Source organism: Ranitomeya imitator, chromosome 1, assembly GCF_032444005.1.
Source record: "Ranitomeya imitator isolate aRanImi1 chromosome 1, aRanImi1.pri, whole genome shotgun sequence".
Classification (NCBI taxonomy): Eukaryota; Metazoa; Chordata; class Amphibia; order Anura; family Dendrobatidae; genus Ranitomeya; species Ranitomeya imitator.
The window spans coordinates 1,219,397,498-1,219,541,676 of NC_091282.1; the positions used below are offsets into that span (position 1 = coordinate 1,219,397,498).

At 46.0% G+C, this 144,179-nt stretch overlaps 3 protein-coding genes and 1 pseudogene across 3 annotated transcripts; 3 read left to right on the plus strand and 1 right to left on the minus strand.

The window, feature by feature from the left end:
* Window positions 1-1,908: 1,908 nt before the first annotated feature.
* On the plus strand, window positions 1,909-2,370 carry LOC138657177 (uncharacterized protein PM0309-like). Its single transcript, XM_069744786.1, has one exon. It carries the CDS (start codon window positions 1,909-1,911, stop codon window positions 2,368-2,370), a length of 462 nt encoding a protein of 153 aa, XP_069600887.1.
* Window positions 2,371-15,775: 13,405 nt separating this feature from the next.
* On the minus strand, window positions 15,776-81,794 carry LOC138658386 (uncharacterized). The gene is made up of 4 exons (XM_069745829.1): window positions 81,416-81,794; window positions 69,936-70,785; window positions 69,538-69,718; window positions 15,776-16,528 (listed from the first exon to the last, which is right to left on the minus strand). The coding sequence occupies exons 1-4, from the start codon at window positions 81,459-81,461 to the stop codon at window positions 16,307-16,309; spliced, it is 1,299 nt and encodes a 432-aa protein (XP_069601930.1). The 5' UTR covers window positions 81,462-81,794; the 3' UTR covers window positions 15,776-16,306.
* Window positions 81,795-89,227: 7,433 nt separating this feature from the next.
* On the plus strand, window positions 89,228-89,854 carry LOC138657182 (cilia- and flagella-associated protein 251-like). Its single transcript, XM_069744796.1, has one exon. It carries the CDS (start codon window positions 89,228-89,230, stop codon window positions 89,852-89,854), a length of 627 nt encoding a protein of 208 aa, XP_069600897.1.
* A 516-nt stretch (window positions 89,855-90,370) lies between these two features.
* LOC138657189 (high mobility group nucleosome-binding domain-containing protein 5-like) lies at window positions 90,371-90,901 on the plus strand (annotated as a pseudogene).
* The last annotated feature ends 53,278 nt before the right edge of the window (window positions 90,902-144,179 follow it).

Consider the following 144,179-nt stretch of genomic DNA (forward strand, 5'->3'; position numbering starts at 1 on the left):
AAATGCTTATGTAAATATTTGTGTCATAGGTTAAAAATGGACAATGGTGTGATGGACAGTGAATCACTCCAAAACTTTCACAGGGGCCCCTTTGTTTACCCGGGGTCCCTGCTATTCTATGGTTACACCTACAGAACTGGGAGTCATGGACTGTGCATGACCAATCTTTTGCAACGTTCAAGCATCCTTACCTTCCATAACGGAAAGCACTGTTATGTTTATTTGTTCATATTGTATATATAAGAATTTTTGTGTGTTTTCTATTAACATGTATTGTTGTTCTTCTTTTCCCAGTCCGGGAGTACTGGATTTAACCGGGGGAAGTGCAGCGCCCCAGAGATCTGGTCGTTGCAGTAACGTCGCTCTGCCACTAAGGGGAGTGATGGTACGTCTGATGGCACTGAAGGGATTCTACTGACCAGGTATCACCAGCACACATTACACTTCACACTCCGGCCACTAGGGTGAGCAAAAGGCTTATTTATTGGGCCACTTCTCACATTGGTAAAACTAGGGGTCAGACAGTAAGTTAGGCAGAACGAAGCCTGGGAGAGCTCCAGGGAGGACCTGTCAGAACTGGGAAATCTGGCAGGTACCTAGCGAAAGGACAGATTGTTACGGAACCGCGCCTGCACTACCTTGCGGCGGTATCCTAAGAAAGAGACAAGAAAGGAAGGATATTGTGGAACAGTGAGAAACGAGATTAGCACAAAGGAGATCCAGTAGGAGTCGTGCCCCGAGAATGGCAACATCTTACTGAGGCGCATAGCCGGTGGCCCGAGCACCAAAGAAGTAACAGTCTCCACGCATTACTTCAAACAGTGGCAGGACAGTTAATTACAGGTTGGCTGTCTACCATACAACACCTAAGAAGGACATAGGAGGCAATCGTGGGAGAGGGGTGACACTAGGGTTCCAGAATAACTCCAGGCCTACCTGTCATAAAGGTGCGTCCTAGCCATAACATACTTGGAACACGGAGAAGAGAAAGATCTAGAACGAACGAGAACAGAAGTTGTGAGGACTATTCCGAATGCTCAGCAGGGTAGGACTTCAACACACAGGCGCTAGTGGGTAGACACTGATTTCCACCTGCAAAGGGAACTCTGGATGTGCCTTTGGACCTGCCGGTCTCAGACAGCCCTGTTGAAACTGCCCTGGATTGAGGATCCTGAAACCTTTAGTAAAAGGTAAAGAAACTGAACCCTGTGTCCTCATTATTCCTCGCACTATGCACCATCACCCTTTATTGGACGCCCCTTAGCAGGGTCACGGACCGGGTCCAGCCACCGTGACAACCCCAGAACTGAGACAGAAAGGACCAGTACCAAGTAACCTGTGGCCCTGCGTCTGGGGGCGATCCAGTAGCATAGGAGGCTCAGAATGGAGAAGGGGTAGCATTAAGAGCTTGGTATGGTGAAGGGGCATGATGGGGGGCTTGCTATGGAGTAGGAGTAATATAAAGGGCTCGGTATGGAAAAACAACAGCATGGGGGCTAAGTATGGAGAAGGAGTAGCATTAGAGCATTTGGTATGCAGAAAATGTAGTAAGGGGGCTCAATATGGAGAGGTGATAAAAAGAGAAACTTGGTATTGAGAATGGGGTAGCATGGGGGTACTCAATAAGGAGAAGGGATAATATGGTGGAGTTGTTATGGAAAATGAGGTAGCATGGTGGGCTTGGTATGAAAAATGGCATAGCATAGGGATGCTTTGTAAGTAGATGGGTGGGTTTGGCGTGAAGAGTTGTGTGATCTGTATGGAGAAGAGTTAGCATGGGGGGCTCGGTATGGAGAAGAAGCATCATGGGGTGCTTGGTATGGAGAAGAAGCATCATGGGGGGCTTGGTATGGAGAAGAAGCATCATGGGGTGCTTGGTATGGAGAAGAAGCATCATGGGGGCTCGGTATGGAGCAGAAGCATCATGGGGTGCTTGGTATGGAGAAGAAGCATCATGGGGTCCTTGGTATGGAGAAGAAGCATCATGGGGTGCTTGGTATGGAGAAGAAGCATCATGGGGGGCTCGGTATGGAGAAGAAGCATCATGGGGTGCTTGGTATGGAGAAGAAGCATCATGTGCTTGGTATGGAGAAGAAGCATCATGGGGTGCTTGGTATGGAGAAGAAGCATCATGTGGTGCTTGGTATGGAGAAGAAGCATCATGGGGTGCTTGGTATGGAGAAGAAGCATCATGTGGTGCTTGGTATGGAGAAGAAGCATCATGGGGTGCTTGGTATGGAGAAGAAGCATCATGTGGTGCTTGGTATGGAGAAGAAGCATCATGGGGTGCTTGGTATGGAGAAGAAGCATCATGTGGTGCTCGGTATGGAGAAGAAGCATCATGTGGTGCTTGGTATGGAGAAGGGGTAGCATAGAGAAGCACTGTAAGGAAAATGGAGAACCATGGGGGGCTTGTTTTAGAAAATGGGGCAGCATGGGGGCTCGCTACTGAGAAGAGATAGTATGTGGAGGATGTAACATGGGGTGACACTCAGTAAGGAGATTGGGGTGTGCTGCATATAGAGAACGGGGAGTTTAGTGTGGAGAATGGGTAGCACAGGAGGGGACCCAGTTTGAAGGTGGGGACAGTATGAACGGACAGTGAAGAGGGGGGCTTCATAGAGTGGAAGCAGTGTGGAGATCACAGTTGATAAGTAAGGAAGGTGTAGTGGGTGTAATTCATCATGGGGAGGACAGTGTGGTGGTTTTGCTTAGAGGGGGCTGTCATAGTTCACTAGGGCAGACAGTGTGGTTGCATAGGGAGCAAAGCGAGGGGAAAATAATTATTTAGGGGCATAACATAGGGCTTATTTAGGGAACAGTATGGGTAGTTATTTTTATTCCTGTGGCATTACTATGAAACTGTTATTCTTAAAGGCACAGTGTTGGGATGTGCTGCAGAAGACCGGAGAAGATGGCGGCCTGCAAAGAAGCGCTGCGGCAGTGCGGTACTTGGATCTGAGGGGCATTTACATTGGTCAGTTGCAGCCTTTAAACGACCACTGATCTGAACATGAAGCCAATCGGCAGTCACTTAATAGCCTGTGTAGACACGGTGTCACCGTCAAGTTCTCAGAACTATCGTTAACATAATGGTCTTGTTCACTTAGAAAAGCATTATTCTCAGCAGCACATGTGTGCACACGACAATGTGCTGCTGAGGACGAGGATATGTAGAGGAAGTCTATCATCCCCAAATAGCCAATGAATTATTATTTATTATTATTATTTATTCATATACTGTAGCACCACTGACTCCATGGTGCTGTACATGAGGACGGGTTACACGGGGGGGGGGGGGGAGCACCTCCCTCTCCAGGGGACGCTCGGCACCAAACGCAATGCGGCGAACAACATCCCCGTGCCACGGCACTGGCCGCTGGCCTGCCATCTTCATCCTCCTGGGTGGGCGGTCAGCACCAGGACAGCGCCACGGCGGGAGCCAGAGTACCTCCGTCCAGAGACACTCTTCCTGCATCTGACAGCGGTGAGTTCCTTGATTTCGGTGAGCACTCTACAATAAAAAATGTGGGAGAAAGCGAGCTGGCAGCCGCCATTAAGACCCTAGTTCAGCAGTTGTCTCGCCCAGGCGTACCAAATGACACTAGCACCACCCAAGCAGCCAGTCTGCACAATGATGTATTTTTCTGTGGAGTTAGCCCACTGGGAGTGCACGTAGACTTAGAGACAAAGCAGAAAATATGGGATAATAAATATGTAGACATATGGTCTCTGTTATCGGCCGACCAACAGTCCGTAGACAAGGAAAGGAGGATAGGCGAGCGGTCACAAGATAGGAGCAAACCAAAAATAGCTCAAACGATGAATAACTGGCTTCAGGCTTTCGCGGTTCTCGGCTGCATCATGGGCCAAAAGCACCCAGAACGTTGTTCCGAATTATTTATTTATCAGGATCTAATTTATAATTCATATAAGTGTCACGGCGAGTCTGCATGGAAATGGTACGACGAGGAGTTGCGCAGGCGGTTGGCCATGCAACCAGACTTGGGCTGGGGAGTAAACCAAATATTTTTTCATCAAACAAGCCGTTAAAGGCTGGAGAAGGCTGCAACCTAGTCAGGAATGCCGTCGCCCAGTTTCATTAAGGCTATTGGCCGACATAATTGCAATTTCTTCATCGGTGTGCAAGTCACAATATGAGGCAACGCTGATATCTGCAGCTTTCGCAATCGCCTTCTTCGGGGCACTTCGCATCAGCGAATTAGTGTCGCAGTCAAAAACAGCATCAGTAGGCGGCTTAATCAACGAAGACCTCGTCATATGCAGCGAAGCTCTGCGCATTAGAGTACGGAGATCCAAATCCGACCCCACCGGGAGGGGGACATGGGTATTGGTCAAGGCATCAGGCGGCCCTATATGCCCTTTAGAAATAGTCAAACACTATACGGTAGTAAGACGTACGGGTAGATTCTTTCTCTCACACACCGACGGGTCCCCACTGTCAAAATATCAATTTCAGGCGATTTTTAAACGGTGCCTAGAGGCTGTAGGCGTTGCTCCGAAAGAATATGGGACGCATTCCTTCCGTATAGGGGCGGCTACCGAAGCAGCTAGAGCGGGGGTATCGGAAGTCGAGGTGCAGAGAATGGGCCGCTGGAAATCCGCATGCTTTGCAAGATACATAAGACCAGACCTGCTTTAACATTTTTTGTCTATTACAGGCAGCTGTAGGCCCACAGTCTGGGTAGTGGGGCATTCTTTTGTCTACTGGGCGTGCAAAAGGGCAAAACTGAGGCCGGGTGGAACCAATTTTGGCTTCCCGAATCTGGAAGTCAACTGGAGAGACATCAGAGGGCTCCGGTGGCGTCAGATCTTCCCGGAGATGATTGACATCGCTAAGAGAGCCAAGGGGCCGGTGGTTCTGGTGCTACATGCCGGAGGCAATGATTTGGGCAAGCGAAAGGGGCCGAGCTGTACACAGTAATGTCAACAGTCATCGAACGGTTTGTCTGTTTATTACCGGATATGGTGGTGGGGTGGTCCGAGATAATACCTCGAGCTGTCTGGCACGGAGTCAAGGACGTAAATGCCACCGAAAACTCAAGAAAAAGGATTAACCCATGTTATGTCGAAGTTTGTGAGAGAAAATTACGGCATTGTGGTTCGCCACCAAGAGCTAGAAGGGAACAATTTAGCTTTACTAAGACCGGATGGCATCCACCTCACGGACATCGGGCTTGACATATTTTTGGAGAGTTTGCGGGATGGTGTTGAACAGGCTCTAATGATGTTGTGTGGGGGTCGGAGTCCTGTGTAGGTCATACACATCCTCCGTGGCGGTAGGTAGAGGGGGGAAAAGGTTCGTAACCTCTCATCAGCTTGCTGGCCCAGCGGTCGTCGGCTGGGGCCTTCAGCAATGAGTCCGTCGCGAAGTGTAATTGCCCTTCTCTACTTTGCAAATAATAAACTGTGACCGACCTGTTCAACCCATCCAGGTTTGTTGGTATCTTTTATTACGGAGTGGTGGGACGGGGGAAGGCAATGGTTACGACCCACGGGTCTCTGCAGTCTTCTGAGGATAGTCTACCCCTCCCTCCTTTCACCAGACCACGGGCCCTTTTTGACAGTGGTGGGCTGAGTTTAAACATGGGGCCTGTCCAAGGGTAAGAATGGGGACAAAGTTCATGAGCAGGCAGTCTGGCAGCCACATCCATAGTCCACTGTCATTAATCCCCATGGGGTCTTGGTACCGTGATCCAGTAAGGGAGGCACCAACGGGTGCAAACAAAGCTGGGAGGCTGGGAAAACAAACAATTGTGGCCATTAAAATGGGGTCACATCAGGCGCCATTGTCCTTCATGCACCATGCAGGGCTAACTGCTCTCTTGGGGATGCAGAACAGTCCCTTAGAACAGCTGGGGTGCAATTGACACTAGGGTTGAGCGAAACGGATCGGACAATTGAAAAATCGCCAACTTTCTGCAAAGTCGGGTTTCGTGAAACCCGACCCAATCCTAGTGTGGGATCGGCCACGAGGTCGGCGATCTTCGCGCCAAAGTCGCGTTTCGTATGACGCTTTCAGCGCCATTTTTCATCCAATGAAGGAGGACGCATAGTGTGGGCAGCGTGATGACATAGGTCTCGCTCCCTACCATCTTAGAGAAGGGCAGGACAGTGATTGGCTTGCTTTCTGCGGCGTCACAGGGGCTATAAAGGGGCATGCACGCCGACCACCATCTTACTGCTGCTGATCTGAGCATAGGGAGAGGTTGCTGCCGCTTCATCAGAAGAAGGGATATAGTTAGGGAGGGAAGATTAACCCCCAAACTGCTTGTGCTGTAGCGATTTCCACTGTCCAACACCACCTTTTGTTTGCAGGGACAGTGGAGTTTATATTTTTTGTGCATCAGCTCTGTAGCTTATTAGGCTGCCTTATAAGGCTCCCTGATAGCTGTATTACTGTTTGTACGCCGCTGTGCAAACCAACTGCTTTTTTAAAAGCAAAAATCCTGTTGCTCCTTTCTGCACAGTTCTCTTGTTTATTTGTCCACACTTTTGTGTGCAGCAGTCCTTTTTATTGCTGCCATACTTGTCCTTTGATCATTGTAGGGAGATTGAAATTGTACTACAGTCCTTGTATTTTTTCATATATCAGCCAACCACTTTCTGCCACTCACATTGTGTGGTGTAATACACTGGGCCTGATTTTTGTTGCAGTCTCCCCCCCAAATAAAGTGAAATTTAAATTGGCACTAAGTGGATCTACGTCACAGTTCTGTTAGTTTGTCGTATATCTTCCAGCCACGTTCTGCCACTCACATTCTGGGCCTGAGTTTTGGTGCTGTCTTCCCCCCCCCCCCAAAAAAAAAAGGGAAATTTAAATTCTCAGCAAGTTTATATACACCTTCTACCTTGTTTTACAGTACCATATAACGGTTGTTATTTTGGTTAGATTTTCCAAAAAAATGAGGAAGTCTGGTGGAAGAGGCCGTGGGCAGTCGTTGCCAGCTGGTACTGATGGTGGTGGTGGTGGTGGAGCATCTGGTGGTAGTGGGAAAACCACAATAGCACCTAAGGCTGGAGGTGTTGAGCCAGCGTCATCGTATGGCTACACAAGGCCTCGAACACTCCCTTATCTGGGAGTAGGAAAACGGCTTTTAAAGCCGGAGCAGCAGGAAAAAGTTTTGGCTTTCCTTGCTGACTCAGCCTCTAGCTCTTTCGCCTCCTCTTCAGCAGGTTCAAAATATAAAAGCAGCGAGTCTTCAGTGGATGCTCCCGGTCAGGACCAAGTCGCTTCCTTGTGTCCTTCATCCAAAGCAACAGAGAAGGATGCGCCTTGTTGTGAATTCTGTGGCTGAATTCACTTCTGTGGTCACAAGTGGTATTGCTGTCTCTGGGCTTCCTCCCTCAGGTGTTTTGGTGAGCTCGTTGGCTGCCTTGCTATTTAGCTCCACCTGAGTCTGTCTTCCTTGCTCCTTGTCAATGTTCCAGTGTTGGATCTGAACTACTGCATCTTTCCTTGGGCCTGCTGCTCTGCTAGATAAGTGCTTCTAGTTTGTTTTCAGTTTTTTCTGTCCAGCTTGCTATTAACTTTTGCTGGAAGCTCTGAGAAGCAAAGGAGTGCACCGCCGTGCTGTTAGTTCGGCACGGTGGGTCTTTTTGCCCCTTTGCGTGGTTTTCGTTTTAGGGTTTTTTGTAGACTGCATAGTTCTCTTTGCTATCCTCGCTCTGTCTAGAATATCGGGCCTCACTTTGCTGAATCTATTTCATTCCTACGTTTGTCTTTTCATCTTGCTAACAGTCATTATATGTGGGGGGCTGCCTATTCCTTTGGGGTATTTCTCTGAGGTAAGTCAGGCTTGTATTTCTATCTTCAGGCTAGTCAGCTCCTCAGGCAGTGCCGAGTTGCATAGGTAGTGATAGGCGCAATCCACTGCTGCTTATAGTTGTGTGAGGATAGATCAGGTACTGCAGTCTACAGAGATTCCACGTCTCAGAGCTCGTCCTATTGTTTTTGGTTATTGCCAGATCTCTGTATGTGCGCTGATTACTGCACGCTGTGTTGCCTGATTGCCAGCCATAACAGTACAAGGAGCCAAACCAATGATTCCCAATAGAGGGAAAAAAGAAATCCTGACAGCATTTTTTTTTCTTAGCTCTGTCTTCAGTCTTTTTTTTCCCCTAGACATTAGAGTGCTTCAGGACACAGCTGTGGACATGGATATTCAGGCTCTGTGCTCCTCAATGGATAATCTCGTTGTAAATGTACAAAAGATTCAAGATACTATTGATCAGAAATCGATGCTAGAACCAAGAATTCCGATTCCTGATTTGTTTTTTGGTGACAGAACTAAGTTCCTGAGCTTCAGAAATAATTGTAAGCTATTTTTGGCCTTGAAACCTCATTCTTCTGGTAATCCTATTCAACAGGTTTTGATTATTATTTCTTTTTTGCGCGGCGACCCACAGGACTGGGCGTTTTCTCTTGCACCAGGAGATTCTGCATTGAGTAATGTTGATGCATTTTTCCAGGCGCTGGGATTGCTTTACGATGAGCCTAATTCGGTGGATCAGGCTGAGAAAAATCTGCTGGCTTTATGCCAGGGTCAGGATGATGTAGAAGTATATTGTCAGAAATTTAGGAAGTGGTCAGTACTCACTCTGTGGAATGAATCTGCATTAGCGGCTTTGTTCAGAAAGGGTCTCTCTGAAGCTCTTAAGGATGTAATGGTGGGATTTCCTATGCCTGCTGGTTTGAATGAGTCTATGTCCTTGGCCATTCAGATCGGTCGTCGCTTGCGCGAGCGTAAATCTGTGCACCATCTGGCGGTATTGTCTGAGAGTAAACCTGAGCCTATGCAGTGCGACAGGACTATGACTAAAGTAGAACGGCAAGAACACAGACGTCTGAACAGACTGTGTTTCTATTGTGGTGATTCTACTCATGCTATTTCTAATTGTCCTAAACGCACTAGGCGGTTCGATAGCTCTGCCGTTATTGGTACTGTACAGTCCAAATTCCTTTTGTCCATTACCTTAATGTGCTCTTTGTCATCATATTCTGTCATGGCGTTTGTGGATTCAGGCGCTGCCCTGAATCTGATGGATTTGGATTATGCTAAACGTTGTGGATTTTTCTTGGAGCCTTTGCGGTGTCCTATTCCGTTGAGAGGAATTGATGCTACACCTTTGGCCAAGAATAAGCCTCAGTACTGGGCCCAGCTGACCATGTGCATTGCTCCTGCACATCAGGAAGTTATTCGCTTTCTGGTACTGCATAATTTGCATGATGTAGTCGTGTTGGGGTTGCCATGGCTACAAACCCATAATCCAGTATTGGATTGGAACTCTATGTCGGTAACCAGCTGGGGTTGTCAGGGAGTACATGGTGATGTTCCATTTTTGTCTATTTCGTCATCCATTCCTTCTGACATCCCAGAGTTCTTGTCGGACTTTCAGGATGTATTTGAAGAGTCCAAGTCTGATGCCCTACCTCCGCATAGGAATTGTGATTGTGCTATCGATTTGATTCCTGGTAGTAAATTCCCTAAGGGTCGTTTATTTAATTTGTCCGTACCTGAACACACCGCTATGCGCAGTTATGTGAAGGAGTCCCTGGAGAAGGGACATATTCGCCCATTGTCGTCACCATTGGGAGCAGGGTTCTTTTTTGTAGCCAAGAAGGATGGTTCGCTAAGACCGTGTATTGATTACCGCCTTCTTAATAAGATCACTGTTAAGTTTCAGTATCCCTTGCCATTGATTTCTGACTTGTTTGCTCGGATTAAGGGGGCTAGTTGGTTTACTAAGATTGATCTTCGTGGTGCGTATAATCTGGTGAGAATCAGGCAGGGAGATGAATGGAAAACGGCATTTAATACGCCCGAGGGTCATTTTGAGTATCTGGTGATGCCGTTCGGACTTGCCAATGCTCCATCTGTTTTTCAGTCTTTTATGCATGACATTTTCCGTGAGTATCTGGATAAATTCTTGATTGTTTACTTGGATGACATTTTGATCTTCTCAGATGATTGGGAGTCTCATGTGAAGCAAGTCAGAATGGTTTTCCAGGTACTGCGTGCTAATTCCTTGTTCGTGAAGGGATCAAAGTGTCTCTTCGGTGTGCAGAAAGTTTCATTTTTGGGGTTCATCTTTTCCCCTTCTACTATCGAGATGGATCCGGTTAAGGTTCAGGCCATCCAGGATTGGACTCAGCCGACATCTCTAAAAAGTCTGCAGAAATTCCTGGGCTTTGCTAATTTTTATCGTCGCTTCATCTGTAGTTTTTCTAGCATTGCCAGACCATTGACCGATTTGACCAAGAAGGGTGCTGATTTGGTTAATTGGTCTTCTGCTGCCGTGGAAGCTTTTCAGGAGTTGAAGCGTCGTTTTTGCTGTGCCCCTGTGTTGTGTCAACCTGATGTTTCTCTTCCGTTCCAGGTCGAGGTTGATGCTTCTGAGATTGGTGCAGGGGCGGTTTTGTCACAGAGAGGTTCTGGTTGCTCAGTGTTCAAACCATGTGCTTTCTTTTCCAGGAAATTTTCTGCTGCTGAGCGTAATTATGATGTGGGCAACCGAGAGTTGCTGGCCATGAAGTGGGCATTCGAGGAGTGGCGTCATTGGCTTGAGGGTGCTAAGCATCGCGTGGTGGTTTTGACTGATCATAAGAACCTTACTTATCTTGAGTCTGCCAAGCGCTTGAATCCTAGACAGGCCCGTTGGTCGTTATTTTTTGCTCGTTTTGATTTTGTGATTTCATACCTTCCGGGCTCTAAAAATGTGAAGGCGGATGCTCTGTCTAGGAGTTTTGTGGCCGACTCTCCGGGGTTATCTGAGCCGGCGAGTATCCTCAAGGAAGGAGTCATTGTGTCTGCCATCTCCCCTGATTTGCGGAGAGTGTTGCAGAAATTTCAGGCTAATAAACCTGATCGTTGTCCGGCCGAGAAACTGTTCGTCCCTGATAGGTGGACTAGTAAAGTTATCTCTGAACTTCATTGTTCGGTGCTGGCCGGTCATCCAGGAATCTTTGGTACCAGGGAGTTGGTTGCTAGATCCTTCTGGTGGCCATCTCTGTCGCGGGATGTGCGTGCTTTTGTGCAGTCCTGTGGAATTTGTGCTAGGGCTAAGCCCTGCTGTTCACGTGCCAGTGGGTTGCTTTTGCCCTTGCCGGTCCCGAAGAGGCCTTGGACACATATTTCGATGGATTTCATTTCTGACCTTCCCGTTTCTCAAAAAAGGTCGGTCATTTGGGTGGTCTGTGATCGCTTTTCTAAAATGGTCCATCTGGTGCCCTTGGTTAAATTGCCTTCCTCCTCTGATTTGGTGCCTTTGTTCTTCCAGCATGTGGTTCGTTTACATGGCATTCCTGAGAATATTGTTTCTGACAGAGGTTCCCAGTTTGTCTCGAGGTTCTGGCGAGCCTTTTGTGGTAGGATGGGCATTGACCTATCTTTCTCCTCGGCCTTCCATCCTCAGACTAATGGCCAGACCGAACGAACCAATCAGACCTTGGAAACATATCTGAGATGTTTTGTTTCCGCTGACCAGGATGATTGGGTGTCATTTTTGCCGTTGGCTGAGTTCGCCCTTAATAATCGGGCCAGCTCGGCTACCTTGGTCTCTCCATTTTTCTGCAATTCTGGGTTCCATCCTCGTTTCTCTTCAGGACAGGTTGAGTCTTCGGACTGTCCTGGTGTGGATTCTGTGGTGGACAGGTTGCAGCAGATCTGGACTCAGGTAGTGGACAATTTGACCTTGTCCCAGGAGAAGGCTCAGCTTTTCGCTAATCGCAGACGCCGTGTGGGACCCCGACTTCGTGTTGGGGATCTGGTTTGGTTATCTTCTCGTCATATTCCTATGAAGGTTTCCTCTCCTAAATTTAAACCTCGTTTTATTGGTCCGTATAGGATTTCTGAGATTCTCAATCCGGTGTCTTTTCGTCTGATCCTCCCAGACTCCTTTTCCATACATAATGTATTCCATAGGTCGTTGTTGAGGAGATACGTGGCACCTATGGTTCCATCTGTGGAGCCTCCTGCCCCTGTTTTGGTGGAGGGGGAATTGGAGTATATTGTGGAGAAGATTTTGGATTCTCGTGTCTCCAGACGGAAACTCCAGTATCTGGTCAAATGGAAGGGTTATGCTCAGGAAGATAATTCCTGGGTTTTTGCCTCTGATGTCCATGCCCCAGATCTTGTTCGTGCCTTTCATGTGGCTCATCCTGGTCGGCCTGGGGGTTCTGGTGAGGGTTCGGTGACCCCTCCTCAAGGGGGGGGTACTGTTGTGAATTCTGTGGCTGAATTCACTTCTGTGGTCACAAGTGGTATTGCAGTCTCTGGGCTTCCTCCCTCAGGTGTTTTGGTGAGCTCGTTGGCTGCCTTGCTATTTAGCTCCACCTGAGTCTGTCTTCCTTGCTCCTTGTCAATGTTCCAGTGTTGGATCTGAGCTACTGCATCTTTCCTTGGGCCTGCTGCTCTGCTAGATAAGTGCTTCTAGTTTGCTTTCTGTTTTTTCTGTCCAGCTTGCTATTAACTTTTGCTGGAAGCTCTGAGAAGCAAAGGGGTGCACCGCCGTGCTGTTAGTTCGGCACGGTGGGTCTTTTTGCCCCTTTGCGTGGTTTTCGTTTTAGGGTTTTTTGTAGACTGCATAGTTCTCTTTGCTATCCTCGCTCTGTCTAGAATATCGGGCCTCACTTTGCTGAATCTATTTCATTCCTACGTTTGTCTTTTCATCTTGCTAACAGTCATTATATGTGGGGGGCTGCCTATTCCTTTGGGGTATTTCTCTGAGGTAAGTCAGGCTTGTATTTCTATCTTCAGGCTAGTCAGCTCCTCAGGCAGTGCCGAGTTGCATAGGTAGTGATAGGCGCAATCCACTGCTGCTTATAGTTGTGTGAGGATAGATCAGGTACTGCAGTCTACAGAGATTCCACGTCTCAGAGCTCGTCCTATTGTTTTTGGTTATTGCCAGATCTCTGTATGTGCGCTGATTACTGCACGCTGTGTTGCCTGATTGCCAGCCATAACAGCGCCTGGCGACACTACAGGTTACTCCATGGAGCTCTGTACACATACCGTGCCTGGGTTAGAGAGGGAAATTGTTAACAGCCGATTACAAGATGAATCGGACATGGAGTGCACTGATGCACAGCCACAGCCAGATTATTATGCTGATCCATTGACTCAGATCACTACATTGCCCTCGCAGTGTACTGAGCCAGAATCTGACCCTGATGAGACTATGGTGCCCCGTCCCGAACGCTAAAGCACCTAACACGGTGACACAGAGGACGGTGCACATGACATTGAAGAGGAGGTTATAGATGACCCAGTTGTTGACCCCGATTGGCAGCCATTGGGGGAACAGGGTGCAGGCGGCAGTAGCTCAGAAGCGGAGGAGGATGATCCGCAGCAGCCATCAACATTGCAACAGCTTTCATCTGGCAGGCCCGTATCCGGCCAAAAACGTGTGTCAAAAACAATAACAGTTGTAGAACAGCGTGACAATCCGGTGAAAGTAGCACAGCGTGCAATGCCTGAAAAGGCAATCCTTAGTAGGAAGAGTGTAGTGTGGCAATTTTTTAACCAAGATCCGAATGATCAGTCAAAAGTTATCTGTAAGAAATGCTCATCAGCTTCTAATTTTAAATACAACGTGCATGCTTAGATATTTAAAAGGTAAAGACTGGGGTTTCTCTCAGACCTGCTTGACAGAGTGACAAGCATCAAGTCTTTCGGAGATAGTCTTTTTGAACTGACAACCTTTGACAGACTTTACAACACAGCGAAAGTTGTTACATAAAGGGACAGATTCCATATTAATGCCTACAGATGTAGATTGGGAGGACAAAATAGCTCCAGTGGGTGGACTGTGAAGGTGTCATTATAGCATGCATAGATCGTCTAACGTATGAACGACATTGAGTATAGGTTGGGAAGTAATATCCGTACAATTTGGCTGACTAGTGTAGACTTTTTTGTACAATTATTTTTACTTTTTTTCATTGTAATAGTTATAAATTAAATAAATACAAGAGAGTAAGGCTATGTGCATACAATGCGGATTTTTTGCATTTCCGTGCAGAAATGCTCCAAAAACACAAGTGATTACTGAAGCAATGTTAGTCAATGACATTCCTGAAATGTTGTGCACCTGATCTGGAAATTCCATCCTTATTCGCAGCGCTTCATTTTCCGCAGCATGTCAATTCTTTTTGTGAATCTGCAGAGTTTCTGCAACCATTGACTTACAATGAGTCAGGCACATCCGCAGCAAAACCGCAGATGTGAAAAGGTTTGTGGATTAGCTGCAGATTTGCTGCCAAAAACGCTGCAGAACGGAAATGGTGTGGGCGGAGAATATGTGCGTGTCTGTCTGTGGGTGTCTGTGTGTACCCATGTGATGAACAACCCATAGTGCTTGTACTTAGGCGTCATGTGATGGGACTACTACTCCCATCCGGCTATGTCTGCTGTCACACACAACAGAGACCGCATGAGCCGATGATGGGAGAGTAGTCCCATCATCCGGCGCCTGTGTTCAATTGTAAAAAAATCAAAACATTTACATAATTACATACATATTTACATACAAAATACATACTCACCGAACGCCTAATCCCGATGCCCACGTCTCCTGCAAGCAATCAAAAATAATAAACCAACATATACTCCCTGTCCATTTAATACCGAGTGTCCCACAGCGATATCACATGTAGATGTGAGATTGCCGTGGGACACTCGGTATTAAATATACTAGGTCATACAGGATAGTATTATATGTTGGTTTATTATTTTATTTTTGTTGCAGGAGACGAGGGCGTTGGGGATTAGGGGTTCAGTAAGTATGGAAAATTAAGATTCAATAAAGGAGTCTGTGATTATTTCAAATAAAGGACTTTATTCTGGCTGTGTCTTTATTTACCATGTAACTATAGGATTAGGTAACTTATAGATGCCTCTCCATTATTAACCTGTGGGCTTGATGTCACCTGACAATACAAAGGTGACATCAACCCCACAAACATGAACCCCACTTGCCACCGCTACAGGGCAAGTAGGAAGAGCGAGGCTAAGTGTATTTCTGGGACACCTCAGAGCCCATGTTTTTAGCCAATATCCATGGCCCCTTCCCAGGCTATTAATATCAGCCCACAGCTGTCTGCCTAGCCTTTGCTGGTTCAATTTAATAGGGGGACCCCATGTCAATTTTTTTCTGGGGGTTCTCATCTTAATAGTCTGGGAACCTTTATTTCAATTGCCTCCTTCCCAGAATATTATCGTCTTTCCCTCTGCTGATTATTAACCCCTTCATGACCGTAGGTATTTTCATTTTTTCGTTTTCGTTTTTTGCTCCCCTCCTTCCCAGAGCCATAACTTTTTTATTTTTCCGTCAGCGTTTGACAGCGGCATTTAACTAGTTAATAGCGGAGGGTGGACTGCGATTTCACCCGTTACTATTGCAGGCACATGTCAGCTGTACAAAACAGCTGACATGTCCAGGCCTTGATGCGGGCTCACCGCCTGAGTAAGCATGAAAGCGGGAGTTCTGACCTCGGACGTACTATCCTGTCTGAGGTCAGAAAGGGGTTAAAATTATGGGGGAGTCCACCCATTTTTTTTATTTATTTATTTTAAAAAATAAACAGATATTGCATTTCACGCAGATTTCTGACTGTTGCTTTTTTGTTGCAGCATACGTAGGTTAATTATGTTAATGTTCCTACATAGGCTGGTGTGTGTCTTTATTTAATATTAATGAGGGTATCCAGCTGAAGAGGTTGAACAAGGAAATGACATCACAATTCTTTTTTTTTGTAATAATATATCTTTATTTAAGCTCTATGGATATACAAAAATGCATGAAAATCCGCATGAAAAACACATCAAAGCCGCGGAATTTCCCCTGTGTTTTCTGCCAAGAGATGTAGAAACTGCACAGAAATTTCCCAAAGCAAACCGGCAAGGTGCGACATAGCCCAATATACTGCAGATGGACGCTCGTAGAAATGGTCAGACCACCGGAGAAGATAGAGGGATGCAGAAATTGTGTCTGATTGCTGCCTTATACCTCTATAAAAGCAAGGTATTATGGAACTTGGCACTGAACTTTTCTGTAGGATCCATACGGAATTCAAATCTAGCGGTCAGTATAAATCGGAGGCATATTGGGGGCTTTAGCGCTATAGCATGAGTACAGTGACAGGTTCCATTGATTGCAGAAGTTATTTAATCATTTTTGTATCGTATAAATGTTTTCTAGCGATAGTAATTTCATATCATTTTTCATGGAGCAGAGTTTTTTTTATATGAAGCCTCTTCTCCAATGAGCGGCCATATTTCTGCTCTCACTTTAGTGGCTGTAATTCTGTGTTATAATCTTCTTGTCTAACCATCAGATTATAGAGTGAAACTCCGTTCCATGTGCCTTCAATCTCAGCTTCAAATCCAAAGAGGGTCTTGATTTTTGCCCGATATGGCACAATCAGTTCGGCCTTCGCCACAGAAGCCACCACTCGTATGGCTTTACCAGCGGGCAGATCCACCTGGGAGCTTGATGAAAATACCACCTGTATAAAGAGATAATCATAAATGGTCAGATCAGACACTCTTCGTTCGGTAAAAAAAATATGTATTTATAGGAAAAAATTAATTAATACATAAAGCGAACCTGTCAGCAGGATTTTGCTGAGTAAACTACTGGTACTGTCATGTTGCCGCTGTTACACTGATTAAAATGATACCTGGGGAGAAGAAATCTGTCTTGTGGTTCTTATGTAATCAGTGTTAGAAGTTTTCAGCTAAAAAGATGCTCATGCTCCGGGGCGGGACTGTAGGCAGAGTCTTATCTTCCTGCTCTAAGCCAGAGAAACCAAGGAAAGTCCTGCCCACGGGCCGGTCTATATCAGGAATCTTACTCGTAGACCACCTGAGCGTGCTGGGGAAAACCCGAGCAACGAGTATACTCGCTCATCACTATTACTAACGTCATACACTAGGGGAGATCTCATTTTGAAATTGCTTAGAGCATATCTTCTTTGTCATATAGGCATCATCCACACTCAAACAATTCTTTCTTCTGTGTCTAACGTGGTTCAGCACGCCATATTTCACCTTGTCATTTAGTGCCTTTGAAATGCAGCTATGTGCAGAGCTGGTGCACAGTAAAAAAAAATCTATTTTTTTGTTGCTAATACTGTGCTCCCACCACACTATCTGAGCAACATGACTGGGAAAAACGAAGCCGTGGTATTAGGCTGGTGTTAGGACTGGCGGAACGCACCAAGAAAGATGATATAGATGCGTTCGCAGTCCGGGGTCCACCGTGCAGGCGAAACCCGCTGCTACTAAATGACAGACTATATGGCGGTACTTTAAAGTATACACACGTGGGTTCAACCTCACCCAGCGTGAAGAAAGCGATCCTGTTAAGTCACAGGACCGCGGTACCGCACATAGAGCGCGAGCAAGTAGTCAGCGAACGTAACCCCAAAAGGGATTGAAGTCCGATTAGACCCTTGCTGGCACAACACCGCAACTGGGTGTGTAGAGAACCTTATAGAAATATATGAGCACAAGAGTGCGTGCGATGCCGCACTGACGGACTCCACTAACCACCCAGGCTTGGGTATGGAAAGCGCAAGGCAAGCACACGGCGCCGTACTGGCAGGCACAGCTATAGGACGCTGTGATGTGTGTAACATACAGATGGATAGTCGGGCGCTAGAGAGCTACCATCATCCGCGAGCAGTCGACAACTCTAGGGAGGGATATTTAGGAGCTTTCATCCATCAACATACATCCATCTACACACACACATAATAATTGTACACTAGCGCATGGCCGTGCGGTCATGCGCAGTTTAAATAGTTGCAGGACAGGAAGTGGCCACAGAAACTTTGCCCTTCCAGGACCTGCCAAGAGGACCAATGGAATGCGCTGCAGAGCCTGAGCACGTGACCCTCGATCTCCAACGGGAGATCTTGCCCTGGGCATGCTCAGTGTGCGCAAACAAGGACTTAGTCCCAGAGAAGTCCGCTCGCTGCTGACCAGCACTGACTTTAATGGCAGGAGCTGAAGAAGCAGCAGTAACTCTCTGTACATAGTGAGACCGAGCAAGACGCTGGGACCGGCGTCCCTGCTGAGCAGACTCCACTGCGGCTGGATAGGAATGGGAGTCCGCAGCGGAGACGGCTCGAGATTCCCCCTGTGCAGAAGTGGGAACTCGAGACCTAACATTACCCCCCCTCCTTGGGCCTCGCTACGCTCGAAGGCAGCAATGAGCTGTGGGGCCCGAATGTTTTCAGCAGGCTCCCATGACCTGTCCTCTGGGCCATAACCCTTCCAATCCACCAGATAGAACTTTTTGCCGTGTACCACCTTGCACCCCAAAATAGCGTTCACCTCGTAATCGTCCGTAGACGAACCCGATGTCCCGGCAGATGACTCGGAAAACCGGGACATGTATACGGGTTTCAAGAGGGACACATGAAAGGTGTCGGTGATACCCAAGCGTGGAGGAAGAGCCAGACGGTAGACCACAGGATTAACCTGTTCGAGAACCTTGAAGGGACCCAAGTAGCGAGGAGCAAACTTAGTGGACTCAACTCGCAGCCTGATGTTACGGGCGGAGAGCCACACCAAGTCGCCAGGGGCAAAGGTCGGAGCGAGGCGCCGATGAACATCGGTGGAGGACCTCATTCTCTCCTTGGAGGCCCGAATGGCATCCTGCGTGCGATCCCAAATGTCCCGTGCCTCCACAGCCCAGTCTGCCACCCTGGGATCAGCGGAAGACACAGGCATGGGCACAGGAACACGCGGATGCTGGCCGTAATTTAAGAGGAATGGAGTCTGACCGGTGGAGTCGGCTACGGCATTGCTAAGTGCAAACTCTGCCCACGGTAGCAAGGATGCCCAGTCATCCTGCCTGGCAGAAACAAAATGTCGCAGATATGTGACCAAGGTCTGGTTGGCCCTTTCTACCAACCCATTCGTCTCGGGATGATATGCCGAAGAGAGATTTAACTCAATACTGAGTAGACGACAAAGCGCTCTCCAGAATCGAGACGCAAACTGGGGACCTCGGTCACTAACAATTTTGTCTGGCATACCGTGTAGGCGAAAGATATGCTTAACAAACAAGACAGCCAACGCCCGTGCAGATGGTAGCCGTGGAAGAGGCACCAAATGCACCATTTTGGAAAAATGGTCGGTGATCACCCAGATAATGGTGCAGTTACGAGACTTGGGTAAGTCCACCACAAAGTCCATCCCGACCATCTCCCAGGGCCTGTCCGCCACGGGCAGAGGATAAAGCAAACCAGCTGGCCGTTGCCGAGGAGTCTTGTTCCTGGCGCAAGAGACACACGCCCGAACGTACTCCGCGACATCACGAGCCATATGCGGCCACCAGTATGTCCTCGCCAGTAACTCAGATGTCCTTTTGGTACCAAAATGTCCACCCACCCTGGACGAGTGCGCCCAAGAGAGAACCTCCGGTCGCAAACTGGATGGAACAAAAGTCTTGCCCGGGGGCACAGACTCCAGCGAAACCGGGGCCACAGTTCTCAAACTCTCGGTGGGGACAATAAGCCGAGGCTCCTCCTCCTCCGCAGACGACACAACGGAGCGAGAGAGAGCGTCGGCCCGAATGTTCTTCTCCCCAGAAAGGAAATGGAGGGTGAAATGAAACCGGGAGAAGAACAAGGACCATCTGGCCTGGCGAGAATTCAACCGCTGAGCTGTCTGCAGGTACACCAAATTTTTATGGTCTGTGAAGACTTGGAAGGGAAAACGTGCTCCCTCCAAGAGATGTCTCCACTCCGAGAAAGCCAACTTCATGGCTAGCAACTCCCTGTCCCCGATGGAATAATTCCTCTCTGCTGGTGCGAAGGTCTTGGAGAAAAAGAAGCAAGGATGCTTCCGACCTTGAGCATCCTTTTGGAAGAGGACTGCTCCAGCACCAACAGAAGAGGCATCCACTTCCATGATAAATGGCTTATCAACATCGGGGAGATGAAGAATGGGAGCGCTAGCGAAGTGTGACTTTATAGAGATAAAGGCCTTGGAGACCTCCTCAGACCACAATTTGGGATTCGCCCCCTTCTTGGTGAGGGCAACCAAGGGAGCTACCAAAGTTGAGAAGTGCGGGATGAACTGGCGATAATAATTGATGAACCCCATAAAGCGCTGCACCGCTTTAAGAGAATGGGGTTCCTGCCAGTCCATCACAGCCTGTAGTTTGGCAGGATCCATAGCCAATCCCTGGGCTGAGATGATGTAGCCTAGGAAAGGTAAGGACTCCTGCTCAAACATACACTTCTCCAACTTGGCATAGAGGGAGTTTGCCCGTAGGAGGTCGAAGACTTTGCAAACATCTCTCCGGTGGGAGTCAATATCTGGAGAGTAGATGAGAATATCATCCAGATAGACTACGACCGAGGTGGAAAGCATATCCCGGAAGATATCGTTCACAAAGTCTTGGAAAACGGCTGGGGCATTACAGAGCCCGAAGGGCATCACCAGATATTCATAGTGCCCATCCCTGGTGTTAAAAGCCGTCTTCCATTCGTCCCCCTCACGGATGCGAATCAGGTTGTAAGCACCCCGCAGATCTAATTTAGTAAATAACCTTGCTCCCCGAAGCCTATCGAAGAGCTCAAATATCAAGGGCAAAGGATACTTATTCTTAACGGTGATGGCGTTAAGACCCCTGTAGTCTATGCATGGACGCAATTCCCCATTCTTCTTCTGCACGAAGAAGAACCCTGCCCCAGCAGGTGACACTGACTTCCTGATGAACCCTCTTGCCAGATTTTCCTGGATGTACTGTGACATTGCCTCCGTCTCTGGGAGAGATAGCGGATAGACTCGACCCCGGGGAGGCTCAGCACCAGGCAAGAGGTCAATAGGACAGTCATAGGGGCGATGGGGCGGAAGGGTCTCCGCCGCCTTTTTGGAGAACACGTCTGCATAAGACCAATACTGCTTGGGGAGAGAGGATAGATCTGCGGGTACCTCTGTTATAGCAACCTGAACGCACTCCCTCGGACACCTACCCCCACAAGATTCACCCCATCCCAGAATTCTGCCTGAGGACCACTCGATATGAGGAGAGTGGTACCGTAGCCAAGGTATTTCCAACAGGACCTCATCAATTCCCTCTGGAATGACGAGCAGAGAAATAATCTCCTGATGAGATGGCGACATGGACAGAGTAAAAGGGATGGTCTGGTGTGTTATCTGTGAGGGCAGTGTCGACCCATTCACCACTCGTACCGTTACAGGTTGAGCTAGCATAACCAGGGGTATTGTGTGACGTTGGGCGAAGGCAGAAGACATAAAATTGCCCTCCGCGCCAGAATCCACGCAGAGCTCTACCGAGTGGGAGAATGAGCCTATAGTAATTGTCCCCTTAAAGGACAATTTAGAGGCAAACGTCGCCGTGTCTAGTGTACCACCACCTACGACCACTAGACGCTGACGTTTCCTCGACCGCTGAGGACATCTGGTGGCTGGATGTCCTGACTGCTGGCAAACATGACAGACCCTGAGTGCACAAGCGGTCCGGGACTTAGATCCCGCTTGTGACACTTCCCTGGCCTCATGTGACTCAGGAACCAGGACCGGAGATTCCAGAGGTTTGGCGAAGGTAGGAGCCAGCCGAAACCTCTGCCTACACTGGGCTCGCTCTAACCTCCGCTCGTTAAAACGGAGGTCAATTCGAGTGGAGACTGTTATTAACTCCTCCAGTGTGACAGGAATCTCCCTAGTGGCCAGAGCATCCTTTACGTGGTCAGCCAAGCCCCTCCAAAATATGGGGATAAGAGCTTTATCCGACCATTCCAGCTCAGATGCTAAAGTGCGGAATTGGACGGCAAAATGACTGACCAAGGACTCACCCTGAGTTAATGCCAGCAGTTGGAGCGCAGTATCATGGGTGACTTGAGGTCCTAAAAAGACCTGTTTCAGAGTGCTCAAAAACAGCGGAGCACTCTGCACCACATGATCGCCACGCTCCCACAGCGGCGTAGCCCATTCCAACGCCCTGTCCGACAATAGAGACACAATAAATCCCACCTTAGCCCGCTCTGTGAGGAAACGTGCAGCCAGGAGCTCGAGATGAATAGAGCACTGACTCACAAATCCCCTACAAAATTTGCTATCACCAGAAAATTTTTCTGGCAGCGGGAGGCGAGAAAATGTCGGAACAGGGGTGGCAATGGACAAAGTTGCTGCAGCTACGCTGGCAGCCTGTACAGCAACTGCGGTAACATCCACAGCTGAGGTTGCGCTCTCGAGAGCCGCCAACCTACCCTCCAGCTGCTGGATATACCGCAAGGATTGCTGTTTGTCCGTCATCACTAGCCAGACCCTGGCGCTAGTGTAATGTTAGGACTGGCGGAACGCACCAAGAAAGATGATATAGATGCGTTCGCAGTCCGGGGTCCACCGTGCAGGCGAAACCCGCTGCTAGTAAATGACAGACTATATGGCGGTACTTTAAAGTATACACACGTGGGTTCAACTACACCCAGCGTGAAGAAAGCGATCCTGTTAAGTCATAGGACCGCGGTACCGCACATAGAGCGCGAGCAAGTAGTCAACGAACTTAACCCCAAAAGGGATTGAAGTCCTATTAGACCCTTGCTGGCACAACACCGCAACTGGGTGTGTAGAGAACCTTATAGAAATATATGAGCACAAGAGTGCGTGCGATGCCGCACTGACGGACGCCACTAACCACCCAGACTTGGGTATGGAAAGCGCAAGGCAAGCGCACGGCGCCGTACTGGCAGGCACAGCTACAGGACGCTGTAACATACATAGTAACATAGTAACATAGTTAGTAAGGCCGAAAAAAGACATTTGTCCATCCAGTTCAGCCTATATTCCATCATAATAAATACCCAGATCTACGTCCTTCTACAGAACCTAATAATTGTATGATACAATATTGTTCTGCTCCAGGAAGACATCCAGGCCTCTCTTGAACCCCTCGACTGAGTTCGCCATCACCACCTCCTCAGGCAAGCAATTCCAGATTCTCACTGCCCTAACAGTAAAGAATCCTCTTCTATGTTGGTGGAAAAACCTTCTCTCCTCCAAACGCAAAGAATGCCCCCTTGTGCCCGTCACCTTCCTTGGTATAAACAGATCCTCAGCGAGATATTTGTATTGTCCCCTTATATACTTATACATGGTTATTAGATCGCCCCTCAGTCGTCTTTTTTCTAGACTAAATAATCCTAATTTCGCTAATCTATCTGGGTATTGTAGTTCTCCCATCCCCTTTATTAATTTTGTTGCCCTCCTTTGTACTCTCTCTAGTTCCATTATATCCTTCCTGAGCACCGGTGCCCAAAACTGGACACAGTACTCCATGTGCGGTCTAACTAGGGATTTGTACAGAGGCAGTATAATGCTCTCATCATGTATATCCAGACCTCTTTTAATGCACCCCATGATCCTGTTTGCCTTGGCAGCTGCTGCCTGGCACTGGCTGCTCCAGGTAAGTTTATCATTAACTAGGATCCCCAAGTCCTTCTCCCTGTCAGATTTACCCAGTGGTTTCCCGTTCAGTGTGTAATGGTGATATTGATTCCCTCTTCCCATGTGTATAACCTTACATTTATCATTGTTAAACCTCATCTGCCACCTTTCAGCCCAAGTTTCCAACTTATCCAGATCCATCTGTAGCAGAATACTATCTTCTCTTGTATTAACTGCTTTACATAGTTTTGTATCATCTGCAAATATCGATATTTTACTGTGTAAACCTTCTACCAGATCATTAATGAATATGTTGAAGAGAACAGGTCCCAATACAATGCTGTGATGTGTGTAACATACAGATGGATAGTCGGGCGCTAGAGAGCTACCATCATCCGCGAGCAGTCAACAACTCTAGGGAGGGATATTTAGGAGCTTTCATCCATCGACATACATCCATCTACACACACACATAATAATTGTACACTAGCGCATGGCCGTGCGGTCATGCGCAGTTTATATAGTTGCAGCACAGGAAGTGGCCACAGAAACTTTGCCCTTCCAAGACCTGCCAAGAGGACCAATAGAATGCGCTGCAGAGCCTGAGCACGTGACCCTCGATCTCCAACGGGAGATCTTGCCCTGGGCATGCTCAGTGTGCGCAAACAAGGACTTAGTCCCAGAGAAGTCCGCTCGCTGTTGACCAGCACTGACTTTAATTGCAGGAGCTCACTATGTACATAGTGAGACCGAGCAAGACGCTGGGACCGACGTCCCTGCTGAGCAGACTCCACTGCGGCTGGATAGGAATGGGAGACGGCAGCGGAGACGGCTCGAGATTCCCCCTGTGCAGAAGTGGGAACTCGAGACCTAACAGCTGGTTTCACACTTGCGTTTTGAAACGCATGCGTTTAAAAAAAAACGCATGGTGAAAAAACATGTGCAAACGCTGCGTTTTTTTGACACATGCGTTTTTGCATGTTGTGAAAAAAAAACCGCAGCGTTTTAATGCGTTTTTTCATGCGTTTGCATTTTTTAAACGCATGCAGATAAATGTGTGACAGCTGTCAATCATCAAAATAAAGTAAAAAACCCACTATAAACAGAAAGAGATAGGGTTAGGGGTAGGGTTAGGGGTAGGGTTAGGGGTAGGGTTAGGGGTAGGGATCCTAACTCTAACCCTAACCCTAAAGGGATCCTAACCCTAACCCTACCCCTAACCCTAACCCTAACCCTACCCCTAACCCAACCCCTAACGCTAACCCTAACCCTACCCCTAACCCTACTCCTAACCCTACCCTTAAAGGGGTTAGGGGTAGGGTTAGGGGTAGGGTTAGGGGTAGTGTTAGGGGTAGGGTTAGGGGTAGGGTTAGGGGTAGGATCCCTTTATCAATTTTATGGTGTGGGGTGGTTTATCAGTGTGTTTTTTTTTTTTTTAAATAAAAACGCATGCGTTTTTAATGCATGCAAACGCATGTGGTTAAAAACGCATGCGTTTACATAGACAGCAATGCATTTTTTTGCCGCAAAAAAACGCATGCGTTTTATTGCGGCAAAAAAAACGCAGCTAAAATTACTACATGTTGCATTTCTGCAACACAACGCATGCATAAAAGAGACGCATGCGTTTTTTATGTTAAGTATAGGGAAAAAACGCATGCTTTTTTTGCACTTTTTACCGCAAAAAACGCAAAAAAAAAAAACGCAAATGTGAAACCAGCCTAAGGGAAAATAGGCCTGGTGTTCAAGGTGTACGTGGCGTAGGTGGTAATGTTTGTGAAAGCACTAGTGAACCAACAACGTCCCGTCCTATGCAAAGACAACTAACAACTTCTGTTACTGGACACTACCTTTCTTTGGCAGACGCACAGCGCTATGTCTTGATGATAAGGCCCAGAAAAAGCATCTGGTTGAGGGGATGTCAAACGCAGCTTCAAGTGGCTTCTCCTCCTCTTCCTCCACCTCAACATCACACCTTGTTCAGTTCACAGAGGTGGCACCCCAATTACCCTTGCTTTCCCCCTCATCACAACTCTCCAACCGCCCAACTGACTGTAGAGATGGGTGAGTCTGAAGAGCTGTTCACACATTCTATGCCATGGGCATCAGAAGTGTACTCAAAAGCAACACAGAATGAAGAGGAGGAAATCATCTGCACTGATGCACCAAATTTTTTTAGCTTGGATCTAGGGTAGGATGAAGTAGGGTCTGAGCAGCATTCTGACCCTTGCCACCAGAGGATCACGCCCAGGGAGGTGATGCTGAGGAGACTCAAATATTTGAGGCTTACGTGGTCTGTACTGTGCAGTCAGGGCAGAAGAGGAGGAGGGTGACTCTAAGCGCGAGGAATGTGATAACACACAGGATGATGATGAGGTGGTAGATCCCAGTTGGCATGAACACCGTGGTACACAGCTAAGGAGGTCATCTGAGAAGGTAGAGGAGGAGGATGGCGACGTGGTTACATTGTGCCGCATAGTGCAGACAAGTAGTGATGCAGGCACGATGAGCAGTGCTTCCTCAGCCAGTACTGTGGTTGTGGCCAGCAGCATTCGCGGTCTGGGGCAGTAAGGGTTGCCTAGCCTGAGCCTTTTTTAACACCACAAAGGATGAGCTAACTCACGTTATCTGATAACTTTGCAAAAAAAACCTGAACAGAGGGAAAAGGTGCAATAATTTGACTACTACATGTATGAACATTCACATGTGCCATCAACATGCTTTACTTTGGGAATCCCACTGTGCTAAAATGTAGACCAAAGGACCACAACAACAATCAGCCACCCCACCAATCGCATCTGCTAATTCTTCCTCCTCTGTTACCGTGCCAAGTTGTGTGACGCAGGTCTCTGACCGCAGAACCTCAAGTTCTTTACTCACTCTAGTCAAGCTGAGTGTAAGCCTGTCAGCTGTAACGGATGCGGACATGCCTGCTGGTTTTGACCGATCTGAGAGAACGAGCACACCAAACTTTCTCAGTCCACCATAACATCTCCACAAATACCTACCTGACGGTCCAGCAGTTTGTCCGGTTCACGGTACTCCGCTCTCTATCAACACTGCAGCCAGCCCATGGTCTTACAGCTGTGGTCATGTCAAAGATTGTTTCTTACTAACATGGCAAAGGTAAAAAGCTGAACTCCACCTCTCTAATCTCTTGGACACAGAAATGCTGCTTTCCACCAGGTAGATACAGACGGTTTCCAAAAGCTGGTGGGCATCACAGTCACCCACTACCAGTTACCCAGTCACCATTACTCTTTTAAGAGCTGTGCATGCGCTACACCAGCATGTCGCAGACAATACTACCCATTCCGTGACTAAATCTCTGGCTGGCAGGGTCCATTGCACCACAGGCACTGGGACGAGTAAGTATGGCCAAGGACGTTACATCTCGCTGACTGGGCACTGGGTGACGCTGGGGGCTGTGGGGACAGGAGCTGCTCCACAAGGCTTGGAATCCCCAAGGCCTGCAGGACAAACCTCTACAATTCACACTTCCTCCACTGATTCTGCCTCCTCCTCTCCCTCCTCTAGGGCCTCCACCTGTGCCCTCAACCTCTGCCTTAATGAGACATGTATTCCAACAGTGCAGAGCGAATCCCCACCACCTCCGTACTGTGCAGCCATAGCTCACCGCAATCAGGCAGTCTTAAAATTGTATATAGATGTGTTATCAGTCATTGTACAGGAGGAGGAGGTGAGCTGTGACATCACCTATTGTGAATGTTGATCCTGTGTTATCTACTGTATATAGAGGTGTTATCAGTCATTGTACAGGAGGAGGAGGTGAGCTGTGACATCATCTATTGTGAATGGAGGATCCTGTGTTATCTACTGTATATAGAGGTGTTATCAGTCATTGTACAGGAGGAGGAGGTGAGCTGTGACATCATCTATTGTGAATGGTGGATCCTGTGTTATCTACTGTATATAGAGGTGCTATCAGTCATTGTACAGGAGGAGGAGGTGAGCTGTGACATCATCTATTGTGAATGGTGGATCCTCTGTTATCTACTGTATATAGAGGTGATATCAGTCATTGTACAGGAGGAAGAGGTGAGCTGTGACATCATCTATTGTGAATGGAGGATCCTGTGTTATCTACTGTATATAGAGGTGTTATCAGTCATTGTACAGGAGGAGGAGGTGAGCTGTGACATCATCTATTGTGAATGGTGGATCCTGTGTTATCTACTGTATATAGAGGTGCTATCAGTCATTGTACAGGAGGAGGAGGTGAGCTGTGACATCATCTATTGTGAATGGTGGATCCTCTGTTATCTACTGTATATAGAGGTGATATCAGTCATTGTACAGGAGGAAGAGGTGAGCTGTGACATCACCTATTGTGAATGATGGATCCGGTGTTATCTACTGTATATAGAGGTGTTATCAGTCATTGTACAGGAGGAGGAGGTGAGCTGTGACATCACCTATTGTGAATGTTGATCCTGTGTTATCTACTGTATATAGAGGTGTTATCAGTCATTGTACAGGAGGAGGAGGTGAGCTGTGACATCATCTATTGTGAATGGAGGATCCTGTGTTATCTACTGTATATAGAGGTGTTATCAGTCATTGTACAGGAGGAGGAGGTGAGCTGTGACATCATCTATTGTGAATGGTGGATCCTGTGTTATCTACTGTATATAGAGGTGCTATCAGTCATTGTACAGGAGGAGGAAGTGAGCTGTGACATCATCTATTGTGAATGGTGGATCCTCTGTTATCTACTGTATATAGAGGTGATATCAGTCATTGTACAGGAGGAAGAGGTGAGCTGTGACATCACCTATTGTGAATGATGGATCCGGTGTTATCTACTGTATATAGAGGTGTTATCAGTCATTGTACAGGAGGAGGAGGTGAGCTGTGACATCACCTATTGTGAATGTTGATCCTGTGTTATCTACTGTATATAGAGGTGTTATCAGTCATTGTACAGGAGAAGGAGGTGAGCTGTGACATCATCTATTGTGAATAGAGGATCCTGTGTTATCTACTGTATATAGAGGTGTTATCAGTCATTGTACAGGAGGAGGAGGTGAGCTGTGACATCATCTATTGTGAATGGTGGATCCTGTGTTATCTACTGTATATAGAGGTGCTATCAGTCATTGTACAGGAGGAGGAGGTGAGCTGTGACATCATCTATTGTGAATGGTGGATCCTGTGTTATCTACTGTATATAGAGGTGTTATCAGTCATTGTACAGGAGGAGGTGAGCTGTGACATCATCTATTGTGAATGGTGGATCCTGTGTTATCTACTGTATATAGAGGTGTTATCAGTCATTGCACAGGAGGAGGAGGAGGTGAGCTGTGACATCACCTATTGTGAATGGAGGATCCTGTGTTATCTACTGTATATAGAGGTGCTATCAGTCATTGTACAGGAGGAGGAGGTGAGCTGTGACATCACGTATTGTGAATGGAGGATCCTGTGTTATCTACTGTATATAGAGGTGCTATCAGTCATTGTACAGGAGGAGGAGGTGAGCTGTGACATCATCTATTGTGAATGGTGGATCCTGTGTTATCTACTGTATATAGAGGTGTTATCTGTCATTGTACAGGAGGAGGAGGTGAGCTGTGACATCACCTATTGTGAATGGAGGATCCTGTGTTATCTACTGTATATAGAGGTGTTATCAGTCATTGCACAGGAGGAGGAGGTGAGCTGTGACATCATCTATTGTGAATGGTGGATCCTGTGTTATCTACTGTATATAGTGGTGCCATCAGTCATTGTACAGGAGGAGGTGAGATGTGATATCACCTATTGCGAATGGTGGATCCTGTGTTATCTACTGTATATAGAGGTGCTATCAGTCATTGTACAGGAGGAGGAGGTGAGCTGTGACATCACCTATTGTGAATGGTGGATCCTGTGTTATCTACTGTACATAGAGGTGCTATCAGTCATTGTACAGGAGGAGGTGAGATGTGATATCACCTATTGTGAATGGTGGATCCTGTGTTATCTATTGTATATAGAGGTGCTATCAGAAATTGTACAGGAGGAGGAGGTGAGCTGTGACATCACCTATTGTGAATGGTGGATCCTGTGTTATATACTGTATATAGAGGTGTTATCAGTCATTGTACAGGAGGAGGAGGTGAGCTGTGACATCACCTATTGTGAATGGTGGATCCTGTATTATCTACTGTATATAGATGTGTTATCAGTCATTGTACAGGAGGAGGAGGTGAGCTGTGACATCACCTATTGTGAATGGTGGATCCTGTGTTATCTACTGTACATAGAGGTGTTATCAGTCATTGTACAGGAGGAGGTGAGCTGTGACATCACCTATTGTGAATGGTGGATCCTGTATTATCTACTGTATATAGAGGTGTTATCAGTCATTGTACAGGAGGAGGAAGAGGTGAGCTGTGACATCACCTATTGTGAATGGTGGATCCTGTATTATCTACTGTATATAGATGTGTTATCAGTCATTGTACAGGAGGAGGAGGTGAGCTGTGACATCACCTATTGTGAATGGTGGATCCTCTGATATCTACTGTACATAGAGGTGTTATCAGTCATTGTACAGGAGGAGGTGAGCTGTGACATCACCTATTGTGAATGGTGGATCCTGTGTTATCTACTGTATATAGAGGTGTTATCAGTCATTGTACAGGAGGAGGAGGTGAGCTGTGACATCATCTATTGTGAATGTGGGATCCTGGGTTATCTACTATATATAGAGGTGTTATCAGTCATTGTACAGGAGGAGGAGGTGAGCTGTTATATCACCTATTGTGAATGATGGATCCTGTGTTATCAGTGGTGTATAGAGGTGTTATCAGTCATTGTACAGGAGGAGGAGGTGAGCTGTGACATCACCTATTGTGAATGGTGGATCCTGTTTTATCTACTGTACATAGAGGTGTTATCAGTCATTGTACAGGAGGAGGTGAGCTGTGACATCACCTATTGTGAATGGTGGATCCTGTATCATCTACTGTATATAGAGGTGTTATCAGTCATTGTACAGGAGGAGGAGGTGAGCTGTGACATTACCTATTGTGAATGGTGGATCCTGTATTATCTACTGTATATAGATGTGTTATCAGTCATTGTACAGGAGGAGGAGGTGAGCTGTGACATCACCTATTGTGAATGGTGGATCCTGTGTTATCTACTGTACATAGAGGTGTTATCAGTCATTGTACAGGAGGAGGTGAGCTGTGACATCACCTATTGTGAATGGTGGATCCTGTATTATCTACTGTATATAGAGGTGTTATCAGTCATTGTACAGGAGGAGGAGGAGGTGAGCTGTGACATCACCTATTGTGAATGGTGGATCCTGTATTATCTACTGTATATAGATGTGTTATCAGTCATTGTACAGGAGGAGGAGGTGAGCTGTGACATCACCTATTGTGAATGGTGGATCCTCTGTTATCTACTGTACATAGAGGTGTTATCAGTCATTGTACAGGAGGAGGTTAGCTGTGACATCACCTATTGTGAATGGTGGATCCTGTGTTATCTACTGTATATAGAGGTGTTATCAGCCATTGTACAGGAGCAGGAGGTGAGCTGTGACATCACCTATTGTGAATGGTGGATCCTGTGTTATCTACTGTATATAGAGGTGTTATCAGTCATTGTACAGGAGGAGGAGGTGAGCTGTGACATCATCTATTGTGAATGGTGGATCCTGTGTTATCTACTGTATATAGAGGTGTTATCAGTCATTGTACAGGAGGAGGAGGAGGTGAGCTGTTATATCACCTATTGTGAATGGTGGATCCTGTGTTATCTACTGTACATAGAGGTGTTATCAGTCATTGTACAGGAGGAGGAGGAGGTGAGCTGTTATATAACCTATTGTGAATGGTGAATCCTGTGTTATCTACTGTACATAGAGGTGTTATCAGTCATTGTACAGGAGGAGGAGGAGGTGAGCTGTGATGTCACCTATTGTGAATGGTGGATCCTGTGTTATCTACTGTATATAGAGGTGTTATCAGTCATTCTACAGGAGGAGGATGAGGTGAGCTGTGATATCACCTATTGTGAATGGTGGATCCTGTGTTATCTACTGTATAAACAGGTGTTATCAGTCACTGTACAGGAGGAGGTGGTGAGCTCTGACATCACCTATTGTGAATGATGGATCCGGTGTTATCTACTGTATATAGAGGTGTTATCAGTCATTGTACAGGAGGAGGAGGTGAGCTGTGACATCACCTATTGTGAATGTTGATCCTGTGTTATCTACTGTATATAGAGGTGTTATCAGTCATTGTACAGGAGGAGGAGGTGAGCTGTGACATCATCTATTGTGAATGGAGGATCCTGTGTTATCTACTGTATATAGAGGTGTTATCAGTCATTGTACAGGAGGAGGAGGTGAGCTGTGACATCATCTATTGTGAATGGTGAATCCTGTGTTATCTACTGTATATAGAGGTGCTATCAGTCATTGTACAGGAGGAGGAAGTGAGCTGTGACATCATCTATTGTGAATGGTGGATCCTCTGTTATCTACTGTATATAGAGGTGATATCAGTCATTGTACAGGAGGAAGAGGTGAGCTGTGACATCACCTATTGTGAATGATGGATCCGGTGTTATCTACTGTATATAGAGGTGTTATCAGTCATTGTACAGGAGGAGGAGGTGAGCTGTGACATCACCTATTGTGAATGTTGATCCTGTGTTATCTACTGTATATAGAGGTGTTATCAGTCATTGTACAGGAGAAGTAGGTGAGCTGTGACATCATCTATTGTGAATAGAGGATCCTGTGTTATCTACTGTATATAGAGGTGTTATCAGTCATTGTACAGGAGGAGGAGGTGAGCTGTGACATCATCTATTGTGAATGGTGGATCCTGTGTTATCTACTGTATATAGAGGTGCTATCAGTCATTGTACAGGAGGAGGAGGTGAGCTGTGACATCATCTATTGTGAATGGTGGATCCTGTGTTATCTACTGTATATAGAGGTGTTATCAGTCATTGTACAGGAGGAGGTGAGCTGTGACATCATCTATTGTGAATGGTGGATCCTGTGTTATCTACTGTATATAGAGGTGTTATCAGTCATTGCACAGGAGGAGGAGGAGGTGAGCTGTGACATCACCTATTGTGAATGGAGGATCCTGTGTTATCTACTGTATATAGAGGTGCTATCAGTCATTGTACAGGAGGAGGAGGTGAGCTGTGACATCACGTATTGTGAATGGAGGATCCTGTGTTATCTACTGTATATAGAGGTGCTATCAGTCATTGTACAGGAGGAAGAGGTGAGCTGTGACATCACCTATTGTGAATGATGGATCCGGTGTTATCTACTGTATATAGAGGTGTTATCAGTCATTGTACAGGAGGAGGAGGTGAGCTGTGACATCACCTATTGTGAATGTTGATCCTGTGTTATCTACTGTATATAGAGGTGTTATCAGTCATTGTACAGGAGAAGGAGGTGAGCTGTGACATCATCTATTGTGAATAGAGGATCCTGTGTTATCTACTGTATATAGAGGTGTTATCAGTCATTGTACAGGAGGAGGAGGTGAGCTGTGACATCATCTATTGTGAATGGTGGATCCTGTGTTATCTACTGTATATAGAGGTGCTATCAGTCATTGTACAGGAGGAGGAGGTGAGCTGTGACATCATCTATTGTGAATGGTGGATCCTGTGTTATCTACTGTATATAGAGGTGTTATCAGTCATTGTACAGGAGGAGGTGAGCTGTGACATCATCTATTGTGAATGGTGGATCCTGTGTTATCTACTGTATATAGAGGTGTTATCAGTCATTGCACAGGAGGAGGAGGAGGTGAGCTGTGACATCACCTATAGTGAATGGAGGATCCTGTGTTATCTACTGTATATAGAGGTGCTATCAGTCATTGTACAGGAGGAGGAGGTGAGCTGTGACATCACGTATTGTGAATGGAGGATCCTGTGTTATCTACTGTATATAGAGGTGCTATCAGTCATTGTACAGGAGGAGGAGGTGAGCTGTGACATCATCTATTGTGAATGGTGGATCCTGTGTTATCTACTGTATATAGAGGTGTTATCTGTCATTGTACAGGAGGAGGAGGTGAGCTGTGACATCACCTATTGTGAATGGAGGATCCTGTGTTATCTACTGCATATAGAGGTGTTATCAGTCATTGCACAGGAGGAGGAGGTGAGCTGTGACATCATCTATTGTGAATGGTGGATCCTGTGTTATCTACTGTATATAGTGGTGCCATCAGTCATTGTACAGGAGGAGGTGAGATGTGATATCACCTATTGCGAATGGTGGATCCTGTGTTATCTACTGTATATAGAGGTGCTATCAGTCATTGTACAGGAGGAGGAGGTGAGCTGTGACATCACCTATTGTGAATGGTGGATCCTGTGTTATCTACTGTACATAGAGGTGCTATCAGTCATTGTACAGGAGGAGGAGGTGAGCTGTGATATCACCTATTGTGAATGGTGGATCCTGTGTTATCTATTGTACAGTGGGGCAAAAAAGTATTTAGTCAGTCAGCAATAGTGCAAGTTCCACCACTTAAAAAGATGAGAGGCGTCTGTAATTTACATCATAGGTAAACCTCAACTATGGGAGACAAACTGAGAAAAAAAAATCCAGAAAATCACATTGTCTGTTTTTTTAAGATTTTATTTGCATATTATGGTGGAAAATAAGTATTTGGTCAGAAACAAAATTTCATCTCAATACTTTGTAATATATCCTTTGTTGGCAATGACAGAGGTCAAACGTTTTCTGTAAGTCTTCACAAGGTTGCCACACACTGTTGTTGGTATATTGGCCCATTCCTCCATGCAGATCTCCTCTAGAGCAGTGATGTTTTTGGCTTTTCGCTTGGCAACACGGACTTTCAACTCCCTCCAAAGGTTTTCTATAGGGTTGAGATCTGGAGACTGGCTAGGCCACTCCAGGACCTTGAAATGCTTCTTACGAAGCCACTCCTTCGTTGCCCTGGTGGTGTGCTTTGGATCATTGTCATGTTGAAAGACCCAGCCATGTTTCATCTTCAATGCCCTTGCTGATGGAAGGAGGTTTGCACTCAAAATCTCACGATACATGGCCCCATTCATTCTTTCATGTACCCGGATCAGTCGTCCTGGCCCCTTTGCAGAGAAACAGCCCCAAAGCATGATGTTTCCACCACCATGCTTTACAGTAGGTATGGTGTTTGATAGATGCAACTCAGTATTCTTTTTCCTCCAAACACGACAAGTTGTGTTTCTACCAAACAGTTCCAGTTTCGTTTCATCAGACCATAGGACATTCTCCCAAAACTCCTCTGGATCATCCAAATGCTCTCTAGCAAACTTCAGACGGGCCCGGACATGTACTGGCTTAAGCAGTGGGACACGTCTGGCACTGCAGGATCTGAGTCCATGGTGGCGTAGTGTGTTACTTATGGTAGGCCTTGTTACATTGGTCCCAGCTCTCTGCAGTTCATTCACTAGGTCCCCCCGCGTGGTTCTGGGATTTTTGCTCACCGTTCTTGTGATCATTCTGACCCCACGGGGAGGGATTTTGCGTGGAGCCCCAGATCGAGGGAGATTATCAGTGGTCTTGTATGTCTTCCATTTTCTAATTATTGCTCCCACTGTTGATTTCTTCACTCCAAGCTGGTTGGCTATTGCAGATTCAGTCTTCCCAGCCTGGTGCAGGGCTACAATTTTGTTTCTGGTGTCCTTTGACAGCTCTTTGGTCTTCACCATAGTGGAGTTTGGAGTCAGACTGTTTGAGGGTGTGCACAGGTGTCTTTTTATACTGATAACAAGTTTAAACAGGTGCCATTACTACAGGTAATGAGTGGAGGAAAGAGGAGACTCTTAAAGAAGAAGTTACAGGTCTGTGAGAGCCAGAAATCTTGATTGTTTGTTTCTGACCAAATACTTATTTTCCACCATAATATGCAAATAAAATGTTAAAAAAACAGACAATGTGATTTTCTGGATTTTTTTTTCTCAGTTTGTCTCCCATAGTTGAGGTCTACCTATGATGTAAATTACAGACGCCTCTCATCTTTTTAAGTGGTGGAACTTGCACTATTGCTGACTGACTAAATACTTTTTTGCCCCACTGTATATAGAGGTGCTATCAGAAATTGTACAGGAGGAGGAGGTGAGCTGTGACATCACCTATTGTGAATGGTGGATCCTGTGTTATATACTGTATATAGAGGTGTTATCAGTCATTGTACAGGAGGAGGAGGTGAGCTGTGACATCACCTATTGTGAATGGTGGATCCTGTATTATCTACTGTATATAGATGTGTTATCAGTCATTGTACAGGAGGAGGAGGTGAGCTGTGACATCACCTATTGTGAATGGTGGATCCTGTATTATCTACTGTATATAGAGGTGTTATCAGTCATTGTACAGGAGGAGGAAGAGGTGAGCTGTGACATCACCTATTGTGAATGGTGGATCCTGTATTATCTACTGTATATAGATGTGTTATCAGTCATTGTACAGGAGGAGGAGGTGAGCTGTGACATCACCTATTGTGAATGGTGGATCCTCTGATATCTACTGTACATAGAGGTGTTATCAGTCATTGTACAGGAGGAGGTGAGCTGTGACATCACCTATTGTGAATGGTGGATCCTGTGTTATCTACTGTATATAGAGGTGTTATCAGTCATTGTACAGGAGGAGGAGGTGAGCTGTTATATCACCTATTGTGAATGATGGATCCTGTGTTATCAGCGGTGTATAGAGGTGTTATCAGTCATTGTACAGGAGGAGGAGGTGAGCTGTGACATCACCTATTGTGAATGGTGGATCCTGTTTTATCTACTGTACATAGAGGTGTTATCAGTCATTGTACAGGAGGAGGTGAGCTGTGACATCACCTATTGTGAATGGTGGATCCTGTGTCATCTACTGTATATAGAGGTGTTATCAGTCATTGTACAGGAGGAGGAGGTGAGCTGTGACATTACCTATTGTGAATGGTGGATCCTGTATTATCTACTGTATATAGATGTGTTATCAGTCATTGTACAGGAGGAGGAGGTGAGCTGTGACATCACCTATTGTAAATGGTGGATCCTGTGTTATCTACTGTACATAGAGGTGTTATCAGTCATTGTACAGGAGGAGGTGAGCTGTGACATCACCTATTGTGAATGGTGGATCCTGTATTATCTACTGTATATAGAGGTGTTATCAGTCATTGTACAGGAGGAGGAGGAGGTGAGCTGTGACATCACCTATTGTGAATGGTGGATCCTGTATTATCTACTGTATATAGATGTGTTATCAGTCATTGTACAGGAGGAGGAGGTGAGCTGTGACATCACCTATTGTGAATGGTGGATCCTCTGTTATCTACTGTACATAGAGGTGTTATCAGTCATTGTACAGGAGGAGGTTAGCTGTGACATCACCTATTGTGAATGGTGGATCCTGTGTTATCTACTGTATATAGAGGTGTTATCAGTCATTGTACAGGAGCAGGAGGTGAGCTGTGACATCACCTATTGTGAATGGTGGATCCTGTGTTATCTACTGTATATAGAGGTGTTATCAGTCATTGTACAGGAGGAGGAGGTGAGCTGTGACATCATCTATTGTGAATGGTGGATCCTGTGTTATCTACTGTATATAGAGGTGTTATCAGTCATTGTACAGGAGGAGGAGGAGGTGAGCTGTTATATCACCTATTGTGAATGGTGGATCCTGTGTTATCTACTGTACATAGAGGTGTTATCAGTCATTGTACAGGAGGAGGAGGAGGTGAGCTGTTATATAACCTATTGTGAATGGTGAATCCTGTGTTATCTACTGTACATAGAGGTGTTATCAGTCATTGTACAGGAGGAGGAGGAGGTGAGCTGTGATGTCACCTATTGTGAATGGTGGATCCTGTGTTATCTACTGTATATAGAGGTGTTATCAGTCATTCTACAGGAGGAGGATGAGGTGAGCTGTGATATCACCTATTGTGAATGGTGGATCCTGTGTTATCTACTGTATAAACAGGTGTTATCAGTCATTGTACAGGAGGAGGTGGTGAGCTCTGACATCACCTATTGTGAATGATGGATCCGGTGTTATCTACTGTATATAGAGGTGTTATCAGTCATTGTACAGGAGGAGGAGGTGAGCTGTGACATCACCTATTGTGAATGTTGATCCTGTGTTATCTACTGTATATAGAGGTGTTATCAGTCATTGTACAGGAGGAGGAGGTGAGCTGTGACATCATCTATTGTGAATGGAGGATCCTGTGTTATCTACTGTATATAGAGGTGTTATCAGTCATTGTACAGGAGGAGGAGGTGAGCTGTGACATCATCTATTGTGAATGGTGAATCCTGTGTTATCTACTGTATATAGAGGTGCTATCAGTCATTGTACAGGAGGAGGAAGTGAGCTGTGACATCATCTATTGTGAATGGTGGATCCTCTGTTATCTACTGTATATAGAGGTGATATCAGTCATTGTACAGGAGGAAGAGGTGAGCTGTGACATCACCTATTGTGAATGATGGATCCGGTGTTATCTACTGTATATAGAGGTGTTATCAGTCATTGTACAGGAGGAGGAGGTGAGCTGTGACATCACCTATTGTGAATGTTGATCCTGTGTTATCTACTGTATATAGAGGTGTTATCAGTCATTGTACAGGAGAAGGAGGTGAGCTGTGACATCATCTATTGTGAATAGAGGATCCTGTGTTATCTACTGTATATAGAGGTGTTATCAGTCATTGTACAGGAGGAGGAGGTGAGCTGTGACATCATCTATTGTGAATGGTGGATCCTGTGTTATCTACTGTATATAGAGGTGCTATCAGTCATTGTACAGGAGGAGGAGGTGAGCTGTGACATCATCTATTGTGAATGGTGGATCCTGTGTTATCTACTGTATATAGAGGTGTTATCAGTCATTGTACAGGAGGAGGTGAGCTGTGACATCATCTATTGTGAATGGTGGATCCTGTGTTATCTACTGTATATAGAGGTGTTATCAGTCATTGCACAGGAGGAGGAGGAGGTGAGCTGTGACATCACCTATTGTGAATGGAGGATCCTGTGTTATCTACTGTATATAGAGGTGCTATCAGTCATTGTACAGGAGGAGGAGGTGAGCTGTGACATCACGTATTGTGAATGGAGGATCCTGTGTTATCTACTGTATATAGAGGTGCTATCAGTCATTGTACAGGAGGAAGAGGTGAGCTGTGACATCACCTATTGTGAATGATGGATCCGGTGTTATCTACTGTATATAGAGGTGTTATCAGTCATTGTACAGGAGGAGGAGGTGAGCTGTGACATCACCTATTGTGAATGTTGATCCTGTGTTATCTACTGTATATAGAGGTGTTATCAGTCATTGTACAGGAGAAGGAGGTGAGCTGTGACATCATCTATTGTGAATAGAGGATCCTGTGTTATCTACTGTATATAGAGGTGTTATCAGTCATTGTACAGGAGGAGGAGGTGAGCTGTGACATCATCTATTGTGAATGGTGGATCCTGTGTTATCTACTGTATATAGAGGTGCTATCAGTCATTGTACAGGAGGAGGAGGTGAGCTGTGACATCATCTATTGTGAATGGTGGATCCTGTGTTATCTACTGTATATAGAGGTGTTATCAGTCATTGTACAGGAGGAGGTGAGCTGTGACATCATCTATTGTGAATGGTGGATCCTGTGTTATCTACTGTATATAGAGGTGTTATCAGTCATTGCACAGGAGGAGGAGGAGGTGAGCTGTGACATCACCTATAGTGAATGGAGGATCCTGTGTTATCTACTGTATATAGAGGTGCTATCAGTCATTGTACAGGAGGAGGAGGTGAGCTGTGACATCACGTATTGTGAATGGAGGATCCTGTGTTATCTACTGTATATAGAGGTGCTATCAGTCATTGTACAGGAGGAGGAGGTGAGCTGTGACATCATCTATTGTGAATGGTGGATCCTGTGTTATCTACTGTATATAGAGGTGTTATCTGTCATTGTACAGGAGGAGGAGGTGAGCTGTGACATCACCTATTGTGAATGGAGGATCCTGTGTTATCTACTGTATATAGAGGTGTTATCAGTCATTGCACAGGAGGAGGAGGTGAGCTGTGACATCATCTATTGTGAATGGTGGATCCTGTGTTATCTACTGTATATAGTGGTGCCATCAGTCATTGTACAGGAGGAGGTGAGATGTGATATCACCTATTGCGAATGGTGGATCCTGTGTTATCTACTGTATATAGAGGTGCTATCAGTCATTGTACAGGAGGAGGAGGTGAGCTGTGACATCACCTATTGTGAATGGTGGATCCTGTGTTATCTACTGTACATAGAGGTGCTATCAGTCATTGTACAGGAGGAGGTGAGATGTGATATCACCTATTGTGAATGGTGGATCCTGTGTTATCTATTGTATATAGAGGTGTTATCAGTCATTGTACAGGAGGAGGAGGTGAGCTGTGACATCACCTATTGTGAATGGTGGATCCTGTGTTATCTACTGTACATAGAGGTGTTATCAGTCATTGTACAGGAGGAGGTGAGCTGTGACATCACCTATTGTGAATGGTGGATCCTGTATTATCTACTGTATATAGAGGTGTTATCAGTCATTGTACAGGAGGAGGAAGAGGTGAGCTGTGACATCACCTATTGTGAATGGTGGATCCTGTATTATCTACTGTATATAGATGTGTTATCAGTCATTGTACAGGAGGAGGAGGTGAGCTGTGACATCACCTATTGTGAATGGTGGATCCTCTGATATCTACTGTACATAGAGGTGTTATCAGTCATTGTACAGGAGGAGGTGAGCTGTGACATCACCTATTGTGAATGGTGGATCCTGTGTTATCTACTGTATATAGAGGTGTTATCAGTCATTGTACAGGAGGAGGAGGTGAGCTGTGACATCATCTATTGTGAATGTGGGATCCTGGGTTATCTACTATATATAGAGGTGTTATCAGTCATTGTACAGGAGGAGGAGGTGAGCTGTTATATCACCTATTGTGAATGATGGATCCTGTGTTATCAGCGGTGTATAGAGGTGTTATCAGTCATTGTACAGGAGGAGGAGGTGAGCTGTGACATCACCTATTGTGAATGGTGGATCCTGTTTTATCTACTGTACATAGAGGTGTTATCAGTCATTGTACAGGAGGAGGTGAGCTGTGACATCACCTATTGTGAATGGTGGATCCTGTGTCATCTACTGTATATAGAGGTGTTATCAGTCATTGTACAGGAGGAGGAGGTGAGCTGTGACATTACCTATTGTGAATGGTGGATCCTGTATTATCTACTGTATATAGATGTGTTATCAGTCATTGTACAGGAGGAGGAGGTGAGCTGTGACATCACCTATTGTAAATGGTGGATCCTGTGTTATCTACTGTACATAGAGGTGTTATCAGTCATTGTACAGGAGGAGGTGAGCTGTGACATCACCTATTGTGAATGGTGGATCCTGTATTATCTACTGTATATAGAGGTGTTATCAGTCATTGTACAGGAGGAGGAGGAGGTGAGCTGTGACATCACCTATTGTGAATGGTGGATCCTGTATTATCTACTGTATATAGATGTGTTATCAGTCATTGTACAGGAGGAGGAGGTGATCTGTGACATCACCTATTGTGAATGGTGGATCCTCTGTTATCTACTGTACATAGAGGTGTTATCAGTCATTGTACAGGAGGAGGTTAGCTGTGACATCACCTATTGTGAATGGTGGATCCTGTGTTATCTACTGTATATAGAGGTGTTATCAGTCATTGTACAGGAGCAGGAGGTGAGCTGTGACATCACCTATTGTGAATGGTGGATCCTGTGTTATCTACTGTATATAGAGGTGTTATCAGTCATTGTACAGGAGGAGGAGGTGAGCTGTGACATCATCTATTGTGAATGGTGGATCCTGTGTTATCTACTGTATATAGAGGTGTTATCAGTCATTGTACAGGAGGAGGAGGAGGTGAGCTGTTATATCACCTATTGTGAATGGTGGATCCTGTGTTATCTACTGTACATAGAGGTGTTATCAGTCATTGTACAGGAGGAGGAGGAGGTGAGCTGTTATATCACCTATTGTGAATGGTGAATCCTGTGTTATCTACTGTACATAGAGGTGTTATCAGTCATTGTACAGGAGGAGGAGGAGGTGAGCTGTGATGTCACCTATTGTGAATGGTGGATCCTGTGTTATCTACTGTATATAGAGGTGTTATCAGTCATTCTACAGGAGGAGGATGAGGTGAGCTGTGATATCACCTATTGTGAATGGTGGATCCTGTGTTATCTACTGTATAAACAGGTGTTATCAGTCATTGTACAGGAGGAGGAGGTGAGCTCTGACATCACCTATTGTGAATGGTAGATCCTGTGTTATCTACTGTATATAGAGGTGTTATCAGTCATTGTACAGGAGGAGAAGGTGAGCTGTGACATCACCTATTGTAAATGGTGGATCCTGTGTTATCTACTGTAAATAAAGGTGTTATCAGTCATTGTACAGGAGGAGGAGGTGAGCTGTGATATCACCTATTGTGAATGGTGGATCCTGTGTTATCTACTGTACATAGAGGTGTTATCAGTCATTGTACAGGAGGAGGAGGTGAGCTGTGACATCACCTATTGTGAATGGTGGATCCTGTGTTATCTACTGTATATAGAGGTGCTATCAGTCATTGTACAGGAGGAGGAGGTGAGCTGTGACATCACCTATTGTGAATGGTGGATCCTGTGTTATCTACTGTACATAGAGGTGCTATCAGTCATTGTACAGGAGGAGGTGAGATGTGATATCACCTATTGTGAATGGTGGATCCTGTGTTATCTATTGTATATAGAGGTGTTATCAGTCATTGTACAGGAGGAGGTGAGATGTGATATCACCTATTGTGGATGGTGGATCCTGTGTTATCTACTGTATATAGAGGTGCTATCAGAAATTGTACAGGAGAAGGAGGTGAGCTGTGACATCACCTATTGTGAATGGTGGATCCTGTGTTATATACTGTATATAGAGGTGTTATCAGTCATTGTACAGGAGGAGGAGGTGAGCTGTGACATCACCTATTGTGAATGGTGGATCCTGTATTATCTACTGTATATAGATGTGTTATCAGTCATTGTACAGGAGGAGGAGGTGAGCTGTGACATCACCTATTGTGAATGGTAGATCCTGTGTTATCTACTGTACATAGAGGTGTTATCAGTCATTGTACAGGAGGAGGAAGAGGTGAGCTGTGACATCACCTATTGTGAATGGTGGATCCTGTATTATCTACTGTATATAGATGTGTTATCAGTCATTGTACAGGAGGAGGAGGTGAGCTGTGACATCACCTATTGTGAATGGTGGATCCTCTGATATCTACTGTACATAGAGGTGTTATCAGTCATTGTACAGGAGGAGGTGAGCTGTGACATCACCTATTGTGAATGGTGGATCCTGTGTTATCTACTGTATATAGAGGTGTTATCAGTCATTGTACAGGAGGAGGAGGTGAGCTGTGACATCATCTATTGTGAATGTGGGATCCTGGGTTATCTACTATATATAGAGGTGTTATCAGTCATTGTACAGGAGGAGGAGGTGAGCTGTTATATCACCTATTGTGAATGATGGATCCTGTGTTATCAGCGGTGTATAGAGGTGTTATCAGTCATTGTACAGGAGGAGGAGGTGAGCTGTGACATCACCTATTGTGAATGGTGGATCCTGTTTTATCTACTGTACATAGAGGTGTTATCAGTCATTGTACAGGAGGAGGTGAGCTGTGACATCACCTATTGTGAATGGTGGATCCTGTGTCATCTACTGTATATAGAGGTGTTATCAGTCATTGTACAGGAGGAGGAGGAGGTGAGCTGTGACATCACCTATTGTGAATGGTGGATCCTGTATTATCTACTGTATATAGATGTGTTATCAGTCATTGTACAGGAGGAGGAGGTGAGCTGTGACATCACCTATTGTGAATGGTGGATCCTCTGTTATCTACTGTACATAGAGGTGTTATCAGTCATTGTACAGGAGGAGGTTAGCTGTGACATCACCTATTGTGAATGGTGGATCCTGTGTTATCTACTGTATATAGAGGTGTTATCAGTCATTGTACAGGAGCAGGAGGTGAGCTGTGACATCACCTATTGTGAATGGTGGATCCTGTGTTATCTACTGTATATAGAGGTGTTATCAGTCATTGTACAGGAGGAGGAGGTGAGCTGTGACATCATCTATTGTGAATGGTGGATCCTGTGTTATCTTCTGTATATAGAGGTGTTATCAGTCATTGTACAGGAGGAGGAGGAGGTGAGCTGTTATATCACCTATTGTGAATGGTGGATCCTGTGTTATCTACTGTACATAGAGGTGTTATCAGTCATTGTACAGGAGGAGGAGGAGGTGAGCTGTTATATCACCTATTGTGAATGGTGAATCCTGTGTTATCTACTGTACATAGAGGTGTTATCAGTCATTGTACAGGAGGAGGTGAGCTGTGATGTCACCTATTGTGAATGGTGGATCCTGTGTTATCTACTGTATATAGAGGTGTTATCAGTCATTGTACAGGAGGAGGATGAGGTGAGCTGTGATATCACCTATTGTGAATGGTGGATCCTGTGTTATCTACTGTATAAACAGGTGTTATCAGTCACTGTACAGGAGGAGGTGGTGAGCTGTGACATCACCTATTGTGAATGGTAGATCCTGTGTTATCTACTGTATATAGAGGTGTTATCAGTCATTGTACAGGAGGAGAAGGTGAGCTGTGACATCACCTATTGTGAATGGTGGATCCTGTGTTATCTACTGTAAATAAAGGTGTTATCAGTCATTGTACAGGAGGAGGAGGTGAGCTGTGACATTACCTATTGTGAATGGTGGATCCTGTGTTATCTACTGTATATAGAGGTGTTATCAGTCATTGTACAGGAGGAGGAGGTGAGCTGTGACATCATCTATTGTGAATGGTGGATCCTGTGTTATCTACTGTATAAAGAGGTGTTATCAGTCATTGTACAGGAGGAGGAGGTGAGCTGTCATGTCACCTATTGTGAATGATGGATCCTGTGTTATCTACTGTATATAGAGGTGTTATCAGTCATTGTACAGGAGGAGGAGGTGAGCTGTGACATCACCTATTGTGAATGGTGGATCCTGTGTTATCTACTGTACATAGAGGTGTTATCAGTCATTGTACAGGAGGAGGTGAGCTGTGACATCACCTATTGTGAATGGTGGATCCTGTGTTATCTACTGTATATAGAGGTGTTATCAGTCATTGTACAGGAGGAGGAGGTGAGCTGTGACATCACCTATTGTGAATCGTAGATCCTGTGTTATCTACTGTACATAGAGGTGTTATCAGTCATTGTACAGGAGGAGGTGAGCTGTGACATCACCTATTGTGAATGGTGGATCCTGTGTTATCTACTGTATATAGAGGTGTTATCAGTCATTGTACAGGAGGAGGAGGTGAGCTGTGACATTACCTATTGTGAATGGTGGATCCTGTGTTATCTACTGTATATAGAGGTGTTATCAGTCATTGTACAGGAGGAGGAGGTGAGCTGTGACATCATCTATTGTGAATGTTGGATCCTGGGTTATCTACTGTATATAGAGGTGTTATCAGTCATTGTACAGGAGGAGGAGGTGAGCTGTTATATCACCTATTGTGAATGGTGGATCCTGTATTATCTACTGTATATAGATGTGTTATCAGTCATTGTACAGGAGGAGGAGGTGAGCTGTGACATCACCTATTGTGAATGTTGATCCTGTGTTATCTACTGTATATAGAGGTGTTATCAGTCATTGTACAGGAGGAGGAGGTGAGCTGTGACATTACCTATTGTGAATGTTGGATCCTGGGTTATCTACTGTATATAGAGGTGTTATCAGTCATTGTACAGGAGGAGGAGGTGAGCTGTGACATCACCTATTGTGAATGATGGATCCTGTGTTATCTACTGTATATAGAGGTGTTATCAGTCATTGTACAGGAGGAGGAGGTGAGCTGTGACATCACCTATTGTGAATGGTGGATCCTGTGTCATCTACTGTATATAGAGGTGTTATCAGTCATTGTACAGGAGGAGGAGGTGAGCTGTGACATCACCTATTGCGAATGGTGGATCCTGTGTTATCTACTGTATATAGAGGTTGTATCAGTCATTGTACAGGAGGAGGAGGAGGTGAGCTGTTATATCACCTATTGTGAATGATGGATCCTGTGTTATCTACTGTATATAGAGGTGTTATAAGTCATTGTACAGGAGGAGGAGGTGAGCTGTGACATCACCTATTGTGAATGGTGGATCCTGTGTTATCTACTGTACATAGAGGTGTTATCAGTCATTGTACAGGAGGAGGTGAGCTGTGACATCACCTATTGTGAATGGTGGATCCTGTTGTGAATTCTGTGGCCAGGCTCCCTCCTGTGGTCGTGAGTGGTACTTCGGCTGGTTCTGTCTATGAGCTTCCTTTGGTGGATGAGAGTGGTACTGCGGCTTCTGAGTTTCCTTCCTCAGGTGTTGAGGTTAAGTCGTTAGGAGCTGCTCTATTTAACTCCACCTAGTGCTTTGCTCCTGGCCTCCAGTCAATGTTCTAGTATTGGTCTTGCTTTCTCCTGGATCGTTCCTGTGGCCTGTCTGCTCTGCATAAGCTAAGTTTTGCTTGTGTTGTTTTTTGTTTGCTATTTTTTCTGTCCAGCTTGCTTTTTGGTTTTTCTTGCTTGCTGGAAGCTCTGGGACACAGAGGGAGCACCTCCGTACCGTTAGTCGGTGCGGAGGGTCTTTTTGCCCCCTCTGCGTGGTTGTTTGTAGGGTTTTGTGTTGACCGCAAAGCAATCTTTCCTATCCTCGGTCTGTTCAGTAAGTTGGGCCTCACTTTGCTAAATCTATTTCATCTCTGCGTTTGTATTTTCATCTCAACTCACAGTCATTATATGTGGGGGGCTGCCTTTTCCTTTGGGGTATTTCTCTGAGGCAAGGTAGGCTTATTTTTCTATCTTCAGGGCTAGCTAGTTTCTCAGGCTGTGCTCGAGGCGCATAGGACGGGTCAGGAGCGCTCCACGGCTACCTCTAGTGTGGTTGGATAGGATTAGGGATTGCGGTCAGCAGAGTTCCCAACTCTCAGAGCTCGTCCTATGTTTTTTGGTAATTGTCAGGTCACTTTGTGTGCTCTGAACTTCAAGGTCTATTGTGGTTCTGAATTACCTGTTCATAACAGTACTGGAGGCCTAAAGTACTAATGCTTCTCAATAGAGGGAAAAGAGAAGTTCTGAGACCATTTTTTTTTCTTTGCACTGTGTTCTGTCTTTCTTTTCCCCTTTACATCAGGGTGGTTCAGAACACAGGTGTGGACATGGACATTCAGGGTCTGTTCTCTTTGATGGATAATCTCGCTATAAATGTACAAAATATTCAAGATTTAGTGGTTCAGAATCCTATGTTAGAACCTAAAATTCCTATTCCTGTGTTATTTTCTGGAGATAGAGCTAAGTTTTTGAATTTTAAAAATAATTGTAAACTATTTCTGGCTTTGAAACCCCGCTCCTCTGGTGACCCAGTTCAACAAGTTAGGATCATTATTTCTTTATTACGTGGCGACCCTCAAGACTGGGCATTTTCCCTTGCGCCAGGAGATCCTGCATTATGTGATATTGATGCGTTTTTTCTGGCGCTCGGATTGCTTTATGATGAACCTAATTCAGTGGATCAGGCAGAGAAAAATTTGCTGGCTCTGTGTCAGGGTCAGGATGAGATAGAGATTTATTGTCAGAAGTTTAGAAAGTGGTCCGTGCTCACTCAATGGAATGAATGTGCGCTGACAGCTATTTTCAGAAAGGGTCTCTCTGAAGTCCTTAAGGATGTCATGGTGGGATTTCCTATGCCTGCTGGTCTGAATGAGTCTATGTCTTTGGCCATTCAGATCGGTCGACGCTTGCGTGAGCGTAAATCTGTGCACCATTTGGCGGTATTATTTGAGCATAAACCTGAGCCTATTCAGTGCGATAGGACTTTGACCAGAGCTGAAAGGCAAGAACACAGACGTCAGAATGGGCTGTGTTTCTACTGTGGTGATTCCACTCATGCTATCTCTGATTGTCCTAAGCGCACTAAGCGGTTCGCTAGGTCTGCCACCATTGGTACGGTACAGTCGAAATTTCTTTTGTCCGTTACTTTGATCTGCTCTTTGTCTTCCTATTCTGTCATGGCATTTGTGGATTCAGGCGCTGCCCTGAATTTGATGGACTTGGAGTATGCTAGGTGCTGTGGGTTTGTCTAGGAGCCCTTGCAGTGTCCTATTCCATTGAGAGGAATTGATGCTACGCCTTTGGCCAAGAATAAGCCTCAGTATTGGACCCAGCTGACCATGTGCATGGCTCCTGCGCACCAGGAGGATATTCGCTTTCTGGTGTTGCATAATCTGCATGATGTGGCCGTGTTGGGGTTGCCATGGCTACAAGTCCATAACCCAGTATTAGATTGGAAATCGATGTCTGTGTCCAGCTGGGGTTGTCGGGGGTACATGGTGATGTTCCATTTCTGTCTATCTCGTCATCCACCCCTTCTGAGGTTCCTGAGTTCTTGTCTGATTACCGGGATGTATTCGATGAGCCCAAGTCCAATGCCCTACCTCCGCATAGGGATTGTGATTGTGCTATCGATTTGATTCCTGGTAGTAAGTTTCCTAAGGGTCGACTGTTTAATTTATCTGTACCTGAGCACGCCGCTATGCGGAGTTACGTGAAGGAGTCTTTGGAGAAGGGTCATATTCGCCCGTCATCGTCGCCATTGGGAGCGGGGTTCTTTTTTCTGGCCAAGAAGGATGGTTCACTGAGACCTTGTATTGATTACCGCCTTCTAAATAAAATTACGGTCAAATTTCAGTACCCCTTGCCGCTGCTGTCTGATTTGTTTGCTCGGATTAAGGGGGCTAGTTGGTTCACCAAGATAGATCTTCGTGGTGCATATAATCTTAGGCGTATTAAACGGGGCGATGAATGGAAAACAGCATTTAATACGCCCGAGGGTCATTTTGAGTATCTAGTAATGCCATTCGGGCTTTCTAATGCTCCATCAGTGTTTCAGTCCTTTATGCATGACATCTTCCGAGAGTACCTGGATAAATTCCTGATTGTATACTTGGATGATATTTTGGTCTTCTCGGATGATTGGGAGTCTCATGTGAAGCAGGTCAGAATGGTGTTCCAGGTCCTGCGTGCTAATTCTTTGTTTGTGAAGGGGTCAAAGTGTCTCTTTGGTGTTCAGAAGGTTTCATTTTTGGGGTTCATTTTTTCTCCTTCTACTATCGAGATGGACCCTGTTAAAGTTCAGGCCATTTAGGATTGGACTCAGCCAACATCTCTGAAGAGTCTGCAGAAGTTCCTGGGCTTTGCTAATTTTTATCGTCGCTTCATCTATAATTTTTCTAGTATTGCTAAACCGTTGACTGATTTGACCAAGAAGGGTGCTGATGTGGTCAATTGGTCTTCTGCTGCTGTGGAAGCTTTTCAGGAGTTGAAGCGTCGTTTTTCTTCTGCCCCTGTGTTGTGCCAACCAGATGTTTCGCTTCTGTTCCAGGTCGAGGTTGATGCTTCTGAAATTGGAGCAGGGGCTGTTTTGTCGCAGAGAAGTTCTGATTGCTCGGTGATGAAACCATGCGCCTTATTTTCCAGGAAATTTTCGCCTGCTGAGCGAAATTATGATGTTGGCAATCGAGAGTTGCTAGCCATGAAGTGGGCATTCGAGGAGTGGCGTCATTGGCTTGAAGGAGCTAAGCATCGCGTGGTGGTCTTGACTGATCACAAGAACTTGACTTATCTCGAGTCTGCCAAACGGTTGAATCCTAGACAGGCTCGTTGGTCGCTGTTTTTCTCCCGTTTTGACTTTGTGGTTTCGTACCTTCCGGGCTCTTAAAATGTGAAGACGCATGCCCTGTCTAGGAGTTTTGTGCCCGATTCTCCGGGTTTGTCTGAGCCGGCGGGTATTCTCAAAGAGGGGGTAATATTGTCTGCCATCTCCCCTGATTTGCGGCGGGTGCTGAAAAAATTTCAGGCTAATAGACCTGACCGTTGCCCAGCGGAGAAACTGTTTGTCCCTGATAGGTGGACGAATAAAGTTATCTCTGAGGTTCATTGTTCGGTGTTGGCTGGGCATCCTGGAATCTTTGGTACCAGAGATTTGGTGGCGAGATCCTTTTGGTGGCCGTCTCTGTCGCGGGATGTGCGTTCTTTTGTGCAGTCCTGTGGGATTTGTGCTCGGGCTAAGCCCTGCTGTTCTCGTGCCAGTGGGTTGCTTTTGCCCTTGCCAGTCCCAAAGAGGCCTTGGACACATATCTCTATGGATTTTATTTCGGATCTCCCCGTCTCTCAAAGAATGTCGGTCATTTGGGTGGTTTGTGATCGCTTTTCTAAGATGGTCCATTTGGTGCCCTTGTCTAAAGGTACCTTCACATTAAGCGACGCTGCAGCGATACCGACAACGATCCGGATCGCTGCAGCGTCGCTGTTTGGTCGCTGGAGAGCTGTCACACAGACAGCTCTCCAGCGACCAACAATCCCGAGGTCCCCGGTAACCAGGGTAAACATCGGGTAACTAAGCGCAGGGCCGCGCTTAGTTACCCGATGTTTACCCTGGTTACCAGTGAAGACATCGCTGGATCGGTGTCACACACGCCGATTCAGCGATGTCAGCGGGAGAGCCAGCGACCAAAGAAAGGTCTGGCCCTCTAGCCCCGACCAGCGACATCACAGCAGGATTCTGATCGCTGCTGCATGTCAAACTAAACGATATCGCTAGCGAGGACGTTGCAACGTCACAGATTGCTAGCGATATCGTTTAGTGTGAAGGTACCTTTAATTGCCTTCCTCCTCTGATTTGGTGCCATTGTTTTTCCAGCATGTGGTTCGTTTACATGGCATTCCAGAGAACATCGTTTCTGACAGAGGTACCCAGTTTGTTTCGAGGTTTTGGCGAGCCTTTTGTGCTAGGATGAGCATCGATTTGTCTTTTTCCTCGGCTTTCCATCCTCAGACAAATGGCCAGACCGAACGAACCAATCAGACCTTGAAAACATATCTGAGATGCTTTGTTTCTGCTGATCAGGATGATTGGGTGTCCTTTTTGCCTTTGGCTGAGTTCGCCCTTAATAATCTGGCCAGCTCGGCTACTTTGGTTTCGCCGTTTTTCTGCAACTCTGGGATCCATCCTCGTTTCTCTTCAGGGCAGGTTGAGTCTTCGGACTGTCCTGGTGTGGATACTGTGGTGGATAGGTTGCAGCAGATTTGAACTCATGTAGTGGACAATTTGACTTTGTCCCAGGAGAAGGCTCAACGTTTCGCTAACCGCAGGCGCTGTGTGGGTCCCCGACTTCGTGTTGGGGATTTGGTTTGGTTGTCATCTCGTTATATTCCTATGAAGGTTTCCTCTCCTAAGTTTAAGCCTCGTTTCATTGGTCCATATAGGATTTCTGAGGTTCTTAATCCTGTGTCTTTTCGTTTGACTCTTCCAGCTTCTTTTTCCATCCATAACGTGTTCCATAGGTCATTGTTGCAGAGATACGTGGCACCTGTGGTTCCATCTATTGATCCTCCTGCTCCGGTTTTGGTTGAAGGGGAGTTGGAGTATATAGTGGAGAAGATTTTGGATTCTCGTGTTTCGAGACGGAAACTCCAGTATCTGGTTAAGTGGAAAGGTTATGGTCAGGAAGATAATTCCTGGGTCTTTGCCTCTGATGTCCATGCTGCCGATCTGGTTCGTGCCTTTCATGTGGCTCATCCTGGTCGGCCTGGGGGCTCTGGTGAGGGTTCGGTGACCCCTCCTCAAGGGGGGGTACTGTTGTGAATTCTGTGGCCAGGCTCCCTCCTGTGGTCGTGAGTGGTACTTCGGCTGGTTCTGTCTATGAGCTTCCTTTGGTGGATGAGAGTGGTACTGCGGCTTCTGAGTTTCCTTCCTCAGGTGTTGAGGTTAAGTCGTTAGGTGCTGCTCTATTTAACTCCACCTAGTGCTTTGCTCCTGGCCTCCAGTCAATGTTCTAGTATTGGTCTTGCTTCCTCCTGGATCGTTCCTGTGGCCTGTCTGCTCTGCATAAGCTAAGTTTTGCTTGTGTTGTTTTTTGTTTGTTTTTTTTTTCTGTCCAGCTTGCTTTTTGGTTTTTCTTGCTTGCTGGAAGCTCTGGGACGCAGAGGGAGCACCTCCGTACCGTTAGTCGGTGCGGAGGGTCTTTTTGCCCCCTCTGCATGGTTGTTTGTAGAGTTTTGTGTTGACTGCAAAGCAATCTTTCCTATCCTCGGTCTGTTCAGTAAGTCGGGCCTCACTTTGCTAAATCTATTTCATCTCTGCGTTTGTATTTTCATCTCAACTCACAGTCATTATATGTGGGGGGCTGCCTTTTCCTTTGGGGTATTTCTCTGAGGCAAGGTAGGCTTATTTTTCTATCTTCAGGGCTAGCTAGTTTCTCAGGCTGTGCTCGAGGCGCATAGGACTGGTCAGAAGCGCTCCACGGCTACCTCTAGTGTGGTTGGATAGGATTAGGGATTGCGGTCAGCAGAGTTCCCACGTCTCAGAGCTCGTCCTATGTTTTTTGGTTATTGTCAGGTCACTTTGTGTGCTCTGAACTTCAAGGTCTATTGTGGTTCTGAATTACCTGTTCATAACAGGATCCTGTGTCATCTACTGTATATAGAGGTGTTGTCAGTCATTGTACAGGAGGAGGAGGTGAGCTGTGACATCACCTATTGTGAATGGTGGATCCTGTATTATCTACTGTATATAGAGGTGTTATCAGTCATTGTACAGGAGGAGGAGGAGGTGAGCTGTGACATCACCTATTGTGAATGGTGGATCATGTGTTATCTACTGTACATAGAGGTGTTATCAGTCATTGTACAGGACGAGGAGGTGAGCTGTGTCATCACCTATTGTGAAATGTGGATCCTGTGTCATATACTGTATATAGAGGTGTTATCAGTCATTGTACAGGAGGAGGAGGTGAGCTGTGACATCACCTATTGTGAATGGTGGATCCTGTATTATCTACTGTATATAGAGGTGTTATCAGTCATTGTACAGGAGGAGGAGGAGGTGAGCTGTGACATCACCTATTGTGAATGGTGGATCCTGTGTTATCTACTGTACATAGAGGTGTTATCAGTCATTATACAGGAGGAGGAGGTGAGCTGTGACATCACCTATTGTGAATGGTGGATCCTGTGTTATCTACTATATATAGAGGTGTTATCACTATCAGTCATTGTACAGGAGGAGGTGAGCTGTGACATCACCTATTATGAATGGTGGATCCTGTGTTATCTACCATATATAGATGAGTTATCAGTCATTGTACAGGAGGAGGAGGAGGTGAGCTGTGACATCACCTATTGTGATTGTTGGATCCTGTGTTATCTACTGTACATAGAGGTGTTATAGTTACTACTATAATGTAATGTATGGGGAACACAAATAGGAACAGTACATGTGTCGAAATGCAAAAAAGTAGAAATAATGACAGTATCGGGGCATAATGAGAGGCACTACTGCTGTGTGGGTGCGATGGAGAGGATATTATTTACACAGGGGGGAAATAAGTATTTGATACTCTGCTGATTATCAAGTTTTTCTACCTACAGAGAATGGAGAGATCTGTCATTTTTATCGTATGTTCACTTCACCTGTGAGAGACAGAATGTAAAAATAAAACCAAGAAAATCACATTGTAGGATTGTTACATAATTAGTTTACATTTTATTGCAGGAAATAAATATTTGATCACCGACCAACCAGCGAGAATTCTGCTCCCACAGAACTGTTAGTTTTCCTGTAAGAAACCTCCTACTCCGCACTCATTACTTGGATTAATTGCACCTGTTTGACCTCGTTACCTGCATAAAAGACACCTGTCCACACAATCACACTCCAACCTTTCCACCATGGCCAAGACCAAAGAGCTGGGGCAAAATTGTAGATCTGCCCAAGGCTGTGATGGGCTACTGGACAATAGGCAAGTAGCTTGATGAGAAGGCAACAACTGTTGGCGCAATTATTAGAAATTGGAAGAAACACAAGATGACTGTCAATCTTCCTCGTTCTGGGGCTCCATGCAAGATCTCACGTGATAGTGTAAGGAAGATTCTGAGGAAGGTCGAGAATCAGCCCAGAACTAGAGGAGGACCTGGTCAATGACCTGAAGAGAGCTGGGACCACAGTCTCAGATATTACTGTTATGTCTGCTAATGAAAGGTGTAATGAAGGCAATCCAGAGACACAGTGTGCCTAGCGATCCGAGCGCACACAGTGATCTGACAAATACCCAAAAACAAAAGAACGAGCTCTGAGACGTGGAAACTCTGTAGACTGCACACTGATCCTATCCTAAACACAACTAAAAGCGGCTGTGGATTGCGCCTAGCAACTACCTATGCAACTCGGCACAGCCTAAGAAACTAGCTAGCCTGAAGATAGAAAAATAGGCCTGACTTGCCCCCAGAGAAATACCCCAAAGGAAAAGGCAGCCCCCCACATATAATGACTGTGAGTAAGATGAAAAGACAAAACGTAGGGATGAAATAGATTCAGCAAAGTGGGGCCCGATATTCTAGATAGAGCGAGGATAGTAAAGCAAACTTTACAGTCTACAAAAAACCCTAAAGCAAAAACCACGCAAAGGGGGCAAAAAAGACCCACCGTGCCGAACTAACGGCACGGCGGTACACCCTTTGCTTCTCAGAGCTACCAGCAAAACAAAAGACAAGCTGGACAGAAAAAAAGCAACAAAATAGCAAAAAAGCACTTAGCTATACAGAGCAGCAGGTCACAGGAACAATCAGGAGAAGCTCAGATCCAACACTGGAACATTGACAAGGAGCAGGGATAGCAGCATCAGGCGGAGTTAAGTAACGAAGCAGTTAACGAGCTCACCAGAACACCCGAGGAAGAAAGCTCAGAAGCTGCAGTACCACTTGTGACCACAGGAGTGAATTCAGCCACAGAATTCACAACAGTACCCCCCCCTTGAGGAGGGGTCACCGAACCCTCACCAGAGCCCCCAGGCCGACCAGGATGAGCCGCATGAAAGGCACGAACAAGATCGGGAGCATGAACATCAGAGGCAAAAACCCAGGAATTATCTTCCTGAGCATAACCCTTCCATTTAACCAGATACTGGAGTTTCCGTCTAGAAACACGAGAATCCAAAATCTTCTCCACAATATACTCCAATTCCCCCTCCACCAAAACCGGGGCAGGAGGCTCAACAGATGGAACCATAGGTGCCACGTATCTCCGCAACAACGACCTATGGAATACATTATGTATGGAAAAGGAGTCTGGGAGGGTCAAACGAAAAGACACAGGATTGAGAACCTCAGAAATCCTATACGGACCAATAAAACGAGGTTTAAATTTAGGAGAGGAAACCTTCATAGGAATATGACGAGAAGATAACCAAACCAGATCCCCAACACGAAGTCGGGGACCCACACGGCGTCTGCGATTAGCGAAAAGTTGAGCCTTTTCCTGGGACAAGGTCAAATTGTCCACTACCTGAGTCCAGATCTGCTGCAACCTGTCCACCACAGAATCCACACCAGGACAGTCCGAAGACTCATCCTGTCCTGAAGAGAAACGAGGATGGAACCCAGAATTGCAAAAAAACCAAGGTAGCCGAGCTGGCCCGATTATTAAGGGCGAACTCAGCCAACGGCAAAAAGGACACCCAATCATCCTGGTCTGCAGAAACAAAACATCTCAGATATGTTTCCAAGGTCTGATTGGTTCGTTCGGTCTGGCCATTAGTCTGAGGATGGAAAGCCGAGGAAAAGGATAGGTCAATGCCCATCCTACCACAAAAGGCTCGCCAAAACCTTGAAACAAACTGGGAACCTCTGTCAGAAACAATATTCTCAGGAATGCCATGCAACCGAACCACATGCTGAAAGAACAAAGGTACCAAATCAGAGGAGGAAGGCAATTTAGCCAAGGGCACCAGATGGACCATTTTAGAAAAGCGATCACAGACCACCCAAATGACTGACATCTTTTGAGAAACGGGAAGGTCAGAAATGAAATCCATCGAAATATGTGTCCAAGGCCTCTTTGGGACCGGCAAGGGCAAAAGCAACCCACTGGCACGAGAACAGCAGGGCTTAGCCCTAGCACAAATCCCACAGGACTGCACAAAAGTACGTACATCCCGTGACAGAGATGGCCACCAGAAGGATCTAGCCACTAACTCTCTGGTACCAAAGATTCCAGGATGACCAGCCAACACCGAACAATGAAGTTCAGAGATAAGTTTATTAGTCCACCTATCAGGGACGAACAGTTTCTCCGCTGGACAACGATCAGGTTTATTCGCCTGAAACTTCTGCAGCACCCGCCGCAAATCAGGGGAGATGGCAGACACAATGACTCCTTCCCTGAGGATACCCGCTGGCTCAGATAAACCCGGAGAGTCGGGCACAAAACTCCTAGACAGAGCATCCGCCTTCACATTTTTAGAGCCCGGAAGGTACGAAATCACAAAGTCGAAGCGGGCAAAAAATAACGACCAACGGGCCTGTCTAGGATTCAAGCGCTTGGCAGACTCGAGATAAGTCAAGTTCTTATGATCAGTCAATACCACCACGCGATGCTTGGCTCCTTCAAGCCAATGGCGCCATTCCTCGAATGCCCACTTCATGGCCAGCAACTCTCGGTTGCCCACATCATAATTACGCTCAGCGGGCGAAAACTTCCTGGAAAAGAAAGCACATGGTTTCATCACTGAGCAATCAGAACCTCTCTGTGACAAAACCGCCCCTGCTCCAATCTCAGAAGCATCAACCTCGACCTGGAACGGAAGAGAAACATCTGGCTGACACAACACAGGGGCAGAACAAAAACGACGCTTCAACTCCTGAAAAGCTTCCACAGCAGCAGAAGACCAATTAACCAAATCAGCACCCTTCTTGGTCAAATCGGTCAATGGTTTGGCAATGCTAGAAAAATTACAGATGAAGCGACGATAAAAATTAGCAAAGCCCAGGAACTTTTGCAGACTTTTCAGAGATGTCGGCTGAATCCAATCCTGGATGGCTCGGACCTTAACTGGATCCATCTCGATAGTAGAAGGGGTAAAGATGAACCCCAAAAATGAAACTTTCTGCACACCGAAGAGACACTTTGATCCCTTCACAAACAAAGAATTAGCACGCAGGACCTGAAAAACCATTCTGACCTGCTTCACATGAGACTCCCAATCATCTGAGAAGATCAAAATGTCATCCAAGTAAACAATCAGGAATTTATCCAGATACTCACGAAAGATGTCATGCATAAAAGACTGAAACACAGATGGAGCATTGGCAAGTCCGAACGGCATCACTAGATACTCAAAATGACCCTCGGGCGTATTGAATGCAGTTTTCAATTCATCTCCCTGCCTGATTCTCACCAGATTATACGCACCACGAAGATCTATCTTAGTGAACCAACTAGCCCCCTTAATCCGAGCAAACAAGTCAGATAACAATGGCAAGGGATACTGAAATTTAACAGTGATCTTATTAAGAAGGCGGTAATCAATACACGGTCTCAGCGAACCATCCTTCTTGGCTACAAAGAAGAACCCTGCTCCCAGTGGTGATGATGATGGGCGAATATGTCCCTTCTCCAGGGATTCCTTCACATAACTGCGCATAGCGGCGTGTTCGGGCACGGATAAATTAAATAATCGACCTTTAGGGAATTTACTACCAGGAATCAAATTGATCGCACAATCACAATCCCTATGCGGAGGTAGGGCATCGGACTTGGGCTCTTCAAATACATCCTGATAATCAGACAAGAACTCTGGGACCTCAGAAGGGGTGGATGACGAAATCGACGAAAATGGAACATCACCATGTACCCCCTGACAACCCCAGCTGGATACCGACATGGAATTCCAATCCAATACTGGATTATGGGTTTGTAGCCATGGCAACCCCAACACGACCACATCATGCAGATTATGTAGCACCAGAAAGCGAATAACTTCCTGATGTGCAGGAGCCATGCACATGGTCAGCTGGGCCCAGTACTGAGGCTTATTCTTGGCCAAAGGTGTAGCATCAATTCCTCTCAATGGAATAGGACACCGCAAAGGCTCCAAGAAAAACCCACAACGTTTAGCATAATCCAAATCCATCAGATTCAGGGCAGCGCCTGAATCCACAAACGCCATGACAGAAAACGACGACAAAGAGCATATCAGGGTAATGGACAGAAGGAATTTGGACTGTACAGTACCAATGACGGCAGACCTAGCGGACCGCTTAGTGCGCTTAGGACAATCAGAAATAGCATGAGTGGAATCACCACAGTAGAAACACAGACCATTCAGACGTCTGTATTCCTGCCGTTCAACTCTGGTCATAGTCCTATCGCACTGCATAGGCTCAGGTTTAATCTTAGACAATACCGCCAAATGGTGCACAGATTTACGCTCGCGCAAGCGTCGACCGATCTGAATGGCCAAAGACATAGACTCATTCAAACCAGCAGGCATAGGAAAACCCACCATGACATCTTTAAGAGTCTCAGAGAGACCCTTTCTGAACAAAGCTGCCAGCGCAGATTCATTCCACAGAGTGAGTACTGACCACTTCCTAAATTTCTGACAATATACTTCTATATCATCCTGACCCTGGCACAAAGCCAGCAAATTTTTCTCAGCCTGATCCACTGAATTAGGCTCATCGTACAGTAATCCGAGCGCCAGGAAAAACGCATCAACACTACTCAATACAGGGTCTCCTGGCGCAAGAGAAAATGCCCAGTCTTGAGGGTCGCCGCGCAAAAAAGAAATAATAATCAAAACCTGTTGAATAGGATTACCAGACGAATGAGGTTTCAAGGCCAGAAATAGCTTACAATTATTTTTGAAACTTAGAAACTTAGTTCTATCTCCAAAAAACAAATCAGGAATAGGAATTCTTGGTTCTAACATAGATTTCCGATCAATAGCATCTTGAATCTTTTGTACATTTATAACGAGATTATCCATTGAAGAGCACAGACCCTGAATATCCATGTCCACACCTGTGTCCAGAATCACCCAAATGTCTAGGGGAAAAAAAAAATGAACACAGAGCAGAAAAAAAAAAAAATGATGTCAGAACTTTTTCTTTCCCTCTATTGAGAATCATTAGTTTAGCTCCTTGTACTGTTATGTCTGCTAATGAAAGGTGTAATGAAGGCAATCCAGAGACACAGTGTGCCTAGCGATCCGAGCGCACACAGTGATCTGACAAATACCCAAAAACAAAAGAACGAGCTCTGAGACGTGGAAACTCTGTAGACTGCACACTGATCCTATCCTAAACACAACTAAAAGCGGCTGTGGATTGCGCCTAGCAACTACCTATGCAACTCGGCACAGCCTAAGAAACTAGCTAGCCTGAAGATAGAAAAATAGGCCTGACTTGCCCCCAGAGAAATACCCCAAAGGAAAAGGCAGCCCCCCACATATAATGACTGTGAGTAAGATGAAAAGACAAAACGTAGGGATGAAATAGATTCAGCAAAGTGGGGCCCGATAATCTTAGACAGAGCGAGGATAGTAAAGCGAACTTTACAGTCTACAAAAAACCCTAAAGCAAAAACCACGCAAAGGGGGCAAAAAAGACCCACCGTGCCGAACTAACGGCACGGCGGTACACCCTTTGCTTCTCAGAGCTACCAGCAAAACAAAAGACAAGCTGGACAGAAAAAAAGCAACAAAATAGCAAAAAAGCACTTAGCTATACAGAGCAGCAGGTCACAGGAACAATCAGGAGAAGCTCAGATCCAACACTGGAACATTGACAAGGAGCAGGGATAGCAGCATCAGGCGGAGTTAAGTAACGAAGCAGTTAACGAGCTCACCAGAACACCCGAGGAAGAAAGCTCAGAAGCTGCAGTACCACTTGTGACCACAGGAGTGAATTCAGCCACAGAATTCACAACATATTACCATTAGTAACACACTACGCTGTCATGGATTAGCACCCTGCGGGGTACACAAGGTCCCCTGCTTCCACCAGCACATGTCCATGCCCATGTCAATGACCATCGGGATGATCCAGAGGAGGCATGAGAGAAGGTCATGTGATCAGAGGAGACCAAAACCAGGGATCCAAGCTTCAGGAGGCTAATTTGCATATTCCAGGTGCCTTCTGGGAGAAGCGAAGTCTCCCTAAGCTAGAAGATCGTTGGGTACAGCCGGGACCAGCTGCTTCGAAAGCATTACCAAACCAGGGATCCAAGCTTCAGGAGGCTAATTTGCATATTCCAGGTGCCTTCTGGGAGAAGCGAAGTCTCCCTAAGCTAGAAGATCGTTGGGTACAGCCAGGACCAGCTGCTTCGAAAGCATCACCAAACCAGGGATTCAAGCTTCAGGAGGCTAATTTGCATATTCCAGGTGCCTTCTGGGAGAAGCGAAGTCTCCCTAAGCTAGAAGATCGTTGGGTACAGCCGGGACCAGCTGCTTCGAAAGCATCACCAAACCAGGGATCCAAGCTTCAGGAGGCTAATTTGCATATTCCAGGTGCCTTCTGGGAGAAGCGAAGTCTCCCTAAGCTAGAAGATCGTTGGGTACAGCCGGGACCAGCTGCTTCGAAAGCATCACCAAACCGCGCGCCGGCCTGTAGGACATTATTGCAAGAGAGCTTGGCTGAGTAGATTACACAAGAAGGAAAACACACAGCAAGTCAGCAGGATCTAGGAGCAACATGGCAGATGTGACAACCTACATGGTGAGCTGCAGCATGTGCTACATGTTCACAGATCGACCAGAAGAAGAATCCAATTTCACCTGTCAGAAGTGTAGACTAGTGGCCCTTTTAGAAGAAAAGGTGCGGAGTCTGGAAGAAAGAATAGCAACTTTGAAACTCATCAAAGAGAATGAAGACTTTCTAGACAGAACAGAAGCATCTCTACTGGTCACAGAAGGTGCAAAAAGTGTCAGAGAACCTCCAAAAGCAGATGAGTGGAAGCATGTGACCAAAAGAAGCAAGAAGACCATGGAGAAATCACCAACCACACAACTGAAGAACCGATATCAAATCTTTGTAGAGGATGAAGATGGCACACCTAAGAATGAAGCAATACCAGCAAGCAAAAAAGAAAAGGGCACACAGCAACAAGTGACAGCAAAAAGTACAGCCAAGAAGCAACGAAGAGTGGTGGTGGTGGGAGACTCACTACTGAGAGGCACAGAAGCAGCCATCTGCAGACCGGACATAACTGCAAGAGAAGTATGCTGCCTTCCAGGTGCGATGATCAAGGATGTGACCGATAGGATACCAAAGCTCTTCAGCTCCAAGGACGTCCACCCATTTCTTCTGATACATGTTGGCACCAATGACACGGCAAGGAAGGACCTACCGACAATCTGCAAGGACTTTGAAGAGTTGGGGAAGAAAGTAAAGGAACTGGATGCACAGGTAGTTTTTTCTTCTATCCTTCCAGTAGACGGGCATGGCACCAGGAGATGGAACAGGATCCTTGATGCAAACAACTGGCTAAGACGATGGTGCAGACAACAAGGATTTGGATTCCTGGACCACGGTGTGAATTACTGGTATGATGGACTCCTCGCCAGAGACGGACTACACCTCAACAAACCTGGGAAACACACATTCGCCAGAAGACTCGCTACACTCATCAGGAGGGCGTTAAACTAGAAGAAGAGGGGACGGGAAGAAAAACATTAGACTCGAACAAAGACGACCCAGGAAAACATACTCAGAAGGGAGGTAAGAACATTTCTAAAACAATCCACAGTGAGGAGATTGGAACAAAACAAAATCTTCTAAACTGCATGCTCGCAAACGCCAGAAGCCTGACAAACAAGATGGAAGAACTAGAAGCAGAAATATCTACAGGTAACTTTGACATAGTGGGAATAACCGAGACATGGTTAGATGAAAGCTATGACTGGGCAGTTAACTTACAGGGTTACAGTCTGTTTAGAAAGGATCGTAAAAATCGGAGAGGAGGAGGGGTTTGTCTCTTTGTAAAATCTTGTCTAAAGTCCACTTTAAGGGAGGATATTAGCAAAGGGAATGAGGATGTCGAGTCCATATGGGTTGAAATTCATGGAGGGAAAAATGGTAACAAAATTCTCATTGGGGTCTGTTACAAACCCCCAAATATAACAGAAAGCATGGAAAGTCTACTTCTAAAGCAGATAGATGAAGCTGCAACCCATAATGAGGTCCTGGTTATGGGGGACTTTAACTACCCGGATATTAACTGGGAAACAGAAACCTGTGAAACCCATAAAGGCAACAGGTTTCTGCTAATAACCAAGAAAAATTATCTTTCACAATTGGTGCAGAATCCAACCAGAGGAGCAGCACTTTTAGACCTAATACTATCTAATAGACCTGACAGAATAACAAATCTGCAGGTGGTTGGGCATTTAGGAAATAGCGACCACAATATTGTGCAGTTTCACCTGTCTTTCACTAGGGGGACTTGTCAGGGAGTCACAAAAACATTGAACTTTAGGAAGGCAAAGTTTGAACAGCTTAGAGATGCCCTTAATCTGGTAGACTGGGACAATATCCTCAGAAATGAGAATACAGATAATAAATGGGAAATGTTTAAGAACATCCTAAATAGGCAGTGTAAGCGGTTTATACCTTGTGGGAATAAAAGGACTAGAAATAGGAAAAACCCAATGTGGCTAAACAAAGAAGTAAGACAGGCAATTAACAGTAAAAAGAAAGCATTTGCACTACTAAAGCAGGATGGCACCATTGAAGCTCTAAAAAACTATAGGGAGAAAAATACTTTATCTAAAAAACTAATTAAAGCTGCCAAAAAGGAAACAGAGAAGCACATTGCTAAGGAGAGTAAAACTAATCCCAAACTGTTCTTCAACTATATCAATAGTAAAAGAATAAAAACTGAAAATGTAGGCCCCTTAAAAAATAGTGAGGAAAGAATGGTTGTAGATGACGAGGAAAAAGCTAACATATTAAACACCTTCTTCTCCACGGTATTCACGGTGGAAAATGAAATGCTAGGTGAAATCCCAACAAACAATGAAAACCCTATATTAAGGGTCACCAATCTAACCCAAGAAGAGGTGCGAAACCGGCTAAATAAGATTAAAATAGATAAATCTCCGGGTCCGGATGGCATACACCCACGAGTACTAAGAGAACTAAGTAATGTAATAGATAAACCATTATTTCTTATTTTTAGTGACTCTATAGCGACAGGGTCTGTTCCGCAGGACTGGCGCATAGCAAATGTGGTGCCAATATTCAAAAAGGGCTCTAAAAGTGAACCTGGAAATTATAGGCCAGTAAGTCTAACCTCTATTGTTGGTAAAATATTTGAAGGGTTTCTGAGGGATGTTATTCTGGATTATCTCAATGAGAATAACTGTGTAACTCCATATCAGCATGGGTTTATGAGAAATCGCTCCTGTCAAACCAATCTAATCAGTTTTTATGAAGAGGTAAGCTATAGGCTGGACCACGGTGAGTCATTGGACGTGGTATATCTCGATTTTTCCAAAGCGTTTGATACCGTGCCGCACAAGAGGTTGGTACACAAAATGAGAATGCTTGGTCTGGGGGAAAATGTGTGTAAATGGGTTAGTAACTGGCTTAGTGATAGAAAGCAGAGGGTGGATATAAATGGTATAGTCTCTAACTGGGTCGCTGTGACCAGTGGGGTACCGCAGGGGTCAGTATTGGGACCTGTTCTCTTCAACATATTTATTAATGATCTGGTAGAAGGTTTACACAGTAAAATATCGATATTTGCAGATGATACAAAACTATGTAAAGCAGTTAATACAAGAGAAGATAGTATTCTGCTACAGATGGATCTGGATAAGTTGGAAACTTGGGCTGAAAGGTGGCAGATGAGGTTTAACAATGATAAATGTAAGGTTATACACATGGGAAGAGGGAATCAATATCACCATTACACACTGAACGGGAAACCACTGGGTAAATCTGACAGGGAGAAGGACTTGGGGATCCTAGTTAATGATAAACTTACCTGGAGCAGCCAGTGCCAGGCAGCAGCTGCCAAGGCAAACAGGATCATGGGGTGCATTAAAAGAGGTCTGGATACACATGATGAGAGCATTATACTGCCTCTGTACAAATCCCTAGTTAGACCGCACATGGAGTACTGTGTCCAGTTTTGGGCACCGGTGCTCAGGAAGGATATAATGGAACTAGAGAGAGTACAAAGGAGGGCAACAAAATTAATAAAGGGGATGGGAGAACTACAATACCCAGATAGATTAGCGAAATTAGGATTATTTAGTCTAGAAAAAAGACGACTGAGGGGCGATCTAATAACCATGTATAAGTATATAAGGGGACAATACAAATATCTCGCTGAGGATCTGTTTATACCAAGGAAGGTGACGGGCACAAGGGGGCATTCTTTGCGTCTGGAGGAGAGAAGGTTTTTCCACCAACATAGAAGAGGATTCTTTACTGTTAGGGCAGTGAGAATCTGGAATTGCTTGCCTGAGGAGGTGGTGATGGCGAACTCAGTCGAGGGGTTCAAGAGAGGCCTGGATGTCTTCCTGGAGCAGAACAATATTGTATCATACAATTATTAGGTTCTGTAGAAGGACGTAGATCTGGGTATTTATTATAATGGAATATAGGCTGAACTGGATGGACAAATGTCTTTTTTCGGCCTTACTAACTATGTTACTATGTTACTATGTAAAACAGATTTTGGGGTATGAACTCCACTCGCCATGTTTGGAGGAAGAAAATGGATGAGTACGACCCCAAGAACACCATCCCAGCTGTGAAACATGGTGGGGGAAACATCAAGCTTTAGGGGTGCATTTCTGCAAATCTCTATTGAAGGGAGGATGGATGGTTTCTAGAGTTAGATGGACACCTGCCTGTTCAGGTCCAGTGGGTTTGGCAGAACAGTTACAAAAAGTTCGGGTTTGGGTACCAGAACAATTCATGGACCTGAACCCAGACCCCATTCACTTGAATGAGGGGCCCGGACATCCAGTGTTTGCCACACTGTTATGTGCTTCTAAATGGCGGTAAAATCATCACCACGGTCAGGAAAAAACAGCATGAGCGCGCAGCTGTGATCGGAGGTATGAGGATTACCTCCAGTCACTGGTGTCGGCTGATGGGACTACTGCTCCCATCAGCTGACGCTTCTCACTGTTGATGATTTTACTGCTGAACAGAAGCGGTGTATGCTGCGCTATCATGCATATGACAGCACAACAAACACCTGTTGTTCGAGGGACCGAACCCCAACCGTAACACGGACTTCCTGGTGAAGTCCATGTTCAGTGCCCGAACAGTAGGTGTTCAGTACAGACACCAATCTTTACTGTCCGGGTTCGCCCATCTCTAATGTGGTGTCATGTATCACAAGATTTTGGCCCACAAACTCCTTCCCTCAGTAAAAGCATTGAAGATGGGCCGTGGCTGGATTTTCCAGCATGACAATGAATAGAAATACATGGCCAGGGAAACCATGGAGTGACTCTTTAAGAATCATTGCAAGCCAGCTAGTCTCCAGACCTGAACCCAATAGAAAATCTTTGGAGGAGCTGAAACTCAATGTCGCCCAGCGACAGACCCGAAACCTGAAAGATCTGGAGAAGATCTGTATGGAGGAGGGGGCCAATATCCCTGCTGCAGTGTGTGCAAACTTGGACAAGAGCTACAGGAAACGTCTGACCTCTCTGTAACTGCAAACAAAGGTTTCTGGACCAAATATTAATTTCTGATTTTCTATTGTATCAAACACTTATTTCATGCAATAAAATGCAATTTAATAATGTAAAAATCCTACAATGTGATTTTTCTGGTTTCTATTTTTACATTCTGTCTCTCACAGGTGAAGTGAACCTACGATAATAATTACAGACCTCTCCATTCTGTGTAGGTGGGAAAACTGCAAAGTCGGCAGAGTATCAAATACTTATTTTCCCCACTGTATATGGGAACTTTATTACTCTAAGGGAGAACCAGACAGAATTGTGCTGCTTTACGAGGGCCACAAACAAGAGAGCAGAACTCGAACCATGGTATAATAATAATAATAATAATAATTTTTATTTATATAGCGCCAACATATTCCGCAGCGCTTTACAAATTATAGAGGGGACTTGTACATACAATAGACATTACAGCATAACAGAAATACAGTTCAAAACAGATACGAAGAGGAGTGAGGGCCCTGCTCGTAAGCTTACAAACTATGAGGAAAAGGGGAGACACGAGAGGTGGATGGTAACAATTGCTATAGTTATTCGGACCAGCCATAGTGTAAGGCTTGGGTGTTCATGTAAAGCTGCATGAACCAGTTAATTAATTTTTTTTTTTTTTTTTTTTTTTTTTTTAATATAGGCCACACAGGGATCGTTAGGTTAATGCATTGAGGCGGTAGGCCAGTCTGAACAAATGAGTTTTTAGGGCACGCTTAAAACTGTGGGGATTGGGGATTAATCGTATTATCCTAGGTAGTGCATTCCAAAGAATCGGCGCAGCACGTGTAAAGTCTTGGAGACGGGAGTGGGAGGTTCTGATTATTGAGGATGCTAACCTGAGGTCATCAGCGGAGCGGAGGGCACGGGTAGGGTGGTAGACTGAGACCAGAGAGGAGATGTAGGGTGGTGCTGAGCCATGGAGTGCTTTGTGGATGAGGGTAGTAGTTTTGTACTGGATTCTTGAGTGGATGGGTAACCAGTGTAATGACTGGCACAAGGTAGAGGCATCGGTGTAACGGTTGGTGAGGAATATGATCCTGGCAGCAGCATTCAGGACAGATTGGAGCGGGGAGAGTTTGGTAAGAGGGAGGCCGATTAGTAGAGAGTTACAATAGTCCAGACGAGAATGAATAAGTGAAACAGTAAGAGTTTTTGCAGAGTCGAAAGTAAGAAAAGGGCGAATTCTAGAAATGTTTTTGAGATGCAGGTAAGAAGAGCGAGCCAGTGATCGGATGTGGGGGGTGAATGAAAGGTCAGAATCAAGGATGACCCCAAGGCAGCGGGCATGTTGCTTTGGAGTAATGGTGGAACCGCAAACGGAGATGGCAATGTCAGGCAAAGGTAGGTTAGTAGAGGGAGAAAACACGAGGAGTTCAGTTTTTGACAGGTTTAGTTTCAGATAGAGGGAGGACATGATGCTAGAGACAGCGGTAAGACAATCACTGGTGTTTTCTAATAAGGCAGGCGTGAGATCAGGAGAAGAAGTGTATAGTTGGGTGTCGTCAGCATAGAGATGGTACTGGAAGCCAAATCTACTGATTGTTTGTCCAATAGGGGCAGTATACAAAGAGAAGAGGAGGGGGCCTAGGACTGATCCTTGAGGAACCCCAACAGTAAGGGGAAGGTGAGAGGAGGAGGAACCAGCGAAACATACAGTGAAGGATCGGTCAGAGAGATAGGAGGAGAACCAGGAGAGAACGGTGTCCTTGAGGCCGATGGAGCGGAGCATAGTGAGGAGGAGCTGATGATCCACAGTATCAAATGCTGCAGAGAGATCCAAGAGAATTAGCATGGAGTAGTGACCATTAGATTTAGCTGTTAGTAGGTCATTAGAGACTTTAGTGAGGGCAGTTTCAGTAGAGTGTAAAGAGCGGAAGCCAGATTGAAGAGGGTCGAGAAGAGAGTTATCTGAGAGATAGCGGGTAAGACGGGAGTGGACCAGGCGTTCGAGGAGTTTAGAGATGAAGGGAAGATTAGAGACAGGTCTATAATTAGCGGCACAGTTTTGGTCGAGGGATGGTTTTTTAAGTAATGGATGTATGATGGCATGCTTAAATGAGGAGGGAAAAATACCGGAAGTGAGGGAAAGGTTGAATATTTTTGTTAGGTGAGAGGTGACAGCCGGGGAAAGGGACTGGAGGAAATGTGACGGAATGGGGTCACTGGTGCAAGTGGTCGGGCGAGAAGATGCAAGGAGCCTGCTTACTTCTTCTTCTGTAACTGGTTCAAAGTCAGAGAGTGAACTAGATGCAGTGGGGGAGGGAGGACAGTGCATGGTATGAAGAGATTGGGAGATGATTTCCTGTCGAATATGGTCAATTTTTTCTTTGAAGTAATTGGCCAGATTGTCAGCACGGAGATCCGTGGTTGGGGCCTGCGCTCTTGGGTTGAGTAGGGACTGGAACGTGTCAAAGAGACGTTTAGGGTTATTGGACAGGGAGGTGATGAGGGTGTTGAAGTAGGTTTGTTTGGAGAGGTGAAGGGCAGAATTGTATGTCTTTAGCATGAACTTATAATGGATGAAATCTTCGGGTAGATTAGATTTTCTCCACAGACGTTCTGCGCACCTGGAGCACCGCTGCAGGAAACGTGTTTGCAGCGTGTGCCACGGTTGTTGCCGTCTGTGCCGAGTTGTTTTATGTATAGGAGGAGCAGCTTCATCCAGGGCACTTTGCAGGGTTTCATTGTAATGCTTCAGAGCAGAATCAGGACATGAGATGGAGGAGATTGGGGCCAATGAGGACTGCAAGTTCTTCATAAGTTCCTGGGTGTTAATGGCCTGTATGTTTCTATAAGTGTGGAAAGTGGGGGTGACCTGAGCGGGATGGCAGTTCTTGATAGAGAATGAAAGAAGGTGGTGGTCAGAGAGTGGGAGAGGGGAGTTTGTGAAATCATCCACTGAGCAAAGCCGGGAGAAGACCAAGTCAAGGGAGTTTCCATCTTCATGTGTTGGCGAGTTAGTATGCTGCGAGAGGCCGAAAGAGGAGGTTAGAGCCAAAAGGTGAGAAGCAGATGGGGAGAGGGGAGAGGCAATAGGGATGTTGAAATCACCCATGATAAGGGTGGGGGTGTCACAGGAAAGAAAGTGTGGAAGCCAGGTGGCAAAGTGATCCAGGAACTGATGAGAGGGGCCGGGAGGACGATACACCACCACCACTCGCATGGAGAAGGGGACGTAGAGTCTGACCACATGGACCTCAAAGGAAGGGAAGACAAGTGAGGGTACTTGGGGGATAACTTGGAAAGTACATTTTGGTGAAAGGAGCAGACCAACGCCTCCACCTGCTCTGTTGTCTGATCTTGGGGTATGAGAAAAGTGTAGTCCACCATATGAAAGAGCAGCAGCAGCGGTGGTGTCTGACTGCTGGATCCAGGTTTCAGTAAGAGCCAGGAGATTAAGAGAATTAGAAAGGAAGAAGTCATGGATGAAGGAGAGTTTATTACACACAGAGCGAGAATTCCAAAGGGCACAATTCAAAGAGACAGAAGGCATGCAGGGAATATTAATAAGGTTAGAGGGGTTTCTGGGTGTAGCAATTGGGAGGTTTGACTGGCTATAACATGGGGGGCCGGGGTTTGGAGAGATGTCTCCAGCAACTAGGAGGAGGAGGATCGAAAGAGTGAGCAGATGGTTAAGTGATTTGTGAGAGCGTCTCTTGTGTTGGATGTTGTGACTGAATGGATCTGCGCTGCTAAGCAATGTGAACAGAGCATGAGTGCTATACATAGGAGAGGCAAGGACAGAGGGGCCGATATGGATGGAGTGTAGAGAGTTAATGCAAGGGCGGTGAATGTGAGTGAATGCAGCAGCCAGGATATAGAGTATACAAATAAATATGGTGAGTATTTGTGTTGTTTCAAGTGAATATGGATTAGATTTAGATTGTCTTACCTGTCTCCTGCCCTGTCTAACTGCCATGTTATAACTGCCGAGTACTTAGAAAAAAAAGTACTTTGAATAAAAAATACACGAATAACAGTGCACGAATGCACCCCTGCACGAATGCATCCCCAAGCTACATCTACATTTATAGAAGGCTAGCCCTTAGATCTTCCTATTTTTTTTTTTTTTTTTTTTGTGTTAAAGCTCGTTAGCAATCAATCAAACTCAGTTGAGACAACAGGACACAATAAATGTAGTGATCAGATAAACAAATGTCCAGGTCTACATGGATCATAGACCACTTTGAAACAGTTATGTGATCTCTCTGAGTAAGGACATGCAAAGTCAGATTAAATATCTATATATATATATCTACAGATATATATATACAGACGCCCAGAGCCTGACGGAACGTCGTTGCCCCCATGCGGACAACGTTCATTTACCTGGGTCTCGTTGGTTTCCGTGAAGCTCCAGACGTTGGTTGTGCTTAGATTTATGGTCACTTTGGACTCAAACTCGGCAATACACGGTATCCCGGTTGTAAACTTGAGCACGGTACCGATTTCTGCTGTAAATCCGTGTTCTTGGGAGAAGGAGCTGGATGACTTCACTGTTTTATCAAACCTGAGATAGAATAATACAAATCCAAAATAAATTTGAATACGACTATTCATGGAAAGTCACTCCGCCCCGCCATTTTTCTTGAATTTCATTTTGCTTTACTAGCCCAGGCCGTTCCCGCTGCTTTTTGCTGTTCCTGTAGATTAGGTTCATAGTCATTATATTGTTATATATGTCGTACTTTATGTTTAGCCTTTGACAGAAACATTCCAATACTCACGTGAAGCAATGCTTTAACATGGAGCTGCTCATCCGGTTATCGTAGACTCGCTCCTCAATCACTTCTGGATTCTCAGAAGACCTTTTGGCATTTTCAAGAAGAAACTCAAAGCTGATGATTCTGCCGATTGTCTTGTCTTTCGTGAAAGAGAGGAAAGGAAATGTGTTGTAGTAGCTTCCTAATTTCTCCGCGATCTCCAAGTATTTACCATTAGGTGATATGGATCCGCTGTAAAGATTTCCGTTCCTTTTATCTACACACCACAGTTCTCCTAAGGGACCAAATGCCATGAAATGTGTGAGATTCAGCCAGGCCTTTCCTCCAGCCACGGTGACTGTCTCCATCCACGTCTTGAAGTCGTCACTTGTTGGTGGCTTTGATTTCACAATATTATCTTGTTTGGACACTGCGTACAGAACATCGGATGGATCAAAGAATAAGGCTTCACAGTTCTCCCAACCACTGGTCCCAATCTGTTCGGCTTGGCCATACATCCAGGGTACATTTTCATTGTCCGGCTGTGGACCTTTGTAGAACTCTCCACTTTTGGTTGTTCCATACAGTTCTCCTTTTGGATGGAAGAACAGAATTTTATACTCGCTCCATTCACATCTTCCGACTCTTCTGGCTGTAGAAAACCAATCAACACCTTCCTTTGTTTGAAGTGGCCCCCTGTAAAGGTCTTTATCGCGGACACAGAACAGTTCCCCTTCTGGACTGCAGATAACGTGGCTGGCGTTTCCCAGTTTTCCCACCACTGCGGCTCTATGACTATAGTCATCTTGAGGATCTCTAGGTGGCAGACCGATTCTCATGGTACCATCTTTTCCGATGGCCAGTAAGAGAGTCTCTGAAAAGTAGGAAATAGACCATTAAACTTTAGACCAAATCATAATCCCTCTGTTTGGCGTGGACTCCGGCGCTTAGCCCTCACCTTTTCGGTCACATGCCAGCTGACATATGTAGCTGACATGTGCCCTTAACAGCTATGGGTGGAATTGTGATCCACCCTCGGCTGTTAACTAGTTAAATGCTGATGTCAATCTCTGACAGCGACATTTACTGGAACCGGAAGAGGAGTGTGTAGTAAATACTGCCCATCGGTAACCCCGTCACATGATTGTGGGTCACCGATTGGACGGCATGACAAGTAGAGGTCTGCAGCAGACCTCTTATGTTGTCATTTCCAGATTGCTATGGTCGGCGCTCATAGCAAGTGAGCATTTCTGCTACACACAGCCGATCTGATCATCACCTGTGTATAGCAGAGGAGATCAAAGTACTGCAACATCTAGTTTCCCATGGAGACTATTGAAGCATGCAAAAAGCAAAAACATTTTTGAAAAAAAAATATATAAAAGTTCAAATCACCGCCCTTTCATTCCATTCAAAATAAAACAATAAAAAAAATCAAATGTACACATATTTCAGGATCGCCCGATCAATCAATATAAAAAAACAATTAACCCGATCGCTAAACGGCGTAATGAGAAAAAATTCAAAGCTCCAGAATTACGTTTTTTTTGGTCACCGCTACATAGCAATAAAATACAATAAGGGGCGATGAAAAGATCATATTATCTACACCAAAATAATATCAATAAAAATGTCAGCTCGGTGCACACAAAAAAAAGCGCTCACCTAACCACAGATCACGAAAAATGGAGACGCTACTGGTCTCAGAAAATGGCACAATTTTTTTTTTTTTTACAAATTTAGGAATTTTTTTGTCTACCACTTAAATAAAAAGAAAAAATATAGAAATAAGTCGGCTCACCCATCTATCTGTCACAGTATCCAAGCTCGGAAGCTGCAGTGTAGCAGGAACAAGTGAATCATGAAGGTAGAACCCAGCTCAGAAAGGTCCGGTAAAAAATGCTTACAAATCTTTATTAGAAAAATATCTTTCATAAAAAAAATTACATATCTTAAAAAATCACAACCTCCATATGGGAATGTAAAATCTATTTTATTTCTCTGTATTTTATGTGTGAATTTCAGATTGAATTCATTCTGATTCATCAAAGTAAAGTACTGAAGATTGTGGTTTGGCTTTATCTTTTTTCTTTTCTTTGCTTTGTTTTTTGGTTTCCATCTGCTTTTTACGTTCCAAGCACAAGTGATAACATTCACCAGGCGGGAGAGAGGAATTAGGCACATGGTGGAAGCAGCATGTGATATATAACTATAAGTCCATCTAGTTCAACCCATAGCCTAACATAACATGCCCTAACATGTTGATCCAGAGGAAGGCAAAAAAAAACCTATGTGGCAAATAGTAAGCTCCACATTGGGGAAAAAAATTCCTTCCCGACTCCACATACGGCAATCAGACTAGTTCCCTGGATCAACGCCCTATCAAGGAATCTAGTGTATATACCCTGTAACTAGTGTTGAGCATTCCGGGTATTGGCCGATATTCGCTGTATCGGAGTTCCGATACTGAGTTCCGATACTTTTACAATATCGAATACCGGAATCGGAAGTTCCCATATTGCAATAAGCCAGTTTTATTCTATTCAGCCAATGAGGATCCCAAGAAGTGTGGGCACATCCTGTTAGGCATGTTAGCCATGTTAACTAATGGCATGGCTGTGATTGGCTGCTCAAATGATGTCATGATGGAGTGAGTGTGGGCAGTGCGTGGGCTGAGACTGCATGTCTGTGTGTGCGGGCGGGGTCTGTGTGTGACCATCAGGGCTCTGTGCAGGCCTGCCGGGGGTCTGTACAGGCCTGTCGGGGGTCTGTGCGGGCTTGCCGGGGGTCTGTACGGGCCTGTCGGGGGTCTGTGCGGGCCTGCCAGGTGTCTGTACGGGCCTGTCGGGGTCTGTACGGGCCTGTCGGGGTATGTGCGGGCCTCTCGGGGGTCTGTGCGGGCCTGCCGGCGGTTTGTACGGGCCTGTCGGGGGTCTGTGCGGGCCTGCCGGGGGTCTGTATGGGCCTCTCGGGGGTCTGTGCGGGCCTGCCGGGGGTCTGTATGGGCCTGTCGGGGTCTGTGCGGGCCTGCCAGGGATCTGTACGGGCCTCTCGGGGGTCTGTGTGGGCCTGCCGGGGGTCTGTATGGGCCTGCCGGGGGTCTGTATGGGCCTCTCGGGGGTCTGTGCGGGCCTGCCGGGTGTCTGTACGGGCCTGTCGGGGGTCTGTGCAGGCCTGCTGGGGGTCTGTATGGGCCTCTTGGGGGTCTGTGCGGGCTGCCGGGGGTCTGTACGGGCCTCTTGGGGGTCTGTGCGGGCCTGCCGGGGGTCCTTGTGTCTGTGTGCAGGCATCGTCCGATGGGACTACAAGTCCCATCGGTCTATGACTGCTACAATGACAGTGATTGACACATTAGCCAATGATGGGACAGTAGTAGTCCCATCATCCGGCTAATGTGTTGAATGTAAAAAAAAAAACACAAACATACTACATACATACTACATACATGCTACATACAACATACATGCATATATACAACATACATACTACATACATACATACAACATACTACATACTATATACTACATACATACATACTACATACAACATAATACATACACACTACATACATACATACATACATACTATATACTGCATACATACTACATACATGCTACATACTATATACTACATACATACAACATACATACAACATACATACAACATACATACAACATACATACAACATACTACATACATACAACATGCATACTACATACTACATATATACAACATACTATATACGACATGCATACTACATACATACATACATACAACATACTACATACTATATAATAATAATAATAATAATAATTTTTATTTATATAGCGCCAACATATTCCGCAGCGCTTTACAAATTATAGAGGGGACTTGTACATACAATAGACATTACAGCATAACAGAAATACAGTTCAAAACAGATACCAGGAGGCGTGAGGGCCCTGCTGCTCGCAAGCTACAAACTATGAGGAAAAGGGGAGACACGAGAGGTGGATGGTAACAATTGCTATAGTTATTCGGACCAGCCATAGTGTAAGGCTTGGGTGTTCATGTAAAGCTGCATGAACCAGTTAATTAATTTTTTTTTTTTTTTTTTTAATATAGGCCACACAGGGATCGTTAGGTTAATGCATTGAGGCGGTAGGCCAGTCTGAACAAATGAGTTTTTAGGGCACGCTTAAAACTGTGGGGATTGGGGATTAATCGTATTATCCTAGGTAGTGCATTCCAAAGAATCGGCGCAGCACGTGTAAAGTCTTGGAGACGGGAGTGGGAGGTTCTGATTATTGAGGATGCTAACCTGAGGTCATCAGCGGAGCGGAGGGCACGGGTAGGGTGGTAGACTGAGACCAGAGAGGAGATGTAGGGTGGTGCTGAGCCATGGAGTGCTTTGTGGATGAGGGTAGTAGTTTTGTACTGGATTCTTGAGTGGATGGGTAACCAGTGTAATGACTGGCACAAGGTAGAGGCATTGGTGTAACGGTTGGTGAGGAATATGATCCTGGCAGCAGCATTCAGGACAGATTGGAGCGGGGAGAGTTTGGTAAGAGGGAGGCCGATTAGTAGAGAGTTACAATAGTCCAGACGAGAATGAATAAGTGAAACAGTAAGAGTTTTTGCAGAGTCGAAAGTAAGAAAAGGGCGAATTCTAGAAATGTTTTTGAGATGCAGGTAAGAAGAGCGAGCCAGTGATCGGATGTGGGGGGTGAATGAAAGGTCAGAATCAAGGATGACCCCAAGGCAGCGGGCATGTTGCTTTGGAGTAATGGTGGAACCGCAAACGGAGATGGCAATGTCAGGCAAAGGTAGGTTAGTAGAGGGAGAAAACACGAGGAGTTCAGTTTTTGACAGGTTTAGTTTCAGATAGAGGGAGGACATGATGCTAGAGACAGCGGTAAGACAATCACTGGTGTTTTCTAATAAGGCAGGCGTGAGATCAGGAGAAGAAGTGTATAGTTGGGTGTCGTCAGCATAGAGATGGTACTGGAAGCCAAATCTACTGATTGTTTGTCCAATAGGGGCAGTATACAAAGAGAAGAGGAGGGGGCCTAGGACTGATCCTTGAGGAACCCCAACAGTAAGGGGAAGGTGAGAGGAGGAGGAACCAGCGAAACATACAGTGAAGGATCGGTCAGAGAGATAGGAGGAGAACCAGGAGAGAACGGTGTCCTTGAGGCCGATGGAGCGGAGCATAGTGAGGAGGAGCTGATGATCCACAGTATCAAATGCTGCAGAGAGATCCAAGAGAATTAGCATGGAGTAGTGACCATTAGATTTAGCTGTTAGTAGGTCATTAGAGACTTTAGTGAGGGCAGTTTCAGTAGAGTGTAAAGAGCGGAAACCAGATTGAAGAGGGTCGAGAAGAGAGTTATCTGAGAGATAGCGGGTAAGACGGGAGTGGACCAGGCGTTCGAGGAGTTTAGAGATGAAGGGAAGATTAGAGACAGGTCTATAATTAGCGGCACAGTTTTGGTCGAGGGATGGTTTTTTAAGTAATGGATGTATGATGGCATGCTTAAATGAGGAGGGAAAAATACCGGAAGTGAGGGAAAGGTTGAATATTTTTGTTAGGTGAGAGGTGACAGCCGGGGAAAGGGACTGGAGGAAATGTGACGGAATGGGGTCACTGGTGCAAGTGGTCGGGCGAGAAGATGCAAGGAGCCTGCTTACTTCTTCTTCTGTAACTGGTTCAAAGTCAGAGAGTGAACTAGATGCAGTGGGGGAGGGAGGACAGTGCATGGTATGAAGAGATTGGGAGATGATTTCCTGTCGAATATGGTCAATTTTTTCTTTGAAGTAATTGGCCAGATTGTCAGCACGGAGATCCGTGGTTGGGGCCTGCGCTCTTGGGTTGAGTAGGGACTGGAACGTGTCAAAGAGACGTTTAGGGTTATTGGACAGGGAGGTGATGAGCGTGTTGAAGTAGGTTTGTTTGGAGAGGTGAAGGGCAGAATTGTATGTCTTTAGCATGAACTTATAATGGATGAAATCTTCGGGTAGATTAGATTTTCTCCACAGACGTTCTGCGCACCTGGAGCACCGCTGCAGGAAACGTGTTTGCAGCGTGTGCCACGGTTGTTGCCGTCTGTGCCGAGTTGTTTTATGTATAGGAGGAGCAGCTTCATCCAGGGCACTTTGCAGGGTTTCATTGTAATGCTTCAGAGCAGAATCAGGACATGAGATGGAGGAGATTGGGGCCAATGAGGACTGCAAGTTCTTCATAAGTTCCTGGGTGTTAATGGCCTGTATGTTTCTATAAGTGTGGAAAGTGGGGGTGACCTGAGCGGGATGGCAGTTCTTGATAGAGAATGAAAGAAGGTGGTGGTCAGAGAGTGGGAGAGGGGAGTTTGTGAAATCATCCACTGAGCAAAGCCGGGAGAAGACCAAGTCAAGGGAGTTTCCATCTTCATGTGTTGGCGAGTTAGTATGCTGCGAGAGGCCGAAAGAGGAGGTTAGAGCCAAAAGGTGAGAAGCAGATGGGGAGAGGGGAGAGGCAATAGGGATGTTGAAATCACCCATGATAAGGGTGGGGGTGTCACAGGAAAGAAAGTGTGGAAGCCAGGTGGCAAAGTGATCCAGGAACTGATGAGAGGGGCCGGGAGGACGATACACCACCACCACTCGCATGGAGAAGGGGACGTAGAGTCTGACCACATGGACCTCAAAGGAAGGGAAGACAAGTGAGGGTACTTGGGGGATAACTTGGAAAGTACATTTTGGTGAAAGGAGCAGACCAACGCCTCCACCTGCTCTGTTGTCCGATCTTGGGGTATGAGAAAAGTGTAGTGCACCATATGAAAGAGCAGCAGCAGCGGTGGTGTCTGACTGCTGGATCCAGGTTTCAGTAAGAGCCAGGAGATTAAGAGAATTAGAAAGGAAGAAGTCATGGATGAAGGAGAGTTTATTACACACAGAGCGAGAATTCCAAAGGGCACAATTCAAAGAGACAGAAGGCATGCAGGGAATATTAATAAGGTTAGAGGGGTTTCTGGGTGTAGCAATTGGGAGGTTTGACTGGCTATAACATGGGGGGCCGGGGTTTGGAGAGATGTCTCCAGCAACTAGGAGGAGGAGGATCGAAAGAGTGAGCAGATGGTTAAGTGATTTGTGAGAGCGTCTCTTGTGTTGGATGGTGGGACTGAATGGATCTGCGCTGCTAAGCAATGTGAACAGAGCATGAGTGCTATACATAGGAGAGGCAAGGACAGAGGGGCCGATATGGATGGAGTGTAGAGAGTTAATGCGAGGGCGGTGAATGTGAGTGAATGCAGCAGCCAGGATATAGAATATGCAAATAAATATGGTGAGTATTTGTGTTGTTTCAAGTGAATAGGGAATAGATTTAGATTGTCTTACCTGTCTCCTGCCCTGTCTAACTGCCATGTTATAACTGCCGAGTACTTAGAAAAAAAAGTACTTTGAATAAAAAATACACGAATAACAGTGCACGAATGCACCCCTGCATGAATGCTTCCCCAAGCTAAGTCTACATTTATAGAAGGCTAGCCCTTAGATCTTCCTATTTTTTTTTTTTTTGTGTGTTAAAGCTCGTTAGCAATCAATCAAACTCAGTTGAGACAACAGGACACACTATATACTACATACATACATACTATATACTGCATACATACATACAACATACTACATACTATATACTACATACATACATACTACATACAACATACTACATACACACTACATACATACATACATACATACATACTATATACTGCATACATACTACATACATGCTACATACTATATACTACATACATACATACAACATACCACATACATACAACATACATACAACATACATACAACATACTGCATACATACAACATACATACTACATAGATACAACATACTACATACATACAATATACATACAACATACTACATACATACATACAACATAATACATACATACAACATACTACATACATACACATACATACTACATACATACATCATACTATATATTACATACATACTACATGCAGACATACAACATACTACATACATACAACATACATACAACATACATAGTACATACATACAACATACATACTACATATATACAACATACTACATACAACATACATACAACATACTACATACATACAACATACATACTACATATATACAACATATCACATACATACTACATACATACAACATACATACTATATACATACTACATACATACAGCACACTATATACTACATACATAAAGCATACATACTACATACAACATACTACATACTACACACATACTACATACATACAGCATACATACATACTACATACATACTACATACTACATACATACAACATACTACATACATACAACATACATACTATATACATACTACATACATACAGCACACTATATACTACATACATACAGCATACATACTACATACAACATACTACATACTACACACATACTACATACATACAGCATACATACATACTACATACATACTACATACATACTACATACTACATACATACAACATACTACATACATACAACATGCATACATAATACATACATACTACAAACATACTACATACAGTACATTCATACATTACATACAATACATACATATAGACATACAGTACATTAAACATAGAGTACATACTCACCATCACTTGTAACTTTGATCCCTGAAGCCAGTGTCACCTGTAAAAAATATTAAAATAACAAACAAACAACATACTCCCTGATCCACAGAAATCCACGAGTGTCCCACGACAATCTCCCGTGGAGAGCAGCAGTATCAGCTGATGCGATCGCTCTCTAGGGGCTCCAGGAATACAATGACGGGAGGGAGGTATCCTTCCGCACTGTATTCCTCCGCCACTGTAAAAAAATAGTCCCTAGTCTCCCTTTTGGCACTGCTGTGTGAGAAATCTTCCCATGCAGCTTTTGCCATAAAGTGAGACCAGTGAACTACAGTAACCTCAGTGATGCACTGCAGGAGCCATTGTCTCCTGTCAGTGTGTCACTGGAGGTCCTCTAGACCAGTGACATCACCCAATGTCACTGTTCTATAGGGGAGATCGTCGTGGGACACTCGTTATTAATTGGACTATGGCGGACAGGGAGTATACGGTTTATTATTTTACATTTTTTGCAGGCGCTGAAGTATAGTAAGTATGGTTAAATGGAGAATATTAACATACTATTTTCTGGCTGTGTCTTTATTTTTTTAACTCTTTCACTACTCTAGGATTAATAATGGATAGGCATCTTATTGACGCCTCTCCATTATTAACCCGGCTTAATGTCACCTTACAATAGCAAGGTGACATTAACCCCTTATTACCCCATATCCCCCCGCTACTCGGGAGTGGGAAGAGAGGGGCTAAGTGCCGGAATTGGCGCATCTTACAGATGCGCCATTTCTGGGGTGGCTGCGGACTGGTATTTGTAGCCGGGGGGGCAATATCCATGGCTCCTCTCTAGGCTATGACTATCAGCCCGCAACTGTCTGCGTAGCCTTTACTGGCTATGAAATATAGGGGGACCCCACATCATTTTTTTTTCTGATACTGGGTCATGAGGTTCTTCCTCTTCAGATACTCCAGTATAGCGTCCCTTAGAATTCCCTCCAGGATTTTTCCCACAGTAGAGGTTAAGCTTACTGGCCTATAATTTCCGAGTTCAGTTTTTGTTCCCTTTTTGAATATTGCCACCACATTTGCTATACGCCAGTCCTGTGGTACAGACCCTGTTATTATGGAGTCTTTAAAGATGAAAAATAATGGTCTATCAATGACTGTACTTAATTCCTGCAGTACTCGAGGGTGTATCCCATCCGGGCCGGAGATTTGTCAATTTTAGTGATTTTTAGACGCCGCCGCACTTCCTGCTGGGTTAAGCAGGTGACATTTATTTGGGAATTATCACTGATCATATTGTCGCCATGGGATTTTCTTGTGTACATACTGATGAAAAAAAGTCATTTAGCATATTGGCTTTTTCCTCATCCTCATCCACCATTTCACCCAGACTATTTTTAAGGGGCCAACACTATCATTTTTTAGTTTCTTACTATTTACGTAGTTAAAGAATATTTTGGGATTATTTTTACTCTCTCTGGCAATGAGTCTCTCTGTCTCAATCTTTGCTGCCTTGATTTGCTTTTTACAGAATTTATTTAATTTTTTGTATTTATTTAATGCCTCATCACTACCTACTTCCTTTAATTCTCTAAATGCTTTCTTTTTGTCACTTATTGCGCCCCTTACAGCTCTATTTAGCCATATTGGTTTCCTCCTATTTCTAGTGTGTTTATTCCCATACGGTATATACTGTGCACAGGTCCTATCCAGGATGCTAATAAACGTCTCCCATTTTCTTTGTGTATTTTTGTGTCTCAGGATATCGTCCCAGTTAATTGCACCAAGATCCTCTCTCATCCGTTGGAAATTTGCCCTCCTGAAGTTTAGTGTCTTTGTCACCCCTCTACTACACATCTTATTAAAGGATACATGAAAACTTATTATTTTGTGATCACTAGGGTTGAGCGACCTTGACTTTTTTAGGGTCGAGTCGGGTTTCGCGACTATCTCAAAAGTCGAGTCGAGTGAAATCGGCCGACTATGGCGAAAAGTCGAGGATCGACCGAAACACGAAACCCAATGCAAAGTCAATGGGGAATTTTTTTTTTCTCTCGCTCTCTCTTTCTCTCTCTCTCTCTCCCTCCCTCCTCCGTCCCTGAACTGAAAAGCTAGTGTTACACATTGCAAATCGCTACAGCGCACAAGCGACAACATGGCGATATGCGTCCACGCCCCTAAGACCTATGTCATCACTCTGCCCACGCTCCTTCATTGGCTGAAAAAATGGTGCCAAGTGCGTCATACGAAACGCGACTTTGGCGCGAAAGTCGCGTACCGCATGGCTGACCCCACACAGAGATCGGGTCGGGTTTCATGAAACCCGACTTTGCCAAAAGTCGGCGACTTTTGAAAATGACCGACCCGTTTCGCTCAACCCTAGTGATCACTATTCCCCCAGTGACCCCCAACCCTTATATTTGCTATGCGGTCTGGCCTGTTGGTCTGTATTCGGTCTAGCAGTGCCCCCCTTCTTGTTGGGTCCTGAACCAGTTGTGAATGGTATGCAAAGGCTAAGAACGGTTGTTGGAAACGCGTCTGCCCACATTACATTCCCATGTGGAGGTTGTGATTTTTTAAGATATGTAACTTTTTTTAATGAAAGATAGAGTAAGTGGTGGAGCATGGATTCAGTGGCTCTGAACTCTGTCACATTTATTATCAGTATCTCGCAATTAATGTGGTCCAATGACAGATCAGCCCATCTGGAACTTACCAGATTTGCCCAGTGGCCGGTACGGCCATGTGAACATTGTCGATTATGCCACATTTCCATGACATTAAAACAATTACAAGGATTCCTAATGCATCTTTATAATGTTACCTTGATTTTTCGGATTTTTTGTACTAGAGAAAAGTAAAATATGTTCTTACCTGGATGTTTCACTTTGAGGGAAATCAGTTTTTTGGCTGACTTCATTGTTCTCTTGTGGTTTGTGGTGGCCTTGGAATGTGGTCAATCTGCTGGACTTGTGGTTGGATCAGTAGAGTCAGTAGAATCCTGGTGTAATAGAAAATTTGTTAGGATAAATCTATCCCGTGTGTGCTGCGTCCGTTACCTATCAAGAATGACACCGCACACCCAGGTGACAGAATAGCATTCCGTCAATACTGATGCTTTATTATGATTTTATAGTCGCATATAGAAAGGGGAGGTTAGTTAAGGATCATATGGTCAAGCTTCTCTGTTATTGGTTATCTAAATATATGGAATATTGTGATTAAGGCACAGCGGCAGGCTGATTAAGCAATTAATGTATAACTGTCTCTTTTTCTGTAATTAAGCCAAAGGTTGAGAAATCTGGTGTTCAGTTCCTCTTTATTTCTGGAAAGTCCCAAGGCGTTGTCTGGTCTGTGGTGGCCATTTTAAGGAATTGACTATAAGGTCTATATTAGCTGTTAATATATATACAAGTGAAATCTACAGCTCTGGCAAAAATTAAGAGACCACCACATCAAAGCCCTGTCATGGCCGCCCAATCTCCAGACCTGAATCCCATTGAAATCTTCTGGAATGTAATCAGGAGGATGATGGACGGTCACAAGCCATCAAACAAAGAAGAACAGCTGACATTTTTGCGCCAGGAGCAGTGTGAGAGACTGGTGGAAAGCTGCCAAGACGCATGAAAGCTGGGATTAAAAATCATGGTTATTCCACAAATATTGATTTCTGACCTCTTCCTGAGTTAAAACATTAGTATTGTTGTTTCTAAATGATTATGAACTTGTTTTGTTTGCATTATTTGAGGTCTGAAAGCACTGTTGTTGTTTTTGTAATAAATTTTGTTTGTTTTTTCTGAAAAGGAGAAATGGTCAAAATTAAAAAAAAATATTTGCTTGGAACTTCGAAGACATGTTGTCAGAAGATAATAGAATAAATGAGCAGGTTACATTTCACTCAAAAATATACCTATAAAGAGAAAAATCAGACAAACTGAACATTTTACAGAGGTTTCTTAATTTTTGCCAGAACTGTATATGTGTTATGTATTTCCATTGCAATCCATCCAAGAGAAAACTCGAGAATGGACATTAACAAGTTTTTTTGGTCAATTCAATCACATAAGCAGATAAGGTGTCATATTGCATATTCAGCTGTTGAGGGAAAATACCCTCAACCTGGGACTGGACCCAAATACATTTTCATATGGTGACAGCTTTTTTAGGCCTCTGGGAGTGTGCCTTACACTAAACAGTACGATTCAGAGTGTCTCCTGCCATGGTTTGTTTGCCTCTTGGGCAACTTTCAACATCCTGTTCTTACGTGTCCCATTTAGTATTTCTACTCTGGGGATGGTAAGGAATGTGTAGGCCTTAAGGTACCGTCAAATTTAGCGACGCTGCAGCGATCTAGACAACGATCCCGATCGCTGCAGCGTCGCTGTGTGGTCGCTGGAGAGCTGTCACACAGACCGCTCTCCAGCGACCAACTATGCGAAGTCCCCTGGTAACCAGGGTAAACATCGGGTTACTAAGCGCAGGGCCGCAGGCAAGAGCAGAAAGCACTGGAGGCACGTGCGATTTGCAGGACAGCCAAAAGCATTAACTTTATGTGATCCTTATGTTGCCGTGGTCAGCACCAGTACGTGTTATGACTATGATGGCATATGGGATATCTTACCTATTGTACTTATGCTGACATGGCCACATACGTCTCACTGACTATTTTTCCTGGATAGACTTGAAGCACTGTCACTTTAGTCATTCTACATGTTTTACTACCAGGCTTTAACTATGCTATATCTGTGTAATTGCACATGATTTTTGTTGCACCTGATACCTTGTCTTCTATAGCTCTGTCATTGATATGGTTCTTTTAATATCTTTTGGTGCCTTCCATATATTTTGTCTAATAAAAACACTTCTTTTTTTACTCATTTTGGTGGATTGTTTTACTCCATTCTTGTATTTATACCATTCTCAACTTAGCTGGTTCTCCTTTTACAGTCTTTTTCTTGACCGGGAAAAACAGGTTGTGCAGGGAACAGTGATTCCTATCTTCAAGAAGACCTTCTGTTGGTCAGAGACGGCCTGACTCTGGGGTATGGACAAGAGATACTGGGCCTTACGAGCTATGGGGTACATAGCTTGAGTGACACCCGTACTGGGGCAACTTGAAGTTTTCCCAGATCTTGGGGTCCCTTGGACCTTAGGCTCTCGTGTACTACATCCAGTGCCTCCTGATGTAGGCTTGCATAGGCTGTTTGAGGTTCTTGTAGGGCCACCAGCATGGTTGATTCTTTTTGAGTCAGGGGTGAAGAAAGTGTCATGGTCCCATATTCCTGGAACACTATGGTCGCTTTCAGCTTCTGCAGTAGTTCCGCTCCCAGCAGGTTGAGTGGACAGGTTCTTGACACCACAAACTGTGACAGAATAGAGTGTCCTGGCTGAGTCCACACCCTCAGGGGCTTTGTAAGCAGGGAGTGCCTGACCTGGCCATCAATCCTCACGCAAGACACAGAGGATTCTGCAAGATAGGTGGGGTCAGGGAGTTCCATTTGTTGCATCACACTTCTGGCTACACCAGTGTCCACAAGAAAAGTTCTGGCAACCCCATCCATCTTCAGGGCAATTTGGGGTATTAGTCCCACTGGTGAGGTTTTGCATGTTAATAGTGTGGTGTCTTGTGGACCTGGCTTGCCCCTGACCTATGGGTGGGGCTCCTCACTGTTTGCTGTGGCTCCTCCCTTACCTGTCCATCTGGGCAAATTCTTGGGTTGCATAGGTGCTCTGCACTCATTCTTCTCTCTTCATACAGGTAAACAGATCATTCATTCTCTGAGCTGAAATATCCTGCATGTCTATTGCTCCAGTCCCTGACAGCAAGCAGCTTGAATGGTAAACAGATCATTCGTTCTCTGAGCTGAAATATCCTGCATGTCTATTGCTCCAGTCCCTGACAGCAAGCAGCTTGAATGGTAAACAGATCATTCATTCTCTGAGCTGAAATATCCTGCATGTCTATTGCTCCAGTCCCTGACAGCAAGCAGCTTGAATGGTAAACAGATCATTCATTCTCTGAGCTGAAATATCCTGCATGTCTATTGCTCCAGTCCCTGACAGCAAGCAGCTTGAATGGTATCTGAGTCATTCCATCTTCGGCATTGAATCCTGCATATATCTATATATGTTAGTCATCCTATTATGCATTTTTTGTGTTTATAGATATTTAATCTGACTTTGCATGTCCTTACTCAGCGAGATCACATAACTGTTTCAAAGTGGTCTATGATCCATGTAGACCTGGACATTTGTTTATCTGATCACTACATTTATTGTGTCCTGTTGTCTCAACTGAGTTTGATTGATTGCTAACGAGCTTTAACACAAAAAAAAAAAAAATAGGAAGATCTAAGGGCTAGCCTTCTATAAATGTAGACTTAGCTTGGGGAAGCATTCATGCAGGGGTGCATTCGTGCACTGTTATTCGTGTATTTTTTATTCAAAGTACTTTTTTTTCTAAGTACTCGGCAGTTATAACATGGCAGTTGGGCAGGACAGGAGACAGGTAAGAAAAACTAAATCTATTCCCTATTCACTTGAAACAACACAAATACTCACCATATTTATTTGCATATTCTATATCCTGGCTGCTGCATTCACTCACATTCACCGCCCTTGCATTAACTCTCTACACTCCATCCATATCGGCCCCTCTGTCCTTGCCTCTCCTATGTATAGCACTCATGCTCTGTTCACATTGCTTAGCAGCGCAGATCCATTCAGTCCCACCATCCAACACAAGAGACGCTCTCACAAATCACTTAACCATCTGCTCACTCTTTCGATCCTCCTCCTCCTAGTTGCTGGAGACATCTCTCCAAACCCCGGCCCCCCATGTTATAGCCAGTCAAACCTCCCAATTGCTACACCCAGAAACCCCTCTAACCTTATTAATATTCCCTGCATGCCTTCTGTCTCTTTGAATTGTGCCCTTTGGAATTCTCGCTCTGTGTGTAATAAACTCTCCTTCATCCATGACTTCTTCCTTTCTAATTCTCTTAATCTCCTGGCTCTTACTGAAACCTGGATCCAGCAGTCAGACACCACCGCTGCTGCTGCTCTTTCATATGGTGGACTACACTTTTCTCATACCCCAAGATCGGACAACAGAGCAGGTGGAGGCGTTGGTCTGCTCCTTTCACCAAAATGTACTTTCCAAGTTATCCCCCAAGTACCCTCACTTGTCTTCCCTTCCTTTGAGGTCCATGTGGTCAGACTCTACGTCCCCTTCTCCATGCGAGTGGTGGTGGTGTATCGTCCTCCCGGCCCCTCTCATCAGTTCCTGGATCACTTTGCCACCTGGCTTCCACACTTTCTTTCCTGTGACACCCCCACCCTTATCATGGGTGATTTCAACATCCCTATTGCCTCTCCCCTCTCCCCATCTGCTTCTCACCTTTTGGCTCTAACCTCCTCTTTCGGCCTCTCGCAGCATACTAACTCGCCAACACATGAAGATGGAAACTCCCTTGACTTGGTCTTCTCCCGGCTTTGCTCAGTGGATGATTTCACAAACTCCCCTCTCCCACTCTCTGACCACCACCTTCTTTCATTCTCTATCAAGAACTGCCATCCCGCTCAGGTCACCCCCACTTTCCACACTTATAGAAACATACAGGCCATTAACACCCAGGAACTTATGAAGAACTTGCAGTCCTCATTGGCCCCAATCTCCTCCATCTCATGTCCTGATTCTGCTCTGAAGCATTACAATGAAACCCTGCAAAGTGCCCTGGATGAAGCTGCTCCTCCTATACATAAAACAACTCGGCACAGACGGCAACAACCGTGGCACACGCTGCAAACACGTTTCCTGCAGCGGTGCTCCAGGTGCGCAGAACGTCTGTGGAGAAAATCTAATCTACCCGAAGATTTCATCCATTAGAAGTTCATGCTAAAGACATACAATTCTGCCCTTCACCTCTCCAAACAAACCTACTTCAACACCCTCATCACCTCCCTGTCCAATAACCCTAAACGTCTCTTTGACACGTTCCAGTCCCTACTCAACCCAAGAGCGCAGGCCCCAACCACGGATCTCCGTGCTGACAATCTGGCCAATTACTTCAAAGAAAAAATTGACCATATTCGACAGGAAATCATCTCCCAATCTCTTCATACCATGCACTGTCCTCCCTCCCCCACTGCATCTAGTTCACTCTCTGACTTTGAACCAGTTACAGAAGAAGAAGTAAGCAGGCTCCTTGCATCTTCTCGCCCGACCACTTGCACCAGTGACCCCATTCCGTCACATTTCCTCCAGTCCCTTTCCCCGGCTGTCACCTCTCACCTAACAAAAATATTCAACCTTTCCCTCACTTCCGGTATTTTTCCCTCCTCATTTAAGCATGCCATCATACATCCATTACTTAAAAAACCATCCCTCGACCAAAACTGTGCCGCTAATTATAGACCTGTCTCTAATCTTCCCTTCATCTCTAAACTCCTCGAACGCCTGGTCCACTCCCGTCTTACCCGCTATCTCTCAGATAACTCTCTTCTCGACCCTCTTCAATCTGGTTTCCGCTCTTTACACTCTACTGAAACTGCCCTCACTAAAGTCTCTAATGACCTACTAACAGCTAAATCTAATGGTCACTACTCCATGCTAATTCTCTTGGATCTCTCTGCAGCATTTGATACTGTGGATCATCAGCTCCTCCTCACTATGCTCCGCTCCATCGGCCTCAAGGACACCGTTCTCTCCTGGTTCTCCTCCTATCTCTCTGACCGATCCTTCACTGTATGTTTCGCTGGTTCCTCCTCCTCTCACCTTCCCCTTACTGTTGGGGTTCCTCAAGGATCAGTCCTAGGCCCCCTCCTCTTCTCTTTGTATACTGCCCCTATTGGACAAACAATCAGTAGATTTGGCTTCCAGTACCATCTCTATGCTGACGACACCCAACTATACACTTCTTCTCCTGATCTCACGCCTGCCTTATTAGAAAACACCAGTGATTGTCTTACCGCTGTCTCTAGCATCATGTCCTCCCTCTATCTGAAACTAAACCTGTCAAAAACTGAACTCCTCGTGTTTTCTCCCTCTACTAACCTACCTTTGCCTGACATTGCCATCTCCGTTTGCGGTTCCACCATTACTCCAAAGCAACATGCCCGCTGCCTTGGGGTCATCCTTGATTCTGACCTTTCATTCACCCCCCACATCCGATCACTGGCTCGCTCTTCTTACCTGCATCTCAAAAACATTTCTAGAATTCGCCCTTTTCTTACTTTCGACTCTGCAAAAACTCTTACTGTTTCACTTATTCATTCTCGTCTGGACTATTGTAACTCTCTACTAATCGGCCTTCCTCTTACCAAACTCTCCCCGCTCCAATCTGTCCTGAATGCTGCTGCCAGGATCATATTCCTCACCAACCGTTACACCGATGCCTCTACCTTGTGCCAGTCATTACACTGGTTACCCATCCACTCCAGAATCCAGTACAAAACTACTACCCTCATCCACAAAGCGCTCCATGGCTCAGCACCACCCTACATCTCCTCTCTGGTCTCAGTCTACCACCCTACCCGTGCCCTCCGCTCCGCTGATGACCTCAGGTTAGCATCCTCAATAATCAGAACCTCCCACTCCCGTCTCCAAGACTTTACACGTGCTGCGCCGATTCTTTGGAATGCACTACCTAGGATAATACGATTAATCCCCAATCCCCACAGTTTTAAGCGTGCCCTAAAAACTCATTTGTTCAGACTGGCCTACCGCCTCAATGCATTAACCTAACGATCCCTGTGTGGCCTATACTAAAAAAAAAAAAAAAAAATTAATTAACTGGTTCATGCAGCTTTACATGAACACCCAAGCCTTACACTATGGCTGGTCCGAATAACTATAGCAATTGTTACCATCCACCTCTCGTGTCTCCCCTTTTCCTCATAGTTTGTAAGCTTACGAGCAGGGCCCTCACTCCTCTTGGTATCTGTTTTGAACTGTATTTCTGTTATGCTGTAATGTCTATTGTATGTACAAGTCCCCTCTATAATTTGTAAAGCGCTGCGGAATATGTTGGCGCTATATAAATAAAATTATTATTATTATTATTATTATTCTGGAAATGGCCAAGCTTGCCACAGTTGTAACACTTGACATTTTTGTTCTGTCCCTCTGGTGTGGTTGTTCGCCCAGGTCAGTGCCCGCCATCAGAGGGGCTGTCTTCCGCACTCCTGGCTGGGACTCAATCCCTTTTGCTACTGTGAGCAGGACATCCATTGCTATTGACCTGTACTTGGGTCTGGCCACTGTCAATGGTTTCCTGATTGGTTCCCTTAGTCCATGCACAAAAAACTGTGCCATCATCTGCCTGTGCATCTGGTCATGAATGGTGAAGCCCAGATCTTGATTTACCTGCATCACTCTGCCATGAAACTTCTCCACAGACTCTGTTTTGTCTTGGCTAATGTCCTGTAAGCTGAGAGCTTGCCCTGCCAATCTACCCTTGGCCCACTCTGTGAGCTGCACAGTTAGCTTTGGTCCTGACTCACAAGTGTGCACATGTAATACTGTGGGCAGGGAGGTCTTCACCCTCTTCTCCAGATATCATAGCAATGGCTGTGCTGTGCTTGGGACATAAAAGGTGCTCTGTGTGGGAAGCACTGGATACAGAGACACCATGCTGTTTGGCTTAGGTGTTGGCACAGCCGGTAACGAAGGAGGAGAAGAGAGGCATGGAAGAGGGAGGAGTGAAGGAGGAGGAGGAGAGAGGAGTGAAGGCGGAGGAGAGAAGAGTGGAGGAGGGAGGAGTGAAGGAAGAGAGAGGAGTGGAGGAGAGAGGAGTGAAGGAGGAGAGAGGAGTGGAGGAGAGAGGAGTGAAGGAGGAGAGAGGAGTGAAGGAGGAGGAGAGAGGAGTGGAAAAGGGAGGAGTGAAGGAGGAGGAGAGAGGAGTGAAGGAGGAGGAGAGAGAAGTGGAAAAGGGAGGAGTGAAGGAGGAGGAGAGAGAAGTGGAAAAGGGAGGAGTGAAGGAGGAGGAGGAGAGAGGAGTGACAAAAGAGGAGAGAGGAGTGAAGGAGGAGGAGGAGAGAAGAGTGGAGGAGGGAGGAGTGAAGGAAGAGAGAGGAGTGGAGGAGAGAGGAGTGAAGGAGGAGGAGGAGAGAGGAGTGACAAAAGAGGAGAGAGGAGTGAAGGAGGAGGTGGAGAGAGGAGTGAAGGAGGAGGAGAGAGAAGTGGAAAAGGGAGGAGTGAAGGAGGAGGAGAGAGGAGTGGAGGAGGGAGGAGTGAAGGAAGAGAGAGGAGTGGAGGAGAGAGGAGTGAAGGAGGAGAGAGGAGTGGAAAAGGGAGGAGAGAGGAGTGAATGAGGAGGAGGAGAGAGGAGTGGAGGAGGGAGGACTGAAGGAGGAGAGAGGAGTGGAAAAGGGAGGAGAGAGGAGTGAATGAGGAGGAGGAGAGAGGAGTGGAGGAGGGAGGACTGAAGGAGGAGAGAGGAGTGGAAAAGGGAGGAGAGAGGAGTGAAGGAGGAGGAGGAGAGAGGAGTGGAGGAGGGAGGAGTGAAGGAGGAGGAGAGAGGAGTGGAAAAGGGAGGAGAGAGGAGTGAAGGAGGAAGAGGAGAGTGGAGTGGAGGAGGGAGGAGTGAAGGAGGAGGAGAGAGGAGTGGAAAAGGGAGGAGTGAAGGAGGAGAGAGGAGTGAAGGTGGAGGAGAGAGGAGTGGAAAAGGGAGGAGTGAAGGAGGAGGAGAGAGGAGTGGAAAAGGGAGGAGTGAAGGAGGAGAGAGGAGTGAAGGTGGAGGAGAGAGGAGTGGAAAAGGGAGGAGTGAAGGAGGAGGAGAGAGGAGTGAAGGAGGAGGAGAGAGGAGTGGAAAAGGGAGGAGTGAAGGAGGAGGAGAGAGGAGTGAAGGAGGAGTGAAGGAGGAGAGAGGAGAGGAAAAGGGAGGAGTGAAGGAGGAGAGAGGAGTGAAGGAGGAGGAGAGATGAGTGGAAAAGGGAGGAGTGAAGGAGGAGAGAGGAGTGACGAAGCAGGAGTGAAGGAGGAGGAGGGAGGAGTGAAGGAGGAGTGAGGAGTGGAAATGGGAGGAGTGAAGGAGGAGAGAGGAGTGAAGGTGGAGGAGAGAGGAGTGGAAAAGGGAGGAGTGAAGGAGGAGGAGAGAGGAGTGAAGGAGGAGGAGAGAGGAGTGAAGGAGGAGGAGAGAGGAGTGGAAAAGGGAGGAGTGAAGGAGGAGGAGAGAGGAGTGAAGGAGGAGTGAAGGAGGAGAGAGGAGTGGAAAAGGGAGGAGTGAAGGAGGAGAGAGGAGTGAAGGAGGAGGAGAGAGGAGTGGAAAAGGGAGGAGTGAAGGAGGAGAGAGGAGTGATGAAGCAGGAGTGAAGGAGGAGGAGGGAGGAGTGAAGGAGGAGGAAGAGATAGAGGAGTGAAGGAGGAGGAGGAGGAAATTCTTCCTCCTTTTGTGTAGCTTGGGAGGGCATCACTGAGCACAAAAACACTTATCCACAAGGTAACTTCTCAGCTTTAACCCCTTAAGGACAGGGTGATTGTTTATTTTGTTGTCTCTTTTTTTATCACATTATTAACCCCTTAGTGACAGAGCCAATTTGGTACTTAATGACCGGGCCAATTTTTGCAATTCTGACCACTGTCACTTTATGAGGTTATAACTCTGGAACGCTTCAACGGATCCCGCTGATTCTGAGATTGTTTTTTCGTGACATATTGTACTTCATGTTAGTGGTAACATTTCTTCGATATTACTTGCGATTATTTATGAAAAAAACGGAAATATGGCGAAAATTTTTAAAATTTTGCAATTTTCAAACTTTGTATTTTTATGCCCTTAAATCAGAGAGATATGTCATGAAAAATAGTTAATAAATAACATTTCCCACATGTCTACTTTACATCAGTTCAATTTTGGAAACCAAATTTTTTTTTGTTAGGGAGTTATAAGGGTTAAAAGTTGACCAGCAATTTCTCATTTTTACAACACCATTTTTTTTTAGGGACCACATCACATTTGAAGTCATTTTGAGGGGTCTATATGATAGAAAATAATAAAGTGTGACACCATTCTAAAAACTACACCCCTCAAGCTTCTCAAAACCACATTCAAGAAGTTTATTAACCCTTTATGTGCTTCACAGGAACTGAAACAATGTGGAAGGAAAAAATTAACATTTAACTTTTTTTTGCAAACATCTTAATTCAGAACCATTTTTTTTATTTTCACAAGTGTAAAAACAGAAATGTAACCATAAATTTTGTTATGCAATTTCTCCTGAATACGCCAATACCCAATATGTGGGGGTAAACCACTTTTTGGACGCACCGCAGAACTTAGAAGTGAAGGAGCGCCATTTGACTTTTTCAATGCAGAATTGCCTGGAATTGAGATTGGACGCCATGTCACGTTTAGAGAGCCCCTGATGTGCCTAAACAGTGGAAACCCCCCACAAGTGACACCATTTTGGAAACTAGACCCCTTAAGGAACTTATCTAGATGTGTGGTGAGCACTTTGAACCCCCAAGTGCTTCACAGAAGTTTATAACGTAGAGCCGTGAAAATAAAAAATCGCTTTTGTTTACACAAAAATGATCTTTTCGCCCACAAATTCTTATTTTCACAAGGGTAACAGGAGAAATTAGACCACAAAAGTTGTTGTGCGATTTCTCCTGAATACTTCGATACCCCATATGTGGGGGTAAACCACTGTTTGGGCGCACCGCAGAGCTTGGAAGTGAAGGAGTGCCGTTTTACTTTTTCAATGTAGAATAGTCTGGAATTGAGATCGGACGCCATGTCGAGTTTGGAGAGCCCCTGATGTGCCTAAACAGTAGAAACCCTCCACAAGTGACCCCATTTTGGAAACAAGACCCCCCATGGAACTTATCTAGATGTGTGGTGAGAACCTTGAATGCCCAAGTGCTTCACAGAAGTTTATAATGCAGAGCCGTGAAAATAAAAAATATTTTTTTTTCCACAAAAAAGATTTTTTAGCCCCCAAGTTTTTATTTTCACAAGGGTAACAAGAGAAATTGGACCCCAAAAGTTGTTGTCCAATTTGTCCTGAGTATGCTGGTACCCCATATGTGGGGGTAAACTACTGTTTGGGCGCACGGCAGAGCTCGGAAGGAAGGAGCGCCGTTTTGGAATGCAGACTTTGATAGAATGGTCTGCGGGTATTTGTTGCGTTTGCAGAGCCCCTGATGTACCTAAACAGTAGAAACCCCCCACAAGTGACACCATTTTGGAAACTAGACCCCCCAAGGAACTTATCTAGATGTGTGGTGAGAACTTTGAATGCCCAAGTGCTTCACAGAAGTTTAGAATGCAGAGTCGTGAAAATAAAAAATATTTTTTTTTTTACAAAAAAGATATTGTAGCCCCCAAGTTTTTATTTTCACAAGGGTAACAAGAGAAATTGGACCCCAGAAGTTGTTGTCCAATTTATCCCGAGTACGCTGATGTGCCATATGTGGGGGTAAACCACTGTTTGGGCGCACGGCAGAGCTCGGAATGGAAGGAGCGCCTTTTTGGAATGCAGACTTTGATAGAATGGTCTGTGGGCATTATGTTGCGATTGCAGAGCCCCTGATGTACCTAAACTGTAGTAACCCCCCACAAGTGACCCCATTTTGGAAACTAGACCCCACAAGGAACTTATCTAGATGTGTGGTGAGAACTTTGAATGCCCAAGTGCTTCACAGAAGTTTTGAATGCAGAGTCGTGAAAATAGAAAATATTTTTTTTTCCACAAAAAAGATATTGTAGCCCCCAAGTTTTTATTTTCACAAGGGTAACAGGAGAAATTGGACTGCAATAGTTGTTGTTCAATTTATCCCGAGTACGCTGATGCGCCATATGTGGGGGTAAACCACTGTTTGGGCGCACTGCAGAGCTCGGAAGGGAAGGAGCGCCTTTTTGGAATGCAGACTTTGATAGAATGGTCTGTGGGCATTATGTTGCGATTGCAGAGCCCCTGATATACCTAAACTGTAGTAACCCCCCACAAGTGACCCCATTTTGGAAACTAGACCCCCCAAGGAACTTATCTAGATGTGTGGTGAGAACTTTGAATGCCCAAGTGCTTCACAGAACTTTAGAATGCAGAGTCGTGAAAATAAAAAATATTTTTTTTCACAAAAAAGATATTGTAGCCCCCAAGTTTTTATTTTCACAAGGGTAACAATAGAAATTGGACCCCAGAAGTTGTTGTCCAATTTATCCCGAGTACGCTGATGCCCCATATGTGGGGGTAACCCACTGTTTGGGCGCACGGCAGAGCTCAGAAGGGAGGGAGCACCATTTGACTTTTTGAGCGCAAAATTGGCTGTCGTGTTTGGAGACCCCCTGATGTACCTAAACAGTGGAAACCCCCCAATTCTAGCTCCAACCCTAACCCCAACACACCCCTAACCCTAATCCCAACCTGATCCATAATCCTAATCACTAACCCTAACCATAATCACAACCCTTACCCCAAAACAACCCTAATGTCAACCCTAACCATAACCCTAATCAAAACCCTAAATCCAACACACCCCTAATCCTAATCTCAACCCTAACCTCAAACCTAACCCTAATCCCAATACACCCCTAATCACAATCCTAACCTTAACCCTAATCCCAAACCTAACCCTAATCCAAACCCTAACCCTAATGCCAACCCTAACCCTAATACCAACCCTAATCCAAACCCTAACCCTAATCCCAGCTCTAACCCTAACTTTAGCCCCAACCCTAGCCCTAACTTTAGCCCCAACCCTAACCCTAGCCCTAAGGCTACTTTCACACTTGCGTCGTTTGGCATCCGTCGCAATCCGTCGTTTTGGACAAGAAACGGATCCTGCAAATGTGCCCGCAGGATGCGTTTTTTGCCCATAGGCTTGTATTGCCGACGGATCGTGACGGATGGCCACACGTCGCGTCCGTCGTGCACTGGATCAGTTGTGTTTTGGCGGAGCGTCGGCACAAAAGAACGTTCAATGAAACGTTTTTTTGTACGTCGCATCCGCCATTTCTGACCGCGCATGCGTGGCCGTAACTCTGCCCCCTCCTCCCCAGGACATAGATTGGGCAGCAGATGCGTTGAAAAACTACAGCTGCTGCCCACGTTGTGCACAATTTTCACAACGTGCGTCGGTATGTCGGGCCGACGCATTGCGACGGCCCCGTACCGACGTAAGTGTGAAAGAAGCCTAACCCTAAATTTAGCCCCAACCCTAACCCTAAATTTAGCCCCAACCCTAACCCTAAATTTAGCCCCAACCCTAGCCCTAACCCTACCCCTACCCCTAACCCTAACCTAACCCTACCCCTAACCCTAACCCTACCCCTACCCCTAACCTACCCCTAACCCTACCCCTAACCCTACCCCTAACAATAACCCTACCCCTAACCCTACCCCTAACCCTACCCCTAAACCTACCCCTAACCTAACCCTAACCCTACCCCTAACCCTAACCCTACCCCTACCCCTAACCTACCCCTAACCCTACCCCTAACCCTACCCCTAACCCTACCCCTAACCCTAACCCTAATTATAGCCCCAACTGCTGTTCTCCTGCCGGCCGGCAGATGGAGACAGATGGCGGGCGCACTGGGCTTGCGCCCGCCATGTTCTTCTGCCGGCGGCCAGGAGGAGCAGCAAGAGGATCCAGGGACACAGGTGAGTATTGTAGGGTCTCCGAATCCCCCTATTTCTCTGTCCTCTGATGTGCGATCACATCAGAGGACAGAGAATTACACTTTACTTTTTTTTTTTTTTTTGCGGTCGCCGGTAAACAGTTAATTACCGGCGATCGCAAAACAGGGGTCGGTAAAACCAACCCCGATCATGCTCTTTGGGGTCTCGGCTACCCCCAGCAGCCGAGACCCCAAAGATTCTCCCGGTGCCGGCCGGCGGGCATGCATTTTGAAGATGGCGGCGCCCGCCGGGAGACACGAGGAGCATCGGGGGAGCTAGGTGAGTATTGGGGGGTCACCTGGGACCCCTTTTCTCTGTCCTCCGATGTGCGATCACATCGGAGGACAGAGAAATTAAAAAGAGATCGCTTTTTTTTTTTTTTTTTGCGATCGCCGGTAAACGGTTAATTACCGGCGATCGCAAATGCGGGGTGGGTTAAAAAAAACCCAAATCATGTTCTCTGGGGTCTCGGCTACCCCCGGCAGCCGAGACCCCGGAGAAAATCGGCCTCTGGGGGGTGCTATGTACTTTTTCCACAGCGCCGTTAATTAACGGCGCTGTGGTTTAAGTACCCTTAGCGGCCGCCGTTAAAAGGCGTATCGGCGGTCGCTAAGGGGTTAAATAACATTTTTTAATATTTTAATCAATTCTAGCTCTCTAGGGTTTTTATGGATGATTATAGCTTTAAATGACATCGTTACATTTACCAATAAATATACTGAAAAACGGGGAAACAATTGCAAGTAGGATGAAATGGGGGAAAAAGATACAATACCCACAATGTTTTGTGGGTTTTTCTTTTTACCTTGAAATAAGATTCTCGAAATTATGGCGATAGGAGACTTGTTTCTTTATTTATTCTTTTTAATTACATGGTGAGAAAAATTAAGCAATTTGTAAAAATAAAAAAAAGGTTATTGTTTGTTTTGTGATTTTACGAGACCCGTATATTCTCTGCTCCAATATCTACACAGTGGAGACAATTCATGTGTGAACCAAATAGTAAATACAATGTGGCGTCTACCTGGACTTCAGCTTGAGCAGACATGCCACAGATCAGCTAGAAGCACCTAACTGCCTCAATCTGCATGTATCGACTGGGAAAGCAATAACCAAAAACCAACCAAAATGAGAGCCCATCAGCTGACCCAGAAAGAGATCACCCTCGCTGTGTTCTAGAGAGTCGCAGAATTATTGGGCTTTGATTGCGCTTCGCAGTCATACCGCCATATGGCACCGCTCAAAGAAAACTGAGCGCGAAGGTGCAGCTCTATGTATTGAGAAAAACGTGGGAAGTCCCCTCTCCGGTCAATCTCTTGGTGAGTGTAACAATGGCCATTCTTCCAGGATCTAGCTGACGCCATCTTAAAGAAAAGCAGCATAATGGCTACCATTGCTCTGTACTCCCGCTCACCACAGAGAGTGACAGGTGAGGATCACGTGAATTCTAAGTACATAGTGCAATATAATACCATGGTTACAATATATTAAGAAGATAGAAATTTTCATGGCAGTGCTTCTTTCATTATCGTAGGGAATCTCGGATATCAACCCCACCACAGTGATATTGCATAATACTAACGGCACCATGTGATTTCTCATCACACTAGGATCGGGTCGGGTTTCACGAAACCCAACTTTGCCAAAAGTCGGCGATTTTTGAAATTGTCTGATCCGTTTCGCTCAACCCTACTGGTAACAAGTAGACATCATGGATTTTGTACTCATGTACTGTTAGGTCATGTCCTGCAATGAGGGTCTGCGTAGCCTGGGTACACCTGATCACTGGTTAGGTTGCCACTGCTGTTTCGGTCGTGGTTATAGTGCACACAGTTGTCTTTGTGATTGTCTGAGAAGCTGTTGTCACAGTGGGAGTGGTAGTGGTGGTGGCCACTTTGGCGCTAGGTGGGACTACTGGTGTCTTTGGTCTGGTCAGCTTTGGAGCAGTGTCCCTGAGCTTCTTTACATTTAAAGCGTACCACCCTTTGTCACTGAGATGTCTGGTGTATGTCACACGATCACCGGGGTAGAGGTCCCTGTCCGTGTGTCCTTCTCTGAGGTGAGACTCCACATTTTTCCTAAAAACAAAGATCTCAGAGTACAGGCCTGGCTCTTTGATAAATCCCCAACCTCCTTTTCATTTGAAGGCTACCACTGCGCCCTGCTTCAGCGAGGCCTGATTGGTCTATCGGTCCTTGCTAACCTGAGCCTTAGTGCAGCGCCCCAGAGACCTGGTCGTTGCAGTATGACACTCTGTCGCTAAGGGGAGTGGCGGTACGTCTGATAGCACTAAGGAGTTCTCCTGACCAGGTATCACCAGAACACATTACACTTCACACTCCGGCCACTAGGGGGAGAAAAAGGCTTTATTTATTGGGCCACTCCTCACACTGGTAAAACTAGGGGCTGGGGAGGAAGTTAGTCAGAAGCTGACTGGGTTGGATTCAGGCAACATCCCGTGGCAGGGTGTGTTGCAGGGAGAAGGCACAGGGGGGTCCCTGTCAGGCGTGGGAACCTGGCAGGAGCCTAGCGAACAGAACAGAACGTAACGGAACCGCGCCTGCACACCCTGCGGCGGTATCCTGAGAAAGAGACACGAAGGGAAGGATATTGTGGAACAGTGTAAACGAGATCAAGCACAAAGGAGAGCCAGTAAGAGTCGTGCCGAGAGAGAGAGAGGCAACATCTTACTGAGGCGCATAGTCGGTGGCCGGAACACCGTAGGAGTAACTGACTTCAGGCCTTACTTCAAACTCCGCCGGACAGTTAATTATAGGTTGGCTGTCTACCTTAAATTTCCTAAGAAGACATAGGGGGCAACATTGGGAGAGGGGAGTCTCTAGGGTCCCGGAAGACCTCCAAGCCTTCCCGTCATACGGGTGCGTCCTAGCCAAAATATACCTGGGGGACGAGAAACTAGTAACATCTGGAACTAAAGAGAAAGAGAGAGAGAGCTATAGAGAACGAACGAACGAGAACAGCAGTTGTGAGGACTATTCCGAATGCTCAGCAGGGTAGGACTACAACACACAGGCGCTAGTGGTAGGCAACGATTTCCATCTGCGAGGGAAACTCTGGAAGTGCCCATCGGACCGGCCGGTCTCAGACAGCCCTGTTAAACGTACTCTGGATTGTGGATCCTGAAACTGTCAGTAAAGAGGTAAAGAGACTGCAACCTTGTGTCCTCGTTATTGCCTGCACCTCTCACCATCGCCACCTACACCACTGGGAAGCCCTGGGGACATACTTCACCTGTGGGAAGGTATACCATCCAGCTGCCATTCCATCACCCCAGCGGACCCCATAGCAGCGTCGGTCGCCCTGACCGAACACCACAGGTGGTGTCACGAACCCCTGACAGACTAGTTACCACCTTTATTGGACGCCCCTTAGCAGGGTCGCGGACCGGGTCTAGCCACCGTGACAACCTCAGAACCGAACCAGAGAGGCCCGGTACCGAAACGCGTGGCCCTGTGTCTGGGGGCGATCCATTAGCGTATAGGTCCCTTTCACCAAAGGCTTTGCGCCGGGCCTGGTACTCCTCCTCTTTCTCCTTCCATTTACAGACAAGCTGCTGTGGTTACTCCTCCCAGCTCAGGACCTCCATAACCTCTCCTGCCTTCCTTTCTGCCCCGGGGAACCCCATAAGATCTGTCCCAGGGTTCACCCAGCGATACACAGTTCTTTCAGCATATACCTCACCTGGCAGACTGGTGAGCATGATTGGGGCCTTCATGAAATGTTCCATCCCCGTGGCCTGGTCCCATTCCCCCAGGATCTGAATCCGTCCGGATCCATAATGGGGTGGTGCAGCTAGCGGGCCCACTAGGAGTTCCTCGGCTACCAGGGCAGGGTCGGTCTCCTTACCTGCCACTGCGGTGTCTCCGCTGCCATTCTGCTCTGCTGGAATCAAGGGCTGTCGGACGGGACGCAGTTCCTGCAGCTTTTCTCCTTGCGCTTCCTTCCACATGATCTCAGCGTTCAGCTGCATCCACAGGAGCTGGTCGGTGAGTTCTTCTACTCCGGCTTTCAGGAGTTCAGGGACGGCTGGTGACGGCTCGCCGCGGCTTACATCCAGGTGGCTGGGGGAGTTCTCTGCTTCCACCCCACGCTCTGGTTCTGGGCTGCTCGCCATGTCGTCCTCCACATTGCTCTAGCGTTCTCCTCTGGTTCCGGCTCTCTCCTGCGGGGGCAGAGCTTCTTATTTCTCTTTCTTCCGCCATTCAGGATCAGGAGGCGGATCTTAGTTGCTGATGGGCATGTCCGCATACTACAGTAGTATTTGGAGAGGGCGGCCATTATTTTCGCGCTACACAGTTAGTTCCCGTCCACGATGACGCACTTGTCTTTTCCAGCGCTCCTCGTGGCGCTATAATGGCGGCAGTTTTGGTGGCAATTCACAATGCACAGTCTCTCAACACAACACAATCTCTAAGGCGCACATGACCCGATTCTCAGGGTAGGTTCTTCCTGTTCGTGACGCCAAGATGAGTCGCCCGCCAGGGCCGTGGGGTACCCGGTACTGGGTCCGGTGTTCACAGGGGGATGTCATGGTGGTGACCCGGTCCGTGGCCCTGGGTGCCCATGTGAAAGGGATAATTGAATAAAGTTTATGTTCGTGACGCCACCTGTGGTATTCGGTCAGTGGGGACCGACACTGCTTTAAGGAGTCCTCTGGGGTGATGTTATGGCAGCTAGATGGTGTAACTTCCCACAGCTGAAGTATATCCCCAGGGCTCCTGGTGTGTAGATGGAAGATGGTGAATGGTGCAGTAAAGAACGAGGACACAGGTTTGCAGTCTCCTTACCTGGTTTACTGAAGACTTCAGGCAGCCACAGTCCAGGGCACCAGAGATCACAGGGCAGGCAGGGTCCGGCCAGCTTGGAAGCGAATCCAGAGTCCCCTTTACCAGGTGGAGTTAAAAGCCTTCCTCTAGCGCGGTGGTGTTGTAGTCCCTTATTGCCTATGGCTTCAGATAAGGTCCTCACAGTTCTACTCTCTGTCCCCCATATAGGATAGGACAATACCTGTATGACAGGTAACTCGAGCCTTTTTACAGGGACTCTATCATGCCCGAGGCTCTTTGTGGTTCTGTGTCTTCAGGTGTGTGTGGCGGACAGGTAACTTGCAATTCAGCTATCCTGCCGGTCTCTGATGTAAGCCTTAGAGTCCCTTACAACCTCAGTGTGCTGGCTACCGGTTATCTGCGCTCTGCCAGGGAAACAGTCTGCTCGCTGCTGTCCTCTCCCTGGTGTCTTTGCCTGTGCCTCGCTCTCCTTCACTCTTACTGAACGATGTCCTTTCCTTCTGTATGTCCCTTTCTCCAGGTGCTGTAGTACTTCAGACCACACGGCCCCTTCAGACCTTCTGACACTCTATGTCAGTCTGCTCTCTTCTGTCACTCTGACAATCTGACCTCTCTTTCCCTCCAAACCCCAATATATGGGGAGTCACTCAGGAATAGGATCAAAAGCTCCCCCTTCCCCTTGTGGCCTGGAGTGTGAACATGTTGTGTGCATGGTGATTACTGATTACCTGATAAATGATATCCTTCATCGCTTCCAAGCGTAACATCACTCTCCCCGTGAGGAAATCAATGCTACTATGACGACTAGACCCTGTGGCGCCACATAAGTATTATACATACCGTAAACTAATAGTGTAACATGATATCTTTATGTTTTTAGAACTCTAGTATGAGATTTTATATCCGTCTCTTCTCTCTGACCTCCATCCTCACCGCTTTGATGTTTATAAATCTCTTCTATTCATACACTTTTATCGACATTATACTAACATGAAAGAAAGGTCAAGAAAGCTGGGAGAGAGTTCACGCCAAGAGAGAACAGATTAAGTTGTTGACATCCCAAATAGTGGAGAATAAATCAAAGTCACAAAATGGAACGAAGCTTATTACAAGAGACTTGGCATCAACTTTGTTCCATCATGTAATATTGTTTTATTTTCCATTTTTTCGTATGTCAATAAATGTCCCCAGCAAAAGGTGAACCTGAATCTGTAGAACATGGCCCAGTGGAGAGGACATCCTGTCAGTCATGGCAGATCACGGTTGCATCTCACTCTGCACTGGTGAGTGACAGGCGGGCGCGACGCTGCGATCTCACTAATGGACGTATAAAGGAACCACCTGAATATACGAGGAGATCAATCATAGTAACATAGTAACATATTTAGTAAGGCCGAAAAAAGACATTTGTCCATCCAGTTCAGCCTATATTCCATCATAATAAATCCCCAGATCTACGTCCTTCTACAGAACCTAATAATTGTATGATACAATATTGTTCTGCTCCAGGAAGACATCCAGGCCTCTCTTGAACCCCTCGACTGAGTTCGCCATCACCACCTCCTCAGGCAAGCAATTCCAGATTCTCACTGCCCTAACAGTAAAGAATCCTCTTCTATGTTGGTGGAGAAACCTTCTACAGACACAGAGAATGCCCCCTTGTGCCCGTCACGTTCCTTGGTATAAACAGATCCTCAGCGAGATATTTGTATTGTCCCCTTATATACTTATACATGGTTAGTAGATCGCCCCTCAGTCGTCTTTTTTCTAGACTAAATAATCCTAATTTCGCTTATCTATCTGGGTATTGTAGTTCTCCCATCCCCTTTATTAATTTTGTTGCCCTCCTTTGTACTCTCTCTAGTTCCATTATATCCTTCCTGAGCATCGGTGCCCAAAACTGGACACAGTACTCCATGTGCGGTCTAACTAGGGATTTGTACAGAGGCAGTATAATGCTCTCATCATGTGTATCCAGACCTCTTTTAATGCACCCCATGATCCTGTTTGCCTTGGCAGCTGCTGCCTGGCACTGGCTGCTCCAGGTAAGTTTATCATTAACTAGGATCCCCAAGTCCTTCTCCCTGTCAGATTTACCCAGTGGTTTCCCGTTCAGTGTGTAATGGTGATATTGATTCCTTCTTCCCATGTGTATAACCTTACATTTATCATTGTTAAACCTCATCTGCCACCTTTCAGCCCAAGTTTCCAACTTATCCAGCTCCATCTGTAGCAGAATACTATCTTCTCTTGTATTATTATATCTCTTGATATTAATCCCTGATATCTGGAGGAGGTCTAATGACAATCATACTAGGTGATGAAGAAGGGGGCTACAGAATTTATAAGAACAGCCCACCAGGAATCGGAGACTGCAGAAATGTCTACTACTTCTAACAACAAGGAAAACTTTCAACAATGTTCCAAAGGTGATTCCCGCTCAGGATCTGGTGAATTGAATGAGGGGCAGAAGTCAAGAGCTGTCGGAAACACAAGAGGACCGAGGAATCCTCACCACTGCACTGTAGGCAGAAGAGCCCGACTCTACAGACCAAGATGGACTCCTTCCCGCTGACAGAGAAGGAGGAGCAAAAGATTCAGCAGATCGGGGGGGGGGGGGGGGGAATGGACCCTAATAGTGATACTCGGGCCAGTACCGAGTAGTGGCGAGCACGTTCACTCCTCACTAGACCCTAACAGAAGGAGTCAGAGGCTACAGGACATGGCGCAGCTGGGCCAGCACCCTGTCAGAAGATGAATGACCTGTTTGTGGCCGACTCCAAGGGTGCACTATCGTCTGCTGCCAAATCTGATATCAACTCTTACGCCAATGTAACTTTTCCCAGCACATAAACATATTTTATTGCTTTGATATTCACTATTTCCACATCTTTCACTTTATCAGTCATCATGTTCCAGTGAAAGTCCATTGCATCACTGTGTTATAATAATGGGCTGTGCACTGTACGGCGACGGGATGGTGGCAGGTAACACAGGTATAAAAGAGCCGCACGTCCCCAGGAAATTCACCTCAGAACACGTCCTTGTGCCGTCTGCTTCCTGACATCACGGGAGAAGAACATCGCTGCGATCTACAACATGCAATCTCATAGCGGTCACTGCTCCTGTGATCCCGGTAAGTCTCCGTCTGGAGTCATTGTATGCGGTGGTGAGAGTCAATGTGTCAGGGGAGAGCCGGGGTCTATGGGGAGAATCCGAGTATGGCGGCTCAATACGAAATTCCAATAGAATTATTTAGTTTTTTTTTTAAATTTATGTAAATTGAACATAAATTCAACAGCGTTTTAGCTGCCAACATCAATAAAGCTTTCTTCATTCATCACTTGCCCATCTTCTGTCAAAATCGGTTGCTGCATATGCAGAGCGCATCAGCTGAAAAGAGTTAGTCATCGGCTGCTGCGCTCTGCATAAGCAGCAAATGAACTGTCAAAATTGTCACAATTTAGGGCTATAATCTACGATCTGGGGTCTGAAAAATGTTAGGCAGTCTATTCAAAATTCTAAATAATGTATAGGGGGTTTTCCTATCTCCAAGATCATATCCCAATGTGTAGTAGGTGTAATAATAATAATAATATTAGCAGATACCTCCAAGTTTAAATCTAGTATACTTCTTCTGATTGGCTATGTCACATGGTTGCGATAACTAACAGCTAACTAACTGTCACTATATGAATGGTCATAACCATGGATATCTAAGCTACTGCAATGGGCTGCATATAGGGAAAGTGACATAGCTAATCAGAAGAACTATACTACATTTATAATTGGAAGTATTTGCTAATATTATCATTATTACCCTTTTCAATGTAGAGTTTGCTGAAATAATTAGCTGACGCCATGTCCCGTTTGGAGAGCCCCTGATGCGCCTAAACAGTGGAAACCCCCCACAAGTGACCTTATTTTGGAAACCACACCCCTCAAGGATTTTATCCAGGGGTATATTGAGCATTTTGCTCCCACAGGTACAACACAGAATTTGATAACATTAGATCGTCATATTGAATATGTCGTAATTAGTGTTGAGCGCACCTCTCCATTACTAACTCCTGGGCTTGATGTCAGCTGACATTACAAGCTGAAATCAACCCAGGGCAAGTGGAAAGAGCTGGGCAAAGCTCCAGAATTGGTGCATCTAATGTATGCGCCTTATTGGGGGCAGCTGAGGACTGCTATTTTTAGGCTAGGGAGGGCCAAATGTCAATGAGCCTTCCCAGCCTGAAAAAACGAAGCCACAGCTGTCTGCTTTAGCTTTGCTATTTGTCAAAATTAAGGAGGACTCCTCAAATTTTTTTAAATAATTAATTTAAATAATTTTTTTTAAAAATAGCGTTGAGGCCCCTCTATTTTTTTATAACCAGCCAAGATAAACCAAACAGCTGAGGGCTGCTGCCTGCAACTGTCTGTTTTACCTGCACTTGTTATCAAAAATAGAGGGGATCCCACACATGTTTTTTATTATATATTTTTTTCAACATTGTTTGCCGGCCAAGCACAGCCATGTTAATACTTGACATGGCTGTGATGGGGCTGGAAGCGCCCATATAGGAAAAGATTGTTGATTGGCTGGGCTGCAGCATTTTAACATGCTTATTGCTTTGTTCTTGTTGCCGAACCCAAACAGTGGCACAGACTGCTGGGAGAAGTCCATAATCAGGGTCTATGCACAGACACTAAATTTAAAGAGATTTATTATGCTCTACAAAGGTTACAACACAGGCACACCTGACTTCTCACACTTCCAGTACAGATCCCATCTCTTCCCAAACTGCACAAACCCCTCATACTGCTGATACGCCAATACTGAGCCGCTGCTGCCGTATGTGTCCCTAAATGTAAGGATGTCTTCTAAGTGACCACTGAACATTTACCATAATATCTTTCTGCATTTCTCTAAAAAGTAATAATATCCCCTGATTCCCCCACAGTTCCCCCACACAGTGTGATGCTACCACACATAGTATGATGGCCTCCACAATCCTCCACAAACAATATAATGGCCCACAATGCCTCTTATATAGTACTAGATGGTTGCCCGATTCTAACACATCGGGTATTCTAGAATATGTATGTAGTTTATTTATGAAGATTTAAGAATAATGCAAAAAATACACAGGATTTTCCAGGTAAAATATATACATTATCAGTGAAGCCGTGTTTATTCTCTCCCTCACAGACTGTCCTCTATGTTATTCTCTCCCTCACAGACTGTCCTCCATGTTATTCTCTCCCTCACAGACTGTCCTCCATGTTATTCTCTCCCTCACAGACTGTCCTCCATGTTATTCTCTCCCTCACAGACTGTCCTCCATGTTATTCTCTCCCTCACAGACTGTCCTTCATGTCATTCTCTCCCTCACAGACTGTTCCTCCATGTTATTCTCTCCCTCACAGACTGTCCTCCATGTTATTCTCTCCCTCACAGACTGTCCTACATGTCATTCTCTCCCTCACAGACTGTTCCTCCATGTTATTCTCTCCCTCACAGACTGTCCTACATGTCATTCTCTCCCTCACAGACTGTTCCTCCATGTTATTCTCTCCCTCACAGACTGTCCTCCATGTTATTCTCTCCCTCACAGACTGTCCTCCATGTTATTCTCTCCCTCACAGACTGTCCTCCATGTTATTCTCTCCCTCACAGACTGTCCTACATGTCATTCTCTCCCTCACAGACTGTCCTCCATGTTATTCTCTCCCTCACAGACTGTCCTCCATGTTATTCTCTCCCTCACAGACTGTCCTCCATGTTATTCTCTCCCTCACAGACTGTCCTCCATGTTATTCTCTCCCTCACAGACTGTCCTCCATGTTATTCTCTCCCTCACAGACTGTCCTCCATGTTATTCTCTCCCTCACAGACTGTCCTCCATGTTATTCTCTCCCTCACAGACTGTCCTCCATGTTATTCTCTCCCTCACAGACTGTCCTCCATGTTATTCTCTCCCTCACAGACTGTTCCTCCATGTTATTCTCTCCCTCACAGACTGTCCTACATGTTATTCTCTCCCTCACAGACTGTCCTACATGTTATTTTCTCCCTCACAGACTGTTCTCCATGTTATTCTCGCCCTCACAGACTGTCCTTTATGTTATTCTCTCCCTCACAGACTGTCCTACATGTTATTCTCTCCCTCACAGACTGTTCTCCATGTTATTCTCTCCCTCACAGACTGTTCTCCATGTTATTTTCTCCCTCACAGACTGTCCTCCATGTTATTCTCTCCCTCACAGACTGTCCTCCATGTTATTCTCTCCCTCACAGACTGTCCTCCATGTTATTTTCTCCCTCACAGACTGTCCTACATGTCATTCTCTCCCTCACAGACTGTTCTCCATGTTATTCTCTCCCTCACAGACTGTCCTACATGTCATTCTCTCCCTCACAGACTGTTCTCCATGTTATTCTCTCCCTCACAGACTGTCCTCCATGTTATTCTCTCACTCACAGACTGTCCTACATGTTATTCTCTCCCTCACACACTGTCCTCCATGTTATTCTCTCCCTCACAGACTGTCCTCCATGTTATTCTCTCCCTCACAGACTGTCCTCCATGTTATTCTCTCCCTCACAGACTGTCCTCCATGTTATTCTCTCACTCACAGACAGTCCTCCATGTCATTCTCTCCCTCACAGACTGTCCTCCATGTTATTCTCTCCCTCATAGACTGTCCTACATGTTATTCTCTCCCTCACAGACTGTTCTCCATGTTATTCTCTCCCTCACAGACTGTCCTACATGTTATTCTCTCCCTCACAGACTGTCCTCCATGTCATTCTCTCCCTCACAGACTGTCCTCCATGTTATTCTCTCCCTCACAGACTGTCCTACATGTTATTCTCTCCCTCACAGACTGTCTTCCATGTTATTCTCTCCCTCACAGACTGTCTTCCATGTTATTTTCTCCCTCACAGACTGTTCTCCATGTTATTCTCTCCCTCACAGACTGTCCTCCATGTTATTCTCTCCCTCACACACTGTCCTCCATGTTATTCTCTCCCTCACAGACTGTCCTCCATGTTATTCTCTCCCTCACACACTGTCCTCCATGTTATTCTCGCCCTCACAGACTGTCCTCCATGTTATTCTTTCTCTCACAGACTGTTCTCCATGTTACTCTCTCACTCACAGACTGTCCTCCATGTTATTCTCTCCCTCACAGACTGTCCTCCATGTTACTCTCTCCCTCAGACAGTCCTCCACGTTACTCTCTCCCTCACAGACTGTCCTCCATGTTGTTCTCTCCCTCACAGACTGTCCTCCATGTTATACTCTCCCTCACAGACTGTCCTCCATGTTATTCTCTCCCTCACAGACTGTCCTACATGTTATTCTCTCCCTCACAGACTGTCTTCCATGTTATTTTCTCCCTCACAGACTGTTCTCCATATTATTCTCTCCCTCACAGGCTGTCCTCCATGTTATTCTTTCTCTCACAGACTGTTCTCCATGTTACTCTCTCACTCACAGACTGTCCTCCATGTTATTCTCTCCCTCAGACTGTCCTCCATGTTATTCTCTCCCTCACAGACTGTCCTCCATGTTATTCTCTCCCTCAGACAGTCCTCCTTGTTATTCTCTCCCTCAGAGACTGTCCTCCATGTTATTCTCTCCCTCTTAGACTGTCCTCTTCTAGTATGCCTCTTATAATATGATCCCCAAAATCTCCAAAACACAATATAAGAGCCCATACAGCTTCCCACACAGTATGATGGTCTCCACAAACCTCCACAAACAATATAATGGCCCACAATGCCTCTTATATCGCATGATCCCAACAATCTCCACCACACAATATGATAGCCCCTACAGCTCCCCACACCGTATGATGGTCTCACAGTCCCTTATACAAAGTAAGATGCTCAAACACTAAATTTGATGGGCGCACACCCTCCCATACAGTATAATAGCCCCCACACAGTATAATGGCCCAACAGCCTCCTACACAGCATGATGGACCCACAGCTCCTCACATAGTATGGTGACCCTACAACCTCCACCATGTAGTATGGCCACCCCATCATCCCCCGTCATAGTATGCTGACCCCGTTGGCCATCCACACAGTATGATGGACCCCACAATCACAACACAGTGGAATGTCCCCAGAGACCCTCACACATAGTATGATGTCCCCTGCAGCCTTCAACCAAGTATTATGGCCCCCACAGCCCCTCACAGTGTATGATCATCCCTACAGCACCCCACACATAGCATGATGGCCCAAAGAGCTGCCCACACCCAATATGATAACCTCTGTACATAGTATGATGGTCACCACAGCTTCCCACACAATAAGATAGCCCTACCGTCCCTAGCATACAGTAAGATGGCCCCCACAGCCTTCCACACAGTATTATGGCCCCCACGGCAACTCACATAGTTTGATAATCCCAGCAGCACCCAACATTAAGTATGACAGCCCCCCAGTGCTCCACATAAAGTATTATAACCCCTGCACCAAGAATGATTGCCATCACAGCCTCCCACACAGTATGATGGCCCCACAGTCACCAACACATGGTAAGATAGTCCCACAGCCACTCAAATTATGATGGGTCCACAGTCCCAAACACACAGTATGATGGTTCCCACAGCCTCCCCAACAGTATAATGGACTACCCACTTCCTTACATAATATGATGGTCCTCACAGCCTTCCTTACACAATATGATGCCACGCAGCCTTAACCACACAGTATAATGTCCTCCACATCCTCAAACACAGTATTATGGCCCCACAGCCTCCAACTCAGTATGATGGCTCCATAGTCGCCCACACACAGTATAATAGCCCTACCAGCTTCCCACACAATATAATGGCCCCAAAAGACCCTCAAACAACACTATGATGCCTTACAGTCCCCATTACAACAATATGATGGCCCTAACATCTCCACACACACATATTATGATGACTCCCATATCCACTCCACACATAGTAGGACAACAGCCACAGCCCTTGACTACAGTATGCTGCCCTCACAGCAATTCCACAGCCCACACAGTATAATGACTCCCACTGCAAATGATGGCTCCACAGTAGTCCCCATCACACAGAATGATATACCCAAACAGGCTCAGACTGGCCCACAGGGTAACAGGGGGATCCTCCGGTGGGCCCCTGTGCAGACCTGGGCCCCCAACTTCACTGTATGGGCAATACTTGGCATAATTCACTTGATTCTCTCTCTGTGCAGAAAAAAACAGCATCTCATCATTCAGTAACCAAACTACTCAGTTTATTAATAAATAGAGATAGAAGTAAATTTGTGACAAGGGAAGTGTAATATTTCTATGCAGGTGAAATGTGGGCCCCCTAAAGTCAGTTACTGGTGGGTCCCCCAGTCTGACACTGTACCAAAATACGCATACAAATGCTGTGTGATTTTAACTAAAAAAACGAACACAATATACTTACCTAACCCCAGATCCTCGTTCACCAGCGCACTCAGCGACTTGGCACAGTCGAACGAAAAAGTTGGCAAAGTTTTAATTATGATGAAATCTTACTACTTGTGCTGGGACTCTGATGCCCTGTGCATGATCCTGCCGTGCTGTAGACCACAGGACGAAAGTGTCCTGCAGACTACAGGACGGAGAGAAGGAAGCCCAAGACTCTACTGCAGATTTTTACGCTACTGCAATGCTATGGTCGCCGATAAAGTTAATAGTGAACGCTACATTATGCTACTGCCTTTGGGGTCTGTAGAAAACTCTGAGCATTTAATGTACCGTATTTTCGGACTATAAGACGCACCGGACCATAAGACGCACCCCAAATTTTCAGAGGGAAAATAGGGGGAAAAAAATGTCAAACAGGGGTCCGTCTTACAGTCTGAATTCAGCTTCCCAGGGAAGGGATCAGTACAGGTGGAGGAGTGGTCACAGGGGTCGTTCCATGGTCCAGGCTGGTGCGGTCATGGTGCTCTGCGTTGTGGCGGTGCTCTGTGCTGGGGTGGCAGCAGGGCTCTGTGCTGGTGCAGCATTGGGGCTCTGTGCTGGGTCGGCAGCGGGGCTCTGTGCTGCGTGGGGGCTCCGCCGGCATTTCGTCAAAGCCTGGAAGCCCCCGCAGCTCTGTTGTTACGATGCAGTGGCCTCCGGAAAAATGGCCGCTGTAGCAGTACATGCTCAGATTCAGATTTCGGCAATGAGATCTCATCCCAAGATTTCAGGACGAGATGTGAATCTGAGCATGTGCAGCCACAGCGGCCATTTTCCCGGAGGCCACCTCATCACAGCAACAGAGCTGTGGGGGCCTCCGGGTTTGATGAAATGCCGTTGGAGCCCCCCACACAGCACTGAGCCCCGCTTTCGCTCCAGCACAGAGCCCTGCTGCCGCTCCAGCACAGAGCCCCGCTGCTGCACCACAGAGCACCGCCACTGCGGCACCAGCCTGGGAAGGGAGGCTGCATCAGGACCGCCGCCACCAGGACCGCCACCACAGGATTTTTAAGTATATTCTGACCATAAGACGCACCCCCATTTTCCTCCAAAATTTTTGTGGAAAAAAATGCGTCTTATGATCCGAAAAATACGGTACATTTGATGCACATAGAATAAAAATGTCAACATTTCCTTGTCATACTTGATTGTACAGCCGAATTGGAATTTTGGCAAATTTTCGCATCGCGAATAATGATAGAATATGAATTGCAGCTACTTCTTTGGGACTTACTATTGAAAATATCAGCTTGTCTCTAAGACAACTGCAATGTATAAATGTATCATCTGTTCATCTCTTTCATTGCTTTCAGTGGGTTTTATTTAGCAGTTATATAATAGTTTATAAAGTTTCATCGCTCACTACAAGCAGAATTACAACCTTACACGTATGTGTTTTATCATCCAATTGTAGAGCCTCAGCTGCTGGTGGTCACTAAAGACTTCAATCTGAAGATCGGACCAGTTCCGAAAGCCTATCTTGATGATTTTAATGCAAGAACGCCGGTGTGTGGGAAAGTGAATAATATCAGTAAGATTGCCTGCAGTCCTGATGGCTCCCTGTTCTGTGTCCGGGATGGAGATCTCTACACGGGGCCATTGCCTTCCAATAAAGACACCGACTGGTTTTGTGCTGCCAGAAGAGTCGGGAAATGCGGATGGGATGAATTTAAGATCATTTTTTTCCATCCGAATGGAACTTTCTATGGAGCAACATGTAATGGAGACTTGTACAAGGGTCCGAAGCCTGACAACGAAAACGTATGCTGGCGCGACTGCGTAGCCACCAGAATCGGGTGTGGAAACTGGAACCAGTACGAAGCTCTGTTCTTCCACCCAAATGGCACTCTGTATGCTGTGTGCAAAGATGACAGCTTCGTGAAGGGAAATCCACCAACCGCACCCGGGAATTGGCTGGCATCAACGACTAAAGTTGGGACCGGAGGCTGGCTGAGACTCACCCACTTCATGGCTTTCAGCCCTGATGGGAATCTGTGGAGTGTGGATAAGAATGATGGAAAGATCTATAAAAAGTCACCTCCAGTTCATGAGAACGACAATTATGTGGGTTTTGCTGAAAATTTGGGATTTAACTATAACATTTATAAATTTCTTTGTTTTAGATAATATCTGTAGCCTTAAGGACTGCAGCTTCCCATTACATCTTTTTTCCTGCAGCTTCCCTTTACGGATTATTTCCTGCAGCTTCCATTTACTTCTTATTTCCTGCAGCTTCCATTTCCTTCTTATTTCCTGCAGCTTCCCTTTACTTCTTACTTCCTGCAGCTTCCTTTTGCTTCTTATTTCCTGCAGCTTCCCTTTGCTTATTTCCTGCAGCTTCCCTTTACTTCTTACTTCCTGTAGCTTCCATTTTCTTCTTATTTCCTGCAGCTTCCCTTTACTTCTTTTTTCCTGCAGCTTCCCTTTGCTTATTTCCAGCAGCTTCCCTTTGCTTCTTATTTCCTGCAGCTTCCCTTTACTTCTTATTTCCTGCAGCTTCCCTTTACTTCTTATTTCCTGCAGCTTACCTTTGCTTATTTCCTGCAGCTTCCCTTTACTTCTTACTTCCTGCAGCTTCCATTTTCTTCTTATTTCCTGCAGCTTCCCTTTACTTCTTATTTCCTGCAGCTTCCCTTTGCTTCTTATTTCCTGCAGCTTCCCTTTGCTTATTTCCTGCAGCTTCCCTTTACTTCTTACTTCCTGCAGCTTCCATTTTCTTCTTATTTCCTGCAGCTTCCCTTTACTTCTTATTTCCTGCAGCTTCCCTTTGCTTATTTCCTGTAGCTTCCCTTTGCTTCTTATTTCCTGCAGCTTCCATTTTCTTCTTATTTCCTGCAGCTTCCCTTTGCTTCCTATTTCCTGCATCTTCCATTTACTTCCTATTTCCTGCAGCTTCCATTTACTTCCTATTTCCTGCAGCTTCATTTTACTTCCTATTTCCTGCAGCTTCCATTTACTTCCTATTTCCTGCAGCTTCCATTTACTTCCTATTTCCTGCAGCTTCCATTTACTTCCTATTTCCTGCATCTTCCATTTACTTCCTATTTCCTGCAGCTTTCTTCTTCTGAGATGTAATAAAAATAATATTTTTCAATTTATCGCTGGCTTATTTTATTTTTCGATTTAATAAGCTTCTTTCTGGCTCTTAGTGTCTGCAATTTCTTTTTGGGTGTAGGGTATTCATCTTTCCTCTGATTTTCAGTGTCTGCAGATTCCCTCTGCAGCAGCGGCTACAGGGAGGAAATAAACTTGTGATCTTCTTGTAGTTGTTCACTTTCAGTCATTGTGTGCATTAGCATGCTAATTGAGTCTTCTCTGAAAACATACTTTCACAACAGGTTGTCAATCACAATGCTGGAGAATGATTACTGCTGAACTAACTGTATTGTGTGCTGCGACTTGAACCACTCCCTGCTCTCCTAGATGACTGGAGAGCAACTACAGGGAGGTTGTGTGGTGAATGAGCATACAGGCCATGGAGGTTGTGTGGTGAGAGTACATACAGGCCATTGAGGTTGTGTGGTGAGAGTACATACAGGCCATGGAGGTTGTGTGGTGAGAGTACATACAGGCCATGGAGGTTGTGTGGTGAATGAGCATACAGGCCATGAAGGTTGTGTGGTGAGCGTGCATACAGGCCATGGAGGTTGTGTGGTGAATGAGCATACAGGCCATGGAGGTTGTGTGGTGAGAGTACATACAGGACATGGAGGTTGTGTGTTGAGCGTGCATACAGGCCATGGAGGTTGTGTGGTGAATGAGCATACAGGCCATGGAGGTTGTGTGGTGAATGAGTATACAGGCCATGGAGGTTGTGTGGTGACTGGTGAGTGTGCATACAGGCCATGGAGGTTAGTGGTGAGTGTGCATACAGGCCATGGAGGTTGTGTGGTGAATGAGCATACAGGCCATGGAGGTTGTGTGGTGAATGAGCATACAGGCCATGGAGGTTGTGTGGTGAATGAGCATACAGGCCATGGAGGTTGTGTGGTGAATGAGCATACAGGCCATGGAGGTTGTGTGGTGAGTGTGCATACAGGCCATGGAGGTTGTGTGGTGAGCGTGCATACAGGCCATGGAGGTTGTGTGGTGAGTGTGCATACAGGCCATGGAGGTTGTGTGGTGAATGAGCATACAGGCCATAGAGGTTGTGTGGTGAGTGTGCATACAGGCCATGGAGGTTGTGTGGTGAGCGTGCATACAGGCCATGGAGGTTGTGTGGTGAGTGTGCATACAGGCCATGGAGGTTGTGTGGTGAATGAGCATACAGGCCATAGAGGTTGTGTGGTGAGTGTGCATACAGGCCATGGAGGTTGTGTGGTGAATGAGCATACAGGCCATGGAGGTTGTGTGGTGAATGAGCATACAGGCCATGGAGGTTGTGTGGTGAGTGTGCATACAGGCCATGGAGGTTGTGTGGTGAATGAGCATACAGGCCATGAAGGTTGTGTGGTGAGTGTGCATACAGGCCATGGAGGTTGTGTGGTGAATGAGCATACAGGCCATGAAGGTTGTGTGGTGAGCGTGCATACAGGCCATGGAGGTTGTGTGGTGACTGGTGAGTGTGCATACAGGCCATGGAGGTTGTGTGGTGAATGAGCATACAGGCCATGGAGGTTGTGCGTTGAGCGTGCATACAGGCCATGAAGGTTGTGTGGTGAGCGTACATACAGGCCATGGAGGTTGTGTGGTGAGCGTACATACAGGCCATGGAGGTTGTGTGGTGAGTGTGCATACAGGCCATGGAGGTTGTGTGGTGAATGAGCATACAGGCCATGAAGGTTGTGTGGTGAGCGTGCATACAGGCCATGGAGGTTGTGTGGTGAGTGTGCATACAGGCCATGGAGGTTGTGTGGTGAATGAGCATACAGGCCATGGAGGTTGTGTGGTGAATGAGCATACAGGCCATGGAGGTTGTGTGTTGAGCGTGCATACAGGCCATGAAGGTTGTGTGGTGAGCGTGCATACAGGCCATGGAGGTTGTGTGGTGAATGAGCATACAGGCCATGGAGGTTGTGTGGTGAGTGTGCATACAGGCCATGGAGGTTGTGTGGTGAATGAGCATACAGGCCATGAAGGTTGTGTGGTGAGCGTGCATACAGGCCATGGAGGTTGTGTGGTGACTGGTGAGTGTGCATACAGGCCATGGAGGTTGTGTGGTGAATGAGCATACAGGCCATGGAGGTTGTGTGGTGAATGAGCATACAGGCCATGGAGGTTGTGCGTTGAGCGTGCATACAGGCCATGAAGGTTGTGTGGTGAGCGTACATACAGGCCATGGAGGTTGTGTGGTGAGCGTACATACAGGCCATGGAGGTTGTGTGGTGAGTGTGCATACAGGCCATGGAGGTTGTGTGGTGAATGAGCATACAGGCCATGAAGGTTGTGTGGTGAGCGTGCATACAGGCCATGGAGGTTGTGTGGTGAGTGTGCATACAGGCCATGGAGGTTGTGTGGTGAATGAGCATACAGGCCATGGAGGTTGTGTGGTGAATGAGCATACAGGCCATGGAGGTTGTGTGTTGAGCGTGCATACAGGCCATGAAGGTTGTGTGGTGAGCGTGCATACAGGCCATGGAGGTTGTGTGGTGAATGAGCATACAGGCCATGGAGGTTGTGTGGTGAATGAGCATACAGGCCATGAAGGTTGTTTGTTGAGCGTGCATACAGGCCATGGAGGTTGTGTGGTGAGTGTGCATACAGGCCATGGAGGTTGTGTGGTGAGCGTGCATACAGGCCATGGAGGTTGTGTGGTGAATGAGCATACAGGCCACAGAGGTTGTGTGTTGAGCGTGCATACAGGCCATGGAGGTTGTTTGGTGAGTGTGCATACAGGCCATGGAGGTTGTGTGGTGAATGAGTATACAGGCCATGGAGGTTGTGTGGTGACTGGTGAGTGTGCATACAGGCCATGGAGGTTGTGTGGTGAATGAGCATACAGGCCATGGAGGTTGTGTGGTGAATGAGCATACAGGCCATGGAGGTTGTGTGGTGAGCGTGCATACAGGCCATGGAGGTTGTGTGGTGAGTGTGCATACAGGCCATGGAGGTTGTGTGGTGAGCGTACATACAGGCCATGGAGGTTGTGTGGTGAGCGTACATACAGGCCATGGAGGTTGTGTGGTGAGCGTACATACAGGCCATGGAGGTTGTGTGGTGAATGAGCATACAGGCCATGAAGGTTGTGTGGTGAGCGTGCATACAGGCCATGGAGGTTGTGTGGTGAGTGTGCATACAGGCCATGGAGGTTGTGTGGTGAATGAGCATACAGGCCATGGAGGTTGTGTGGTGAATGAGCATACAGGCCATGGAGGTTGTGTGTTGAGCGTGCATACAGGCCATGAAGGTTGTGTGGTGAGCGTGCATACAGGCCATGGAGGTTGTGTGGTGAATGAGCATACAGGCCATGGAGGTTGTGTGGTGAATGAGCATACAGGCCATGAAGGTTGTTTGTTGAGCGTGCATACAGGCCATGGAGGTTGTGTGGTGAGTGTGCATACAGGCCATGGAGGTTGTGTGGTGAGCGTGCATACAGGCCATGAAGGTTGTGTGTTGAGCGTGCATACAGGCCATGGAGGTTGTATGGTGAATGAGCATACAGGCCATGGAGGTTGTGTGGTGAGAGTACATACAGGCCATGGAGGTTGTGTGGTGAATGAGCATACAGGCCATGAAGGTTGTGTGGTGAGCGTGCATACAGGCCATGGAGGTTGTGTGGTGAATGAGCATACAGGCCATGGAGGTTGTGTGGTGAGAGTACATACAGGACATGGAGGTTGTGTGTTGAGCGTGCATACAGGCCATGGAGGTTGTGTGGTGAATGAGCATACAGGCCATGGAGGTTGTGTGGTGAATGAGTATACAGGCCATGGAGGTTGTGTGGTGAATGAGTATACAGGCCATGGAGGTTGTGTGGTGACTGGTGAGTGTGCATACAGGCCATGGAGGTTGTGTGGTGAATGAGCATACAGGCCATGGAGGTTGTGTGGTGAATGAGCATACAGGCCATGGAGGTTGTGTGGTGAGTGTGCATACAGGCCATGGAGGTTGTGTGGTGAGCGTGCATACAGGCCATGGAGGTTGTGTGGTGAGTGTGCATACAGGCCATGGAGGTTGTGTGGTGAATGAGCATACAGGCCATAGAGGTTGTGTGGTGAGTGTGCATACAGGCCATGGAGGTTGTGTGGTGAATGAGCATACAGGCCATGGAGGTTGTGTGGTGAATGAGCATACAGGCCATGGAGGTTGTGTGGTGAGTGTGCATACAGGCCATGGAGGTTGTGTGGTGAATGAGCATACAGGCCATGAAGGTTGTGTGGTGAGTGTGCATACAGGCCATGGAGGTTGTGTGGTGAATGAGCATACAGGCCATGAAGGTTGTGTGGTGAGCGTGCATACAGGCCATGGAGGTTGTGTGGTGACTGGTGAGTGTGCATACAGGCCATGGAGGTTGTGTGGTGAATGAGCATACAGGCCATGGAGGTTGTGTGGTGAATGAGCATACAGGCCATGGAGGTTGTGTGGTGAATGAGCATACAGGCCATGGAGGTTGTGTGGTGAGAGTACATACAGGCCATGGAGGTTGTGCGTTGAGCGTGCATACAGGCCATGAAGGTTGTGTGGTGAGCGTGCATACAGGCCATGGAGGTTGTGTGGTGAGTGTGCATACAGGCCATGGAGGTTGTGTGGTGAATGAGCATACAGGCCATGGAGGTTGTGTGGTGAATGAGCATACAGGCCATGGAGGTTGTGTGTTGAGCGTGCATACAGGCCATGAAGGTTGTGTGGTGAGTGTGCATACAGGCCATGGAGGTTGTGTGGTGAATGAGCATACAGGCCATGGAGGTTGTGTGGTGAATGAGCATACAGGCCATGGAGGTTGTGTGGTGAATGAGCATACAGGCCATGAAGGTTGTTTGTTGAGCGTGCATACAGGCCATGGAGGTTGTGTGGTGAGTGTGCATACAGGCCATGGAGGTTGTGTGGTGAGCGTGCATACAGGCCATGGAGGTTGTGTGGTGAATGAGCATACAGGCCATGGAGGTTGTGTGTTGAGCGTGCATACAGGCCATGAAGGTTGTTTGGTGAGTGTGCATACAGGCCATGGAGGTTGTGTGGTGAATGAGTATACAGGCCATGGAGGTTGTGTGGTGACTGGTGAGTGTGCATACAGGCCATGGAGGTTGTGTGGTTAATGAGCATACAGGCCATGGAGGTTGTGTGGTGAATGAGCATACAGGCCATGGAGGTTGTGTGGTGAGCGTGCATACAGGCCATGGAGGTTGTGTGGTGAGTGTGCATACAGGCCATGGAGGTTGTGTGGTGAGCGTACATACAGGCCATGGAGGTTGTGTGGTGAGCGTACATACAGGCCATGGAGGTTGTGTGGTGAGTGTGCATACAGGCCATGGAGGTTGTGTGGTGAATGAGCATACAGGCCATGGAGGTTGTGTGGTGAATGAGCATACAGGCCATGGAGGTTGTGTGTTGAGCGTGCATACAGGCCATGAAGGTTGTGTGGTGAGCGTGCATACAGGCCATGGAGGTTGTGTGGTGAATGAGCATACAGGCCATGGAGGTTGTGTGGTGAATGAGCATACAGGCCATGAAGGTTGTTTGTTGAGCGTGCATACAGGCCATGGAGGTTGTGTGGTAAGTGTGCATACAGGCCATGGAGGTCGTGTGGTGAGCGTGCATACAGGCCATGGAGGTTGTGTGGTGAATGAGCATACAGGCCATGGAGGTTGTGTGTTGAGCGTGCATACAGGCCATGAAGGTTGTGTGGTGAGTGTGCATACAGGCCATGGAGGTTGTGTGGTGAATGAGTATACAGGCCATGGAGGTTGTGTGGTGAATGAGTATACAGGCCATGGAGGTTGTGTGGTGACTGGTGAGTGTGCATACAGGCCATGGAGGTTGTGTGGTGAATGAGCATACAGGCCATGGAGGTTGTGTGGTGAATGAGCATACAGGCCATGGAGGTTGTGTGGTGAGCGTGCATACAGGCCATGGTGGTTGTGTGGTGAGTGTGCATACAGGCCATGGAGGTTGTGTGGTGAATGAGCATACAGGCCATAGAGGTTGTGTGGTGAGTGTGCATACAGGCCATGGAGGTTGTGTGGTGAGCGTGCATACAGGCCATGGAGGTTGTGTGGTGAGTGTGCATACAGGCCATGGAGGTTGTGTGGTGAGTGTGCATACAGGCCATGGAGGTTGTGTGGTGAATGAGCATACAGGCCATGAAGGTTGTGTGGTGAGTGTGCATACAGGCCATGGAGGTTGTGTGGTGAGCGTACATACAGGCCATGGAGGTTGTGTGGTGAGCGTACATACAGGCCATGGAGGTTGTGTGGTGAGTGTGCATACAGGCCATGGAGGTTGTGTGGTGAATGAGCATACAGGCCATGAAGGTTGTGTGTTGAGCGTGCATACAGGCCATGGAGGTTGTGTGTTGAGTGTGCATACAGGCCATGAAGGTTGTGTGGTGAGTGTGCATACAGGCCATGGAGGTTGTGTGGTGAGCGTACATACAGGCCATGGAGGTTGTGTGGTGAGCGTACATACAGGCCATGGAGGTTGTGTGGTGAGTGTGCATACAGGCCATGGAGGTTGTGTGGTGAATGAGCATACAGGCCATGAAGATTGTGTGGTGAGTGTGCATACAGGCCATGAAGGTTGTGTGGTGAGCGTACATACAGGCCATGGAGGTTGTGTGTTGAGCGTGCATACAGGCCATGAAGGTTGTGTGGTGAGTGTGCATACAGGCCATGGAGGTTGTGTGGTGAATGAGTATACAGGCCATGGAGGTTGTGTGGTGAATGAGTATACAGGCCATGGAGGTTGTGTGGTGACTGGTGAGTGTGCATACAGGCCATGGAGGTTATGTGGTGAATGAGCATACAGGCCATGGAGGTTGTGTGGTGAATGAGCATACAGGCCATGGAGGTTGTGTGGTGAGCGTGCATACAGGCCATGGTGGTTGTGTGGTGAGTGTGCATACAGGCCATGGAGGTTGTGTGGTGAATGAGCATACAGGCCATAGAGGTTGTGTGGTGAGTGTGCATACAGGCCATGGAGGTTGTGTGGTGAGCGTGCATACAGGCCATGGAGGTTGTGTGAGGAGTGTGCATACAGGCCATGGAGGTTGTGTGGTGAGTGTGCATACAGGCCATGGAGGTTGTGTGGTGAATGAGCATACAGGCCATGAAGGTTGTGTGGTGAGTGTGCATACAGGCCATGGAGGTTGTGTGGTGAGCGTACATACAGGCCATGGAGGTTGTGTGGTGAGTGTGCATACAGGCCATGGAGGTTGTGTGGTGAATGAGCATACAGGCCATGAAGGTTGTGTGTTGAGCGTGCATACAGGCCATGAAGGTTGTGTGGTGAGCGTACATACAGGCCATGGAGGTTGTGTGGTGAGTGTGCATACAGGCCATGGAGGTTGTATGGTGAATGAGCATACAGGCCATGGAGGTTGTGTGTTGAGCGTGCATACAGGCCATGGAGGTTGTGTGTTGAGCGTGCATACAGGCCATGGAGGTTGTGTGGTGAGATTACATACAGGCCATGGAGGTTGTGTGGTGAGTGTGCATACAGGCCATGGAGGTTGTGTGGTGAATGAGCATGCAGGCCATGAAGGTTGTGTGGTGAATGAGCATACAGGCCATGGAGGTTGTGTGTTGAGCGTGCATACAGGCCATGAAGGTTGTGTGGTGAGCGTACATACAGGCCATGGAGGTTATGTGGTGAGTGTGCATACAGGCCATGGAGGTTGTATGGTGAATGAGCATACAGGCCATGGAGGTTGTGTGGTGAGTGTGCATACAGGCCATGGAGGTTGTGTGGTGAATGAGCATACAGGCCATGGAGGTTGTGTGGTGAATGAGCATACAGGCCATGGAGGTTGTGTGTTGAGCGTGCATACAGGCCATGAAGGTTGTGTGGTGAGCGTACATACAGGCCATGGAGGTTGTGTGGTGAGTGTGCATACAGGCCATGGAGGTTGTATGGTGAATGAGCATACAGGCCATGAAGGTTGTGTGGTGAGCGTGCATACAGGCCATGGAGGTTGTGTGGTGAATGAGCATACAGGCCATGGAGGTTGTGTGTTCAGCGTGCATACAGGCCATGAAGGTTGTGTGGTGAGTGTGCATACAGGCCATGGAGGTTGTGTGGTGAATGAGCATGCAGGCCATGAAGGTTGTGTGGTGAGTGTGCATACAGGCCATGGAAGTTGTGTGGTGAGTGTGCATACAGGCCATGGAGGTTGTGTGGTGAGTGTGCATACAGGCCATGGAAGTTGTGTGGTGAGTGTGCATACAGGCCATGGAGCTTGTGTGGTGAGCGTGCATACAGGCCATGAAGGTTGTGTGGTGAGTGTGCATACAGGCCATGGAGGTTGTGTGGTGAATGAGCATGCAGGCCATGAAGGTTGTGTGGTGAGCGTGCATACAGGCCATGGAGGTTGTGTGGTGAATGAGCATGCAGGCCATGGAGGTTGTGTGTTGAGCGTGCATACAGGCCATGAAGGTTGTGTGGTGAGCGTACATACAGGCCATGGAGGTTGTGTGGTGAATGAGCATACAGGCCATGGAGGTTGTGTGTTCAGCGTGCATACAGGTCATAGAGGTTGTGTGGTGAGTGTGCATACAGGTCATAGAGGTTGTGTGGTGAGTGTGCATACAGGTCATAGAGGTTGTGTGGTGAGTGTGCATACAGGCCATGAAGGTTGTCTGGTGAGTGTGCATACAGGTCATAGAGGTTGTGTGGTGAGTGTGCATACAGGTCATAGAGGTTGTGTGGTGAGTGTGCATACAGGTCATAGAGGTTGTGTGGTGAGTGTGCATACAGGTCATAGAGGTTGTGTGGTGAGTGTGCATACAGGTCATAGAGGTTGTGTGGTGAGTGTGCATACAGGCCATGGAGGTTGTGTGTTCAGCGTGCATACAGGTCATAGAGGTTGTGTGGTGAGTGTGCATACAGGTCATAGAGGTTGTGTGGTGAGTGTGCATACAGGTCATAGAGGTTGTGTGGTGAGTGTGCATACAGGCCATGGAGGTTGTGTGGTGAATGAGCATGCAGGCCATGAAGGTTGTGTGGTGAGTGTGCATACAGGTCATAGAGGTTGTGTGGTGAGTGTGCATACAGGTCATAGAGGTTGTGTGGTGAGTGTGCATACAGGTCATAGAGGTTGTGTGGTGAGTGTGCATACAGGTCATAGAGGTTGTGTGGTGAGTGTGCATACAGGTCATAGAGGTTGTGTGGTGAGTGTGCATACAGGTCATAGAGGTTGTGTGGTGAGTGTGCATAAAGGCCATGGAGGTTGTGTGGTGAGTGTGCATACAGGTCATAGAGGTTGTGTGGTGAGTGTGCATACAGGCCATGGAGGTTGTGTGTTCAGCGTGCATACAGGTCATAGAGGTTGTGTGGTGAGTGTGCATACAGGTCATAGAGGTTGTGTGGTGAGTGTGCATACAGGTCATAGAGGTTGTGTGGTGAGTGTGCATACAGGCCATGGAGGTTGTGTGGTGAGTGTGCATAGAGGCCATGGAGGTTGTGTGGTGAATGAGCATAAACGCCATGGAGGTTGTGTGTTGAGCGTGCATACAGGTCATAGAGGTTGTGTGGTGAGTGTGCATACAGGTCATGGAGGTTGTGTGGTGAGTGTGCATACAGGCCATGGAGGTTGTGTGTTCAGCGTGCATACAGGTCATAGAGGTTGTGTGGTGAGTGTGCATACAGGTCATAGAGGTTGTGTGGTGAGTGTGCATACAGGTCATAGAGGTTGTGTGGTGAGTGTGCATACAGGCCATGGAGGTTGTGTGTTCAGCGTGCATACAGGTCATAGAGGTTGTGTGGTGAGTGTGCATACAGGTCATAGAGGTTGTGTGGTGAGTGTGCATACAGGTCATAGAGGTTGTGTGGTGAGTGTGCATACAGGTCATAGAGGTTGTGTGGTGAGTGTGCATAAAGGCCATGGAGGTTGTGTGGTGAGTGTGCATACAGGCCATGGAGGTTGTGTGGTGAGTGTGCACACAGGCCATGGAGTTTGTGTTGTGAGTATGCATAAAGGCCATGGAGGTTGTGTGGTGACTGGTGAGCGTACATACAGGCCATGGAGTTTGTGTTGTGAGTGTGCATAAAGGCCATGGAGGTTTAGTGCATTACTTATTATTTTCTGTGAAACATTTGTACCTGCTAATTCCAGGTCTTTCTGGAGCTCTTCACAGCTGGACCTTGGCTCTTCGACAACTCTTCCAATAATTCTTTTCACTCCTCTGTCTGAAATCTTGCAGGGAGCACCTGGTCGTGACTAGTTTATTTTGAAATGATGTTCTTTCCATTTCTGGATTATGGCCCCAGCAGCACTCCCTGGAACCTTCTGTAGTTTATAAATTCTTCTGTAACCAATGCCACCAGTATGCTTTGCAACAATAAGGTTGTGAAGGTCTTGAGACAGCTCACTGGTTTTATCCATCATGAGATTTTTCTTCTATGGCACCTTGGTAATGAGACACCTTTTTATCATCCATCAGGTGAACCAGGTGATATTATTTGTCACTAAGTGACAAGATTGCTCTATAATTACAGATAGATTTCAGCCATTGTCAGGACTTTCCAGGGCTTTTTGCTCTTCTCTTTCTTCATGCATTCAATACTTTTTCCCTGTGACATTTCTCATTATTACACATAACTTATGGACATCTATGATGATTTCTTTACTGTGTGGATTGGATGAGTTGTTACCGACAGTGTGAACTGATTAAATTTGCTGATGACACAAAGCTAGTAAGGATAGCTAACACTAGAGAAGAGAGAGAGAGAGGATTAAAAAATATATAAATAAACTGGAGCAGTGGGCAGAAACTAACAGAATGTTTTTTTTTAACAGGGAAAAATGCTAAGTACTACATCTGGGCAATAAAAATTAAAATAAACATATACAGAATGGGAGGAATAGGGCTAAGCAACAGCACACGTGAAAAAGCATCGGGTATACTAATAGATGATAAACTGAACATGAGTCAACAGTGTGATGCAGCAGCAAAAAGGGCAAATGCAATTCTGGGATGTATTAACAGAAGCATACAGTCTAGATCACGTGACATCATTATTGCCCTCTACTCCTCCTTGGTTAGACCTCATCTGGAACTGGGTCCAGTTTTGGGCACATTTTAAAAAATACATCAACAAACTGGAGCAAGTTCCGAGAAGAGCGACCAGAATGGTGACCGGTCTGCAAACCATGTCCTATGAGGAACGGTTACAGGATTTGGGAATGTTTGGCTTGCAAAAAAGAAGACTGAGAGCAGACTTAATAGCCGTCTACAAATATCTCAAGGGCTGTCACATTGTAGAAGGATCATCTTTATTCTCATTTGCACAAGGAAAGACTGGAAGCAATGGGAGGACCCTGAATGGGAGGAGACACAGATTAGATATTAGAAAAAACTTTTTGACAGTGAGGGAGATCATTGAGTGGGACAGGCTGCCACGAGAGGTGGTGAGTTCTCCTTCAATAGAAGTCTTCAGAGGCTGGACAGACATCTGTCTGGGATGATTAGGTGACTCCCGCATTGAGCAGGGGATTGGACCAGATGATCAGGAGGTCTCTTCCAACTCTGCCATTCTATGATTCTATGATTCTTGGGAGAATTTTATGTCAATAGCAGTTTTAGGAACAGATTTACTTAGAATATTGGTGACATGTTCAATGATTATTTCACCCGCTCTTTGAAGCTGTATTTATATGTTATGGCCGGGGTCACACTTGCAACTGCAATGTGATAAACTTGCGGAAGTCTCTCTCCTCAATACCCGGCACTGCCGCCGGCGTTTCGGACCGTAGCGTTCAGCTGCATAGAAATACATGCAACGCATGCTCCGGTCCTGAGTGCTGGCGGCAGTGCTGGGTATTGAGGAGAGAGACTTTCGTGAGTTTATCACATTGCAGTTGCAAGTGTGACCCCGGCCTATTACTCTTATACAACAGATATTCTGGGAAAAAATCATTTGTTTTGTGAGAGCCACAAGTTTACAATTGTTTTTTCAACGGAGCTGTATGAGGATTTATTTTTTGCCTGACAAGATGAATTTTTCATTTATGCGATTCCTAGGTACATGCACATTTTTATCACTTATTCTATCTTTGGAGGGAATGAAGTAAAAATCATCAACTCTAACAATGGTTTTTCTATGTTTTTGGCCCTCTCTATGCTGGATATATTAAGACTAGATGGTGGCCCGATTCTAACACATCGGGTATTCTAGAATATGCATGTCCACGTAGTATATTGCCTAACCACGTAGTATATTGCCCAGCCACGTAGTATATTGCCCAGCCACGTAGTATATTGCCCATCCACGTAGTATATTGCCCAGCCACATAGTATATTCCCCAGCCACGTAGTATATTGCCCAGCCACGTAGTATATTGCCTAACCACGTAGTATATTGCCCAGCCACATAGTATATTCCCCAGCCACGTAGTATATTGCCCATCCACGTAGTATATTGCCCAGCCACATAGTATATTGCCCAGCCACGTAGTATATTCCCCAGCCACGTAGTATATTGCCCATCCACGTAGTATATTCCCCAGCCACGTAGTATATAGCACAGCCACGTAGTATATTGCCCAGCCACGTAGTATATTGCACAGCCACATAGTATATTCCCCAGCCACGTAGTATATTGCCCATCCACGTAGTATATTGCCCAGCCACATAGTATATTGCCCAGCCACGTAGTATATTGCCCAGCCACGTAGTATATTCCCCAGCCACGTAGTATATTGCCCATCCATGTAGTATATTGCCCAGCCACATAGTATATTGCCCAGTCACGTAGTATATTGCCCAGTCACGTAGTATATTGCCCAGCCACGTAGTATATTCCCCAGCCACGTAGTATATTGCCTAACCACGTAGTATATTGCCCAGCCACATAGTATATTCCCCAGCCACGTAGTATATTGCCCATCCACGTAGTATATTGCCCAGCCACATAGTATATTGCCCAGCCACGTAGTATATTCCCCAGCCACGTAGTATATTGCCCATCCACGTAGTATATTCCCCAGCCACGTAGTATATAGCACAGCCACGTAGTATATTGCCCAGCCACGTAGTATATTGCACAGCCACATAGTATATTCCCCAGCCACGTAGTATATTGCCCATCCACGTAGTATATTGCCCAGCCACATAGTATATTGCCTAGCCACGTAGTATATTGCCCAGCCACGTAGTATATTCCCCAGCCACGTAGTATATTGCCCATCCATGTAGTATATTGCCCAGCCACATAGTATATTGCCCAGTCACGTAGTATATTGCCCAGTCACGTAGTATATTGCCCAGCCACGTAGTATATTCCCCAGCCACGTAGTATATTGCCCAGTCACGTAGTATATTGCCCAGCCACGTAGTATATTCCCCAGCCACGTAGTATATTGCCCAGCCACGTAGTATATTGCCAAGCCACATAGTATATAGCAGAGCCACGTAGTATATTGCCCACACACGTAGTATATTGTCCAGCCACGTAGTATATTGTCCAGCCATGTAGTATATTGCCCAGCAATGTAGTATATTGCAGTCACGTAGTATATTGCCCATCCACGTAGTATATTTCCCAGCCACGTAGTATATTGCCCAGCCACGTAGTATATTGCCCAGCCACGTAGTATATTGCCCAGCCCACGTAGTATATTGCAGTCACGTAGTATATTGCCCATCCACGTAGTATATTGCCCAGCCACGTAATATATTGCCCAGCCACGTAGTACATTGCCCAGTCACGTAGTATATTGCCCAGCAACGTAGTATATTGCCCAGCCACGTAGTATATTGCCCAGTCACGTAGTATATTGCCCAGCCACATAGTATATTGCCTAGCCACGTAGTATATTGCCCAGCAACGTAGTATATTGCAGTCACGTAGTATATTGCCCAGTCACGTAGTATATTGCCCAGTCACGTAGTATATTGCCCAGCCACGTAGTATATTGCCCAGCCACGTAGTATATTGCCCAGCCACGTAGTATATTGCCCAGTCACGTAGTATATTGCCCAGCCACGTAGTATATTGCCCAGCAACGTAGTATATTGCCCAGCCACGTAGTATATTGCCCAGTCACGTAGTATATTGCCCAGCCACGTAGTATATTGCCTAGCCACGTAGTATATTGCCCAGCAACGTAGTATATTGCAGTCACGTAGTATATTGCCCAGTCACGTAGTATATTGCCCAGTCACGTAGTATATTGCCCAGCCACGTAGTATATTGCCCAGCCACGTAGTATATTGCCCAGCCACGTAATATATTGCCCAGCCACGTAGTATATTGCCCAGCCACGTAGTATATTGCCCAGTCACGTAGTATATTGCCCAGTCACGTAGTATATTGCCCAGCCACGTAGTATATTGCCCAGCAACGTAGTATATTGCAGTCACGTAGTATATTGCCCAGTCACGTAGTATATTGCTCAGCCACATAGTATATTGCCCAGTCACGTAGTATATTGCCCAGCCACGTAGTATATTGCCCAGCCACGTAGTATATTGCCCAGTCACGTAGTATATTGCCCAGCCACGTAATATATTGCCCAGCCACGTAGTATATTGCCCAGCCACGTAGTATATTGCCCAGTCACGTAGTATATTGCCCAGTCACGTAGTATATTGCCCAGCCACGTAGTATATTGCCCAGCAACGTAGTATATTGCAGTCACGTAGTATATTGCCCAGTCACGTAGTATATTGCCCAGCCACATAGTATATTGCCCAGTCACGTAGTATATTGCCCAGTCACATAGTATATTGCCCAGTCACGTAGTATATTGCCCAGCAACGTAGTATATTGCAGTCACGTAGTATATTGCCCAGTCACGTAGTATATTGCTCAGCCACATAGTATATTGCCCAGTCACGTAGTATATTGCCCAGTCACATAGTATATTGCCCAGTCACGTAGTATATTGCCCAGCCACGTAGTATATTGCCCAGCCACGTAGTATATTGCCCAGTCACGTAGTATATTGCACAGCCACGTAGTATATTGCCCAGCCACGTAGTATATTGCCCAGCCACGTAGTATATTGCCCAGTCACGTAGTATATTGCACAGCCACGTAAGATATTGCCCAGTCACGTAGTATATTGGCCAGTCACATAGTATATTTCCCAGTCACGTAGTATATTGCCCAGCCACGTAGTATATTGCTCAGACACGTAGTATATTGCCCAGCCACGTAGTATATTGCTCAGCCACGTAGTATATTGCTCAGACACGTAATATATTGCCCAGTCACGTAGTATATTGCCCAGCCACGTAGTATATTGCTCAGACACGTAGTATATTGCCCAGCCACGTAGTATATTGCCCAGCCACGTAGTATATTGCTCAGACACGTAATATATTGCCCAGTCACGTAGTATATTGCCCAGCCCACGTAGTATATTGCCCAGTCACATAGTATATTGCCTAGTCACGTAGTATATTGCCCAGCCACGTAGTATATTGCTCAGACACGTAATATATTGCCCAGTCACGTAGTATATTGCCCAGCCCACGTAGTATATTGTCCAGTCACATAGTATATTGCCTAGTCACGTAGTATATTGCCCAGTCACGTAGTATATTGCCCAGTCACGTAGTATATTGCCCAGTCACGTAGTATATTGCCCAGCCACATAGTATATTGCCCAGTCACGTAGTATATTGCCCAGACACGTAGTATATTGCCTAGTCACGTAGTATATTGCCCAGTCACATAGTATATTGCCCAGCCACGTAGAATATTGCCCAGTCACATAGTATATTGCCCAGCCACGTAGTATATTGCCCAGTCACGTAGTATATTGCCCAGCCACGTAGAATATTGCCCAGTCACATAGTATATTGCCCAGACACGTAGTATATTGCCCAGTCACGTAGTATACTGCCCAGTCATGTAGTATATTGCCCAGCTATGTAGTATATTGCAGTCACTTAGTATATTGCCCAGTCACGTAGTATATTGCCCAGTCACGTAGTATATTGCCCAGTCACGTAGTATATTGCCCAGCCACGTAGTATATTGTCCATTCACGTAGTATATTGCAGTCACGTAGTATATTGCCCAGTCACGTAGTATATTGCCCAGTCACGTAGTATATTGCCCAGTCACGTAGTATATTGCCCAGTCATGTAGTATATTGCCCAGCAACGTAGTATATTGCAGTCACGTAGTATATTGCCCAGTCACGTAGTATATTGCCCAGCCACGTAGTATATTGCCCAGCCACGTAGTATATTGCCCAGTGACGTAGTATATTGCCCAGTCACGTAGTATATTGCCCAGTCACGTAGTATATTGTCCATTCACGTAGTATATTGCCCAGCCACGTAGTATATTGCCCAGCCACGTAGTATATTACCCAGTCACGTAGTATATTGCCCTGTCACGTAGTATATTGCCCAGCCACATAGTATATTGCTCAGACACGTAGTATATTGCCCAGCCACGTAGTATATTGCCCAGTCACGTAGTATATTGCCCAGTCACGTAGTATATTGCCCTGTCACGTAGTATATTGCCCAGCCACATAGTATATTGCTCAGACACGTAGTATATTGCCCAGTCACATAGTATATTGCCCAGCCACGTAGTATATTGCCCAGCGACGTAGTATATTGCCCAGCCCATGTAGTATATTGCCCAATCACGTAGTATATTGCCCAGTCACGTAGTATATTGCCCAGTCACGTAGTATATTGGCCAGCCATGTAGTATATTGCCCAGTCACGTAGTATATTGCCCAGTCACGTAGTATATTGCCCAGCAATGTAGTATATTGCCCAGCCACGTAGTATATTGCCCAGTCACGTAGTATATTGCCCAGTCACGTAGTATATTGCCCAGTCATGTAATATATTGCCCAGTCACGTAGTATATTGCCCAGCCACGTAGTATATTGCCCAGTCACGTAGTATATTGCCCAGCCACGTAGTATATTGCCCAGTCACGTAGTATATTGCCCAGTCACGTAGTATATTGCCCAGTCATGTAGTATATTGCCCAGCAACGTAGTATATTGCAGTCACGTAGTATATTGCCCAGTCACGTAGTATATTGCCCAGCCACGTAGTATATTGCCCAGCCACGTAGTATATTGCCCAGTGACGTAGTATATTGCAGTCACGTAGTATATTGCCCAGTCACGTAGTATATTGCCCAGCCACGTAGTATATTGCCCAGCCACGTAGTATATTGCCCAGTGACGTAGTATATTGCCCAGTCACGTAGTATATTGTCCATTCACGTAGTATATTGCCCAGCCACGTAGTATATTGCCCAGCCACGTAGTATATTGCCCAGTCACGTAGTATATTGCCCTGTCACGTAGTATATTGCCCAGCCACATAGTATATTGCTCAGACACGTAGTATATTGCCCAGCCACGTAGTATATTGCCCAGTCACGTAGTATATTGCCCAGTCACGTAGTATATTGCCCTGTCACGTAGTATATTGCCCAGCCACATAGTATATTGCTCAGACACGTAGTATATTGCCCAGTCACGTAGTATATTGCCCAGCCACGTAGTATATTGCCCAGCGACGTAGTATATTGCCCAGCCCACGTAGTATATTGCCCAATCACGTAGTATATTGCCCAGTCACGTAGTATATTGCCCAGTCACGTAGTATATTGCCCAGCCATGTAGTATATTGCCCAGTCACGTAGTATATTGGCCAGCCATGTAGTATATTGCCCAGTCACGTAGTATATTGCCCAGCCACGTAGTATATTGCCCAGCAATGTAGTATATTGCCCAGCCACGTAGTATATTGCCCAGTCACGTAGTATATTGCCCAGTCACGTAGTATATTGCCCAGTCATGTAATATATTGCCCAGTCACGTAGTATATTGGCCAGTCACATAGTATATTTCCCAGTCACGTAGTATATTGCCCAGCCACGTAGTATATTGCTCAGACACGTAGTATATTGCCCAGCCACGTAGTATATTGCTCAGCCACGTAGTATATTGCTCAGACACGTAATATATTGCCCAGTCACGTAGTATATTGCCCAGCCACGTAGTATATTGCTCAGACACGTAGTATATTGCCCAGCCACGTAGTATATTGCCCAGCCACGTAGTATATTGCTCAGACACGTAATATATTGCCCAGTCACGTAGTATATTGCCCAGCCCACGTAGTATATTGCCCAGTCACATAGTATATTGCCTAGTCACGTAGTATATTGCCCAGCCACGTAGTATATTGCTCAGACACGTAATATATTGCCCAGTCACGTAGTATATTGCCCAGCCCACGTAGTATATTGCCCAGTCACATAGTATATTGCCTAGTCACGTAGTATATTGCCCAGTCACGTAGTATATTGCCCAGTCACGTAGTATATTGCCCAGTCACGTAGTATATTGCCCAGCCACATAGTATATTGCCCAGTCACGTAGTATATTGCCCAGACACGTAGTATATTGCCTAGTCACGTAGTATATTGCCCAGTCACATAGTATATTGCCCAGCCACGTAGAATATTGCCCAGTCACATAGTATATTGCCCAGCCACGTAGTATATTGCCCAGTCACGTAGTATATTGCCCAGCCACGTAGAATATTGCCCAGTCACATAGTATATTGCCCAGACACGTAGTATATTGCCCAGTCACGTAGTATACTGCCCAGTCATGTAGTATATTGCCCAGCTATGTAGTATATTGCAGTCACTTAGTATATTGCCCAGTCACGTAGTATATTGCCCAGTCACGTAGTATATTGCCCAGTCACGTAGTATATTGCCCAGCCACGTAGTATATTGTCCATTCACGTAGTATATTGCAGTCACGTAGTATATTGCCCAGTCACGTAGTATATTGCCCAGTCACGTAGTATATTGCCCAGTCACGTAGTATATTGCCCAGTCATGTAGTATATTGCCCAGCAACGTAGTATATTGCAGTCACGTAGTATATTGCCCAGTCACGTAGTATATTGCCCAGCCACGTAGTATATTGCCCAGCCACGTAGTATATTGCCCAGTGACGTAGTATATTGCCCAGTCACGTAGTATATTGCCCAGTCACGTAGTATATTGTCCATTCACGTAGTATATTGCCCAGCCACGTAGTATATTGCCCAGCCACGTAGTATATTACCCAGTCACGTAGTATATTGCCCTGTCACGTAGTATATTGCCCAGCCACATAGTATATTGCTCAGACACGTAGTATATTGCCCAGCCACGTAGTATATTGCCCAGTCACGTAGTATATTGCCCAGTCACGTAGTATATTGCCCTGTCACGTAGTATATTGCCCAGCCACATAGTATATTGCTCAGACACGTAGTATATTGCCCAGTCACATAGTATATTGCCCAGCCACGTAGTATATTGCCCAGCGACGTAGTATATTGCCCAGCCCATGTAGTATATTGCCCAATCACGTAGTATATTGCCCAGTCACGTAGTATATTGCCCAGTCACGTAGTATATTGGCCAGCCATGTAGTATATTGCCCAGTCACGTAGTATATTGCCCAGTCACGTAGTATATTGCCCAGCAATGTAGTATATTGCCCAGCCACGTAGTATATTGCCCAGTCACGTAGTATATTGCCCAGTCACGTAGTATATTGCCCAGTCATGTAATATATTGCCCAGTCACGTAGTATATTGCCCAGCCACGTAGTATATTGCCCAGTCACGTAGTATATTGCCCAGCCACGTAGTATATTGCCCAGTCACGTAGTATATTGCCCAGTCACGTAGTATATTGCCCAGTCATGTAGTATATTGCCCAGCAACGTAGTATATTGCAGTCACGTAGTATATTGCCCAGTCACGTAGTATATTGCCCAGCCACGTAGTATATTGCCCAGCCACGTAGTATATTGCCCAGTGACGTAGTATATTGCCCAGTCACGTAGTATATTGCCCAGTCACGTAGTATATTGTCCATTCACGTAGTATATTGCCCAGCCACGTAGTATATTGCCCAGCCACGTAGTATATTGCCCAGTCACGTAGTATATTGCCCTGTCACGTAGTATATTGCCCAGCCACATAGTATATTGCTCAGACACGTAGTATATTGCCCAGCCACGTAGTATATTGCCCAGTCACGTAGTATATTGCCCAGTCACGTAGTATATTGCCCTGTCACGTAGTATATTGCCCAGCCACATAGTATATTGCTCAGACACGTAGTATATTGCCCAGTCACGTAGTATATTGCCCAGCCACGTAGTATATTGCCCAGCGACGTAGTATATTGCCCAGCCCACGTAGTATATTGCCCAATCACGTAGTATATTGCCCAGTCACGTAGTATATTGCCCAGTCACGTAGTATATTGCCCAGCCATGTAGTATATTGCCCAGTCACGTAGTATATTGGCCAGCCATGTAGTATATTGCCCAGTCACGTAGTATATTGCCCAGCCACGTAGTATATTGCCCAGCAATGTAGTATATTGCCCAGCCACGTAGTATATTGCCCAGTCACGTAGTATATTGCCCAGTCACGTAGTATATTGCCCAGTCATGTAATATATTGCCCAGTCACGTAGTATATTGCCCAGCCACGTAGTATATTGCCCAGTCACGTAGTATATTGCCCAGCCACGAAGTATATTGCCCAGTCACGTAGTATATTGCCCAGTCACATAGTATATTGCCCAACCACGTAGTGTATTGCCCAGCAATGTAGTATATTGCCCAGCCACGTAGTATATTGCCCAGTCACGTAGTATATTGCCCAGTCACGTAGTATATTGCCCAGTCATGTAATATATTGCCCAGTCACGTAGTATATTGCCCAGCCACGTAGTATATTGCCCAGTCACGTAGTATATTGCCCAGCCACGTAGTATATTGCCCAGTTATGTAGTATATTGCCCAGTCATGTAGTATATTGCCCAGCCACGTAGTATATTGCCCAGCCACATAGTATATTGCCCAGTCATGTAGTATATTGCCCAGTCACGTAGTATATTGCCCAGCCACGTAGTATATTGCCTAGTCACGTAGTATATTGCCCAGTCACGTAGTATATTGCACAGCCATGTAGTATATTGCCCAGCCACGTAGTATATTGCCCAGCCATGTAGTATATTGCCCAGCCACGTAATATATTGCCCAGCCACGTAGTATATTGCCCAGCCACGTAGTATATTGTCCAGCCATGTAGTATATTGCCCAGCCACGTAATATATTGCCCAGCCACGTAATATATTGCTCAGCCACGTAATATATTGCCCAGTCACGTAGTGCAGTGATCCTCAACCTACTGAACCGCCGCACAACCAGCTCTACCCTCTCCTAGTGTATCCTCACCCATCCCCTGTAGACTGTGAGCCCTCGCGGGCAGGGTCCTCCCTCCTTATGTGCCTGTGTGCCTTGTTTTTTGCTAATGTTTAATTGTAGTTGTCTTTATTTGCACCCTTTTCACATGTAAAGCGCCATGGAATAAATGGCGCTATAAAAATGTATAATAATAATTATTATTATTGCCTAATCATGGAAATACCAATGTGAATTCTGTTGATTCTGTTAATATTCAATGTATATACAGATCATGTATGATACTATATGTAAATACTATGAACCCTGACACCACCTGTCGTGTGATTTTTTTTGGCGCCAGATTTGAACATTTTTTCTATAGCCATTTCTACCTGTCCTTGTATACCTGTGGTTGTGTTTCTGAGGAAAAAGTCACTTGAACTTCGAAACGCTTTCAAATAAAAACCCCTTTCCTTCATTTGGATATCTTTGGTCTTGCATTTTAATCGGCTGCGCGGATTACATCCACAAACCTTCTACCTCTTCACATCTGGTACGGTCACCTATGGACCCGTGGATCTGCTGCAGCTGATGTTCTCAAAGAGATCTATCTGTCATTATATTAGATCTATCAGGTTAGTGCAATTTGATTAGATCGCTTGTCCATCGGATAAGACCCTACATGCGCTGATTTCTTCTACAGTTCCATTCTAAGAAGCATGATGGAGACACTTAAACAAGGATGGCCTGCATAATCTTTGCTGAGGCTTGGAAGATGGAATAGAGGAAATGTTTTTGTTGGTTGAGCCTCGACGCTTCATGTTGAGGTACATGGACTCCTCCTTGGAGGTTGATGGCTACTTTTGAGATGAAGTGGTTAAGTTGAAGGCAGATTTGCCATGCTGCTTCAAAGAGGATAATAATTTACTTTGGCACTTTAACTGGTTTAACTAATAAGAGTGAAAAAAAGCTATGGGGACCCCTGTCTGATAAAGGAGTTCATGGTGCGTGTCGTGAATTCTTTGGCCAAAAAGAAGCAGGAGGGCATAATCCCTTAAAGTTAAAATTCTGAGCTCTGCATTCAGAGACTCCAGTGACTTTGGAAAAAGTTCACATCATAAAATCCAAGTCATTTGTTTTACAATGTCTCTGGAATTATCCAGGCTATGTCCGGGAAGTCTCTGTACTCAATGCTTCTAGGGCTCCAGAAAAGATGGAGAGGGCAGCAGACTTTCTGTCACGCTGTAAGCGGCGATAAAGGGGCAGGACGGCGTACTGGGACCCGCACCTGTCCCTGCCACTATAATGGGGCCCTGACTTTCCCTTATCTCGGGGGTACCTATAATGGATAGGAGGCCCGAGCCGCCAGCGTATCCCTGTCTCCTGTGCAGGCCCTATCAGTGGCCCCCTCTCCCCCCAAAGGAGGTGGACTGCACCAGTGTAACAATACAACAAATAACAGGGTATACAGACAAGGTAACTAAAAGTCTCAAACTCACCAAATGCTCACACAACCACAGAGGAAACACAGAGAAGGGAAGAGAAGGAATAAACTAGGAAGGAAACAGGTTTAAACATGCAACCAAAACCGCAGACACCAATCTCTGTAAATAAACCTCCAACTCCAATACAACGCTCCTTCAACCTCCAAGCCAGGCAGTAGAACTGATCACTGACAATAGCTGAAGTCAGGACTGGGTCTATATAGAGGATCAGATTACAATATCCACTTCAGCTGAGAGACCCAGCTCTCAGCAACTTAGCAATAAGGTTAACTCCTGCACTGCTGGCACAAAGCAGCTAGGTCAGAATACAGGTGAGGAGCTTCTGTTCAGTGTGTGTGAATGAGGCCCAGAGCGCTGCGGTTCTCTGGAACCTCTCTGTCGCGGTAGGCCCGTGACACTTTCACTGTAAGGTGGGCTATCATCTAATCATCTACCATTCCCATATTTATTAGTCGGTTTTAAAGGATTTATGCATACGAACAAAGTTTTAAGGCATAGTAATTCTGCCAAAGCAGAAGGTGAAAAGTCACCATTCAATCAATCAATCATTCCAAAATCTCCATGAAAGTGTCATGGAGACATTCAGCAGATGGGACATTTGAAGGCCATGTAACCTGGGGGAAAAAGAAGCCCACCATTTGATCTTGGGACTGTCTCTGCCAGTGTGTGGAGTTTACTCGCAATGATGTTCATAGGGGAGAAAATGGAAACAGATGATAAGATCTGACCTCACTGGCTAACATTAATAATATTATTAGTATTTGTTCAATGGCTAAACTCAGCCTCAGAGGATCTCCAGAGACAGTGGGGACACTACAGAGAAAGTACCTCGGACACGACTAGTAGGGCTTGAAGATGTAATGGGTTAAATGTTTTCCAAATCTTTTATTTAATCATATAATGTCAGACAACTCTTGGAATTCCGGCATACACCACAAAAAAGCAGAAAAATTATGAAACAAGGCTACAATTTTATATTTCTCGTGATAGTAGATCTTTAATTTGCCACCACAGAGTGTAGTGAGGGTGACGGCAGCGTGATTTGTACAAGTCCCATATCAAATAGACCCGGTGGAGCAGTTTGTAGTGTTATTCACCTCTGCTGGCTCCAGCGCTGGTATCCTTGACTTCCTTCCCTCTGCTCTTGGGTGCATCAGTTTACCATAGTATCCTGGAACGCACCTCTGATGTCACGCCCATGGGCCATCTTTGGTCTCCTCTGGTGGCAGCATACCTCCTGAGTATTAGTGTAGTTTAGTGTACTGTGACAACCAGGTGTATGGAATATGTTAACATCCTGACTAATTCTCCTCTGTGGTCCACATACTCTGCTATACATAGCTTCCTATCTTCCACTACTGTTCACAATCGCAAATGCTATAGAAACGTCTCTTTCTGCCTACATGTTTCTACTGCTCTATGGTGCTAGGTCTAAACCTGGCTCTGTTATAAGGTGCCTGTCCACACACTTGGCTCTACAAGGTATCTGTGTACATGCTCATCTCTGCTGTGTTAAGGTGCCTGTCCACACACTTGGCTCTACAAGGTTCCTGTCTACATGCTCATCTCTGCTGTGCAAAGGTGCCTGTCCACACACTTAGCTCTACAAGGTATCTGTGTACATGCTCATCCCTGCTGTGTTAAGGTGCCTGTCCACACACTTGGCTCTACAAGGTTCCTGTCTACATGCTCATCTCTGTTGTGCCAAGGTGCCTGTCCACACACTTGGCTCTACAAGGTTCCTGTCTACATGCTCATCTCTGCTGCGTTAAGGTGCCTGTCCACACACTTAGCTCTATGAGGTTCCTGTATACATGATTATCTCTGTTGTGCCAAGGTGCATGTAAACACACTTAGCTCTATGAGGTTCCTGTATACATGCTCATCTCTGTTGTGCCAAGGTGCCTGTCCACACACTTGGCTCTATGAGGTTCCTGTATACATGCTCATCTCTGTTGTGCCAAGGTGCCTGTCCACACACTTGGCTCTACAAGGTTCCTGTCTACATGCTCATCTCTGTTGTGCCAAGGTGCCTGTCCACACACTTGGCTCTACAAGGTTCCTGTCTACATGCTCATCTCTGTTGTGCCAAGGTGCATGTCCACACACTTAGCTCTATGAGGTTCCTGTATACATGATCATCTCTGTTGTGCCAAGGTGCCTGTCCACACACTTGGCTCTATGAGGTTCCTGTATACATGCTCATCTCTGTTGTGCCAAGGTGCCTGTCCTGTTATGATCCCAATGGCAGGGAATCACAAAAGGACAAGCACAGACACAAAACGAGCTCTAGGGAGATGGAACCTGAGCTGACCGCGACCCTGAACCTAAACACACAACTAGCAATAGCCGGGGAACGTGCCTACGATGATCCTAGACGTCTCGCACCAGCCGAAGATCTAACTTCCCCTATTAGAAGAAACACAAACCTCTCTTGCCTCCAGAGAAATACCCCACAGAAATAGCAGCCCCCCACATATAATGACGGTGAAATGAGAGGAAAGCACATACGTAGTTATGAAAACAGTTTCAGCAAAATGAGGCCCGCTAAAGCTAGATAGCAGAGGATACAAAAGTGAACTGCGCGGTCAGCTAAAAACCCTTCAAAAAACCATCCTGTAATTACTTGCACTCATGTTCCAACTCATGGACCATGAAGAGTAATTACAGCCCACTAGAGCAACCAGCAGCAAGGAATCACATATCTGCAAGCTGGACTAAGACAAAAATTAAACAAAACGTGAAACAGGAAAAAACAGAACTTAGCTTGTCCTGAAGATTACTGAAGCCAGTAGCAGAGGAAACAAGACACACTGATTACATTGGTAGCCGGCCAGGAAATGACAAGAAAGCCAGGTTAAATAGGAAACTCCCATATCCTGATGGAACAGGTGGAACCCAGAGACCGCAGAAAACACAAGTCACCCAGTACCATCAGTAACCACCAGAGGGAGCCCAAAAACAGAACTCACAACACTGTCCACACTCTTGGCTCTACAAGGTTCCTGTCTACATGCTCATCTCTGTTGTGCCAAGGTGCCTGTCCACACACTTGGCTCTACAAGGTTCCTGTCTACATGCTCATCTCTGTTGTGCCAAGGTGCATGTCCACACACTTGGCTCTACAAGGTTCCTGTCTACATGCTCATCTCTGCTGTGCCAAGGTGCATGTCCAAACACTTGGCTCTACAAGGTTCCTGTCTACATGCTCATCTCTGCTGTGCCAAGGTGCCTGTCCACACACTTGGCTCTACAAGGTTCCTGTCTACATGCTCATCTCTGCTGTGCCAAGGTGCCTGTCCACACACTTGGCTCTACAAGGTTCCTGTCTACATGCTCATCTCTGCTGTGCCAAGGTGCCTGTCCACACACTTGGCTCTATGAGGTTCCTGTATACATGCTCATCTCTGTTGTGCCAATGTGCCTGTCCACACTCTTGGCTCTACAAGGTTCCTGTCTACATGCTCATCTCTGCTGTGCCAAGGCCTGTGCACACACTTGGCTCTACGAGGTTCCTGTCTACATGCTCATCTCTGCTGTGCCAAGGTGCCTGTCCACACACTTGGCTCTACAAGGTTCCTGTCTACATGCTCATCTCTGCTGTGCCAAGGTGCATGTCCACACACTTGGCTCTACGAGGTTCCTGTCTACATGCTCATCTCTGCTGTGCCAAGGCCTGTCCACACACTTGGCTCTATGAGGTTTGTTATGAAGGCAATCCAGTGACACAGTGTGCCAGAAATCAGAGCACATACAGTGATCTGACAAAACCCAAAAACAATAGAACGAGCTCTGAGACGTGGAATCTCTGTAGACCGCAATCCCTGAACCTATCCTAAACACAACTAAAGGTGGCTGTGGATTGCGCCTGACACTACCTATGCAACTCGGCACAGCCTGAGGAGCTGACTAGCCTGAAGATAGAAAAACAAGCCTGACTTGCCTCAGAGAAATACCCCAAAGGAAAAGGCAGCCCCCCACATATAATGACTGTTAGCAAGATGAAAAGACAAACGTAGGGATGAAATAGATTCAGCAAAGTGAGGCCCGATATTCTAGACAGAGCGAGGATAGCAAAGAGAACTTTGCAGTCTACAAAAAACCCTAAAGCAAAAAACCACGCAAAGGGGGCAAAAAGACCCACCGTGCCGAACTAACGGCACGGCGGTACACCCTTTGCGTCTCAGAGCTTCCAGCAAAACGAATTGACAAGCTGGACAGAAAAAGTAGCAACAAAAGCAAAGAAGCACTTATCTAAGCAGAGCAGCAGGCCACAGGAAAGATCCAGAAGCTCAGATCCAACACTGGAACATTGATCAGGAGCCAGGAAGACAGAATCAGGCGGAGTTAAATAACAAAGCAGCCAACGAGCTCACCAGAACACCTGAGGGAGGAAGCTCAGAAGCTGCAGTACCACTTGTGACCACAGGAGTGAATTCAGCCACAGAATTCACAACAGTACCCCCCCCTTGAGGAGGGGTCACCGAACCCTCACTAGAGCCCCCAGGCCGACCAGGATGAGCCACATGAAAGGCACGAACAAGATCTGTAGCATGGACATCAGAGGCAAAAACCCAGGAATTATCTTCCTGAGGTTGACCTTAGGTGAAAAACTTAGAAAATATCGGCACTTGTTGCGATTCTGCAACAAGGTTTGACTCTGTCGTTGCTATTCTGCAACAAAAGTCGGCCATCTTGTTGCTGGATAGCAACGATCGTTGCTAAATAGCAACACGGGATGACTTTGCCCATTGAAATTTGGTCAGGGTCATTTTTTGAGTGTCACTTCCTTACTCTATTAAAATATAGGGACTGATGGGGGGAAATTTGTTATTTGGCGCTACGGGACGCTTACGCACGCGGTAAAAATAGCAAATTTTTATTCTGGAGTCCGGGAAAATTTCTTTTCGAAAGCTCACAAACTACGGCCTGAAATATTACTCCTGAGAGGATCTACGCACAAAAAACGTAAAAAAGTCGTTTCGCTAGAGCCGGCTGTCGCGCTTTTTTACGCTGCTTTTTTGAACAATTAGCCACCTCTCACTGTCCAAATTTTATAAAAGTGTAATATCTGGAAATTCCACCGGGTGACACTGTTGCTTAAAACTTGATTTTTTTAAAACACGAGTGTAAAACCACCAGATGGCAGCATTGCTATATATGTCATTTTCTTCAGTGAGAGGTGGCTAATTGTGCCAAAAGTGAATATAATGGCCGGGTCTCATCCTCAGTACGTCATTTTCTTCAGTGAGAGGTGGCTAATTGTGCCAAAAATGAACAAAATAGCCAGGTCTCATCCTCAGTACGTCATTTTCTTCAGTGAGAGGTGGCTAATTGTGCCAAAAATGAACAAAATAGCCAGGTCTCATCCTCAGTACGTCATTTTCTTCAGTGAGAGGTGGCTAATTGTGCCAAAAATGAACAAAATAGCCAGGTCTCATCCTCAGTATGTCATTTTCTTCAGTGAGAGGTGGCTAATTGTGCCAAAAATGAATATAATGGCCGGGTCTCATCCTCAGTACGTCATGTTCTTCAGTGAGAGGTGGCTAATTGTGCCAAAAATGAATATAATGGCCGGGTCTCATCCTCAGTACGTCATTTTCTTCAGTGAGAGGTGGCTAATTGTGCCAAAAATGAACAAAATAGCCAGGTCTCATCCTCAGTACGTCATTTTCTTCAGTGAGAGGTGGCTAATTGTGCCAAAAACGAACAAAATAGCCAGGTCTCATCCTCAGTATGTCATTTTCTTCAGTGAGAGGTGGCTAATTGTGCCAAAAATGAATATAATGGCCGGGTCTCATCCTCAGTACGTCATTTTCTTCAGTGAGAGGTGGCTAATTGTGCCAAAAATGAATATAATGGCCGGGTCTCATCCTCAGTACGTCATTTTCTTCAGTGAGAGGTGGCTAATTGTGCCAAAAATGAACAAAATAGCCAGGTCTCATCCTCAGTACGTCATTTTCTTTAGTGAGAGGTGGCTAATTGTGCCAAAAATGAACAAAATAGCCAGGTCTCATCCTCAGTACGTCATTTTCTTCAGTGAGAGGTGGCTAATTGTGCCAAAAATGAACAAAATAGCCAGGTCTCATCCTCAGTACGTCATTTTCTTCAGTGAGAGGTGGCTAATTGTGCCAAAAATGAACAAAATAGCCAGGTCTCATCCTCAGTATGTCATTTTCTTCAGTGAGAGGTGGCTAATTGTGCCAAAAATGAATATAATGGCCGGGTCTCATCCTCAGTACGTCATTTTCTTCAGTGAGAGGTGGCTAATTGTGCCAAAAATGAATATAATGGCCGGGTCTCATCCTCAGTACGTCATTTTCTTCAGTGAGAGGTGGCTAATTGTGCCAAAAATGAACAAAATAGCCAGGTCTCATCCTCAGTACGTCATTTTCTTTAGTGAGAGGTGGCTAATTGTGCCAAAAATGAACAAAATAGCCAGGTCTCATCCTCAGTATGTCATTTTCTTCAGTGAGAGGTGGCTAATTGTGCCAAAAATGAACAAAATAGCCAGGTCTCATCCTCAGTATGTCATTTTCTTCAGTGAGAGGTGGCTAATTGTGCCAAAAATGAACAAAATAGCCAGGTCTCATCCTCAGTACGTCATTTTCTTCAGTGAGAGGTGGCTAATTGTGCCAAAAATGAACAAAATAGCCAGGTCTCATCCTCAGTACGTCATTTTCTTCAGTGAGAGGTGGCTAATTGTGCCAAAAATGAACAAAATAGCCAGGTCTCATCCTCAGTACGTCATTTTCTTCAGTGAGAGGTGGCTAATTGTGCCAAAAATGAACAAAATAGCCAGGTCTCATCCTCAGTATGTCATTTTCTTCAGTGAGAGGTGGCTAATTGTGCCAAAAATGAATATAATGGCCGGGTCTCATCCTCAGTACGTCATTTTCTTCAGTGAGAGGTGGCTAATTGTGCCAAAAATGAATATAATGGCCGGGTCTCATCCTCAGTACGTCATTTTCTTCAGTGAGAGGTGGCTAATTGTGCCAAAAATGAACAAAATAGCCAGGTCTCATCCTCAGTACGTCATTTTCTTCAGTGAGAGGTGGCTAATTGTGCCAAAAATGAACAAAATAGCCAGGTCTCATCCTCAGTATGTCATTTTCTTCAGTGAGAGGTGGCTAATTGTGCCAAAAATGAATATAATGGCCGGGTCTCATCCTCAGTACGTCATTTTCTTCAATGAGAGGTGGCTAATTGTGCCAAAAATGAATATAATGGCCGGGTCTCATCCTCAGTACGTCATTTTCTTCAGTGAGAGGTGGCTAATTGTGCCAAAAATGAACAAAATAGCCAGGTCTCATCCTCAGTACGTCATTTTCTTTAGTGAGAGGTGGCTAATTGTGCCAAAAATGAACAAAATAGCCAGGTCTCATCCTCAGTATGTCATTTTCTTCAGTGAGAGGTGGCTAATTGTGCCAAAAATGAACAAAATAGCCGGGTCTCATCCTCAGTACGTCATTTTCTTCAGTGAGAGGTGGCTAATTGTGCCAAAAATGAACAAAATAGCCAGGTCTCATCCTCAGTATGTCATTTTCTTCAGTGACAGGTGGCTAATTGTGCCAAAAATGAATACAATGGCCGGGTCTCATCCTCAGTATGTCATTTTCTTCAGTGGGAGGTGGCTAATTGTGCATGTGCCTCTCTGCGCCTCGTTGTGCCTCCCTGTGCCTCTTTCTGTGCCTTACTGTGCCTCTTTCTGTGCCTCACTGTGCCTCAGCAATGCAAATTGAGAGACTGGTGAGGTGATCCAAATATGTCACATTGAACAGCCTAGCTTGTTGCTGATCAGCAACAGAAGATTTGAGTCTTCTCTCTATCGCATTCTGTGCCTCAATGTGCCTCAATGTGCCTCTGTGTGATCATCCCAGCCTATATGTGCCTTTCAATGACTCTCTGTGAATTTCTCTGCCTCTCTATCTTTCTCTGCCTTCATGTGCCTTGCTGTGCCTCACTGTGCCTCTCTGTGCCTCTTCCTGTGCCTCACTATGCCTCACTATCGCTCACTGTGCCTCTGCAACACAAATTGAGAGATTGTTGAAGTGATTCAAATATGTTACATTGTACAGCCCAGCTTGTTGCTAATCAGCAACAGTAGATGTGAGTCTTCTCTCTATCGCATTATGTGCCTCACTGTGCCTCATTGTGCCTCTGTGTGCCCGTCATAGCCTATATGTGCCTTTCAATGACTCTCTGTGCCTTTCTCTGCCTCTCTATCTTTCTCTGCCTTCTTGTGCCTTGCTGTGCCTCATTGTGCCTCTCTGTGCCTCTTCCTGTGCCTCACTATGCCTCACTATCGCTCACTGTGCCTCTGCAACACAAATTGAGAGATTGTTGAAGTGATTCAAATATGTTACATTGAACAGCCCAGCTTGTTGCTAATCAGCAACAGTAGATGTGAGTCTTCTCTCTATCGCATTATGTGCCTCACTGTGCCTCATTGCGCCTCTGTGTGCCCGTCATAGCCTATATGTGCCTTTCAATGACTGTCTGTGCCTTTCTCTGCCTCTCTATCATTCTCTGCTTTCATGTGCCTCTCTGAGCCTCATTGGGTCTCTGTGCCTCTTTCTGTGCCTTACGGTGCCTCTCTTTTCAACAGTGAGAGGTGGCTAATTGTGCCAAAAATGAAAATAATAGCCGGGTCTCATCATCAGTATGTTATTTTCTTCAGTGAGAGGTGGCTAATTGTGCCAAAATGAAAATAATAGCCGGGTCTCATCCTCAGTACGTCATTTTCTTCAGTGAGAGGTGGCTAATTGTGCCAAAAATGAATACAATGGCCGGGTCTCATCCTCAGTACGTCATTTTCTTCAGTGAGAGGTGGCTAATTGTGCCAAAAATGAATACAATGGCCGGGTCTCATCCTCAGTACGTCATTTTCTTCAGTGAGAGGTGGCTAATTGTGCCAAAAATGAATACAATGGC

Excerpts from the sequence above, each read along its gene's own strand:
- LOC138657177 (XM_069744786.1), top strand. The coding sequence starts at position 1,909 with ATGGAGCAGAAGCATCATGGGGTGCTTGGTATGGAGAAGAAGCATCAT.
- LOC138658386 (XM_069745829.1), bottom strand. The coding sequence starts at position 81,461 with ATGAAGTCAGCCAAAAAACTGATTTCCCTCAAAGTGAAACATCCAG. Across the intron at positions 69,719-69,935 it reads ATGTTAAAGCATTGCTTCAC|GTTTGATAAAACAGTGAAGT; the intron begins GTGAGTATTGGA and ends ATTCTATCTCAG. Across the intron at positions 16,529-69,537 it reads CGGAAACCAACGAGACCCAG|GTGGTATTTTCATCAAGCTC; the intron begins GTAAATGAACGT and ends CTCTTTATACAG.
- LOC138657182 (XM_069744796.1), top strand. The coding sequence starts at position 89,228 with ATGGAAGAGGGAGGAGTGAAGGAGGAGGAGGAGAGAGGAGTGAAGGCG.